At 38.1% G+C, this 144,179-nt stretch overlaps 2 protein-coding genes and 1 long non-coding RNA gene across 4 annotated transcripts; 2 read left to right on the top strand and 1 right to left on the bottom strand.

The window, feature by feature from the left end:
- The first annotated feature begins 249 nt into the window (after positions 1 to 249).
- On the top strand, positions 250 to 11,627 carry TMEM185A (transmembrane protein 185A). Its single transcript, XM_074835143.1, has 7 exons — positions 250 to 405; positions 2,982 to 3,158; positions 4,586 to 4,793; positions 7,328 to 7,411; positions 8,338 to 8,514; positions 8,853 to 8,976; positions 10,525 to 11,627. Exons 1-7 carry the CDS (start codon positions 368 to 370, stop codon positions 10,767 to 10,769), a joined length of 1,053 nt encoding a protein of 350 aa, XP_074691244.1. The 5' UTR covers positions 250 to 367; the 3' UTR covers positions 10,770 to 11,627.
- Positions 11,628 to 14,154: 2,527 nt separating this feature from the next.
- Positions 14,155 to 16,841, bottom strand: LOC141927840 (protein EOLA1-like). Of its 2 annotated transcripts, none has more exons than XM_074835145.1 (3): positions 16,812 to 16,841; positions 16,063 to 16,345; positions 14,155 to 14,546 (listed from the first exon to the last, which is right to left on the bottom strand). In XM_074835145.1, the coding sequence occupies exons 2-3, from the start codon at positions 16,313 to 16,315 to the stop codon at positions 14,329 to 14,331; spliced, it is 471 nt and encodes a 156-aa protein (XP_074691246.1). In that variant the 5' UTR covers positions 16,316 to 16,345; positions 16,812 to 16,841; the 3' UTR covers positions 14,155 to 14,328. The 2 variants fall into 2 exon arrangements, with proteins under 2 accessions (XP_074691246.1, XP_074691247.1); XM_074835146.1 differs by lacking the exon at positions 16,812 to 16,841 and adding an exon at positions 16,554 to 16,799.
- A 1,277-nt stretch (positions 16,842 to 18,118) lies between these two features.
- LOC141927758 (uncharacterized) lies at positions 18,119 to 58,885 on the top strand. Its single transcript, XR_012624570.1, has 3 exons — positions 18,119 to 18,440; positions 19,827 to 19,931; positions 58,756 to 58,885. It is a non-coding gene; the product is annotated as an uncharacterized LOC141927758 (long non-coding RNA).
- Positions 58,886 to 144,179: the final 85,294 nt, after the last annotated feature.

Below are 144,179 nucleotides of genomic sequence, written 5' to 3' on the forward strand. Positions count from 1 at the left end.
GCCGGCAGGGCTGACGAGGAAGCAGCGGGGCGAGCGTCGAACCCAGCCACCCCCGCCTTGCCCACGCCAGAGCCCGGCCCATCTATTGGCAAAGCTTCCGTCGCGCTTAGGGCGCGTGCGCGAGTCGCCGGTTAGCGCATGCGCAGCGCTGCCCGTGAAGCCCACAGAGAGGGGCCGCCCGGTTCCCGGCAGAGGAACGGCGCCGTGCGGGCCTGGCGGGCGGCGCGCATGCGCGGGGCGGCGCGGGCTGCCCGGTTCCGGCGGGGGCGGGGCGGAGCGGAGCGGCGAGGCCCGGCCCGGCTCCGGTGTCGGCGGCCGCGCCATGCGTGCCTTGTAGAGTGCGGCGGGGGCGCAGGGTCGAGCCGCGATGAACCTGCGTGGCTTGTTCCAGGATTTCAACCCCAGGTGAGGGCGGCCCAGCCCGTTCGGCGGGCGCTGCCGGTCCGCAGGGCGGCAGAGCGGCCCCTGGCCCGGTCCCGGTGGCTCCCTGCCCCGGCGTAGCGCTGCTGTTGTGCGGAGGCTTCCCTCCCCCGCGCCGGTAGCGGGACGCGTCTGGAAGCGGCAGCGGGGGACGAGGCGGAGCCAGCGGCCGGAGGCGCGGGGGGAAGCACCGGCGGGTCGCCTGGGGCGGAAACCGGTTTCGGCGGCGTTAACCCGGGGGCGCGCTGGGGAGCGGCGCCAGCCGGGCCTGGGGCAGCGCCGGGGGGGGGTGTGTGACCCCTGAGCGCTTCAGCGGAGCTCGGCTTCGGGTGCCCTCGGCGCGGCGGGCGGCCGGCTCCGGTAGCGGGCTTGGGGGCCGCTTTCCTGCCCAGCGCCCCTGCGGGTCGGTGCTCCCCTCGGCTGGGACCTGAGCCCGGGGGTTGTAAAGGCGGCATCCGTCATCTGGCTTCCAGGCCCCGAATTCCGGTCATCTTTTCTGTTTTATTATGTAACTTTCTCAAATTACTCCCGAGCCTCATTATGGTTTTTGAAATTTTCACCTTGATGGTTTGGGGATAAAGCTTTGTACTGGAAAGCCAAGTTGCCTTATGCTCCAGCACAGGCATTCAGCATATGGGAAAGGCTCATTTTTTGCAGGTGTGAAGGCATCCTGCTTAATCCTCGTCTAGCCATGGAGAATTGCTGATGGTGATTCTTCATCCTGGGCTCTCTTAAAATTAACAAATTACTGCAACTTGGGCTTCTGCTGTCTTGCCAAGCAAGTATGGATACATGTAACTTTTAAAGAAGCTGAAAGAATGAGTTGAATTTTACTGTTTTTTCTGTTACCAGTATTTTAAGACCACCGAATAAAGACCTGCTAGTACAGGGTGGCATGAAATACTGAGAGTCTGGGAAAAATCTTGCTTGTAAAAGAGGCCTTACATGAGTGCAATTACAAAAAGCTGTGTTCAGTTGTTTAGACAAACAGAAGGGTAACCAATGCTTTGGGAAGTGCATTGTTGCAGAGAGGTTGAAGTAAACAATTTAAATACGTGTGGCTGGAAGTAATGGAAAAATAGGAACCGAAGTTCCAGAAGCTTACAAAGTTTTGTTATTGCTAAGTAATGCTTGCAGTTTATGTGGATGCTGTCTAGATGATGAACGAGCAAGCTGAATGTTGCACTTGTGCAGATAACTTAATCTTGAATGTTTTGATGTTTACTCAGGGAGGTGGTATTTTACCACAAGACGTTTTACTTCTGTATTTATTGAGGAGCCGGAGAAAGTACAGATTACACAAATACTGAATGTTGGAAAAGTATGAATAGCTTAGGAAGCTGAGGGATCTTTTTGTTGCTGTGAAGAGTGACTTGTTTTACATCATCCTATCCTGAGGTGGTTTCATCAAGCATGTGAGGCGATGCTGACACAATAAAACTGCTTTTTCTTGTTAAGGGGCAGCTGAGACACTTTTTCTGAATAGAGACAAAGCAGCTTGATCTCTAAACGAGGCAATGCTAATCTAGTGAATGTTTTATTATTTGAAGAGAGTGAAAGTGGGTCGTTTGAGTTGTGCTGTTGGAGTAAGAGTAGTATTCCTGACTATTGCTGCTTTGCTCTGTAGCAAGTATTTTCCCTGTTCCTTAGGTTACCCATGTTTTAAAATACATACAGTTACTTCACTGAAGTGGTGTTGAAGCCTAATTATGTGTTTTGTAAAAGCAGTCTGTGATCCTCTGGTGAATGGGTGGGTGACTTTTTCCCTTCCTGTAGTGTGAGGAAATCATGTACTATGTAATTATTTTGATTTCTGGTGGTACAAGCAGTTGCTGTGCCACTGCTCTCGAGTATTCCGGATACATTATTCATTCTTAGGTTGACTAGTTTATAAGATATATCAACATAACTATTTTAAACTAGTAAGCACCATCCTCAGTATTCCAGTTAGAAACTTCACTCTATAATCAGTAACTTTGTTAAAAGTTTAACCTGATCTGGTTTGGAATTTTTTCCTATAATGTTGCTTTTTTCTAACTGAATGTAAAAATTTAAAAAGAATCCCTGGGGTCTGCCTTATTACAATATGTAATAGCTTTTAATATTTAGTTAAAAACAGTGTGGATAAAATTACATAAACTATGTAACTTAATCATCAGAAACTATCTCATTTGATTTGTATGAAAGAACACATTTTCTAAAAACATGTACAACTGGCATATTTGTGAGCCTCTAATAATGCAGCTCCTGACTGGATCCTTGTGGGAGGGAACTATTTATAGATGTCCATTCATTAAGTTTGTCATGCAAGAATGCTTCTGATGTGTTCCCTTGAAGCAATGGTTTTATAAGTGAAAGAGATGACATATGCTGTATTTGTAATTAAATATTTGACTCTTCAGAACTGATTTGATTCTTTGCAAAGAAGTTTGACACATTTTCTGTTGGGAAATATCATGATTAAATTTCAGCTGTGACTGATTTTTCTTGTTCTCTACAAAGTTCATGTTAAGTTGCCTGCCTTAATTTCTGACTCTGGGTTTTTTTTGTTTGTTTAATAGCAAATTTCTTATTTATGCCTGCCTGCTGCTTTTTTCTGTGTTGCTCTCGCTACGTCTGGATGACAAAATTCAGTGGAGTTACTGGGCCGTATTTGCTCCAATATGGCTGTGGAAATTAATGGTGATTGTTGGTGCCTCAGTGGGAACAGGAGTATGGGCCCGAAACCCACAGTATCGGTAAGTTAAGGATATTTATTTTGCAAAACAGTGGGAACATAATGTGTTTTCTGTAATGAATCAAGTTCATAAACAGGCCTTTTTAACAATATTAAGATATAGCATCCAGAGGGTTTGTTTTCAACATGTTTAAAATAATTATCACAACCTACAGTGTATGCCAACAGCTTTATGCAGCAGCTATGGATGCCTTAATCCTAGCTGCAACAGTTTATCACAAGCTTCAACAATATTGTCTTTGGGAAGCTAAAACTTCTCTTGGAGTGACTTTTTGCACTTTTCTGTTAGAACATTGGGAATCCTTTGCTTTAGTATAAACCATATAGAAATACGCATCTTTATATGCACTAGGAATGTACTATATTTAATTGTATTATTTTCTAAATCGGTTTCCTGAAATGTACAGATCGGCCTGAAGAATGTTGATATTTTTTTTCTCCTTGGTGTGCATATAACCTCAGTGAACATATGGATGAATATTCAGTGATTCTTCAATGTGTTGTGAACATAGAGAAATTTTTCAGACTTTAGTTACGGTTTTATAACAAATATTCAAGTAGTGTAATACACTAACATAGGCAAATGTGTGACATTTCCAAAGTAAGATGTTTGTGGAAACACATTCTGTAAATTCCCTTTCATTTTTGTCGAAGTTGTTTAACATTGACATTTTAATTGTCAGTCTAGGGTAAAATAACTTCCAGACCTTTAAATAGCTCAGTGTTTATTTTTTTGGTAATCTGAGGATGTGAATTTGAACATGCTAGGGGAAAATAAAAACTATGTTAGATGAAGTGCAATACATTCAATCCTCTTTCCTATCTATGAAAAATTTTGTGCACAGGTCTCATTCTGATACACTATGTTGTGTTGTTCAGGTCTTGTTTGCCCCTTCTAGTAATGCTCCTACTTGTGTAGGAAAAAGTGTGGTTTCTCTGTGTGCTGTTATTTTACAGGCATTTTTAGTAATATATAATACTGTTGCAACATGCTGATTTTGGTGAATAAAGAAATTCTGGGGAAAGGTGTTGATTCAGTGAAAGCTGGTGCAGGAACCAAACAGATAATTTCAGTCTTAGCTTATTTCCTGACAGCCTGCATGATATCTGAGTGTTTATGTAGTAGCAAAGAAATCCTGGTTTATTTGCACAGCTATGGAATGCTTAGAAAATTTTCAAGTTGTAAAAATCCCACTGCCCCCTTTGAGTAAGATACTTTAAATGTGCAGCTTTATGGGCGATAAATCCTGTTACGTCATCAGGAGTGTAATTTAATAGTGGCTGTTTGGGCATAATGTGTATGTTTATTTAAGACAAGTGTTAATATCTGAAACTTAACAATTGTAAACAAAGTGTCTTGGGATGTTTGCAGGAAAGAGTGCTTTCCTATTGACAAGTAAACTGAACGCTTCCTCATCCTCTCTTTAGAGCAGAAGGAGAAACCTGTGTGGAGTTCAAAGCTATGTTGATTGCAGTAGGCATCCACCTGCTACTGCTGATGTTTGAAGTTCTGGTGTGTGACAGGATCGAAAGAGGAACCCATTTCTGGCTTCTGGTCTTCATGCCATTATTCTTTGTATCTCCAGTGTCAGTTGCAGCTTGTGTGTGGGGATTCCGACATGACAGGTCTCTGGAGGTAATGCTTCATTTTTTATGTGTAAAAATTTGTGGCAATGTGAGATTATATCAATTCTCTTACAGTTCATCTCTCCCCAAAGCCTGATACGGATGACTGCATCAGTTGAATTGCTTGCACTGACCTGCTAGAGTGAAAAATCAGGATCAGAAATAGTTTTTTCCAATCTCGTCTAGTTTTTTTCAAATTGCACCAGGTTTTAAACCTGCCTTTTTATTATTGTGTGTTAAAAGAACTCACCACAAACTCTGTAGTGTGGATTAATACTACACACTAAAATGGAAATTGCTGAAGAAAACTGCATTGATACTAAGCACTGTCCCTAGGCAGAATTGAACTTCCAGAGCCCTTAGGTAATCAGGGCTGAAAATTTCTTACTATCCCAGTCTGTGTGCTTAATCTTTAATTTGGGAATGCAGATGGTAGGCATAAACCAGTACGGTTTTATTTTCTGCCTCTATCTTCTTTCCTTTCTGACTCACTGCTTTTGGTTTTGAAAGAACTTCGTGAGGATTCTCGAGATCTTCCACGGTTGTGGCATTTTGCAATAAATTTAGAATTCTTACTGAACTGATTTTTTTAAGGATTGTTTGCTATGTCCTCAAACTACCCCATGACAATTAAAAACCTGATTTTTAGATGAAGTTCAGCTTTTTCAAGTTTTTTTAATTTCAAGGGAATATTTCTCTTAACATTAGCATAAACTGAGTTTAAAGAGAAACATTTTTGGTAAGTGATTGTTAGGATGGTTGGTAATCTGTACCTTAAATTGTTGATTTAAAAATATTGCAGATGGAATTTCATATTGCAGAGTTCTATTCACAGTTAACCATTCCTAAAAGTAAAATTTGTGTAGAAGTACTTGCCTTCTACTGGATGATGCTTGATTACCCATTGATTTACAGATGACTGCACAGCTGCTAAGTACTGGCAGAAAAAAATGGAATCCACTCACCCTTAAAAGGCAACAGCTGTCTCAAGTTATGCAGTTGAACTGTCAATTTTTGATTTTTTTTTTGTTTACTGTTTTGTCATCTTCATTTAGTGTGTTCTACTTTCTTTTGGTTTTACTCTGGGAAGATTGCATTATTTCCCTTTCATTTGCTGGAAACATAAGAGGTGCCTGTCTTTAATCCAGGATATTATTTTTTGGCATGAGTAATCAAAGTAATTGTTAATCTATTATTTTCATAATTATTTAATCTGAAGTATATTTGTCTGCTTGTTCCTATTTTGAAACTGGTGATCAGTAAGTACATAGTGGGTTTTTGTCTAAATATCATGGTGGGCTCAGAAAAAGCTTTCTCTTATGTGTTACACTGTTTTTATAGTCAGTAAAGCACCATTTATTTAAGGCATATTGAATGAATTAAATTGTGAGCCTAGCCACTCCAAATATACTTGCACTTGCCATATATAGCTCAAATGTTGATCCTGAAAATTATTTATAGCAATTGATTCTCTGATTTTTTTTTTCTCTGTATTTGCTCTTGTAGTTTTCAGGTTGCTTGGTCTTATGCTTGAGTGTGGGGGTTTTTTGGTGGTTAATTTTTTTGAGAAAGTCAGTGGTACAAAATTACTTTAAATCTAGTTGTCCAGTCTTTTTTAAGTAACCTGTACTTCAATAGTGAAGACTGCACTGAAGTCTGTGAAGTAGTGCCTGCTGCCTGTTGGATTTTTGACTCCCTGTACCGTGAAGTTTAAAGACATTTATCCAAGAGATCGTAGTACACAATCATATATGTTAGTGAAAAGTAGCGTGTAGTATCTGCCTTCTGAGAAATACTACATTGCAAAGATGCTTTACATAACTACATTTTTTTAATGGAAAATGTTTCTAACTTTCACTCAAGAGCTTCAGTTAGTCTTTTCAGATAATAATTCTCTGATCTTTGAAATTCCTACCCATGTAGGGCTGCCCATAAACTTTAGAAACAGAATCTTGCCAAGTGTGATGGTGTTTCATTGTGTCTAGCTTGAACAAAGTCAAACAAACCCCTTCTTTTTTTTAAAGTACAATTTGGGGTTAGTTCTCATAGTGGTAAGTGGGACACTCTAAAAATGGTAATGAAAGCTTTTTATGAGAAGTATTGCTTTCCTGTATTGCCTCAAAATCCAAGTGTCTTCAGTGTCATCTAAAGTATCTCTGTCACACAGTAAATGATTGAATTTGGATGTCATCTTCCACTATTCAATGTATGTCTTTTTCCCCCCAGAGCGAGCTGGGACTTTTAAACTTTCTGCTTTCCGTCTGATAACTTTGGCTTTTCTTATTTCTCTGATCACTTTAAGTGTTGCAGGTAGTGCTTTTATTTCTTTTAAATACCAGGTCTTTCCTCAGGAGACAGCTGGCTCTACTGGGATCACAGCCTCCCAAATTTAGGGGTGCTTAGTAATCTCTCATGTAAATGCAAATGATGTTCCATATTGCAGTGATTAGCATGAAGTCAGAAAAGTACTTTGACAGTTTCTTTGGTCATCTTGGCAATAGCTTTATCGTGCTAAGAGTTAACGAATGTATTTTCTTTTTCTAGCTGGAAATCTTGTGTTCTGTCAATATTCTACAGTTCATATTTATTGCACTCAGACTAGATGAGATCATCAGATGGCCATGGCTTGTACGTAACAAGTTTTGTTGTTATCCTTGTTTAAATGCTGAATTTCATAAAGACATTTGCTATAGGGAACAGTTAATGTATGATCAGAGTCCACAATCACATTTTTGCTTGCTTAACAATCCTTCACTGAAGGTCTGGCATTTCATTCAGTGGTCATGGGAAACAAAGGCTGTTCTTTGGGCATTTCATCCATCAGGGGAGGGGGACATGCCATCAACTGCAATTAATCTCTGATCAGTGGTTGAAAGAGAAGTCCTAACCAAAATCCTAACCGATGGGAACACTAAACTAGCCATGACAATGACTGGTGAGTTAGGGAATGTGTTGGTAAATAACTAGTTTTGTTGTGTTACCATGCATGTAAATCCACTTATTGTGCAAGCAGTCACTGCCAAAACTGCTGAGATCTCCTGTCCCAAGAGTATTTAGAATACAAAAGCGCTATTTCTGTGTCTGGGTTTCTGTAATCTACCATAAAACTGATAATCTAGCATGATTATGACTGTCTTTTGTTTTCAAAAAAAACCCTAGGAAAAGGATCTAATTTAGAAACTGTTTCAAGTAAGGTGTCCAGTGTAGAAAATGCTTGCTAAAATAATTTCAAGTACTGTTTGAGCCCATGTAAAATCACAGAAATCTTACTAAAGTTGAACTACATTGACTTAACCCTATCAAGCTGAAACAATTTAAAATTTACAGAGCTGAGGAATGCCAGAGCTGATACGGTTCATAACAGTGTACACGATTTGTGAAGCTTTTCTGTCAGAGATTATATTAAAGAGCATTAGACTTAAATTTCTTTTTCTTGTTTAGATTTAATATGTAGACTTGGTTTATTTAAAAAACCCACACCTGAAACAAATCAAACTGATAAAAATGTATCCCTGTCGAGGGGGAGGAAAGCAGTTAATTTCTTTTTCTTTCAGGTCGTTTGTGTTCCACTGTGGATCTTGATGTCCTTTCTGTGTCTAGTGGTGCTCTATTACATTGTATGGTCTGTTCTGTTCTTGCGCTCTATGGATGTGATTGCTGAGCAAAGGAGGACACACATCACAATGGCTGTCAGCTGGATGACAATTGTAGTTCCACTGCTCACGTTTGAGGTAGGAAAAAGTGTAATGAGTTTTATGTATCTTGTTCTTTTTTAGTGAGTGAACATTGCTCTGCCTCTTTTTGAACTTACCAAAATGAGAATACTGCTTTTTGTTTTGGAATAAAATGTTAATAGCAAATATGAAAGAAAACCAAGAATTCTATGTTTCTTTAAAGTTTTTCGAGTAAAATATGCATCACATTGAAACTGTAACTACATGTTTCTGTGGAGGCTGTTTTTCTTCACTGATGTGTGAAGTTGAAGATCTGAGATCAGCCTGTGTTTTGAGAAGCTTGGAAGTCGCTATTGCAATTAAACTGACATTGTATCATTTTTTTTGCCATTTAGATCTTACTAGTACACCGACTGGATGGGCACAATTCTTTTTCTTTTATACCCATATTTGTTCCTCTCTGGCTTTCATTGATAACTTTAATGGCAACAACATTTGGACAAAAAGGAGGAAATCACTGTAAGTATTTAGAAATCATGGAAACAGATTAAAACTCAAGGCTTAAATGTTATTTATTAAGATTTGTGTTTCAAAAAGGGCTTTTTCGTGTGTATTCTCTTATGAAGGAATTCAGATGTGTCTGTTAGTATTGTTTTCAGGTGATTTTAGTAAGTTTTCGGTGTTTACAGTGCCTCTTGCTTTTTTTCCTTATTCCTGTAAAAGTGTAACTTCTGCTTGAACTCAACTTGAAATCTCAATGGGATTTTAATTGTAACTTAGCCTTTTACCCTTCCTTATTTCCATGGGTTTCATTCTTACAGGACACGACTAGATCTTTCTACTCTGGGTTCTGAAAATAGTGAGCACTTACCATTTTTAATTAGCATTTGTCCTAGTAGCCTGAACTTGTGTTCTCTTTCCTCTTTGGCCAGATAGTGCTCTGTGTTGATCGGCTGTAACTTCAGTTGCTTGAGTGGCCCGTGTAGATTTACTAGGCTTTTATCCCCACCGGAACTAGTACTGCCCAAAGGAGCATTTGCACTTTCAGCCATCTCATGTCACTTGACCCAGTTCACATGACTAGCTCTTCCCATCCAGGTTGAGTTCATGTTCCTTGTTGACAAGGTAATAAAATTTGTTAGGATTTTTCAGAGTTGAATGAACCACCTGTGATCTTTGTTATATAAACTCACTTCAGTTTTTTGGTCTGATTGTGAAGTATATTGAGAATTTCTTTCTTAAGTCATGACTAAGCTTATCTCCATACATTTAGGTTACTTTTATATTGTTGTATCACCAGTAACAATTTTCCATGCATTTTGTTTTTTTAAATAATTTATGGCCAAATTAGTCTTTTGGAAAGTGACATGTCCATTTTATCTTCTGTAGGGTAAATAAATATTTATGTAAATTTTTTTAAAAGACTACTCATCTAAAGTGAGGCTCAGAGCAACATAACATGACAAACACAGTGTGTACTGGTTTCTAACTAGCGCAAGTAATACCAAGGATGAGATACTTCTGGCATCACATCATATTTGGCTACAACAAAAGTATTTGGGGAGTACTGAATACATACATTTACTGATCTGTGTCTGCCTATGCCATCACATTCCCTCTGGTATTGTAACCTGTATGGATCAGACAAAAGTTGGCATGAATGTCTTCCCATGTGGCACTGATTGCTTTGATTGAGATGCAGAGGCTTTTGTGTTCTTTCTCTGTGTACTGATGTGACCTGACACTGCTTAACGAGTGAAATGAAATGGATTCTTGCTGTGGTAGTATAGCTGTCACTTATACATATGGATATACACAGACATGCATGTGCAGACATGCTGAGGCGTGCAAATACATGTATATATTCTGTATGTATATCTTTGTGTATATAATCTGAACTGTAATGTTGTGTGAGAAGTGTAAGTAACACACCGAGAAGCAGCACTAAGAAACTTTATACTGTTCATATGCAAACAATCAAGGGAACTTACACAAGATTGCATAGTCTGCCTACTTAAATTTTTAATCTGTTCTGCAGTAATGTGAAATGATTATTTTTTTTTTTAGGGTGGTTTGGAATTCGCAAAGACTTTTGCCAGTTCCTGCTTGAAATTTTCCCATTCTTACGAGAATATGGCAATATTTCTTATGATCTTCATCATGAAGATAATGAGGAAACGGAAGAAACACCACTGCCTGAACCACCAAAAATTGCACCAATGTTTCGAAAAAAGACTGGAGTGGTCATTACACAGAGTCCTGGAAAATATGTGATTCCACCTCCCAAATTGAACATTGATATGCCAGATTAAGATGACAGTAGCATATTAAACTTGAACTGGCAATCAACAGACAAATATATTTCATCTCATGCCTTGTCCTAATTACTTAAAAATAGGTATGGCTGAATCAGTGGCTTGGATTACACAAATTGGAGATCTTGAAGATAATCTGAGAGCTTTTCCAGAGATATGTGGTGGTCTAATTTGTGAACCTTCCTAACGGGTTGGTTGCACATTTGCCTGTATAGTATTTATATGAACATTTTAGCAGTGTAATATATTGTGTAAAAGTCTTGTCCTGTACAGTATAAGTATTATCTAAAAGTATTTTTTTAAAAACCCTGTACGAAATGCCTATGCTATTCCAGGTGTCTTTTAGGTCCTAAATATACACTTGATTTCCATGTGTGTTTTAGATGCTTTTTTGGAGATGCCTTAGTATATAGTACCTCTTTACTACTTTTCCTGTTCAGCCACAATCATTGTCTTAACCACAGAGGCACAGGAGTGTTGCACTTCTCAGGCAAGACTGGAAAGCTTTTTGGGAGGGGGGAATAGAATGTATAGCAACTTACGTGATGTTTTTGAGTTGGCTATGTAAATTTTCATGTAAGTATCTGAACTTTTGCACTGACTTGGGAGTTAAGTGTTGGTTTTGTTGCTTTTCCAGTTTCATGTTTTAATTGTTCTTGAGCAGCATGTACACTGTTCTCCCATTAGACTGTTTAATAAGCTGTTCCCACTTGCATTGTGCGTGCAGTCTATGCAAGAAACATTAGTTGTAGGTTTTACAGCTGTTGGTTAGCTGGTATAAATATCATAGCTTGGTCTTCATTACCAACTTTGTAAGAGTGTTGGTGTAAATGATTAAACTTTACAAGATAGGAACTCGGTGTTGATACAGCATTTTCTTGTTTGAAGAAAGACTTCCTTTGACAGATTGTCTGGGCCTTGCAGGTGCTTTAGAGACATTTAGCCTGAAAGCTATACTCCAGTACCTTATAACAACATGTTGGATATTCCCAAAGAGCAGGTGCCCTTTGTGTTTAGGTGAACCCACACTGTAAGTAGCTTAAATACCATAGGTCATGTTTCTTTAGCATCAGCATGCAGTAAGAGCAAAGCTGTATGGACATTTCCGCATGTGTGAAAGGCGCACACCTGAAAAACTTCAGAGATGTGGCGCTTTCCTTCTGAACGCTGCAGACCTCTCTCTTCCTCCCTGTGGACCAGCTACTGGCTGGAACCCAGCACAGCACTGTCCTATCACTACGCTTAAAATATTGTTGCAGTTTTATTTACTTCTTGGCTCTTTAGTCAAAAAAATAAATCTGTAAATGAAAAGCAACAAGTGCTATTTAGTGCTTGTGCTGCTCTTTCATGTTGCTAGGAAATAGATGCTGCTCTGTGATGCCACGGCAGTGCAGCACGGGTGTCCTAGTGAGGTCTGAGAATTTTCCCTTGGGATTCTCAGTCCGTTGGTCACTGCCTTTCAGCTGGCTGGCAGGGCACTCTCTAGCTGCTAGGGTTCAGCTGAAAAATTTACTCAAACTGAGAAAAAAGAATTTAAAATGGAGCTTTCCTCATCAGAAACTTCATGTGATTCTGTTCTGGCCAAGGGAGTTGATTTGTCAGGCTCAACTTCTCTCCATCCAGCATGTGACAAAAGAGCAGCTCGTGACGCTGCCTCTGGACCTCCAGTCGAAGAAAGGTCTTCACAAACCTTGACTCGGCAGCCCTGAGAAAGCAAGTGTCTGAACCCATGTGAGGAGAACTCTAGCAGAGGGGATGCCTCTACACACCTCAGCTTTCTGAAGCAGCTCTGGAACATCATTGAAAGCAATCGGCTTGAGTCCATTTGGTGGGGTGACAGCAGAAAGTGTGGAGTGATTCCTGAATTGTTCAAAGAGGAAGTACAAAGAGAGGACGTCTGAGAATTTTGGAAAGTGAGAGCATGAGAAGCTTCACTTATCTCCTCCACCTGTACGGATTCACCAGAAAGCTGGGGGATTTTCCAAAATTGGGCTTGTGCAGTGACTTGCTAGCAGAAGAGACAGCTCGGGAGGTATGTTGGATCCTCTGTGTGCAAACTAACTCTCAGAATATTCTAACGAGACACACTTCTGTTCCAATGAAATAAGCCTTCCCTACACAGGAGATGAGGATGGTAGTAAATGTTCAGGTTATCGTTTGTTTCTCAGCTCATGTTCAGAAGTTTTTGAGGTAGCACTTCCGAGTACTAGAAATGCTGATAAAATATGTTGGTTATTTCCAATTACTTTGGCTGCATAAAATGAAAAGATATTCTCACTTTACTGGGATTATTTATTTTTATTTGCTCTGTGTCTTGCTGTACCAGATGCCAGTCGTCTTGTGGCATTTGATGAAGGCTGAGAAGGTATGTGTTGGCATCATATAGTTACCTACATGTTCATTCCACGCTAAAGTTGCTGAAAAGTAATGGTATTTGAGTTTCTAAATCTGTGTTTATGCTTTTGAAAACCCTGTGCCGCTTTGCTATCAAGCGGCAAAACCACAGGGCTGGTTACTGCCTAACAGGGCTGTATCGCAGCATTTCATTCAGCCTGAACTTCAGGTTTAGAACGGCCCTGGTAGTCCCTTTTCACATCCACATTTCTCTTTTGCAACTAAAATTCTTAGTTCGTGTATCTTTGTGGTTTCCAGTCTCAAGGTGGTGGCAACTAACTCTTTTCTTTTGCATTTTTCAGTTTCTCTTCTACTACAACCCAAATCTTAGAAGAAACACTTCATTAATGGATGCAGAAAGTAAGCAACACTTTGGCCCAAAAAATCGAATACCAGCAGGATTTTCACCAGAGACGGATCATTTGCATGCATGCTGCTGGAATAGGAAAGCAGCCATTGAGCTCGTGCGGGAAACCACTTCTGAGGAGGAGAACCCGTCCCCCCCTGCCCCCAGAGGAATGCAGCTGCCCGGGGCCGGACACGCCTCCCTCTGCTTGGGCAGGGAGTGGCAGGCACATCAATCTACCTGACCTGTGAATGAGGATAATCTGGTCCTTTCTGGAAGTTTCATATTTACAGCATGTAATGCACACCAGGTGCAGAAACCTCTGCCTGTTTGAGAAGCCCCTAGGACTGGCTTTATCTCAGATGATTTCTTGCTCAGTGATCCCACTAACGTAAGGTTTAGGAGCAGGCTCTGAGATAGATGTTGTGTTGATGAGGGCAGCCTGCTTTCAAACATGATTTTGCTGAAAGGTCCTACGAACTCCTTCCTCCTCATACAATGGGAGATGCACACATCATAGAGTATGGTTGTATTTACTCACGTTTTAAATTGGCACACAATGAATCAACCATGTCTCTTAAAAAAAAAAATGCATTTACTTAGTTATTTGTATGTGAACAATGTAGTAAAAATTTCCAGTAATGGTCACAAAAATTACATCTAGTTTATTTTGCCTCAAAAGAGCAGTTCTTCAAATGTCTTTCAAACAGCTAATTTTGGAAGGGAATCCTAAACAACTCACTGGTATTCAAGATGCTGACTTGTGAATTTACAAGTTCTCATTTAGGCAGGAAAAAGAATGGTGAAGGGCAACACCTACACTTCTGAAGGGATCAGTTCTTCAGGGATGTCCACCTGCCACACACCTCTTGCCCCTCTGGCAGGAATTGGTTCCAGGAGCCATCTTGGATTTGAAACAACAGTCAGGTATTTCTGTTCTAGATTACTAAGGACAGCTTTTGTTTCCAGATCCAGAACCTTTTCAGGAGGCAAGTTTTCTGGATACAGGGATGTCTCTCCAATGTCAATTAATCCTGTGTTACAAAATCAAAATATAAGATTAGTTAGCTGTTTGATCTCCCAGATAAAAGTTTTCCAAAAATCAGTCTCCCAGGGGAACATAGAAAAGAGTTAACTTGTTACCAGAAGAACACAGTATGAAGCAGGCACACCTCAAACCAGGGTCATCCCCTGCAGAAGATGCCTCTGTGGCTGAACTGAGGTTGGTGAAGAACAGGTGAAGCATGCAGTTACAATATTCACAACTCAGTGATCTAGAACTCTGTTAAGCCTGCATTTAAGGAGATACAGCTGCTACCCAAACTCCTGAGCTATATTTGGCCTTAAAACAGCTTCATTAAACATAAAACTCTCTTTGCTCCTATCAGGACACTATTAACATTTTAAAATCATTAAACTATATGGAAATTCCCATTCTCTGGAACCCTTTTAATGTCACAAAAGGGAATTTCTATATTGCTTAATGATTAAAAATGTTAAAGATCAGAGAAGCTTTGATACCCACTCCATGATTTTAGCATGCAATTTATGTCAAGGTTACAAATCTGCATATTATGTAGTACCTAACAATTTTCAGCACCGTAGACCCAGAAAAATTATTTTTTCTGTTGTTCAAATTATGTTGTGCAGGAATAGCTAAAAATATTCAAATGAGAATGCAAGACAGATGGTGTGACAAGATGCCTACAAGAAAAGAATGCAAAACGAGTGCTGGATGAAAACTTTGTAAGTATACAGTGCAGCAACATCCATTGTATTTCAGCACAGTAGAAGCACAGAAACACCACTCCGTCCTAGCTCTGTGTTACAGAAACAAACTTCTTCACTGCCCAAGTAACAAGAGCAATGCAACAGTTGTAGAACTGAAATAGGATTTATTTGTGTAATACTCCAATATGACATGCGAAGCACTGCAACGTCATGACTTCACTTGACTGAGTACTGTAAAGATGGTTTCAGCAAGAGTTCCTAAGATCAGGATGCAAAAAGTGTGGAATGGACATTTATTATGAAACAAAATATACAACCCATGTTATGCTATCTTACTGCATAAGTTAGCACAAATCCATTTTATTTCTTGCAGAAACTTTAGAGTTGTAGCCTGAAGTTTTTAGCAGAGTGAATTTTAGAAACTGAAGCCTGGCTAAAATTCTTTATTCTAAAGGTTACTCTTCACACTTGTCTTTAATTCAGTATTAGATTCTCAAAGCTTACTAACATTTTTCACCTTAGAGAAATATTGTAATACTTGCTTCATTTAATTTTGTACAAGCACCTTCTTTCTAATAAAGGCCAAAACGTGAAGATACTTTGTATTTCCAACACAATCAAAAAGGATAAATTTTATTTACATGTTCCCTCACAGACCTCAGTTTACAGTGATAAGGAACCGAAATACCCCCCAGTCACAACTTCAAAGTAAGGGTTAAAGCGATGTTATAAAGAGCATGACTGTGTGAAACAGATGTGTATTTGACCATGTCAACGGACTGAAAGCTTGTTTGGAAAATATAATCCATGGTTGCTTACCTGCAATAACTCCTCTGCCAAATTTTTCCCCTTTATCCAACAAATCTTGCACTTGTTCTGGTGTCATCCCAAACCTACTCAAAAGAATTGCTCTCCAGGTTTCGTCTTCCCAGTCCTTCACAGCTATGTGAATAGCAACGGTGCAGTTCTTGTACTTTGCTAGCAAAGGACGCCAGCGAGTCTCTATTGTTTTGACTTTGTTTAAAATTAATCCCGCGTAGGGTTGGCGGAAGGAAAGGCAACCAAATTTCATCCTTTTCCTTGCATCAGCCCCCTTTATTTCCTGTAAGCAAAGAGACACCCTGAGATTAGTCTTTAGAAACCCGCGGCGCTGCCGCAGCACCTGCCCCGGCCATCGGGCTTCGGCGCTGAAGCGGCCTGCGCGCAGCCTCCGCGGGGGGCGGATTTCCCACGCCGCGGGGGGCCGCTTTGCCCGCCACAGCCGCCGCGGCGCCGCCAGAAACCGGCCCGGGGAGGGGGGGGCGCTGCACCGGCGGGCTGGCACCCCGCGACCGGAGGCACCGCCTCCGCGGGCGGGAGGCGGCGGTCGAAGCCAAAACCGCGGCTCGGGCCCAGCAGGCCGCGCTCGGGAGGCGGCTGCTCCCGGCGCCGGGAGGGGCTCAGCACCCCGCTTCTGGGCGCGCAGCCCGGGGCCGGCCCCGGAGAGACACAACCCTCCTCCGCCACCGCCGGCAGGGCCCGCGGCCTGCCCGCTTCCCTCCCGCGGCGACCCCGCCGCCGCCGCCTACCGGGCACGGCCAGCTCCGCGCGCGGGGGAAGGGGGGGGGCGGGGGGGGGCGGTCCCACTGCCGGCTGTGGGCGGGGCCAGATGCGCCCGGCGGGAGCGGTGGGGCGCGTGCTCGCGGGGGCGGCGCGTGAGCTTCGCGTGCTCCTTCCTCTCCCGCTTTTTCTCTCTCTCTCCCCTCCTCCCTCTCTCCTTCCTTCCCTCTCTCCCTCCCTCTCTCCGCCTGTGGCCGCTGATCCCGCAGGGGGGGGTGACGCCGGGTGCTGCACTTGGGCCACAACAACCCCCAGCAGCGCTACAGGCTTGGGGAGGAGTGGCTGGAGAGCTGCCAGTCAGAGAGGGACCTGGGGGGGTTGATTGACAGCCGGCTGAACAGGAGCCAGCAGTGTGCCCAGGTGGCCAAGAAGGCCAATGTCATCCTGGCCTGTATCAGAAATAGCGTGGCCGGCAGGGACAGGGAAGTGATCTTGCCCCTGTACTCGGCACTGGTGAGGCCGCACCTCGATGACTGTGTTCAGTTTTGGGCCCCTCACTCCAAAAAGGACATTGAATGACTCGAGCGTGTCCAGAGAAGGGCAACGGAGCTGGTGCAGGGTCTGGAGCACGTGTTGTATGAGGAGCGGCTGAGGGAACTGGGGTTGTTTAGTCTGGAGAAGAGGAGGCTGAGGGGAGACCTCATCGCCCTCTACAAGTCCCTGAAAGGAGGTTGCAGAGAGCTGGGGATGAGTCTCTTTAACCAAGTAATGAGTGACAGGACAAGAGGTAATGGCCTCAAGTTGTACCAGGGAAGGTTTAGACTGGCTATTAGGAAGCATTTCTTTCCAGAACGGGTAGTCAGGCATCGGAATGGGCTGCTCAGGGCAGTGGTGGAGTCCGTATCCCTTGAGGTGTTTAAGAGTTGGGTTGATATAGCGCTGAGGGATCTGGTGTAGTTGGAAACTGTCAGTGTTAGGCTAATGGTTGGACTGGATGATCTTCAAGGTCATTTCCAACCTAGACGATTCTGTGATTCTGTGGTCTCACACCCACCTTCCTGCCAGGCAGCAGTTGGGGGGCGGGAAAGGCCCGGCGCAGGCTGTCTGGGGGTGCCCGGGGTGTGCTGCGGCAGGGGCTGAGGGCGCAGGGCAGCGGGGGTGTCCGTCCCATGGCTGCCCGCAGCAGGGTCCACAGCTGGGGCTGCCCGCGGGCCTGGCGCTGGTGAGGAGCTCCCTGCGGGGGCCGCTGTCACAGCCCCCTGACAGTGAAGTGGCAGCAGAAGCTCTGGGGGTGACGGGCCCTTCCCCGCGGCTGGAGGGTGCTCACAGGGCCCCGTGCCCCTGGGAGGAACTAAAAGCCATTTGGCACTTAAAGCTCGGTGGGCTCCTGCCTCCCTGCTTCCTTTGGCCAATAGCGCATTTTGGACAGAATTTCCCAAAGGGTTTTCACTCAACCCTGCTGGTTGAGGAGAATCTCATTTGTATACTGTTGCTATTTGAAATGTACGTTTTGCATCAGTGTCTTGTCTTTCTAATCCAAGTGTTTCAAACAACACAGTTGTTATTTGACAACAGAAGTGTTACCTGTGCTAGTTTCCTTGTGGTCCCTGTGATTCGCGGAAAAAAGACTCTACAACTCGAATAGAGTTATAAAGCAGGTATGTTTACTCCAGCACCGGGGTGCAAGGGGATTTCTCCACAAAGCTTGCACACCCACCGCACATTTTACCAAAAATTTACAGAGTGTGGATATACATATTCACTGGATTACATAACACAAACATACATATGCATGAGTAAGGCTGGGTTAGTTCTAGAGGCTGGTGTCAGCAGTTTATGTTCTCTGTGCACCTGCACATTCCCTCCAGGTGGGCGTCTTCGGGGATCTTCGGGAGGAAGGCTCATAGACTTTCTCACCTTGTTTTTTTTCCCCAGAGCATGCGCAGATTCTCTTAGCCAATTTCTTGAACAACAAAAATGTTTTTCAGCCGGTTTACTCATCCTATCTTATTTAATGGAACCAATGAAACTTCTACAATCCGTATATGTCTATCTTTACTCATTACCGAGGCCCAACTAGTTAGAGCACACCTGTTCCTCAAGGACAAAAACATGATATTTTGCTGAACACTGCAGTTCTTGGTAGATTTTCACAGTAAACTGCTTTGTTTTGATGGACACAGTAGTCCTTGGTAAAATTCCACAGAACAGTTTGGGCAAGCAGGATTCTTAGCAATATTAAAAAACACTATAAGTAATACTATAACTTGCTAGAAGTAAGTAAATAAATCTTAAAACAAGTAATCATTTCTCTGTATCACCTGGTAGGCCAACCCTGGCAACAGGGAGCGATTTGTGAAGGCCTAGTGAACACCACAAAAATCAGAGACCTCACAGGACAGGATGATTTGGAAAAGAAGGGGATTAAAGTGGGTGTATGGTCTCGCTATCTTCAGTTTTCATGGGATAACCAATACATAGTTTATGTTGGTGAACACATGCTTTAAAAGAGTCCATTCCCAGCATAGACAAAGTGACCTTAATAAGGCACATCCTAATGCTGAATAGCGAGAGACTGGGCAAATGGCTACTGATGCAACAAGTTGAATGCCTGAATTTCTACACGTATAGAAGATAAAAAATGCAGATGCATCTGTATCCAAACAGAAGTCACAGGAGAGTCATCTTTCCTGTAGAGCCACATCTATCAGTTGAGCATTATAAATATGAGAAGTATATGGGGAGTTTTTCCATGCATGCAGCATCTGAGAGAAAGGATGAAGGGAGGAGGGAAAGGAAGAACAATCCCCAAAAGGAATGAGTCTGCAGTAGAAGTAAGGAGAGACAGGCAAGAGAATGAAGGAGGAAAAAACCGGGACAGATGGAAGAGACAAATTAGTAATATTTACAAAGGGGAAAGAGCAGTCACCAACATCAAATCCTGATTTTGAATACTGGTTTCAGTGACTTAGAATTCCTCCTGTGCTCTGTTGAATCACACTTTTCAACCATGAGAAATCTCAAAATTACTTTAACAATTGCAGGAACTCAGAGTTGGAAAGAGAAAAGTGATTTGCCAGAATTCCACTGAGGGAGAGATGGGCTGTTCCTTTACTTAACAAAGGCAGAGGAACTTCATGCAGCAAAAGGTAAGTTTAAATAGGTTTTTTGGTGGGTTTTAATGTGGGTTTTTTTTTATGTCCAGGTCTATGACTTTGTGAATAACAAGTATTTATCCATAAAACTTTGTCTGTAACCTTAGTATTCTGCAACTGTACTGGACAGCATGGTTAGATGATTCTTTTCTGATGATAAGCACTTCAGATAGCTTTTATGATAGCTGGTTTTGGTGTACACTTCAGATATACCTTCAGTGAACGTTGTGTATTCTAAAGTATTTCATGGTTGATAGACTTTAACTGTTGAGACCTACTTTTTTCTTATTACCACTTTCTGAAATTCTTACTGTTCTCATTATCCCTTTTTCCCCTGGATATTTCCAATATCTTGTTCAAAATGTTCCAGATGGAGTCATTCTTGTCCTTTGTACAATGGCATAATAACAAGATAAATTAATAGATGACGTGAATTTAAGGTCATTGCAGTTTTTACACGGTTATTATTTTATATGGTCTTTGGCTTTAAGCTATTTCCATCTTACTAGATGTGCATGGTTAGTTGAAGAACCTGTTGAATCTGTTTAGAGTTGCACATTTGTAATGAGCTTTCATGCTTTTTTTGGTATTTGCTTTTGGTATTTTTCCACTGCATAATTACAGTTTATGTGAGGGTTACTTATTTTGGGGAAAATATAGGCCAAAATTTTTTTGTGTTGTGTGAGTGTTAACTTTGTTTTATGCTCATATAACTTATAGCAGGGTTTGTATCATGTGTTTTGTCACATAAATAAAATACAATGATTCAAGCAAAAGTCTCCAAGGTACTTAAAATCTCAAGTCTAACAATTCTAAATAAAATGTAAATAGCACAAGACCTGTGTCCTAGTACCAAAGGTGAATAAATATTTGTTAAAATGTCCTGTCAGAAAACTATCTTACTTGGTTTGTAGAAACCTTGTCTGATATATTGTGAAATTCACTGGAAGACTTAAAAACAATTTATAGGAGCACCTAAATAAGGCCCTGAAATTATCAAATTTTGTGTATGTGTTCAACCTTCTGTGCGATGAGTGATAAACTGACTTTAGTAGGTTTCCTCAGGATATAAGATAATGATTCAAAGAAAATTCATTCTGATCTTTGCAGATGATCATCTTATGCTTGACATCTTAGATGCACGTAATTGGTTTTTTGGTCACTGGCTTTCACATGCTAACATCAATCCCAAATTATCTGACCTTGGCACAGTACCTCACATGATGATGATGTCAACAGCAGACAATTCTAAAAGTTTGGTCTGTACTTCTGGAAAGTATACTTCATTTCAGTGTCTCCAAATTAGCTTTCCTTAGGTTGTCCCTAATTTTAATTTTGATAGAATAAAGACTACATAATTCCAATTACAGAATGTGTTACTGCTTTCTGTGGAGCTGAAACAATGCCTAGTACATAATTTATAAGGACTTGGGTCTGATCTCATTTAGATAGGCAAACATTGCTGTGTTTCTTGTAAAATTCGTCTAGTAGCTGATTTTACATGATTCAGTACACAGCAATAGGTGCTGGGATATCTTGGGTCAAAATCAGGTCAAGGTACTTGATCAGATACAGTTCATTTCAGAAGTGGGTAAAGATACGGTGCAGTATGTTCCAGGATATTGGAGGTCAAAACTGAAATTTCAGCTGTTAATAACCCGTGAAATACAATACAATGCAATTATTTGTATTGAGTGGTCACTATTTAATAGTCAGCATTTGGGAGAAGCTGGGATATGTTGACATATGACCATCCATTGTGTTTTCCCGCATTTTGGAACATCAACCAATGTGAAGTGTGATGCTGTGAGTCTGTATCTTTTCAACAGCAATTCCATCTTAAGGACTTCTACCAGCCTTCCACAGTTTGCCCCCTTTCCCTTAATTGTAGTCTGTCTCTTTCTAGTATTGTAGTTTATGAAGCCTCGGTGCATGCTGGAAAAACAGCTTCATATTATTCTTATACCCAAATAAAGAACTTCTCATTTTTGGATGAACTGAAATACTTACATTTTACCATGCTGTTCTATATTTCTTTGTATATATTGTGAGGAATGATGACTGTCTTAAGTGCTATAGTAAATACATCTCCAGTTTCTTTAGATGATTCTCTTATTTCCATATTTGTTGCAACACTGTGTTTTCTGAACAATTCCCTGAAAATGTGAATCTCTGATTCCCTCTTCCTTTTTTACACACACTTCACACACACCCTGCGAGTAGAGGACATTTCTAGTTTGTAACACATCAGTGACATTACTATCCTTGTCAAAAGTTTTGGCATTATAAATAATGAGTAGTCATAGTTCATTGGTTACTTGTAGCAGAGTTTTCCTGTGCCTGAGAAATATTTTAATGAGGTTTCTCATTGTGGATAGCTTGGTGGTAAAAATGCAGTTGTGTTTCAGAGTGCTATTCAAGAATAAAATGCATGCATACCAAATTTTCTCTTACGCAGGTTTCAGTATGTTTTCATAACAGATCGTGTGTATGTGACAGATCTCATATAAGAACATATGCACTGTTCTTTTTTAAAATAACCGACATGAAAGCATAAGGTAGAGTGGGAGCATTAGCCTCCAGTATTTCTCTGCAGTCAAATGTACTGCCTTTCATAATGGTATGTCATAGTAGCTGTATAGTGGTATGTGGTAGCTAATATACTGGAAATTTTTTCTGATGTAGTGAATGTAACTTATCGTCCATATCAGAGTTTCTATACAGAAGAAAATTCACTGGAAAACTTTCTCCTTAGTTTATCAGTATTAATGAAGGTGGTGTCATCTGAAAATCAAGTGTATTGCTGTGATGAGAAAGTCTTGCTTTCTTGATTTAGAATTAGCTCCATAAATCAAATTAAAAAGCATTATTTCTTTTGTACAGAACAAATACACTTACTGGACAAAGAGTGCAAGGAAACTTTCTGGCACATTGCCAGAAATGAAAGATAAATCTAATGTGCTTTGACTGTGCTAGGTATTCTTTTCTGTTTGCTTTCTTCTGTTCAAGCAGTTGAGTGCCTTCTAACATCAAACACTTGAATACGGACAGAATAAGTGGCTTCAGAAAATACCTGCATGCACATCTTTTTGGAAAGTGCTTTGGGTGATATGGAAACATGTAAGCCAGACAAAGATGAATTGTGAGAGAGAGATTTAAGAAGGATCCTTTTTCCAGGGTCAGACAAATTAACATTTAAAACAGCTTCTAGTCACAGAGTTGCAGCCTAGGTGGAAACTTCAAAAACTCTTTTCAGATCTTCCTTTGGCTATGGGAGACATTAACTTTTTTTGGAGTATATACATAGGAATTTTTGGCAAGGGGACATGCATTTAGTCATATTCCTACTGAAGATGCACCTGAAGCTGCCCACATTGCTTATGTAGTTTTGCAGTGGAAGAAAGAGCCAGCAGTTCACATGTACTGAGACTAGATGTGATGCAAAGGAGCAACAGGGATCTTACTAATATGGGAGTTGAACTCCTAAGCTTCCATGGTAGATGAGTTTTTTCAGCCATTTCATTCAAAATTACTGGGCTTTTTGGCTGGGTGATAATTTATCTTAGAAAAAAAATAGGACATAGATAATACCTAGGTGAGTCTCCGTGTACTTAGAATATCTATTTTGGGGCTATTCATGTTCCATTCCAGTCTCTGACTTTATGGCACCCTTAGTCCTCAAAAGTTGCCACAAGTGCCTGATTTTCTTACTGGTCTGGAACAAGGAGGGAAACAATTGTTATTCTCTCTAAAATACTACATTCGGATTAAAAAGTTTTCCAAACACTAATGTTATGATTTGGAGCTCTTATGTAAGTGATGTCCAAAGATTTCTGATAGGCAAATGTCTTTGCTTACTGCAGCTTTTTTTGAATGAAAGGTGTTTCTCAGTACTATACAATGTGCTAGTGACCCCTAAACCTCCTACTCCCCCCCAACATACACAGTGTCCTGTCCTGTCCCTTTTACATCAGGTCTTGCTGCTGAATTTTCCATGTATTTGAACTGGGCATGAGTTGTGTGAGCATGAGACAGACCAGGTCTGTTGATGAGTCTTATCTGCTTAGTGATTTATTTCTAAACCTGGATGTTGCTAATATTCAGAGACCATCCTGGTCCTTCTGCTTTTCTGAAGGTTAAAAGAAGGTTGTAACTATAGGCAGAACCCCAAGCTAGCTGATTTAGAAACATCTTGTGTAGCTCTCCACAGCAATCTTTTTTTGATTGAGATACGTGGCTTCATGCTGAGGTAATCTGCAGGGGAAGGAGAGCTTGTAGTAATGAGCTCTCCTTTCCCTGCTGATTATTATGTCCAATCCACAGGCAACTCTGAATGCAGTATGTGGCTGCATAAAACATTTTTAAAAATAAGACTGATCAACACCTTTGTATGGCCATGGGTCAACAACCAGGGTTCATGCCCTCTAAAATGTTGAAAACTTTTTTTTTTAATAAATCCACACTCCTGCTATAAAGGGGGTAGGTATCCTCACTTCATCTGATTGATGCTGTCCATCCAACTTTATAGTTATTTCAGCTTTTAATCTGTTTTCAGATGCAGGGTGTTACTAGAAGTTTTGAAAGATCATTTAGAGCTATTTCTAATAGATGTAAGGTTCATGCTACCTGTGGCAGCTAAAGTATGAATGACTTGTTTCCTTAGTAACATCTACCTTATATGACACTTACAACGCTTAGGAATTCTTCAACAATTTCTACGGTGTTTGGCTAAGTACCTTTTTGACTCTGTCTCATCAGGAGACACTTAAAGAAAGAGGAGAAAATGAATTGCCACACCATTTTGAATTAATCACAAAAGATATTCCTGGCAAGAACTACAAGAATTCACGTGCAGAAGCAAATGCATTTTCAAACTCATCCTGTATGTTCTTTTGTAACTAAACTATTACTTTCTGGCTCTTCATAAAATGCTAATAAAAATGGAAAATGCAGTTTTTCTCTCTGAATTCAAACTAGCAAACTAACTAACTAGCAAATGCTATCTTTCCTGAGAGTAGTGCTTCCACATCAGGGGTCAATCCAGTTCTGTTTCTTCTTGGCTTTTTTGGTTGGGTTTTTTTGGTGGTAGGGTTTTTTTTGGTTGGTTTTGATTTGTTTTGGAATAGTGCTGTCAATATAATTTGTGTTAGAGAAGGCACTAATAAATATATTACTGGGAAGAATGTTACTTTAGGAAAGATGTTGCTTCTAGCTGATACAGGTTGTTTTTCTATTCTTATTATCTAAAATTATTTGAGATAAAATGGAAACTTATAAAATAGATGTGTATATAAATGCATGTTTATGATCATGACGAATAGAAAAATGTATAAAAGCCAAATCTAGAACTGATCTGTTTGCTTGTGGGATGGTTAAAACTGTTTTTAGCATTCTACATAAGATTTAAAAATAGATAGTCAACTTCTGACTTGCTCCTTCTAATAAGCACATGTGTGTATTTAGTGAGTTTTGTGTGTTTCACTGCAGTAATAACCATTTATCTGTGGTTTGGTTTTTTAGATATGTTTTTTCTTATATATATGTATTAAATTTTACGTCATATTTTAACGTACACCATCTCATATTTTCTCTGCATTTTCTTTTGTTTTCAGGATTTTTTCATTTATATTGGACTTAAATTCTCTCTTAAATGTCAGGTGTCTTGATTTCCACTTCCCTGTTGTCGCCACTAGCAGATACAGTATTTTTTCATCATGCATGACTACTTAGATGAAGTGTTACTTTTTCTTAGGCATACTTTTAAAGATAAAGCAGTAAACTATCAGTTATTTCTACAGTGTTATTCTAAGTGCACATTGCAGTAGTCCATATTTTATTTTAATCATTAATCAAGATGTCAAATGCACCTCATTTCTAATACATCAGCAAGCAGAAATTAAAATAAAATATAGGCTGATTTTATCCAAAATCTGAACATATCTTAATTATCAAAGTAGTTTTGAATTGAAGGCTTGTATCCCCTTCATTGTAAATAAACTCTATAAAATACCTTGTTTCTTGTCACAAAAACAGAGTTCAACATACAGCTGAGCTCTTAAATAAGAGATTATTTTTTTTCCTCTTGAAAGTTTAACATGCATTCTTCATTTCTCATAGATGAGCTGGACCAAGTTTTAAGAGTTGTGTTCACTGAATGTTCCTGTCTTCTCAGTGCCTGTTTCTTAGTCTTTTCCGGCTTTCCCCTAGGTGGCACCAGGACCCACAGAACAGCTCCTGCAGGCTTCAGAGCCAGTAACTGGAGCCAGATGTGTCTGCCGAGTGATGCAAACACACTTTCAAACACTACTTGGTCGTCCTTCTTTTAACCCCTTGTACTGTTTCTCGGAGACAACGTTGTTTCCATACTAGGTCAGAAGTAGTAATGGTTAGAACATGGGCAACAAATTATTTTAGTAGTATGAACTATTTTTTTACTTGAAAAGTCAACTTGGAAGTATCTCATGTAGATAATTTAATTATTTGCATTAAAGAGAGGGAAGACACTGACACTTTGTGCGGTGCAATAGACTATGGCACGCTTGTGCTTACTTGGGTAACAAAGAACTACTGTTGTCTGTACAGAGCTTCATGTTACTACTACCTGCTTCATTTAGATCTGACCTGGTTTCCTACTCCCAGCTCCAATCCTAGTCCTGCTTTATTGCCAGTATTACCAATTCTTCTGCACCTCATGCATTGTTTCTTTAGCCCCTAAGTACAAATACCTGTGGGGTATATGAAAGTCCTGCTTCTCAAGCATGCTAAGATTAATCAAAAAGAATTTAATCCGACAATCTGAAAGGCCACATAATTAACTTGTATGGGAGGACTACACTGTATCATCATTAGATATGTGTTTTGTCTTCATACTCAATGTCAAGAAAGCATACCAGTTCTTCTTTGGCATAGAGAGCAATAGAGATTTAATGATGAGGAGAAAAGAGAAAATCTAGTCCTAGCCCATAGTTTTGTTACAGGTGGAAGAAGCCTTATGTTTTCTGAGATATCTGACAGCAAAATAGGAACAGATGTCTTGGATAAAGAAGAGTTGTGAATCTTTTGCTGTTAGTGTTTTATTGACAGTAGAGCTTTAGTTGAAAGGCAACATGATATCTGCTGCCAAGTCCTACAGGTTACTTGAGAATTTTCACATAATAGAAAGGGTGATGGGATTATTCTTCTCTCTGTATGTGATGGTGTCTAATGAAAAGTTGATATTATGAGAAGTTTTTGCAGTATTCTATTTGGAGCATTATTCTGTTTTAAAATTATTTTTAGAATAAATAAAACCCATTTTTGTTGGAGTTAATGCAGTTATAGTGAGATCAGAACTGTGTCCTAGAACACTTGTCTAGGAGGTTTATTTACAGCCTAACTGAAAGTAAGAGAAGGTTCATCATGCGGGCAGATTATTTTTGCTGTATGAAAAGATGACCTAGAAATGGCAGTAAGCAACAAATAATGAAATAATTACAAATTGTAGTGCTCCTAAGTCTGTCGTTGTTGGTGAAAAGTTTCTTCATGACTTTGATATCTGCACGGTTGCAGCTGTCATCTATTTGCTATCAGCTGCAGATATGAAGTGCTTTTAACAAAACTCTAGAACACTATTTTCCCACATCTTTTCTTCCTGGTTTTCTTCATTTTTTAGACTGAATCTTTGTGTCTGTGTCTTACATTAGAATTCACCAGGGTGCAGAGCTGGTGCTGAGAACCTGGTATTCCCAGGATTTGTATTTCAGGGGATCAGACTAGCTCTGATCTGATCCCTTGGGGTCTTTTTCACATCTTACAATCATTTACTTCAGAAGTTCCTGATCTCAACTAAAACACCAATATAAATGCAAACCTACATCTAATGTATCTGAGAGTACCAGACTGATGATGTCCCATAAGCAATGTGTAGTTTAAGGTCTATTCACACTCACACGTGCACGCACACTTTTGGCATTTTTAATAGGTCCTCATTGTCCAGTTACACTTTTGAAAAAGTAACAGTCCAACTTCACAACAGTGAAATATTGTTGGCTGTTTGTTACACCTAGGCTCTTTTTGTCAGAGACAGAGAGAGAATGCTTGTTTAGTATCAAATTCTAGTTCTTTTTCTAAGAGCATATTGCTTTACTGCTCATCTAAGGGGCTTTCTCAAACACATCTGATTTATTTGATTGCTCAGTAAAGCAAAGTCTTACCAAGTTACTTTTTTCTATTTTAATACAACATTGATCTTGTGATTTGAAATTAATATCTGGAAAGACGGTTCTTCTGGAGCTAAATTGTGTCACTTGGTGCTATGGATCAGTATTATTTTGATCAGAAATGTGTTACTATGAGACATAATTTCTTTCCAAATATTTGTTGTGGTTCCAGTTCATTAAGTTTGATATTTTGTAGGAATAAGTTAATGCTTATATTCAAATTTAATCTTTGTGGTTAATGTGTGCATGTTCCCTTTTCAATGCTGTATGAATGGTGGTTTTGCTATCATTTTTTTGTTTTATCTCCTTGTTTGGGGAGTTTTGCTAATAGTTCTGTATTTTTATCTTTATGTAACAACCAACATTTTACAGTTTAGTTCCTTTAAATATTTTGATTCCTTTTACAAACATTAGTTAGAAGGAAGGCCAAGATTTTAGAACATGATTACGTAAGTTTAGCCTGTGAAAATCTGAACATTTTCAATTTATACGTTCACTGATGAGAATGTAGACAGAAGTTTGCAAAATGAGTCAGTCATATCTAGAACTCAGAATCGGCAAGTCTCTCACTACGAGTCTCATCAGAAGGAGGTGTTACCCCCTCTGGAAGGTGTCTACTTTCTTGTTAGGCATCTGCATACATGATGAATGGATCTATATAACTAAATAAGTAATAATAATCCTCTGTGGCATTTAAACATCTGGCATACTTGAGTTTAAAGTGTGCACAGAAATTACCAGAGTTAAAACTAAATGCAGTTAAATCTGTGCAGAGCCTGAAAATAGCAGTTCTTGATATAAATATTTAAACCTACTTGAAGTCTGATATATCAATTTTGGCAGTGTTGAAGGCAGTAGAGCCTCCAGTGTTGTTAGTGCCTGTGAAAATGGCACAGGGCAAATGCAATGTAACAAAGTTTTGCAGCTTTAGATTCCCACATGTAAATTATTTCTATGCCCAGTACTTAAAATCTAAAGCCACAACAGTTTTTAACCTCAGGAGCTGTGCAATCATGTTGATGTGAAAGAGCAGGACTGTGAAGCCACTACAGTATTTACTTGTATATCATCTGTTACATATTCTATCGCTGTTTAAAATGGTTGTACCATACATCACAAGCTACCAGAAACTTTGTCACCTATACTAGATGTTCTGCTTAAAGAAACTGAACATCCTTAGTAACTTGCACGCTGTAGTTTAGTTCTATTTGTTTTGTTAAATGCCTACATCCATTTTCGTAGGTAACATTTACTTTAGTTAATGTTTTTTCTTGTAATTGCTGGTTACCACAGACAGGTAGTAATTTCCTATGCAGCCTCAGGAGCAAGAGAATAAACAAATTGCTGCTAAGTATTGGTGCGTTTTCACGCAGTGAGTGCTTCCTCACTCCAAGGTGTAATTCTGCAACACCACAATTTTTAGCCAATCTGTAAGAAAAACAAACCATTGGCTCATTAGTATATTTTTTAATTGTACTACTTATGAATGTAGCTATATGTTTTAAAACATTCTTCTTTGTGAGGAACATTATTAGTAAGTAATCTTCAGCTTGTTAATAATGAGCCTTATTTTTGCATTTTTTTTGAAAATCATTGGGAAAATTTTTTTACTTCACTGTTGTAGGATCCTACACATTTATTTTCTGTGGGCTAGGGTGATTCTTCAGTTCTTCATCTGTGTGAGTCTTAGCTTCTTCATTAAAATATATCTGGCTCTCTAGTAGTTTTTCAACTTCTACTATGGTTGTGTTTGTCTGCAAATGATACTCAGAAATGCTAACAGCTGAATCTTATGTAGGTTATTCACATAAATAAGTGGTTCCACTTATTTCTAATGGTGTGTCGAGTCAAAAGAACTTGTCGAGTCAAAAGAACTTGAAGCTCAAGATCAAAAGATGATCTTCCTAGTTAAATATGCAGCATATAGAGAGCTAGCCTTACAAAACAATTTTATGTATTAGCATTTTCAAAATGATCTACATAGAGGAACCACTAAAATATAGCTTTATATTCAGTAGGACTGGACTTCATCTGTCTGGACTTCATTATGCAAAGTGTTATTAAAGCTCAGTGGTATATTACTTGCAGATTGATCCATAATGACATATTTATTTGGCATGCAGAGACTAGTTTGTATGACTTTTGATCTAGTGGATACTGTTTGGCTCTTCTGTGTCACAGTAAATGAGGTATAGTGGGGTACTGTGTTTGTGGCCTTGACAAGCTGTGCAGACTTCCTTAATGAATTTTAGTTACCACTTTCTTCGGCAGTATCAAAAGTGTCCCTACTCAAGTTCTCATACACTCCCGAAAGAACAAGCTGTGTGTAAGGAAGTTTCCTGGAGAAACATGAGAAAGAATTGATCCTCTGCAGGCAAGGGGACACTAACTTCCATGTGATACCCTGCTGTACTTGGCGGTGTGTGCTATTACATGCAATGAGTCTGATACCAGTCAAGAGAACAAAACATTTAGGGTTGTACTTTGGCACAGAATGTGTATGTGTATGACCAGTTGCCTTTAACAAGAGATGTATGTGCCCCTTGTGTGTTTATCTATGTATATATATAAAATGCATAAAAACAGATGTAAGCTGGAAAGGTATCTTACATAAAAAAAGTGTCTCCATGTCCAAAAAAAATAGAGGTTTATATAATCCACAATCTGTAGAACTCAAAAAGTGGTTTCCAGGTATGTCATGGGACTGTCTTCCTAAAGTGTACTCCCTTTTAGTTACAAGTTCAACTAAGTGATCCATAAAGAGTAAAACTAAAATAGACTGAGTTTAGCAACTAAATAAGCCTGGAACAATAAAAAAAATTGTTATTTTCCATCTCGTTCCCCCTTCTATTTCTTTTTGCATTTTATCTTCTTGCCTTGCATCTTCCATCCTTGTTGGATGATGTGACAGTGAATCCTCATGAAATGTTAAAAACTGGATGCTAAACTAAATTATTAATAATTGAAGCATCATTATAGTCCCTTCTATAGCATGTGACCTATCCTGCTGCTTACTGGCTTTCCTGCTCTGGTTATGCATTTGGGAATAGCTCTTACTAACTTCCAGAACAGGCTCAGAAAAGATGGTTCTTCGTATAAGACGAGAGGTAATGACATATTTAAGCACATTTAAGTGAGTATTAAGAAATATTTATTTTCTTCTACTTCCTGTTTTCTTTTTCCATTGCTGTATATTGGGGTAGTTGGAGAGTATTTCCTTCCCATTTTAACTGATAGAAGTTACTTTGTATAGATTTTGTTTCATTATTTTCATTTACATTTTTTTATATTTTGCCATTAAGCTTTGTCCACAACCTCTTCTAACCACAAGAGCTCTGAGAAGCTGTTGTTTGTTTAAGACTCCATCTGCCCAAAGGAGGATTTGGAGAGAGACTGATAGTTTCTCTGCATCTCATCTTTCAGTGATTCTGTAGGCCTTCCTCATGAATCGCAATAAATATTTGGATTTTGAGTGTATTTAAGTACAGGGATTGGAAGTAGCCATTTCAGTTGTGATACTCTACTGGGAAGACATTTGTCTGAAAGTCTATTTGAAAATAACACTGGCATGCTAATTCCCCTTTGAAACACATACACACACACCCCCCATGCGACACACATGCTTTCACACACACTGAATTGCCAAGTGACCGAGAAAGCTAGTGATAACTGTTAAGGATTCAATGACTGCAAGATCAAGTCATTGCAGAAGTCTCAGCTCGTTACACAGGGCCTTAAATTCCTTGCAGGGTTTCAGAAACTTCCAAGTGTCAGTGATGGTAGCTCTGGGAACAGACTATCCATACGTTCTAAAAAATTTCCAAGTCATTCTATCATTCCTGTGTGGTGTTCCAAAGGCTGGCATTTGACAAGTAAACTTCAAGAAAAAAGCTTAGAGCAAAAAAGAACGAGTTTGCTCATTCAGTAATAACTTTCATTTCACCTGAGCAACCCTAGTGTCATCTTCCTGGACTTCTTGTGTTACTTCTGTTCATGCACTTAAGATTCAGATTACTGTCACATGATCCATCAAGATGACTTGATCTTACATTGATTCATTACAGTGCACAGATCCTGGTTTCAGTGAGAAAGAATGTAATAATTATAAAACCCATAACTTTGGAAAATATTTACAAAACTATGTAATGCACCTGAGATAGAGCAAAGGATATCTATTTATTTATATTTATATGTGCATATGGAGATTTTCAGAACTATGTGGGTGGCTAGAAATACATCTCCTTGGTCTGCTCTCTGAATTGGTTGGATACAAGCCAGGTAGTCACACTAGATTGCACATCATGCTGTGCTAATGCAGTTATCCAGTTGTCTGAAATGCAGAAAAGCTTGGGCTTGTGTACTCTTGTTTTTGTAAGCATATTCCAAGCTGATTTTTTTTCCTCAGAAAGCTATTAATTTCAATGGGATGTGTGACTTAAAGTTTCTAATCAGTTTTTAAAATTTCAGACACACACCAAGAAGACAGTTTCTGCCCAAAACTGACATAGAGAAATGAAACAGCAAAAGATAAAATCATCTAACCAAGGTCACACAAGAAATCTATTCAAAAGTATTAAATAGGTCTAGAGATACTGAGTTCTGGTTCAGTTTTTTTAACCTTACATTTATTCTTTTTGGGTGCAAATGTTCATTTTTCATAGCTGTCTTTTTGACATTGTCGAAAGGCAATTATTACAACTGTTTGATCTCTGTTCTACTGTGAGATAGTGATTAGTGCACTATAAAGCATTGTCTGAACCTCTGATTTGCTATCAGAATGTCACAATTTGTTTTAAGAGTTTCTATCCATTAATCCTAGCCGGAAAGTGTAATAGTTTTTCAGAATAAGAACCAAGACTTATATAGATTTCTTTGTATGGTTCTAAATTCAGAAAAAAAAAAAATAGTAGGGTAACAGAGCTCGATTCTCTCATTTATATAGCTGACTTGCTTTCAAGGAGTGGATAATGCCTTATACAACCAGGTAGGTGAGCAAAGTGGGCCTCTGAAATTCAAACAACGTTACACTACATCCAACAATTACCTACTGCTGCTTCTTTGAAAATGTTCATGTTTATATGGTTTTAATGTCCTTTGCTTTTTTCCCAAGGATACTCTGCTAAGAGACTAGACTGCTACAGTCAAGACACATTATAAAGATAAGAATTCTGTACCTTTTCAGACAATCTTCCTTGTTAGTATATTTAGAAATTATTAGTATATTTAGAAACCAGTACAGTGAATTATAATCTAGACAAATTCAGAGTTGCTGTACATCTTATGAATGTATCTTAGAAGACTTCAACAACGGTCAGTGTTAGGTTAATGGTTGGACTAGATGATCTTCAAGGTCTTTTCCAACCTAGATGATTCTGTGAAAGGTTTATTGTGATTGTTTGCAGAAGGCTGTTAGTAAAAGTTATGGATTTCATCCCAAGAACCATTTAACTTTACCACAAGATTTGGTACTTCTTGAAAGGAAACTATCAAGTTTTTTAAGTTTTTTGTTTGTTTGTTTTAACACTTCTAAACACGATTTCTTTATAATTTTGTTTTGCTTTTTGCCTTTTTACATGCATTATTTCTTCACCTCCTTAATGCCATTGGCATATTCGGCTTTAGGTTATACTTATTCTGCACAGCACTATGAGTCAATGATGTCAACATGACTTCAGAATAAGATTTGTTCTTCAGCTTGGTGTTCCCACCGAAACCTTGTTGAGGTGACCTTTTAAAGTTTTTGTCATAGAGACATCCATCTTGATAAATATCTATACTGTTCTAGGACATCCCAGCTATTTCATTCCTATTACGGGCCTTTACCTTACCTTTTATATGTATTATTCATCAACATAAAATAGAGCAAGTATGAAAAATACGGTGTATGTAAAGTTTAGGTTTTCTTAAATGCATTTTGAAAATTTTAATTGAGTCAAGCATGTGATTCTGGCAACCTGAACTGAACTTGTTCTGTAAGCTGAAGATGGAAGACTATCCCATGATCAGTCCGTGTGCCGCTTAGATTTCTGTCTATGACAGTTCTGAAGAAATCATGAAATATTTTGTCCAATTTCTTAAGAAATTTTAAAAAAAAAAAGATATCTTGATATTGCTTATATGTTTTGTGAATATCTGTCTTAACAAAGCTAAGTTAGAAGCCATCATTTTCAGCAATTTAAATACTTATTAATTCCTTGTGATCACAACTTCCATATTATATTCTCTGTAGAAAGTTGCCATTTTGCTTTCATACTCATCTGGATTTGGCACAACATAACTGGCCTTGAATAGTTAAAGGGTTGTTATTGAAAATGGAAAGAATGAGAAACCTGATGGCCATTAAAAGAAAACGGCCAACAGAAGGTTTTAAAAGCACATCTTGTGTATATCTACATGTGTTTGTATCACAGTCTGTAAAAGTGTTTGTAAAATACCGTGCTCAGAATGCCTAAGCCATCTGAGTCAGCTTTAGTGTGAACTGTTTAGTTGCATTTCACCTCATGAATCCACTAAACTGGATAACAATGATGGATGCTTTTTTAAAAGCTCCTGCTATAGAATGCTCTCTCTGAAAGTGAGTGCAAATTAAGGAAAAAAAAAAAAATCGAGCCCTTTTTTCAAATATTTTTGTCCCACCCAATCATCATTCTCAAGTTGTCTTATTACATGTGTATATAGGAAAGAAATAGAAATACCCCAAATCAACATATTAAGCTAAACAACTCCTGCACCAGCTACCGCACTGACATATTCCTTATGTAACTGAAGTCAAGCAAAATGCAAAATAATTTTAAAAAGGTTTGTAAGGGTTGCAACTGGAAAAAGTACTACTGTTCAAGGGATTCCCTGTTTCTGGAACAGGAACATCACTTCAGAACTCAGTGCATGGGTAGTTTATTTGTTTAGTGACAAATTGTCTGTTACTGCTAAAAGTGATGATCAAGTAAAGAAAAATGGCTTAGCTGTTGGCAACTTGTACTTTATCCATGATCTCTTAGCTGAAAATTCCTGGTTGTCAGAGTTTCAGAAATCATTTCTGTGTTGCCTATAGAGCTGTGGGTACCTCAAGAAAAAAAAAAAAAAAAAGCATTGTAGTTACTGGATCAGATTAGGAATAGGAAGAGAATGAAGTGTTTTCTTCTGGATGGTTCTTCACTAAATTAAAGGTATTATGTTGAAAAAGGAGAGAAGGTTGCAGAAGAGGAAGCTGTGATGGTTTGATCAATCTGGGTTGCTAAATCCTAGAGTAAAAGAGCAAGTGCACCAGAGATTTCTGCTTATCTTTAGACTCTTAATCGTATTTGCTTTGTCACAGGGAAATTAAGTTTAAAATATAATTTACACTGCAAAGCACTAACGCAGGGCTCAACAACCTACCACACAGGTATGAAAGATGATGTGTAAGCAGGCGCCTTGTGAGTGGCACAGAGCAGAGCCGGCAGAGGGCCAAGGGTTTGTAGCCGGGAGCTGTGGCATCTTGAGAAGATGCATCTGTGAGAAGCAGTTGCTGCCAGCTCCCACTGAGGTCTGATCTCGCCCAGAGCTGGAAGCTCCTGCCTTGCACATAAGCAAGATTCTGAGGATCAACAGTGTCTTGCTTGTGTGCAAGAGACAATCTCCCAGTTCCTACCAAGTTTCAGCTGTTACATTTGTATTTAATTTGTAAAATATAAAGACAGACCAGTGCCTACCCCTCTTGAAAGATGCCTGAGCTAATGGATAGGGCAGTCATAATAGGTAATCAAAGAGAAACATGTTACTAAAATGCTTTAAAAATTCTTATGTTAAAATAGCTGAAGAATAAAGAAATATTAAGGTTAATTCACTACAAATCTTGAGGATTTATTTAGTAAATTAAAACGATATAACTGCATTTGTATTGTGCATGATTCCCCAGTAAACTAATGGTAGTCTTTAATGATGCTCCTGTACCTGAAGGGGGATTTTTACTCTTACTTTCAAAGCAAAACTTGCATGGTAACTATCATATTTATGGGTTGACTGGTCATTGCTAAAAACTAGAATATTCTAGTGCTCTTTTACTTAGATTGCAGTCCTTGTCCAACAGCTCAAGCTGTGTTTAGAATTCTGAATTTGAGAGTTCTAAATTACAGGTTATTTGCAAAATAACACTTCTGCTATTGGAGCAGAGTATCTTTTATTGGCTTCGTTTTACAGATGGGAAAATTGAGGTACAGAAAACTAGTGACTCTGCAAGTCACAAAACACAGTAGCGGCACTATATTCCAAGTGACTTGTATCTGGAAACTTCCCTTCATTTTGAAGACGTATCTGTAAGTAAAAAGAGAAAGTACAGATGCTTGCTGTGATGGCAAACATCTGGTGAATATTCAAAGAAAAATTCTGATCCCTGAGATTGCTGTGGTTTCCCTTCATATGGCTGACTGGGATGCATGAAAATTATAGCTGGACCTAAAAAGAGTAGAATTTGGAGCTTAAGTTTTTGATTTTCACTGACTTTCTTGCGTTTCTTGCATTTTGTTCTGAATGTAGTAAAGCTGACAGTCAGCTTTAATCCTTCTGGCAATGAGTTCAAGAGTGTAGGTCTTACTCCTGTGAAGTCCTAAGTTCTGTGATCACAAATTTCCCTACTGCTGAATGATAATTTCATCTTTTATAGCTACTGCCTGGATGACAGAAATGTGTGTTTCCTCATGGCTAGTTCTGTGGCTTCTAGATTGGTGAATGATGTTTGTAGTACCTGATTAATATGCTTTATGCTGCTGCAAACTATGAATCTATGTACTGAGGATAGAGGCCTCCCAGGCCCGTTTACAGGTATATGAGCTGCATACAGAATGCAAACTGATATGCAAATGTTTATGTATCTTCATTGGAATTATGTCCTTAAGCTTAGCACACTATTTTATGCAAAGTGAAAGAAGATGTAGTGAGATGCATGAAGAACTTAACATGTTTTTCTGACTTTATTAATACTTGCATTTTTTTTCCATTCTAAGCCTGCATTAAGCATATTTAATTTGGAGGATTTGTGGGGAGTAAAGTGCAATGAATGGTTTCTTTGGAGATACATGAAAAATGTTGACAGATTTGAAATAAAGCATACAAGTTTCCTACTGAGAGTCATACTTACTACTGTGTGATCTGCTGTATTATCTGTAGAAAATGTCTTTGTACATCAGAGAAACAAAAAGACCTTCAGCAGATTGTTTTATTGAACTCTTAATAGATATTAAGAAACATAACGCCAGCACTTCTGCCACAATGCTGTCATTAAATAATAAATCATTGCTGTAGCTGCCTAATGGGATATGTAGCAATGCTGATGGTGGCAGTCTAGACCTGAGCTGAAGTGGATTAATTTAAAACACAGAGCAAAAAGAGCAGATAGCAATGCTCAGCAGAACAGTTTTGGGGCTAGAACCTGGTGACTAACCACAAGAAAGAAGATAATAGTAATTAGATCTAACTAAAAAATGATAACGATGTATTTCACAGTCCTTAGATATCCTCCAACACCTAATTATGAAACTGTCATACAAGCATTAATGAATGTATTTTCAACACTCCTATTTGTCTGAGATGTATAATATACAGACAGAAAGGGGGACACTAGAAGACAAATGGCTTTATGCCAGAAATGAGGATGACCTGTACCTGCCTTTTATCCCAAAGGAGGGATGAATGCACAGGGCTTTGGAAAATTAGGTCTTATGGTACTTATCCTAATGTCTTGTCCTAATGCCTTAGTCACATAAGTTTTGGTGGTGTTTTTTTTTAGCAGGATTTGCTAATTAGGTGTGTTTTCAAGCAAGCAAAGCTGTAAGGTTCTGTGCTTCTGCCTTGTGTCTTGCCAACTTAGAAAGTCCCATCTTTGGAACTGAGATGTGACATGAGAGTTGCCTCCTAGTCAAGCACCGTGGGTCTGTCTGTGCTGACTACCTCAAGTGAGGCGCCCTTGAGGCGCCATCAGTGGTTTGGCCTGTTGTATATACAACTCATTAAGCAGAGATATGTGTAGACATCTGCCAATATAGTTGTCTGTAGCATTTGTAATGTGAAATGCTTTGTCAAATTATTAAAGTTTATCAAATTGTTAAAATTAGTTACCAAATTATTAAAAACATTCTGTTCAATGACAACAGACTACTCTGAAAACAAGAGATTGTGAGGAGTCCAGCAGTAAAAAGCAAAGAAGACCGAAAACAATTGTTCTGTCTGTGACTTTTGTTGTTTGCTCTATATAGGAATCTGTTGAAATGTGCAAATGGTGAATTTGTGAAACTAATTAGCACATAAAAATCCAGCTGTAATAGTAATCAAAACTTGCTGGTTCAACAGACTATGGGGTTTGTTTAGTATTAACACATCCTGCACATATGGCCCCCAGTTGAAGATCTGGAGCTGCTCATAGCAGCAAGTTAATATCAGGGGATTTAGAAGCAAGTATTTATTGGTGGCAGTTGTGGAACCAACATGTGGTCTAACTCTGACTGGTGCTTCCAGTGCTGTTTGTGTCTGTAAGGGGAAAAAAGGAAAAAATGACTGGGACTGATCTCATTATCCTCAAACTGTATGAAAACAAGGTACAGTGTTTTAGTAGATTTGTTGGCTGAGATTTCTGTTGGAGAGGCCTCCAGTTGATGAATTGTGGCCTTGCTAGAAGCTGTAACTGCAGCAACAAGAAAATACTGTTGGTTTTCTTTAAGTCACTGTTGAGATTTACTTGCTTGTATTTGTTTAATTCTAGTATCTTGCTGGCATTTTCTTTACATTCTTGGTTTGTGACAGCATCAAAGAATGAAGAAGTTTTTGTTTTACATCCTTTGGAAACAAAAACCACTTTTTAGGTTGGCTATCTCACAAATCAAAACAGGCTATCTTGTAAAATGTACTCTAATAAAATCATTTTAAAGCATCGCTTTCATTGTGATTTGCAGATCATGAGTTGGTAAGTCAGCATTTAAATTTAAAATTAAAAGTTTAGATGTTTCAATGGAAAGAGAAACAGATTCTGTTTGTTATTGTTGTAATAAATTACCTGAAGTAGCTACTGGATTACAAGTAGAAAAGTGCTTATAACTGACTAATAAGGCACTTCTAGTAGATCATTTATATACCAGACACAACTTCTGGTAAGAGATTTTCCTTAATGTGAAAATACAGTGCTTTTGGCATGATGCAGCTACCTTTGATCTCTGTAAATGACTAGCAGTAAATTTTGAATGTCAGAAAGTGACCAGTAGGATGTCTTGGGGAAGAGGAATGGATGTGATGTTACCTTGCAAAACCTGCAGAGCATTAACGGGGCTCATATTTTGGTGGCAATCTATGCAAGGCAGTTGATGGTACTTAGGCTACATATTTGTAAAAATACATACAGGAAAACACTCTTCTTCAAGAATGGCAGCGAAATAGTAATTTCACAGTGAATAAAGCAACCTAGAGTCAGTGGATAACATGCTGATGCTGCATTCCCTTCTCTTCCAATTTCACTTCAAAGTGGTAAGAATGGGTTTTACTAGTACTTTTCAAGGCAATTAAATCCTTTTAAGCATTTTTCTCCTACTTGATTGAAATAATTCAGAAGTTTTTGCTGCTTAACCAAAGCAAGATTTTCAGATTCCTTATTTTGATAATAATTTCATTTGTGATATTTAAAAATAACTGTGCATATTTTACTTGAAACTGCATTGTCTTGTATTTCCAAGGTGAGTACTTGCAAACTGTTTCATTAAATAGGACAACCTTGCTGCAGGTGAAGTGCATACTTGCTTGAACAAAAATACGTTTAGTACTGTGAGACAGAAACTGCTGTTACCTTGATTGCATAGTATTATATATTCCACATATTATTGGTGTGTTTTTCTGACATCGTGTTCCACTCCCTTCTTTTTACTCACTTAAATTCAGGACTTTAGAGTTTTTCTGCAATTTGTGAACTGACATTCTTTGAGAAACATATTTCATAAGAAAGTCTGCACCATTTTAATGACAAATATGTGGACCATGGAAGAAATCTTTCAGTTCTAGTAATTTTGTCTGTTGATAGTGTTGATGATGTTATTTGAACAAACCACATACAAAAGAATAGACAAAAAATGTACTTCTAAAGCTACTGTTTCTATTTACATTTTTTCCTAAATTTAATTTCCAAAATTAAACTTGAGGTACACAGTCAGCACAGTCAGAATCCAAATATATTTGATTTACAGCTATTCCAGTTTTTCAGAGATGAAAAAACCCCGGGTTTTACTACTGCTATAACTGAATCTGTAAGCATGAAATACAGAACTGACAAAGTCAGATGTGGGACTTAAGGGATTCTGTATTTTACAGGATTCTTCCCTCCCCCCTAGCATTTAATCAAAGCCAAAGTCTTTATGTAAATTTAATCACCTTGCCACAAACTAATAATTTTGTTATGTTCTTTCCATTTGACAGTCCGTAGCTGCTTAGAAATTTAAAATTTCATTACAGAGCTAGCCTAGATTTGCTTTAGAATATTCAGTATTTCTGGTCTCTGTCTACAGTAGGTACTGAATATGTTTACAAATAATGAGCCAAGTCTTCCTTTACTCTTGCAAATAGTCTAAATGAGCAAGCTCTACAATATTTAGTCCAATGCTAGCTACATTTATTTTGTATCTCTATCTATATACATATCATAATCAAATTACTACACTTACAATGTTATAAAAATACATGTTACATATCCATAATGCTGAAGAACTGGTAGAACAAAGCTCTGTTTTGAAGAATATTCTTTGTCTTGATACGTGTACACACTAACATTCAACTAGGTGCGGTACTGTCTGAAAAAAATATCTTCTGATGTGTTGTTATATAGATGTTTGCCCAAGTTTGTACTGAAACTGTGACCTAGACTGTGACTGTGATACATCAAAACATTTAATAAAGTGCTTAACTTAAGTATGTGAATAATCCCTTTGAAGATCAGTGGAACTACTCAAGTGCTTAAGACTATTTGCATGCTGTAGTATTTTGCTAGGTTGTGGCAAAACTTCCTGCAAGCACGTGATGGAACACTACAGTTTTAACATGCAGTACATTTCAGCAGTTGATCTGATGTTTTTATCTATAAAAATTTAAACATATGGACTTTTCATCTGTGTTTTATAATTGTTCTTGCACTGGATACAACTGCTCAAGTATATATTTTCAGGAGGGTGGATGGAGTTTCATCCATTAGGGGCTGTAAATCATGAACTCTTCATTGACCTCTAACACACGGGAGAATCAAAGAAGGTGGAAAATGGTTCTGGTTGTTACAGATAAGAACAAAAAAGAACCAAACATCAAAAGTTGCAACAAGGAAGGTTCTTACTAAACTTGGTGGAAAAACCCCAAAACTTCACAACAGGGAACTCCAGCACTGGAACAGGTTGTCCAGAAAGGTTGTGGATTCTCTGCTCTTATTCAAAGCTTTCCTGGGCAGACCCTGAGCAACCCACCCCAGCCCTGTTTGGAGCAGGGTGTTCACAGTAAATGACCTCCAAAGGTTCTTTCTAACCTCAAGGTGTTCCACAGTTGTAGCCCAGTAATTACTGCACTAGGAAAGGTAAAGGTGCAGAAATGAGTGCATTTAGCAAGAGGGATCAGTACTCGCTGGAAATAATTCTGCAATTATGTTGTTAATAAGAGCAAGACTTGGTTTTGCTATTCAACAGAAAATTAAAGCCATCAACAGTCAGCAAAAAACCTGTAGTTCTGATGGGTGGAGGTTTTCTTGCCTTAGACCTTATGTTCAACAGCGGCTACGCAAATACTGTTAGCAACAAAGTGGTAAAATTTCAACCACTACAAGGAAGAAAAGGCTAGAGGAGAAGGGGATATGCTAGATATTTTCTAACCAGCTGCATCTGTTAAAAATGTTATCCTAAAACTGATAGTGAAGTTATTTAAATGCTTGACTCACTGCCCGTGTTCAGAGTACATACTTTGCATAAGTTTTGGCACCTATGGTGTCAGACTGTCTGTACACTGAATATGGGGCCTCTTTCACATGGATGGGCTGAAGCCTGGCCATATACCAGTCTAAAACTCAATAGTTAGAGTTTCATAACAGAATTTGGCTCAGTGACACAGTAGTGCAATTCCAGCTGCTCTTTTTCTCAGGGAGTATTTGTCTTAGTCCCACCTGTGAGCCTCTAGTAGTATTAAGATGGAAGTGGAAGAATATATGGAATTATGAGAGTATAGGGGTTTCCTGGTATAGAGGAGATTCCTGGTGTACAGGGCAGCAGTTGCACTTCCAGATATATACTGTCAGAACAGCCCTCCAAAGTTTACGGTTGTTTGCCTTATTGTGAAATGCTTCTTTAATTTACACAGTCACTGCACCCTTTGTCTTTGACTCCTTAGGTTGTAAAGCTTGAATAGGAGAGACACTGCAGAAAACAACTATGATAAATGTGTAATTTTCAGGCTCAGCTTTAGTCTTACTGTTCCTTTCCTACCTTTACTTTTAATGTAACAAGTTTCCATTTAACACAGTTGGTTTTATGTTTTTTGCCTTGCCCCTGGCAAAACTGAAATGCCACCCTTCCAGCATATGATTTATGTTGTTCTTCACATTGAACTTCATGAGTATGTTCTCAAAGTTTGTTGTTTTTTAACCTTCAAAATGCCTACAGACTAATTTAAGAATGTGTGAAAACTGCTACAGATAGCATTAAAACTAGTAAAAAAAAATTCTGTACAATTCCTCCTTGACACATATTACATGCTTCATTAATTTAAATGTGTAATCTGTATTTGCATTCTTAAAAATAAATTCTTCCCTCAGATATAAATAAATAACATTCATTGATATCAGTAGGGATTGCATATAGATACCAAAGTGTACAGTCCTTACCATGCTAAGTCACTATGTCTTTTCTAAACTACTTTCCCGAAGATGTCAAATATTGGTTTTCTTTTTATCTCAGTTCCTTGCAAAAGAATAAGCCCTTCTTTATATTCTTACTAATTGTCCTGCTTTCAGATGATGCAAGCCCCCAAGCTGCTAAATAATTCTAGTTTTGTTGATGAGGAATTATCTAACTAGGTATTTTATTGTCCAGATTTCTTCAAACCAGAACTCTTTGTAGGCTGGTAGGAGGTATTTTTGTCAAGAGTGAGATTTCTGTTTTATATGAGAGAGGTACAACTCTTTGAAAATGCAAAATATAATTGCAATAGGAAATCCACTAAGTTGAAGTGTTGGACTGAATGGCGTTATAAAGGTAAGTAATGTGTTCTGAAAACCTTCAGTAGAAACTAGTCAATATTTATTTATTTACAGGATTGGAGATTATGCCCAAGAAGAGTTAGTTGCATAGGAGGAGTGCAGAAACTCCAGGCTCATTCCTGTGGTGTGACTCGAATGGGTGCTGTGGCTGTGTTGTATTTGTCTGCTCTGGCAAGAAATTTCCAAATTTCTACTGCTAGAAATTATGTGGGTTTTATGAATGATTGGTACAGTATTTGAATTAGGGACTTGACTTTTTTCCTCGCATCAGGCAAATGTCCTAATCTATTGCTAATCTATCTAATCATATTGCTAGATATTCTGGAAGGAGGTTAGTTTAATCTGTGCTTTTGGAGGGAGGATGGAAGGCATTGTAGTGTAAAGAGGGAAAATAAATGAAATCTTGATTGTTGTGAGATGGGAATAACTGTTTCTCATTCAGATCGAGCTCTCTGCACCACACTGTAGGCAATGGAATACCTGTGGGTCAGAGTTTTATGGTTTTGATGTAGCAGGAGAATCAAATTAATTAAGCTGCAGTGGAATTCAGCCACATTTATTTCTGTCTTTCCCAAACTGATGTTCAGATAATGGGATAATGCAAGTAGAAGTTCTCGGAATACCCATGACCGCACAAGAGCTGTGTTTAGCTTGGATATCTTGGTAGCTGTTGGCATACTGAGTAGTTTTCCACATGCCTCCTGTAATAAGGTGAATGAGGCAAACACAGTTACTTTGAAGTTGAATACAGCACTATACATGATGCATATAGCCTGTATTATTCTACATGACTGGGGCAACGTCTTAAAGATAAAGTATGCAGTGGTCTTTGGAGAAAGAATGGAGGACATACCGTAAAAGTAACCTTCTTTTACGTGTGCATATTGACATAATCTGTATTATTTATGGTATCTGAAACTAATGGGTTAATTTACATCCTCTGTAGAACAAAAATACTATAAAGAACTAGACCATGTCTCCTGGATTAATTCTAGCTTTCAGTGACTGTGTGTCTGAAGTAATTGAACATATATCATTTACCCCCAAAATATTAAAGGGCAGGTTGTTATTTCTGGTTTAACTTGAATTAATAATTTACTCAGGTTTTACATTACCTAGTTAATCTTATATACTTGTGTAGTTACTCTTTGAATGGTAAGGAATTCCTGAGGCTTATTGCTTCCAGAAACAATTTTTGGCTGAAGTACTGTTTCAGTTATTTATTATCAGTAAATAATTTTATCCCAAATCATGGATAAAAAAGGAGTGTGCAATAGTTTCTCGTTTCTCTAAATTGTTGTTGCCTTTCAACAGAACTAGTGAAAAATCTCCTCCTTCCTCCTTGTTCAGTGAGGCATTTACTTTTTCTTTGCTGTGAGTGCATAATGAGTGCCTGCTGAGACGGTGTGTGTAATGCATACTTGTATGCATCAAAACCATGGGAGCTCAGGCTTTAATCATAGGTCTCTGTTTACATGGGAAAAAAAGAAGTTATGTGGGTGTTCCACTTATATTGTGGAATTCTCCTTGGGAGTTGTTACACATTTCATATCATATTTAAAAATAAGATTTTTTTTAAACTTGGTTTGAATTCATGTTGGTATGTGACTCAATATGAACCTCAGGAAACACCTGAAAATTAAATATATTATTTAAAAATACAAAATTATAATCCATAGTTCAGGAAAGGATTAATTTTCTGTTTTTTAAAAAGTACTTGTTCTTGACTGTGCTAAAGTTATTTGGATTTGCTGTTTGACTTTAATCCCAAAGCAGAAACAAGAAGCTTGAACCTGCCTGATGCTTAGCAATTCTTCATAGGCTATGTATGCAGGTGTTCTCTCCAAATTCTGTCCCACTTCCCAGGAGCAGATGACTTCCAGATCCTGTAGTTCTATTCAACTATGGATTGAAAACAGAAGATTTCAAAATCCCATTCAGCCGTGAAACCTTACTCTTGTTATAAGCATATGCTAAAACTATTAGGAGTGTTGGGGGCTTTTTCCAGTCTAGTCAGCTGCCAGTATGTCTAAAGAAGTAGCTCTCCATTATTGTATTCCCTGATGCCTAATAGCGAGGACACCATCTTGGAGCTGTAGTTTCTCAAAAGTGAGGAAGGATATTTAACATACATGAAACCACTAATAGTATGTAAAGTATTACAGTCGCCTCTTGGTACATCTTCAATCACATGTTCTGAACCACGACTCATAAAACATAATATAATCCGGATTTTCTTTCTAGCAAGTTTTTTACCTTACTTTTTCCTTAGACATCAACAATATCTTAAGCAAAATGCAGTTGACAAATTTAATTTAAAATTAGATTAAGACTCAGTTTGATGCCTATGGCTTGCAGTTACATGTATCAGTAAAGATGCACTGAATATCCATGTCAGCCATAGCTTTCTACATCCTACTGATTTCTTTGGTTAACAGGACTTAAGTTTAAAGAAATTAGCAAACAGAACCCACAGATAGCCAGAGTTTCAGTTCTTAGCTGCATTTAATGCTTTCAAAAGCATGAATTCTGCATTGTTTCAAAAAATCTGGTGCTTTTGTGAATTATTCCTGTTCAGGGGACATACAGTGCACTTGCTCTGGACAGCTACCGCAGTGAATGCTGTCTGAAAAACTGAACATCCTATAATGTCTGCAGGAAAATAACTCCCAGAATCAGCAAGCCTCTGTAACAAGACTTAATTTATTTTAGCTTTTGTAAGAGCTTTTGATTACACAGCAGCTGCCAAGATCTAAACTCCCCCACCCACTTCAAGGCAGTTTTTCTAGTTACACATTTGGCAATGTTTGTAATTTTTCATCCATTCCCCTAGGCATAATAAAAGTCACATACAAGGTTTGCAACCTTTTTGAGGGGGGGAGAGAGGGGAAAGAGTGGTATTTAATTGAGAGATACCTCTCATAGGACAGCCTCAATGTAATGTATGCACAGATAGAAAATTCCCTTTTCTTTGCATACTGTGAAAAGCAACTATTTTGATCTTAATGGTGTCTATTTGGGAGCTGACTGCCATATAAATACAGCATGTAGAGCAGGTACAAGGAATGTTAATGTTTTCTGAAAGAGGTGAGCTAGAGATCTAATAGATACAGGACAGTCTTACCTTTGAATTGTACTTTGGGTAAAATGAAATCCAAATCTTACCTTACTTCAGGGGCTGTAATTGCAAATTATGAACACATTAATACTGCCTCCTCATTACATAAGTTTCTATTTTTCTTGAACAAAGGGTGAGGCAGACCCATGATATTTTACTCATCATATTAGGGTATTTATTCCCAGGTCATATTTTGCTCTTTTATCTTTGTGATCAAATAATTTCCAATGTTGGAGAAAAAGTGCCTTACCTGGCAAAATTACAATACAAAATAAAGATATATATAACAATAACTAAAAGCATTTTGAATTTGCGTGCATGGTATGTCATGAGACGGCTACAGCACAGTAAAGGGGTGCTACAATATGCCAGTTTAAATACTATTAAGGAACTGGACATTTCTACGAATCTTTTGTCTGAAGTAATACAGGAATATATATTACAAATATCACAAATTATTAATATATTAATTTAAAAAGCAATGACAGATCATTTCAAGCTTAACACTCAAACCATTCTGATGACCATATTTCATTCTTTTGAAATACAGTAGGCTGCAAAAGCACAACTCTAGCTCAGAGTATTCAAAAGAAGAATTCATTTGGTGCCTAGTGCTCTATAGCATTACTATTGAGACACTCATACTGGGACTAATTCAATTTTAAAAAACAGTGGATGTGGGTATAATCAACAGGTTGGTTTTTTTTCAAATCACTTTATTTTTAATCAGTATTTTCTTCATTATTTTAATATTTTATAATCTACCTCAATTTTCACAGAAAGATAGTTATATACTATAATAAGGGATGAAAGATATTTCTTACTGATAATAATCAGTTCCTAGTTAGACCGTACAGTAGGAAATTGAAACAACTATTAAGAAGTTTTATTCAGACACTGAATTTTTCCTGTGTTTTTCTATCAGGTTTATAGAGGCTTATATATTCCATGCCTAAAAGTTTCAGAAATTAATATTAATACAGCTGTGGCAGTCCAATACTATGACTTGGTTAACATACAATGCATTACGGTATTACTTGAAATATTAGTGTTATAACAAGAAAGTTACTATTGGACCCCAAGTGAAAGCATTTGCAGCAGATAACAACTTCAAATGTTTATTTAGCAAATGAATGCCAAGCTCTCAGCCAGTCCCTTTTAGAGCAATCAGGTTTCATTAGCCTGTTTGATATCTCACGGGTTCTTGCGTAACTACAGTTAGAACCAAATTCCGAATGCCATTATTTTGAGGACTGGAAAACAGGCATTGTTTAATGGAAGGGGTGGAGTGGTGGGGGGAAATCCTCTCACCTATATTCACAGTTTAAAAGCATGTCTGTTCAGAGATCCACTGCCTGGAGCAATGCAAGGATAGAAATTTAAGCTCATATGCAATATGGTTTAAAAAAAAAAAAAAGTAACAGCTCTTGGCCATTTTAAAGATGCATTTAGCTCTGCTCTGCTTTAGGGATTAGGAGGACATCGTTATAATTTATGCACAGCTCTGTGTTTACTGTGAAAAAGCTTGCTTTGTAATTTATGCACTGTGATTTTGCAGGGGGCACCCAATAGCGCTGTAACGTGCAAATGTGTTTTGATTACTTTTTTAAGGAAAAAACTTTAAATTAATGTGACAGGATTTTTTTAAGCTTACATGTAAATTAATCACCTTTTGAGATGATTCTTTGAAAATTTTAAGCCATTTTAATACAAGGACCTTTTCTTACTACAATGGATGAATGAACCCATTGTCAAAACTGCATTCATATAATATGACATCCATTTAACGTCTTTGTCATCAAATTAAGATCAAATGCAAAAGGCTAATGAATACATTCAGTACTGAAATGTATTTTCCAAGGATGACATTTTCATTTCAATGGAAAAATATTAGAGAGCTGCACACTAACGCCGTGCCTCCCTCTGTTTCTAAAATTCTTTTTAATAAGGAAATAACTTGTGGAATTTGGCACAAGTTTTCCCTTAACTATGAGATAAGGACCATACATAAACAATAATATCCTGTTGTACTTTGTACCAAATTAGCTGACTTTTATTGCCACTGAATAGAAATGTGTAGTCTGGCTGCTTGCAGAGTTCATGCTTGAAATTCCAGAAATAACAATATTGAAGTAGGCTACTTCAAAGGTTATTCATCATCAGAAAACCTTTTGACTGTTTGCTGACTGTTGATCTTCACACTCTTCTACATTTACAGTTTCTTTGAAATCACAAAAGAGACACGTGCTTTGTTAAGAAGGTATTTAATGCTTAAAGGGCAGGTGCGATGACTAAGTCATCATCTCAAAATTAAGAATTATGGTTATCCTTGGGAAATATGGGTTGCTTTGAATGTGGAGGGGAGATGGCTTCTGGGGTATAATGAGGAAGTTTTATAGTAGTATTTCACATCTTTGCTTATTGATCTGTGTGTACCATACAGTGCTTCTTAAGTGAATATTAACTTTCACAGAATGATGCATCTAGTGTCTGTACAGCTGTTGTCTAATAGTATCACCACTAAATTCTGAGAAACTTCTGCAAGATAATTTTGCAAGTGTTAGTTTTGCAGCAGTAGAAATTGAGACACACATACACAAAAAATATTTTTGCCCAAGTGGTAGAGCCAACGTTCAGGCCTTCAGACCATGTACTTTCCTATAGTAGTAAACTGATGTCATCTTTTGCACTTTGGGCAAATATTTAAGTTGTTATGTTATATATGATGTCCCTCAACAGCTCATTTTTATTTTACTTGTGTTCATCCAGCTCCAGTAGTAATTCCAGTGGCACAGAATGAATTCCCTAATTGCCTTCCTCATTTTTATCCCTTGGAAAGTTGTATTTCAACTAATTTTCTTGACTTTCCGGTAGGCTAATAGAGAAGTAAGGTTACAAAAGGCGACTGAATATTGTAAAGCAGATGGAGCATGGTTGCTAGAATCTGAGGACTATGTTGAAGGTATTGCATTAAGATTTGCGATGGAGTAAAAGCAAAACTGAAATATGTGATCATCAGTGGAGGGAAGCTGTGGCAGACACCTGCATGCACTGCTTTGCATGGGTGATTGTAGAATCCCACAGGGCTTTCCTCTGCTGGTTGGTAATGGAGGATTTATGTGATTATTGTCTCTGGGAAGTGGCACGCATGGGAGTAATGTTATCATTTTGTGAGTAGATGGCAATACCTGGAGTCTTCATATTTCTTTCACCCCCGTCAGTTTGTAGGTGATGTAGGCACTGTACTAACCACAGCAGAGTAGTCAACTCCTGCAGATACTGAGCATGTGCTGTCACCTTCCTGTAATGCTGATGTTCCTTTGAAAGGGTAAGGAAAAATGTTTTGGAATGGCTCTCCTTTTTTTTCTGAGAAATTGTACAGTCCTACTGACCAGTTACATACCTGTTCTCAAAACTTGCAGTATGCATAACATAAAACCACCTCTACCACCCCTCCCTTTCTGTACGCATAGGTTAGTACTAAGAGAAATCAAGGGATAAGTGTCATAATATCCCCAGTAAACTGTTCACATCTATGTCTTCATGTTAGCCAACCTGACCAACAGATTAACAGTTCTCTGAATTACAACGAGATTTGGAGGAGAGCTAATTGACTGAACTTCGACCCAGAGAAGCCTGAAGAAATGCTCATTGTGTGGAGGAAGCAACCAAAAGAAATAGCTGAATAATGATTTCCTCTGAAAAAAAGTTGTGGGGCTGCCAATTTGCTACTCAGTTGCATTTAGTTATGTAAGATTATATTCATACAGCAACAGGGAGCCGACGATGCCTTTTGTTCCCTTTGTTCTCTCTAACTTCTGGTGAAATGTAACCTGGTGAGCTATTGGGCTAAATATTCTGAGTATTTTGAACTTGATACCTGCAAGATTTCATTTCCCTGGGCAGCAGTAATCTGTATGAGAGAGGGGACACTTGAGCTCTGATATGGCTGAAGATTCCCTAGCTCTGGAACTGGAGACTGGATTTGTTCTTTTTAAGGGCATACTGCAATGATTGTTATCCCAGATTTTCAGAGGCAGAGTTTGGGGTTAAGGACTGTGAAATAGCAGTATTTCTGGTGGGTTCTATTAGAATTACTGGACCTTTTGTTATTTGTAAGTGGGCCATGGCATCAAATGAACTGCATGATAAGGATCCTTTCCAATAAAAAGTTTTATTTATTGTTGCATTTTAATAGTTATTCATGATGGTTAGGCAGACTGTAGATCTAGCATGTCTAGCATTTGAATAGATGTTCTAAATACATTTAAATATATTTTTAATGAAAGGAAATTCTCCAACAGTCTTACAGCATTTGTAACCTGAAGTAACATGCATCTTGAAAATTGGTAAAAGAAATTTCACATTTATCTGAATTCTTTGACCAAATGGGAGTTGGATGTCTTCTTAATGGGGTTTGGCAGTACTAGTGTTCTGTGTCTAATTTTGCTGTTCTTTCTGCCTATATATTTATTGATTTTGTGCATATGTGTATGGATGCCCATTTCAAGGAATACAGGGGAGTTAAATGCAAGCAGGACTTCCCCAGGAAAGCAACCAAAATTTTCACTGTTAATAATTCTTCCAGTTTATTAGAAAAGCTAAATTTCCAAATTGTTTAAGATTTGCCTGACGTAGATAGCAGAAATACTACAGAACAGGAAGTGGGATGCACACAGGCCTGTGCTTCTGGTGGTGTTACCAGGCGCAGCCTGAAGATGATCTACTTCCAATTAAAATGGCAGTATGAGGTGTCCATAGTGGCCTTCGGTAAATATTCTGTGCTGACGGTGATGTGTTGGAACTGAATTTTGAGAAGCAGTGCTGTGTCAAATTGAAAGTGTGTTGAGATTTTTAGAGACGTGAATTATAATGACCAGAATTGCCAACTTTGCCAGGTACTGCATTTAATATTCCTAGTTTTACAGAACTTGCAAGGGATCCTGAAGGACTTTTTCAATAAAGTATAGGTCCTTAGTTTATTAGCCCTGTATCAAGTTCTGAAAGAGTGATGATATATGTGAGAGAAAGTAGATTTCCTCTTAATACATAACTAGGAGACCAAAGTACTAGTTTTTAGTGAAATCTCTTGCAATAATCTTATTAATGTTGTATTCATTTTTTTTTAAGTGGCAAAACAAACATATTCTTAAATTCAGAGATTTTAGCTTTACATTGCACATACTTATTCACAAGACTGTTTCCGAAGCTGTTAAATGGACATCTTTATTTCTTAGCACTATTTTTGCTCTGCTACATATTTAATATAAGCAATGAATAAAGTGAAAAGTGAATACAAAATAGATATGGGTTAATATTTTAATAATAAAGATATCCCATCCTTTTGAAACAGCTGAAGCTAATATAGAATAATAGGTTGCCTTTTCCACTTACTTTTAGGCTATGTTTAATGGCAGTCTTCATGCTGAACTTAGATCTGTAGTGTATGAAAATATAATAATTTGTTCAGTTTTAACAGTACTTCCCTCATGCTGTCTTGCCTTTAGCCTCTTTAGATCATTATACTTTTCTACTTATTTCCTGGGTTTTCTGACACAAAGACCAGATGTTTCTAAATTAGATTTAATTCAGGGTGTTTTAAAACCCAAGAGCTGGGTATTTCTACAGAAGGTCCTTGATTGTCAAAAGCTTATAGTAAGTATTAGGAGAGATAACAGTTAGTCTTTCCATTTTAAGACTTATTTGTCTATCACATTCTTTATTTCTTTGTAATACTTTGCTCATGCCCTACTTGTTTAGTCTTAAAGAATAAACAGACACTGTCACCACAGTTTATCCATCGGTAACTTTTTTTTTTTTCCCCTCAGTTACCCTGTGGTGAACAGCCACTCTTAATTCTGCTTGCTTTTAAAGCTTCTGTTCTAAGCACTTGAGCATTTATAGTTTTCTGTTATTAACATGAGTTTTATTTTCCCATCTATGAATTAACCTGCATAGAAAGGCTTGTGCACCTCTATGATACTCAGTATGAAGAATGTGAAATAGGAAATTTGTTCATTTGTCTTGCTATGCATTTGAGCATGGATTCCTTATTCAGAGACAATATCTCTCTTTTTTTGAAGCATATAATAAATCTGACTGTGCACTTCATTTGGTCTTTGAAAACAAAGTGGTATCCTCTAGACGTGAGTAGGTTTCATAATACAGGATGTGAAGCAGTCTGTATAGATGCTGGTCTTAAGCTCTTGTTTCTGTTATTTTAACGTCTCCAAAGCTTCTGTGTCCCTTTCCTCAGCTGTCAATGCCTTGTATTCTCCTGGGTATTATGAGAAATCAATCTACTTTGTTTCCAAGACAGCAAGATGCGAGCAAGAAATTAAAAGGCTTCCAAGAGAAAACATTGGAGGTCTGTGCTCAAATGGTATATTCTGTTAATATCAGTGTACCTAGTTATCCCAACCTTGATCTGAGCTGCAGCTGGAGGGAGAAAAATGAAATTGAGAAAGAACAATTAAAATTGAAATTGATTGTAACAAAAAGAGGACAAAATATTTTTATTTAAACATATGCATTTACAGACATGCATACATAAAACATTTAAGCAGAAAATATCTAGATGGTTTGTTAGTGAAATTGTTTATTACAAGTTTCTTCTGGAACAGTATTTTCTCATAATCTCTTTCTGCTGAAGACAGTTAAGATGCAGGTATATTTTCATATATTCATTAAAACTTATCTTGGTTATCTTTTTTAATTACTCCTTAATTATTATTTTTTTAAGTTTATTGTTTTGAATAATATGATGATAACCTGTAAAGAGTCAGATGACGTATCTATGTGGTTCACAATTCTGTGATGTACAAAGTCTGTAAGAGAAATTCAGGTTTTGTTTGTCTGTCCTTTATTAAGTATTTATTTATGAGCTTATTATGAACATATATATGTCTCAGAACATTGTCCTCTTCTCAAGTACTCTGCAGCTCTCACAGGCAAGTCACTGAAGACCAGATTTATTTTCAGATATTTCTTAGGTAAAAAGTAAGAAAGGAAAACACCTATCGTGACAAAACCAAATCTTTTCACGCCTTTTATAAAAAAGCACAGAAGTTGTACAAAATTAATGATTAAAAGCCCTTTGCAACTTACAGTTTATTTATAAAAATGCCTCCTGAATGGTCACTGTTCTCTAAAGCTTGCCAGGCAGTGAGTGTACCTGGGACTGTGCCCTCATTAGCTTCCCGCAGTGTACAGCAACCTGTACCTCTGCCTGCATCCCCTCCAGGTCATCCCACTGCTCCACCCAGCCCTCGGACACCTGAAGGGGTGAGAGGATGTTAGCCTCTGCTTAAGATATGTGCAACCTCTATTTCTTTTGGTGTATGTAAAACTAGACCTGAACATACAGAACAGGTCCATTTTGGTTTTGCTTCTGGATTGTATTGACAGCAGATTCTTTGTTTTTTTCTGCAAATGACTTACACATGAAAAATGGCCATGCTGCCATGACTCAGGCAAGCTTGAGTTGAACGTTGGCAGCCAAAGAAGAGAACATCTTTTGCCAGGCCTACATCTCTACCAAGGGACTCTGACAGGGAGCAGTTATCCTTGTGTCTTCCCCCAAGTCTGCTCTTCTTCTTAGCTAAGCACTAATTAAGCAGGGCGCTTCCTTTTTAGTTCCTCCTTTGAAGTCTGTTGTTCGCCTCTGGGAGAGGCTGATTAGGTACCCGACAGCCCATTAGCTCCTTCCAGACTCATAATGGGGTGTACAAACCCTGCATTATGCCACTGCAAAATCATCCCATCGGGAGCAAAAGGACAAAAAGGTTATGGAAAATAGATTAATAATCTCCTACCCCTTTCCAGTATTACATACATACAGTCATCAGTACACAGTCTGTCAGGCATCTACGTAATCACCCCAGCACAAGTAGAGCAGAACCTTTTTGTAGTGCCTGATTATTAGAGCTGCTGATCACAGAAGAAATACCACTGAAGTATAATTCAGAGAAGACTGTATGAGTGAAACTTCACATAAGCAAAGTTTTCATGAATTTTAAGAACTGTTTAAAGTGCCATAAGTGACTTTTCATTATATCTGAGTTAATGGTATGGCCTTCTTTATGCTTCTCTCCCCTGCTTTATCTGCCCCCTTCAGCTTTGCTGATAATGCCAGAGTAGAGTTAGTGGGAAATTTAGAGGTGAAGAAGTGTAGAATCATCTTAAGCAGACACCATTGTAATGTATCCAAGTTACTTTTATATATATGTTACATAGGGGATTACCCCTTCTTCATACATTACTGAGTGATTACAATGCAGGGTGAAAGAGCTGCCTGTTCAGGGAGGCTCTGGGCTGCTCAGCAAAAATGGGTTACCATCCTGTGTGCTCATATTACACTGTCTTTAAAATTCTAAGAACTGTAGAAATTAAACTAAAATATAGTAACTCTGTTAAGTGTCTTGCATACCATGGGACACTACTGAAAAAAGTTCTAGAAGTATGATCTTCTCAGAATTTGTACTCTATTTTTTCTCTCTTCTAAAATGCTTTTTTTCAGCTAACAGTCACAGACGATTTATTTACAAATACATCAGCCATTCTCCCAAGATTTTTTGTTTCATTAATGAGACTTTGAACACTTCTCCTAGATATACAATGTAAAACTACTTTAAAACTAGTTCATTCCATCTAATAACTTCCTTGAACGTTACATCAACTGTCTGAAAGCAGTAGTATTAACCCATGTTAAATCCACTTGTCTAAGTCAAAACGGATAGACTAGAAATAGTGCTTGAGCTGTGAAGACTTACTGTAAAGCATAGCTGTGCTGGCATCTGACCATATCTACTTATTGCCCTGCAAGGCCACCCAGCTGGAATAAAAAGGTAGGAGTTTGGCATGTGTGTGCCTCTGACTAACTGAAGCAGTTGAACTAAAACTCAATTCTGCTGTAAAGAGACTAATAACTGAAAATGCTTGACTGGTTCATATAGCTTAAAGCTGGTATATAATATATACTTACAGCTCAGCATCGATTTCAAACCATTCATCTACATTTGATGCTGATACAGGCATGTTTGCTGAAGTATAGTGACAGAACCTTAATGTTATTCTGATCCTTTGTTTCCTGGAAAGAAAATTCAGAGAAAAGGTTTTCAGTTAGTAGTGCCTGCGTAGTCTGAACTGATCCTGAGTATAAGCAGTCTCAGGGTAAATCATTACAGTGAGAAAATACAGAGAATCATATATAAAGTGCTTTGAGTTGGCTTTTATAATGTGAGAAGTTCAGTCTGTATGATAGAGAGATAAACAGCATAGCCAAATGTAAGCTGGAGAATATATTGCATGTAGATGGACAGAATTACTTCTATTATTATCATGAGACCAGGAAGAAGGTGGTGATCTGGAGAGCTTTGTGGGGAGAGAGCACATAGGAAAGAAGGGAAGTCAGTCAAGGTAACACAGATGGTACTCTAGAGAAAACACACGGTGTCAGCAGTGGGGGTACTGTAATGGAAAATATAGTAAGAGGGGAAACAACAGCTAATGACTGCTGAGAAACTGCTGTTCTCCCTCTGTAGATATGATGTGTTTTCTGTTCTAGGAGGATTATCAGATCTGCACAGACATTCATTAGAATGGCATCTTTTTATATGAGTACAGGTCTTTGTTTAAGTGGTCAAAAGATTTAATTTTAAAGCCACTGAATATCATGTAATATTTGTATGTATAAAATACAAAAGGCCAAAAATTAAAAGGGAAATAGACATTTATTAGAGTGACTTGTTGGGAGGAAGTTTCTGCAAGTACTCTGCTGAGAAAAAAAATGTTCAATTAACAAATTATGACTGAGGTTTTTTCTGAGAAGGGTCGTGTGTCACTGTAGTTACTTGGGGCAGTCAGTAGCAGAGGATATACATGCAAGCAGTAAAACAACTTAGAGTTTCTGACTCTATGCAAACCACTAAAAGTACACCAGGATCTTCAAAGCAATATGCTGTACAAAAAGAGTTTTGCAGACCTAGTCAGAAGTGTTGCTGCCACTGCTGCTGTCCTTACTCTTGAGAATAGTATGGTCAAGCAGAAACTGCTGGCAATAGGTTGTTTTTTCTTATCTCCGGTTGCCACCATTTTCTAATGCCTGGCTGTGGACGCCTCTCCTGGCTCGTCCATGCTTATGAGCACCTGATGAATCCAGGAGGCTCTATGGATCTAGAGGAGATATATTGGTTTCAGGGTAAGCTGTCGAGCTAGGAGTATGTGCATTTAGGAGGGTTGACTGTGTTGGAAGGAATAGTGCTGAGTAGTAAGCCTGTGTCCTTTGAATGAGATGTTCTCTGTACAGATACGTGCGGTCCTCATAGCTCCTGGAACCTCATGAGGATGCCATGGTGTTGATTGATTGGATAAGTATTGAAGCGCTTCAGTGACACACAGAGAATCCTCCCTGTTGGACTTGCCAGAACAACTGGTTTAAATCTGTGACAAAAGGAAGAATAAAGTCTTTTCACATCTCTGCCTTATTCCCAGAGGAATAAGGCACCAGAGGAAACTTAACTCAAAAACGCTATAGTTCCAACAAGCTCTGTGAAAAAAAATTGATCACTGATTGTTTTTCTGACCAAGGAGTGCTAACCAGGCTTGCTTTTAAAGGCATGATGGTTTTTCTCACGCTACCAAAGTGAAGCTAGCTCGTGAAAGAAACAATTTTCCTGCTTATGTATCTGCCCACAGAGATTATTGTTGTTGTTAAATAAAACAAAATAGCTTTTCACTTAGCTACTGGCTTTGAGCTAAACAATAAAAATATTTTCCACGCATTAAGTCTCAGTATAAGCTCACTGAAACAAGGACTTTGTCTTCATTTGTGTAGGTATCGCTAGGCTTGTGAAGAACATACTGTTTTGGTCATTTTCGTGACTGGTGAACTGGGACACTGAGCAAGCTGAATCAGTTGTCATGAAGCCAGTTAGCCAGTCAGGAGGGAGCAGCAAATAGTTACTCAGAATCGTGTGCTCCAAATACCCCTCTAAACTGCGATTTCCTTTTAATGTGAACAGCAATTTACATTTTTCTCTCTCTGCTTAACACTTCAATAGGATGTGACATGTTTTTAAAGAACTGCAAAGAGCAGAGATTATAATTGAAAGAGTGGAGTGGATAATATTTACAAAACCAGATTATTCAACCCATGGATGAAGATCGTCCAGTCAGATGAGCCAAATTTATGTAGAAAGGAAAGTGTGCTCTTTGTTGAAAGGTCTGTTCTTTGCTATCAGGCTTGATGGATGGATTAAAGGAAAAGGAAGAATTTAATGAAAACCACATTTCAAAGTCAGCATAAGGGATACATCTTTACAAATATTTCCACTGAAGAGGAGGCAATCTATAATGCCACTGAGTCTGGATCTGAATTCTGTTTTCTCCTATGTGTACGAAGATGGTGAATCCCTTGTTTTAATGCTAGCCAGATATACTAGCCATGGTCAAACACTATTATTTCCTCTCATACAAAAAATACACTTACCCATTTATGCACTTACTCTCGTTAGCGTGTACACTAATCCTAAGCATTCTGAAAACAAGTTTATCATCAGCCTTTTTTTTTTTTTTTTGCATGACTTCAGTAGAATTGTGTCCTTCCTTCTAATACAATCCTACTCAAGCATTTTTGTTAGGGACTGGTAGGTGATTTACCATCATCTTCCTCTAAGATGAACGAAGATAGCTGAAATTCTTTTGTGACTGCTGCCTTTCTCCCACTACTGTTTTTATGCTGTTCCTCTATTGTCCCCTATTTTTGTAATCTGCATTCCATCCACCTCTTTCTCAGCCATACAGGATCACAGAAATAAAAGCTGGCAATGATAGACTATTTGGGGAATATGTAGTACAGAGAAGGGAATTCAGATCTGGAGGAATGCAAAGGGAGGCTCTGTTGCTAGTCTCACAGCTTTGCTTCCATATTTCTACCATAACACCTTTTTGTAGCTTCAGGATATCACTATAATGCAACTGTGTAGTAATAACACCTTCAGTTGCTTAGTTTCCTTTTCTTTAACAACCACCTATCAGGTTGTTAAGTAGCACCACTTTTTACCATGTTATGTGTCTCTGATTTGGGAAGGGAAAGGTATGTAAAGGCTAAACATACTGGTATCGGGTAGATAGGAAGAGAAGCTGAGAGAGTTTTTCTCTTGCAGACTTGAGTTGAAAAGATCCCAGGAACATGTACTTAACATTTTAAGAAGAGACAGCTAAAAAAGGGAGCTAAATCTCTAACAATAGATCTTCTTTTTCTTGTAGATATTAATGTTCCTAATCTCAGAAGGACTAAAAGGCAGCCTCTCAATGACAAGCACAATATGCTTTTTTCACGCACTGTTTTATTGGTGTGCCTAAGCTGTGACCTGTAGGAACTCTGTCCTGCTGAAGTGTTGAACCACCCATGGTATTCCACCAGGAAGCTGTGCATGACCTGCAGCACTGATGTTCTGTGGAGACAGAAGTTTAAAAAGCAGGGTACAGTAAGTGGCTATGATGCTGCTTCTTTCATAGAGGGGAAAAAAAAAAAATTCTGAGCTATGGGAGGTTAGTTTAAAGAGGAACAATAAGTTTCTCACCATGATTTACCTTTATTGACCAAAGCCATAGGGAATAGGGGAGTGAAGTTAGAATGCAGGAAGACAGTACTTTCTCCTGCTCCATCTCTGCTTATGTAGGACTTTGATACTATAAGCAGTACTGAAGCTCTGAGATTTCTGAACAGTTGTCAGACACAGTGGAATCTCTGCATACAGAGATCACAGCCTGAAAAATATGTAATTCATTGTTATTTTACCTTTATTTGTTTATTTTTTACAGAAAGGGCATGATAGGGCAATGATGGGGAAATTTGATATGAATATTTAAAAATACATGACAAAATTTTTTGTGTTATATTAAACTGTAAGCATAAAAACTACTAAAAGGCAACTTCTCTCAGTAGACCTTGTGAATTCTTCCCTGCTTTAACTAGACTGTGTTTTTTTACACAGTTAAATAATATAATAAAGTTCTCCAACAATCTTACTGTGGCCTAGTCTTTGTCTTGTATTCCTTTGTTTCACTGTGATCCTTGAGGTGCTGCTCTTTATTCTTCGTGATGTTCTTCATTCTGAACTGTCAATTTATGTTTCTCCAACTGCCTTTTCACTTATTTCCCCAATATATATCCTATGCTAGTCTTTGGTTATATGTTTGTACAATCAGTGGTAAATATATCGCTCTGCATACCTTGTAAAGTAGCTTACCTTATGTGCATGGGGTTTCCAGCTGGAAAGAACTTGTCAGTGCCTCAGGCTGTTTCTGTTTCTTGCTTTTAGAACTATCCTTGTAATCAAGAGCTATGTCTACATTTAGATATCAAATTTGCCAGAGGGCTTTTGTATTCCAATTGCAAGAATCTGTAGTTGGAAACAACCTCTAAATATATTATATAAATGCAAAGTTATAACATATGATTCTGTGATTATTTAATTATTTTATGTTTGTTTTTTTTCCACAGACAGGTACTTCTTAATACACTAAATGAATTTTTTGTTTTGTTTTTTAAAAATGTTTTATGTTTGAATAATGTATCTACTCTTACAATTAATAGATTTTTTTTCTGTGCAGGTTGTGGTATTCACTACACTACTGTCCAAGTGACTCTGATCATAACTGTTCAAAGTTTTGGACAGGAGCAACAGTGGCTCCCTATTCACATTTCAGTTGTCTGTGAGTTGGACAGATGTGTTATTGCATCCCTGAAGCATAGGCCTCAAAACCGTGTTCAGGATCCAGTTTTACAAGAAAGATCTAATAGAAATGTGTTATCATGGTGCTTTAGGCTTTGCCAAAGTGTGTGTATTCATACACATCCTACTTCTTAGAATACGATTCAGAACCAGCTGCACTTCCAAACAGATTCATGCTATAGTCATAAAAGGGGACGACCAAATTATAGCTGAGTCAGCAGATGCTTTTGCATTAGTGATATGAATAGGCTCCAAGCCAGCAGTAATCATAAAAATAACTGATTATTTGTGCATGAGTGGAACATGTGAGAGTCTGTATGGAGGAAAAAGTAGCAAGGAGATCTTCTGAATGTATCTCTAGAGGATAAAAAAGAGAAGGTCTGGGGTATGTGCATTAATCAATTTTGTACTTTTATTCACTCTTTTAAAAAAAATATTTTCTTGTTTCTTAGAACTTTTGTAAAAATGTATTTTCAGTATGTGAGAACAGTTGAATTACTTTATAGATCTGCCTTTAAATTTATGCTGTATTATTCATGGGGCTATTTTTGTAGATTAAAAAATCTGTGTAATACAGATTATACCAGCTGTGCCCAAATTCCACTGTAGTGACTTGAAACATTTTCATTACATTTAGTTTGTTTCTGGAGCCATTGAGTTAGTTGCAGACTGAGTATTAAGTTTTTCCAGTAGTTCACTCCCTGGCTAGCCTCAGATATTATCCTAAATACTTACAAGAGAGGGAACTTTTCTAAATCTAAGGAGATCTGGAGGATAAGCACAAGATCTGGAGACGAACACAATGTAATTCTGTGTTGAGGTTTTGGGTTTTATTTCAAAAGCAGCCACAAACATTGAGGGAATCGCAGAACCACAGGATGACTGAGGTGGGCAGGCACCTCTGGAGACCAGCCAGTCCAACCCTGCTCAGAGCAAGGGCAGCTACAGCAGGATGCCCAGGGCTGTGTCTAGTTAGGTTTAGAATACGTCCATGAGTGGAGACTACACAGCCTCTCTGGGCAACCTGCTCCTCTGTTCAATCAACTTTTTCTTAGGTTTAAACTATGTTTTAACTGTGTGGGATGGAATTGATGGAATGGTGAAGCTATGGAGCCTTTCACTTTTAAGTATACATACAACTTGGGTTTTGATAACATCTAAATGGTTAGCAAGTGTTCTTAAACTACCCTTAATATTCAAATGAAGATTTCTGCCTATGTTGTGAGTACTCTGTGCATGAATGCTGGCCATTGCATCTCTTACTGGGAAATTTCTGTAACAATAATTTTTCTCATAACAATGCATGGTTTTAGTTCTTAATATACTTAAAAGATTAATAAAACTTTGACATCCTTACATGGAATTTTAATATTAGCATTTCCATACTTGTAATGAAAACGATTTTCATGCAGGCAAGCTAGTGATCTGCTTAGTATAATACAGTAACTCACCAGCAGATAGGATTGCAATCCAAGAGTCTTGATTATCTCTTACCTTGCTGACAAAGAAAATCAAACCAGAATTTGTCAATGAATTGTACAAAGTTCTGTCTTTCGGAACATATGTTTCAAAGAAATGTAAAGTTACACCGTGCAAAGTAACAGAAAATCAAGGCATACTTTTTCTTGGCAAAAATAATCCCAAAGTAAGTTATAAGCTCTGAAAATACAGCATTCTGTTATTTATGTGTGTAGACAACACTGCGCTGCTGGTATACCTAAATTTTGTTTGTGTTAAAGTACTTACCTTGGAACTGAAATTTTCAGCCATGGTTTAAAAATAGCTTGCAGTTGCTGCTACCATATAAATTGCCTGTCCAGATTTATATTTTAAACTTACATGATTTCCTCTTTTTTTTTTTTTTTCTTTTTTTCTGTATGGCTATGATACATAGCGAGGCAGGTGAGCAAAATAATTATATAAGGGCAGTTTGTACTGCCACCGCTTAGAGATGTTTATTTAGAGTTCTTGCAGTTAAAGCCAAAGCCATTAGATGGTGCCATGCTGTAACCAGAATTTTCTCTTCATATGCTTAAAACTCGCTGTATGTTGTATCTGGCACGATCTTAAATGACTAAACCTATTCTTCTAGCGCATTGACTTGTATTGGTCAGCCTTAGTCATTATGCGCAAAACCCAGACAATAAATTAAATCTGTAGAATTTTTTTATTTGTTTCAATGAAAAGACTGCACCATCCTGAAAATTCAACAAAAGAGAAGGCAATGGCAGGACAGATTTACTGCCCCTTTTTCAGTTGAAAGCAGTGCGCAATCTAAATGATTTACTTGTTTGCTAGCCCTGCATGGTGCTGTCTCCTGGGTTATCATTCACCTAAATGGCCAATGTAGTACAATGAAAATGATAGTGCGGTTACAAATTCACAGCAATTTACTGGTTAGAATCTGAAACTGGTAAATTATTTAATTTCCATTTTTTCAGTTACTGTTCAAGGTTGAAAACTTAGACACGGAATGTTAAAAAATAGAAAAGAATTTAGCAGCTTTTGAAGCCCAAGTTGTAAAACTGTAGTGATAAAATGGTGGGCTTTATTGTGTATGTAGATGTAATATATTTAGGCTTTTGTACAGCATCTGACTTACTACTGTGTGACATTCTGATAAAAAAATAACACTCTACATTATCAGCAAAGCCCATCTTAAATGGATTAAGAGCTAGTTAACTGACATATCAAAAAGTAGGTGTTAATGGGGCATCATCATTTAAATGGGAGTGTTTTTACCATGTTTATGTGGGAATGGTAGGAGGCCTGACTCCCTGCATTTTTGCATGTGAATGATAGATATAAAATCATTACTAGTATCTAAGGGTGACGTAAAAATTGTCGGGGTGGCAGGTCATGACCTGGTCAGGGCACCCATGAAGAGGAGTTTGAGTTACTCTGTGACCTCAGCCCGTGCAAACAAATCTACCTATTCACTTTAGTTAGTACAGACAAGTGCAGCGTTATAAAGCTGGATAATTAGGAACAAGCAACACAATCGATACTAAAATGGGGGCTGTATTCTGAGAAGTGAAAATTGAAATAATCCATAGGTGAATTTTAATGATTATGTTAAGACAATGTAAGTCCTTGTTCTTGAAGGAAGATTCTTCCCTGCCATTTCTGTTGGCATTTGGCCAGGTGGTCACCCAAATGAGGGCTAGGTGGTTTTTTTGGTAGGTCAGTTTTAAACTGGATCAGTTCCCTTATCTGGCTGAATATGTGGCCTTACAAGCTCTTGTGCTTGGCATAGTTGGGAGCTGGGGAATAATTGGATTGCCTTTTTCAGTGGAATTCATAATTGATTATGAAAGCAAACTCTGTCACCACACAATTCAGCAGGAGCTCCCACTAAGAAGCCTTGAATAGTAACACTGAAGAGTATATGCAAAGGAGCTAGGGAAAGGATGTTATATATATATAAATATATATATATAGCAACATTGAGACCACTGCGATGGCAGTTCTGGTGTCTGTAATTTTACAGATTTTTGTCTCAAGAGTGATTCAATGATTGGGGAAAACCTTTGGAGGAGAGAGGCTTCAACCTCCATAATTTATCACCTGAAGAATGTCGAAGAAGGACTTTATTACAATGTATGTAACAGCCCAACCAATAACAAAGTTCATCACCATGTGATATGACTACCTGAATTGTAATGACATTTAGCAGTATGCTGAGTACATGTCCACCAGGGCATAAATAACAAAAACCCAGCTGCAGCAGGGTGTATTCATAGCAGCTGGACATTGCGCAGGTGCCTTCTGCAGGTATCTGATCAAAATCCAGATCTTGTCAATCAGAAAACTCCTACTGGTCTTGGAACATTTGAATCAAGGTCTGGTGAAACTCTTGGAACAAGTTCAGCGAGGGCCTTTCATGTACTTTCAAGTTAATCCAGAATATGAGTATTAGTGTTTCCTCTAACAGAGAGCTAACTTACATATCATAGGGTTTTTAATCAGTTATCATAAACTTATTTCTTTGAGTTTTCTTTGTACCTTCTTTAGAGCTGCATTGAGACAGTATGATAGGCAGTTACTGCTATCTTTTCTTTCTTGATATTTCCTATCCTATGAAGGAGAGAATAAATTCAAGGTACCGTTGTTAGGCTTTATTTCCTTTAAAACTCTAAGATAATAAAGACTTTGATAGACCAATCTAATTTTTTTTTTCCTGTTTGGCTATCAAACATTTTAAAAAACAAAATTCTTCAGATAAGTGAGGATAACTAGCTCTTAAAAAGAGAGAAGGAAAAGGAAGGAAGGATAGGTCAAGTTTTGGAATGAGTATATTAATTCATAACCTTCCACCTTGCTTCAGAAACAGTTTAGGATGGGTGAAATGAGCTTGGTCCATGCAATTCGATTCCAAGAAGACATTTGTCCAAATTACAAAACCAAGCCAGAGTCTGGCCCAGTTTTCCGTAACTGACAGGTTCTGCTCAGGAGCAGTTCAGCAGCTGAACAGTGGGGATACTGGAGATCAGGACTAAGCTTCCATGGGCAGGACTGCCAGAGGAGTTTTCACTGAGTTATGGATGCCTCTCTGAAGTTGGCAGGTTGGGCTATTTCTTTGTCTCAGCCAAAGCTGCCGAAAAGTGCTGAGAGTTGTCTCAGCCTTTTTCAAAATCTTGACTTTTATTCTATTATGTAACCACAAAACAGTGGTGACAAACTGAATTGCACTAACAAAAAGACTTTAACAGGAGAAGTTCACACTTTCGCTTCATTTTATGGCTAGGCAATGTGCGTTACAGGCAGTGAATTGTTAGGGTGCATAATGTGTGACCATTGACTTAAATATCTGTTCTTTTAAGCTTTGAAACTTAAGATACTTGATTAAATAGAATTCTTTATAAATTTGAGGGGCCTATTTCCATATGTGGTTCAACTGATCTAATTGCATTTCATTATTACAGTGGATCATGATTTTATCACTCTACAGCTCTAACAGATTACATTCCCTGCGTAAAAGCAAAAGAGGAGGATTATATCACAGAGTTCTTGTCCTCCTTATAGTTTGCACGATCTTAGAAATGCAGAATGAGGGAGTGCATTGAATACACACATCACATGATTATGCTAACAAACATTTGTTTGTGATATGGTTGTCTTCACTGCTTAGATTCCGCTTGCTTGAAACAATAGCTAAGCATCTGTAGTCACTGCAAAATCCTACAAAATAAAGACTAAAATTTTACCTCAACTGACACCAATCAGTGAAGCAGATGCTGCAGAAACACTGAGGAGAATTTTAACATTGTTTTAATTGCATGTTAAAAGTCAAATAGTATTCATCTCAGTGGGGCAGTGAATTCAAGGCAAGAAAAAAAGGATTTTTTTGTCAGCTACTATTCTTTTATTATTATTTATTAAATTGCTCAAATATTTTATATATTGCAAACTATGCTAGTTTGTTTGGCACTATTTAACATGATCTGAGAACGCACTTTGATGCTGATAGATTGTTATGACCCGTGTGAGCACACCAGCTTTTCAGTCTGAAGTAGAATTGCTTAGTATAAACATTTACTTTTTTGAATTTGAAACTTTGTTAAAAATGTTACAGTTCCTGCAGACTTTTTTTTAAAAAGGGACTATAAAATAGTAGTTGTATTTTAGAACCCAGTAACCAAAATTTTAAAGCTGGCTATAATGGTTGTTAGGAGAGAGACTGAATGTTAAGCTGAGTCTTGTATCAGAGCAAATCATTTTTGTGAATGTGATGTCTATGTGAGATGTGAACTCTGATAATATTTATGAACTCTTGAAGCTGAAACTGATGACACCACCAAATATTGACCGTGGAGTTTTATCAGATACAGATACTGTTGCAATTAGAGGAAACAGAAAAATACATCATTGAAGTAAAAGCAGCGGAGTTCTCTATATTACACTCCAGCCACTTCCTCTTTTCAGTGAGCTCTCAAACTGAAAGTGGTAACTGCTAATGAGGAATCCTCGTGGTTTTCAGCAGAATAATGCTTATGTCATCAGGAACCTCACATTTATTCTGCTACTTCTGATGCTGGATATTCCCAGGTATTTTGTCAAGATGTTTCTACTATTACCAGAAAAGAGCAGAAACCAGAAAAGAAAGAAAACCAGCATGTCTTAATAATCACAAAAGAGATAGGTAGTGTTGCATCATGCCACTGCATCCGCTTAGTCTTTAGGGTGAAAAGATCATATAAGTTGTTCTCAGTGCTTACAGCTTCTCAGTGCAAATGAAGTTGTCTTTGCTGCTGCAGTTGTGACTTACTTGATAAAGTTATGAATAGAAATGACTGGGGATTACACTTTTATTGACTATAAAAAAATACAAGGTAGGAAAGCATTCTATTCCCATGCTTCCCAACAGGCTTGGAAAGAAAGTGAATTTAGGAAAAAAAATCATTTACTGTGAATTTCTGATGACAGTCACATTTTTGTCATTTCTAAAATCCTGCTTTATTTTATTAATACAGTATGCTGGGGGGGAGGTAGACAATTATCCCGGTAAATAAGGTTGATTATTTAATTATTTCAATTTAATTAATTACTGTAATATAATTTAAGGGCAAACTTCAGCTTCATCTGCTGTTTCTCCTGATGCAGGAATCAAGGAAGTTATATAGGTATGTTGGAGGGAGTGGGGATAGTGACAGAAAGGAAAGCTCCACTGTCCTGATTGGTAGCCAGGTGTGTTTTCTGACCCTTTGTCTGCTAATCATTAATTCTTTTTTTTTGTTTTGATTGTAAACGTTCTTTGAAGTAAATCTTTGCTGACTGCACTTCTGTTTTGTTGGGGTTCTTTTTATTTTCTTTTTTTTTTTTTTTTTTTTTTTTCCCTGCTGACTCAGTCTATCAGTTTCTATTTAGCTAGGCAGAAAATTCAAGGAAACATTCCAAGAACATTACAGAGATACATGCCTCTCCTGAAATACTATGAAATTAAATTAATCCATTGAATGTTTAAAGTGAAGACCTACTAAAGAAAGAGTAAAAGGTGATGTTATAGACGTTCTAGAAGACAACAGTTAAACTGTATTAAAACTGGATGTAAAAAAATTTGTTACAAAGAGCAAATTATGACCAGGCAGAATGTGATGGAACAAAATTACTTATACTCCACAGTAGGACAGATGTTTGGGTTTAGTGAAATAATATTTACAGATAGGAACTTACCTCTGTATACACATGTAAACCTTTTTACAAGAAGTTTATTCATTTGCTTTTCACCAAGGATTTTACTGACATGTACCCAACACAGGTTGAAGCCTGTGGATCAAAGCCCAAGAGTCACAATTCCCTAATGCAGACTGTAGAATTTATTTCACATGAGCAATGTGTGTTGAGAAATCCCTGAAGCCAGAGAAAAAATGGTGCACATTTCATAAACTCTTCCACTTATCTGCTCTATTACAGGATATACACAGGAGAAGACTTATGTTCTTACCAGGCCCCATCTGAATCTCTGAAAAGAGTGCATGATCCGATTCATTTCCATTTGTAATTCAGTTGGTTTTTAGTGGCTATTCACAGTGTTTATTTATAAAAACACGTTTGGATTATTTTACCACCAGAATATATGGTACCAGGAAAGCATTTGCCAGGAGCCGCTTAAAATGATACAATCTAATGGAAACTTCTCTGTAGTTTTCCCCAAGGGTGATAAAGTTGTGAAGAATGAGCTTTTTTGCAGTAATGTCTCAATGCAGAAGATATTTGGACAAAGATGATTAGTGTAAACATCCGTTTTTCTGAATCATGGAAACACCTGCGTTTTTCATGTATGTAGCACTTACATGTTTTTGAACCATTTTATGCATGCTGAAGACAAAGACATAAAAATCTTGGGTATTTATATGGTGCAGCTGATTATTCACAATGGGTTGGGAACATAGAAGCTGCAGCATCTGTCCCATTGTTGTTATTCTTGAGTACACAGCCAGCCACTACCCTGTGTCTTTAATTCACTAATGTTTATCGCTTAGTAATGGAAAAAGTTAGCATGTTGCCTGACTAAAGGACTTTCTGCAAGTGTTTGTGTGGAACCCATTCTCCAGGTGGAAATAAGAACGCTCCTAGAAGAGAATCACTGCCAACCCAAAACAGTGTACAAAGACACAGTACTCCAATTGTCGCGGATCCTTGGCGGCAGGATTTCAATCTGAACAGAAGACTCCTTTGAAAGATATTCCTCTTCTACAGAGTACTGCAAATGCCCTATACATAAAATCCCATGAGCCCTGTTTTTATTTTGGACAGCAGTAAGAAAAAGGGGGTGGGGGTGGGGGGGGGGGTCTTATATTTTTTTTTTTTTTTTCCAGAAAGTGTAGATCACTCATCTAGGAGGCAGATGGTCACAGTGGTCATACTCCCCGCTTTGTAACTGGCGCTTGGTTTTGGCATGCTAATGATTTCTTATTCCCAAAAATAGCTTTACAGACAGGGTCAATTATATTTTTGGATTGTACAGCGTGTAGAGCAATTAGTTAGTTGCACAAGGCAGTTGGTTTATAATGCAGTACACCCCTTCTTCATAATTGGCACCTTTCTGATATCCCATTTATAATGGAGGGGTCTATCTTTACAAACAGTCCTTGTATTAGCATGCAAATACACTGGCTCCCCCCAGATACTTTTACACACAGAGTCAATTATATTTTTGCATTGCAGGATGTGTGGACTAATTAGCTAGAGAAAAATGGGGCACTTGGTCTTCAGATTTCAAGATCTTACTGCACTAAGTGATTCTGAGACACTTTCAAGGGCAGACTGGTAAGTAAAATCATAGACAGAGATTGTACTGGCTCATCTCTCAGACTTTCATTTGAATGCAAAATGAGACATTTTATAGTTATGTTGTTTCATTGTCCGTAACTGCCTAGATCACTCAGAAGTGGATGGGGTCAGATGCCACACACAGTACTCTGCAGATCTGGGTGAAAACTACACATGTGGCTTTGGTCAGGTGGGAAACATCCTAGAACCAATGTGGTTAATAGTGTGCTTTAGATTCAGGTAGTAGCTCAGATTTCAATGTGCATGTTGTTAGTTACTGCTCACTGATTCATGAACTGTTTTGATATCAACAACCACTTTTGTTGACACAATTAAAAGTTTTCATTTTGAATATAAAAATATTTGAACTACTCTTTCAGGAGAGCAGATAAATGAGGGAGGAAAAGTTTTTATACATGGTATTTAAGATAAGATTTGTCCTTAAAGAATTCCAAATCGAGTTGTAGCTCTGCTAAAAAAGTGGTGCTAAATATAGAGATTAATTTAGGCTGGCATTTTATATAATTCTTTTTCTTGCATGTAACAAGACTACAAATGAAGAAACAGAGAAAATAATGAATTTGCTATGCTGTCTATAGTCTTTATGACAGAATGGCCACCTGTAAAATATTGGTCAGAGGTACAGTATAGTTACTACAAATACTTCTCGTTCTGAGTATGCTGAAAAATCATGTTGTACTGGATGTTAGCAAGTGGTTCCTGAAATACTAGGAGGTTTAGTTTTGGATTTTAGTTAATATGTTTTTAAAGTGAAGAATGCTCCATTCATCTGTCCATTTACTTATTTATTTTCTTAAATATCCTCTTACATGTTACTGGGGAAGCAGAGAGGAGGTAAGAAATAACAATGCCAGCAGGGAATGTATGAAAATTACAGTTTTGAAGCTACCCTAACAGAAATGTTCCTGCTCTAGCCTATATTATAGGTTTGGAGACTAAGTGATTGTATGTTCTTTTCACACCAAGGAAGAAAATCACACTTGTTCTTGATATCTAATAATGATACCACACAGTATGCACAGTCTGAAATCAAGCAGAGAAAAAAGATAGGTTTTCTGCTGCCCAAGGGGGACTGATGTGATTTATACACATTTCTGAATCATCTTTAAGAATGGATCCAAATGCTGGAATCATTTTAGAATACAAAAGAATCTACAGAGTAGATGTTTCCATAGCCTCAGCCAGTACTGCCACGGGGACATGGCTTATGCTGTTCTTGCTGAAAGTATGGCTACTTGTAAACTACAACCCCAAGCATTGGAGGATTTTCATGTTATTAATAAAACAAAAGGGACATAACAGCCTGTGAAGAGGAGACACATTTTAATAGAAGCTTTTAAGAAAAACTTTGGCAGTTTAGCTATTTATTTCTTGATAATGCATGTGTACTACATACATTTATACAATATATACATATTTTACATACATAGTTGTTATATGAGTTACTGGTCCTAGGTGAGAGAAAAAGTAGAGGCAATAGGTAGAGACTTAGCTCTGCCAACACTGCACATAGGTACTGCCACTGAGATTTGTCACTGCTGGAGGCTCCATGTTACCATCTCCTGGGCCAGGAAAAGAAATTCTTCTGTGGACTACTCCTTTAGTCAGAGTTAAAAAAAAAATGTAAAAAAAGATCTGGTGTTTTCTTTTTTTTCTCAGGTGAAAAGTCAAAATTATTACCAATGCAGTTGTTTGGCAAATAGGTAACTAAGCTAGTTTAATAATTTACAGATTAGTTTTTTTACCGAATGGCTTTGCAAACTTCTGTTTTCTAATCAAAAAGTTAAATGTTTACACAACACTATAAAATGTAATTTCTTGCAAGTCATAATTATTTCTCCATATGAAATGTGGAGAATATGAATATAATTTTTATAGACTTCAACAAAATATCTAATTAGTTTCTTAGTTTTAACAAAACCCTGAAAAACTAGAAATCATGTTTTGTATCGTTCTGGGTTTTGCTGGAATGTGCCAAAGACTAATAAACAAGTTTAAAACTTATACGGGAGTGGTTTTCTTAGTCCAGTGAATTTTGTCATGACTTTGTGTGAGAAAAATAGCAAGAGTTATTTGAAAACTGGGATTTCTGTGTTATTTCAGATAATATTTGGAGATGGTTTTTGTTCAGTTAACAGCAATGTCTTGTGCTTATAGTCGAGAGAAGAGTTTAGCCTAGGATATAATTTGTTGCTGAGTTTATCAGCAATACATTTTCTCCCCCATACCTCTGAACACACAGCGTAAGTGTTCCTCTTCAGAGAAGCTGCTGCTTCAGATTTCACATAAGAACACTTTGACTTCTTACCTCATCTTATCTGTGCATCTTATCTGTATCTTTCCTGAGCATCACTCACTCTTAAGAAATTTGTCCTCTGTGAAAACAAACTGTTTAACAGAACAACAGATAGATGATCACATATAATATGGCATATGATGTATCCACATAAGTCAAAATAGAAGTGCTTTAATCATCATTTGAAATACTTTAATTAAACAAACTTTTGCTCTTTCACTGATCAAAATCTTAAACTGATCCCAAGCAATGGCATCTACATCCTGGGAAATTACTGGGAGTGATTACTATTTAACCAGCATTTAAATAAGATACTCTCAACCATCATCACATTTATTTACATATTGGTGAGCAACTGTGGATCAGAAACTGGATTCAGATTGACTAGGGACAGTAATTTTGGTGGAATTCAATTTACTCAGGTTTTTGGTTGAAAATGTATCTCTGCTTATGAATTATGTGAAATCCTTTAAAATACAACTGGTAGGACAGGACTAGCAGCACGACAAATTAACCATCTGATTAACATATCTAATGCACTAACGCTGAATCTACTTGCAATTTGGAGGAGACAACATTTCTAATTTATTAAAGGAATAAGTGCACGGCTGCTTTTTGTCTCAAATTCTGGTGGCTCAGCTGCTAATGTCTTTTCCATGTGACATTAAAAGTGATATGAATATATCATATCCAAGATTAGTTAGAAAAGCACCAATCTCATGTAGGTGTCTTGAGGATGGCAGATGGTCATGTCTTTGTATCAATGATACAAATGAATATGCTGTTTATTTTTAGTGATGTAAATTCAAAAAAGGTATCCAGGTTCTCAGGGAATATATAAACTTGAAGGATAATTAGCATGTGGTACTGGGAAAACGCTTTTTATTAAATCTTTATTTTATATAGAGATCTTGTAATAAGTTATTTCTGAATAAAATCCATGCGATATCTACATGAATATAATTCTAGAGCCAAGTATAAAATATTCTGTCATACATCCCACAGCAGAAAGGCAATGTCTCCATGAATGTGCATGAATCTCTCTGCTCTTCACATTAATTATATATATAAATGCATTAATCTATAGATGTAGCTATATCAGTGCCTGATGCAAAGCAGCTGTCTCTCAAGGGCTAGTCCCACAGAAGGGCAATAGACTCCTGAGGCCTAGTCTATTACAAATTAAGGCCAACTCTGGAGCTTTGTTGTTTACTGAAGTTTATGATGCTATTTTATTCCCTGGTGCCCAACATACTCATTAATTCTCTCTGTGCAGTGTTTCCCCCTGTTGTGAAAAGGAGTGTGCTCTTTGTGTAGCCTCGCACCTGCCCCTTTCTCCAGAAATTAGCATCCATGTTGCCCATTTTCAGCTCCCCAAAGCAAAAAGCTCTCAGATTAACTCACTTCTCTTTCTCTGGGAAGATTTTTCCCCACACACACACTATTGAGTATGCTACTTACGCTTCTTTATGTTCTTAAGCCATTGTATTACACATGATGAGCATCCTGGATATGAATGATTGCTCTCAGCTTTAAAGATTTGTCCTCCAAAGGCAGCACTCTCTGAATCATAACATGCTATAACAGTGCGCGGTACAAATATTAAGACATAGTAAGAAACAATATGACATTTATTCCGGAGTCATTCAGCTGTGGATCAGAATGAACTTGTTTGTGACTCACTGACTAAGATATGTGAGGATATGTGTTCATGTATGTTCAGATAAGCAGATAGCACATTGTTTCAGCTACAACAGAGAGCTCCAGACATTTTTCTTCTGCTTGCCTTTATAATGTGCCTATGCATAGTATAAAAGTTATTGCTTATTAAAATGTCATTAAAATTGAGTTAATAAAAGCCAAATACGAATGTAGGGCCAAAGCATGTTCTTTGTTTCCATCACTAGTATTTGCAGCAGAATTTTACCCATCATTTTATATTCAACTAAATGAAAAACATATGGCAGGCTGCACTTAAACCACAATCAATACAAACAAAACCAAGGATACTAGCAACGGCTCAGCTGAAGGATCACAAAGACGAATCTCTAGTATAATTACACAGCACAACACTACAGCCAGATCGTCTTGAAGTATGTATCTACCTCTCAGGCTCCAAATACAATTAATTATTATGAGAAATAACTTCCACAGGAACTGCTTTCCTTTTGCTCAGGAAAAAAAATTGAAAACAGTTGGGTGTAAACTTCAGAGAAAGGTCATAGGTTAATAGAGTTCGTAAATAGAACAGCATGGGAATCTAAACTTTAATTACTATAATGTAAATTACCTTAGAGAGCCCAAATTAGTGATCACTTAGCCTAGCCATTCCACCTTCCCAGTAGGTTCTGCTCACTTTGGGGGCTTAACCCAAATTCCCTAAATTCCACCCAGACTGCTGAGACTGTGAACAATTTGCATAGTTGCAGCTTCTTCTCCAGGAATTTTAGGATGTCTTTTTCCTTCCAAATCCCTTTCTGCCTGTTTAGTGCAACTGTGTATACAGTTGGATTACTGAAGTATCACTACTTACTAACTTTTGTCTTAGATAACATTTATAAAGAAAATTACAAAATCAACTATATTAACTCATTAGGGGGAGAAATGCTGACAACAGATGAGAATATCGGGGCTGGGACAGGGTATGGCTTGCAGTTCACATTCCTAAGCAGTAATTGTTCTGTGGATTCTATTTACTTTTAATGACAGGCCTGAATACATTAAAATTTGCTATACAAATAAATGTATTTAACAAGGTATATCAACAAACAACTTCAGTACATTCCAAATTTTCAATTCGGTGATAAAGTAGAAGTTGAAACACCCATTTTGAATGATCACTCTGAATAGCAACATAAAAATTTTGTGTTCCCACCAACGTGACGTCTGGCTGAATAGAAACAGTGTGACAAGAGCTGGGATAAAGGAAGAAGCTTTCTTTTATGTTTTTATTTATTTGGTTTTTCTCATAATTTTAATAAGTGCCTGAGTTTCAAACATAGTAAATACTTTTTCCCCAGCAAGTCTTAAATTATACAAGCAAATGCAAAAAAAAATGAAGTTTGACAAGGTCCGTGAGGCTCCCATTCCAGGATTTGACATTACAGGGGAGGAATGATGTCTCTTTCTTTTTATTACCATTTTAAGTGGAGATTAGTCTTTGGTAAGAGGTAACTGTGAAGTGATTTATGATTTATGGATACTTCTGTTGAGAGGCACACAACAATATCTGTATTTGTAATCAAGATGTGTTCAAAGTTTTGGTGACCTGGCCCTATAATCCTGATTCCTAGTTTGATTTGTCCTATGAGTCATACAAAAGGGTGCTGCAGAGAAACACTTCAACAATGTCTCTTCTTAGAAGCCACAAAGAAATAATAAGAGCAAGTGTAGACTTTTTACTTTTGATGTCACAAAATGTGCTGATTGATGAAAAATTGTGGTTAATTGCCAGTTAAATCTAAAAGCAACCCAACTACAGAGTTATAAAGTTCTAGAAGCAGAAAGGAGTTTGAAAAGGGAAACATTTTAAATTTAAAAAAAAAAAAGTTGAAATATATTTATAAAAGTAATTGCCTGTTTTTTTAAAATATTAGAGTTGGACTTTGGAGATGTGGATTTGATTCTTGACATTTTCTGTGAGATTTCCTATAAGACCAGTCTGTCATTGATTATGTCCTATGTTTAAAAAAAAAAAAAAATCTATACAGATGACAAGGTCTCCAGGATAAAGGATTAACAATATGTTTTACAGTGCCCAGCACAGTGTGGTTCCAACTGAAATTGAATATTGTAAGTTTTACTGAAAATTTATTTAATGCTGATTTAAAGTGTAGTAGTAAAATTAGTAAAAAAAATAAAACAAATAAAAAATGGACCCTTAATAAGGAAAATTGTAAGTAAGGATGTCATCTTTTAATTCTAGCCTCACTGGTGTAGAAGACTGATTCTTAATTAGGTTAGTTCTGTTAATAAAGCGTCTACAACAAAATCTTATATAAGACTCCCAAGATAAAAATTGCCCTCTCCCAAGCGGCAGTGTAAGATCTTAATTCTTGTCCAAGGAGAGCATCCTTCCAGGAGAGGGAGCTGCTAAGCCTAGTGACTCAAGGCTTGCCAGCTCCAATTTTATCTTGATTCAGGGATGTGAATTGCAACATGTTCTAAACTTACCCATGCACAGCAAACCTGCAGCTAGTAGACTGGGTACCTAGTTTAGGTATATGTCCACTACATTGCAGCCTCTCAGTAGAAAAGTTACTACAATGTGTCCTAAATGGAGGTTATGAAACAGCCAGGCCAGTCTGTGTTTGTTATGAGTGCAAGGCAATACAGGGAAAACAGATCCTAGGACTGTCTGGGAGGGATCTCTGATACTCCTATGTGTATTACTGCCCTGGGACATACCAACGTGAGGCCTCTGGGCAGAAAGAGGAATTAACAGGGTCAGTGAGAAGTCAAGCAGGAGATGCCAGGACTAACAGAGATCTCCAGAATGATACCAATAACTTCTTCAATGGAATTTGTTTCTCTTCTATAATAAAAGCACATTTATATAAGTAACAAAACCAGTTTGTTTTAAGCACAGGAAGAATGAGCTCTGAGTTACGCAACGCATTTGCTGTATATTATTGTACTTCCAGAGTGTGGTCTGTCTGTCATAGCCAAGAAATAGTGGCTTTGCATGGACCAGGAAAAAAGGCACAATATTCAGCTGAGCTATGCTGATCTGGTCTGCTTTCAACGAGGAGAACAGAACACGAGCTGTTATGGTAGTTTTACTTAAGTGCCCTAAAATGATACCTGCTTTTTTCTTACTGTGGCTGTGCTGGTGCTGCTTTCTGTTAAGATGGGATGTTAATTACCAGTTTCTAAGGTAGAATGTGAGCATTTTACCTGATTCTTTGAAACTCCTCTGTGGAATAATATTCTCCCTGAGGAGGCACGTGCTGTTGGTCCTACTGAATCTGACATATGGGGTTGTCATTCTTCTGCTTAGCTAGCATTGATCTTTTCAGCATTGTTAATGGGGACTACGTGTATCGCTACTCACAGTCCTGTCTTCTCTCTGTAACCGAATCTGTGAAATCCATATCTGGTACAAATACAATGGTAGTATTTAGTATTCTATTTTTCATCATCAAAATCAAGAAGAGCTTGTTACTGTGCTTTGCATGGACAAGCTCTGTTACTCCGCACTGCTCACTCTCAGATCGAATGTAAAGATATGTTTGCTGTTGACCTCATTTAAAAGCCCTCTAGAGGAAAAATCTGAAAAAGTTGATAGTTTGGCATGGTTATTCATTATGCATGGGAAGTGCATTGCTTTATTTTCATTAATTTTACATAGAAATGAGATACAGCACAACATGCATTTCTCATTTTTGGGAGCTTCACAAAGCTTATGTTGTTACGTTCTCCACACAGAACCACTTATAGACAGGCAAATCCAAAAGCGTTCTGTATTCCCCAGCTCATTAATCCATGCTTAAAGAGGATGGGATTGTCCTTGTGTTAAATGCTGGCATTCTGTTACTTCTCCTGGCATAATATTTTGTCTGAAGGCTGGTTCTGCAGAGGGACTGGCACTGATGAAAAAAATTCAGGTGTGCTAAAAATATAAAATATTCCTTTGGCATATCATTGAAAATGGTAACTAATCATCATGATGTGAATGTGTAGGCTATTGAAATATAAGAGCAAAGGTACAGAAGTCTAGCTTTAGCTGTACTGGGCTAACGGTATTGTTCACAAAAATTATTGCAGCTAAAATACAGCCTGATTGTTGAGTTTCACTTTTAATAGGACTTGAGTATTCCTACAGCGCACCTTTTTCATTAAGTAACACCAAGTTTCTTTCTGTCTATTTTTTCTGTTTGAAGGAGACGTGAGTAAAAGGTCAGCATGTCAAATTTAGGGTGATTTTTAGTAATGAGATGAAACAGTGCAATATCATTTGTTATTGAAATGTATACTGCATTTTTAAGATCATGCAACGCAAGCTCAGAGAAATCTTGTGGAACTCTTCACACAAATGTGATGATACACATACTGGTGAGAACATGAATATAATTTTTTGCTAACCCCTTCTAGAACAGAATAATACAAAATATAGCATTGTCTCATGAAGATAATCAATATTAAAGGTATTTTAAATACTTGCATTCAAGCTGAAACCTATTCATAATGACCTTAGTTGCAAAGCTGTATGTGTTCCATGAACCCAAATGTCCGCAAAGGTCTGCGAGTGACGTGCAGTCACTTTTTCTGTTCTGCTTCCTATCCCTCTCTGCAGCATGCAACCACTCTTACCCAAAGCCTTGTGTTCTAAACCCCACAAATGCCATTGTGAATCAAATCTTGTAGTTTTTAAACTTCCAGAATGACTGCTTTTTCTTTATAGCATAAATTACGTTAGCTACAATCCTAGCAATCATAAAATTATTTCTTCTTGCCCTGAAAACTTAGTCAAGACCTAGTGGCTTGGCCACAAAATTAGGAACCAGAAACTTCCTTGCAATTCTGTAACCATTGCGACTTGTTTGGTCCAAAGTACACAAGTCCTTAAAGCTGTTTGTGCTGCCAGTTCTTTATATATAGGATGGTGATATGGCCTCTTAGAAGTGTAATGGAAATTGTTTAAAATCCATGGTCCTGAATGACCTAGAAGTACTAAATGTTATCATCTAAGTATAACTAGTCCTGATTATGGATTTTGTATTGTGTGTGAAATGATAAATACGTGGTTGTTTATGGTATTTTTTTCAGTGGGCTAATGCATGCACTGACACCAAATTAAATGTAATTAATCACTTCTCTACTTTAGTTACTAAAGGTAGTACACATTCAGCCCTCACTTAGTCCTCTGTGATCCTATTGATTGTTTTGTGATTTACTTAGAGCTTAAAATAGGGTAGAGTTGAACCCAAAATGTTATTTCTAATGTAATTTAGGTTTTGACATCAGTGGAGATTTTGTTCCACGCCTCTGCCTTGCAATACCTCATATGAATTCCATGCAGGGACTCAGAAAACCTAATGTTGTAAGTAGAATGTCTGGAGTATGTTTTGCATAGCAGTTATTGCCAGTATTGCACAACCAAAGTTATGGCAGAAAATGAGAGAGAATTACTGACACTTCAGATAGTTACTTAGTTAAGTATGGGGGTTGATAAGAGTAATATTGGTTATGTGTATGTATATTCAAAAGAACAAGTAAAGCTCTTCCTCTGTTGAAGACACTGGCTCCTGTATTTCCTATCATATGCGGGTAGAACATAGTTTTCCATGCGGGCATTGCAGCAAAAGACAAAAAAAGATGCAGAAACAGGCCTTTCTCTGTTCCAGCCACCCGGCCGTCCTGAGTCCAAAGTGGTGATGGAAGCTGTTCTTTTTCCTTCCCGCCTAATCCAACCCTGAGCTGGATTAGCAATGGCGCGTTTCTTTGTCAAAGTGCAAGCTTAGACTGGTTAGCCATGTGGATATTCCCAGCTGGGAATCCTGCCCTAAGTACCCTCACTTGACACACATACACGGTCTCTTGGCTGCCTAAGACCCCTGCCCATCTGTTTGAATGGCATTGTGCCCACTTCCCCAGCTCACTGGCCGTTTTCAGTAAGGCATTACTGCCAAATGGCTATTGGTTTAGATGGACAGCTGACATAGCATTACTGCCTGCTCTTTGGCTAGAAAGTCTTTCTTTTCTAATAGTATAGAAGCCTGTGTTACAGGTGTGTTTGGTCTTGCTCTACTTAGAGTTGTATGGGCAAAATCCTAATCGGATTGAAGCTGTGGCAGCCTTACAATGACCTGACTGGAAAGAGAGCTGAAACATGTCTTCTCTGCACTGGAGGAAAGACACGATAAAAAATGGGTCTGCCAGCTGATACTGAGTCCAACACTTTGCTGTATAAGTGCTCTATAGATGATATAGAAGGCCTGGTCATAAAAGGCAATTTATGACAGCTGATGAAGCAAGGAAGAGCTCAGTCTCACCATGGTGATTCCAGGAGAGTTCAGGACATGCTTTTACTTAACGTTTCTTGTTTCTGCACAATATTTGAATCATATGTTGATCCATCTCCCTAACCAGTAAAAGTATGTGACTTCTTGACCAGCTGACACCCAGCTGGTTTATGCGTTTGTAAAGATCTCCCATCCCAACCCACATATGTGCATCCATGTTGACAGATTCTTCTGCATTTTGGGGGCATTCATAGCCTGAGAGTTTTCATAGCTTCCACATACCTGCTGTCTCAAAACTTAGCAGTAATGAGGTTCTGACTCTAGAAGAACTGACATCAAGAATTAAGAAATTGTGAAGACTAGCCTTCTGCTCCATTTTTTTCTTTAAAGCATCTAGAAATGTTTTAGGTCTTCAGAATTATTTTTTTTAAATTTGCATTTTTTTGTAATGTGGGTAGCTACAAATTCTGCTTTGTTCTATGAAATGTAAATGATGGGATCCTCTCAAAAGTGAAATACCAATGCCAGTTAATTTCAGTAAAAAGAATTCTATGTTGTTTTTACCAGTTTTTATTTTCACCTGACAGAGTAACACCGGAGAAAATTGGGCTCTCTGTGTTGCAGTGTAAAAGGCACAGTGGGAAGGGAAACGGGCTGAAAGTCAACCAGGGCTCTTTTATTGCCTCTGCTGTTAAGCTACTTTATGACCCTTAGCAAGTCACTCAACTTTTCTGTGCCTTGGTTTTCTTTTGGTATTAATTAACTAAATTGTAAATGATTCAGAAACGAGTTCTACCCTGATCTTGGCTTAGGATTCAGATGCTAATGGATCAAAAGTAATAATGTTGAAAACTTCATAACCAGTCTTTCATTTAGCCAAATATATTCTTACCTTTTAGGGAAAGTGCTGATTTACTTGCATAAAAATAGGGTTCTGTAATAAAGGGAGAACATCATGACACATGTCCTGTATTGTCACTCATCTGTTTATCCTTCTATTCCATATTCAAATAGAAGCAAAATATTTTAGATCCTTTAAAACAAAGAGCATAGCAAAAAGCAAAAGGGATTTGTTCTGTCAATGATAGCATTTACAAGTTCCCTCATGCCTAAAAATGTAAAACAGCTCTTTTCTTTTAGCTAGTGTATGTCTCTGTAGCTGTATAGGTCTGTGTTATAATGTATATACAATGTCCAAATGCAGTGTATTAAAAAGAAAAGTTTCATATATGCTTGTAGTTAGATATTAACTTTTCATGGTTTCATTGTTAAGAACATGACTGTTTTGGATATAACCAGTGTCATATGGAAGCCTGAAAACAGACATCCCCTTTAGTAAGATTAGCAAATGGCAGCTTCAACTCTTTCTGTAAATGTAGGTCAATTCCTGAAGAAGGAAATTTGTGCTTCAAACTGAAGTCCACCACGTGCGCAGTCCTGGGTCCCACAAACTCTAGATGTTGCCAGCACAACAACTTCTTAAGCTTCTCTTCAGTTGTGTATCTTTTCCCTTAGCTGCATGATGTGTTTAAGTTGCGTATAGAATATCTGTCTCCATTCTTAGTTCAGGTGGTTGACAAATGCATTTCTGCTTTTGGAAATTTAGGATTTTACCAGTTAGATGTATTGTTGTATTCTCTTCCCTGCCCCTCTGCCCCAAATGTCTTCCTAGTATCCCTTTAAAATTAACATATATGTTTTGAAGCTCTCTGAAGTTAATATGAATAGAGAGTAAACTTTAAGGATAGTACAAAAGCTTCTCATGTCACTGCCTAGATAGATTGAACATGATAAAATTCATGTAACTTTCATACATCTTTCTTGAAGAGAGGTGGGTAGCTTGTACAGAGGTTTAGATAAATCAGTTTTTGCTTTAACATCAGGAATTTAGCTGATATATTTTATCCTATTTTAGCTATTATTTCTTCTTTGGAAGTTCTAAGGATTGCTTATTCATTGACCTCTGATCCCAATTCAAACACTGCAAAATTTCCCATTTACTCTTATTCCTCTGTCCTTTCAAATTTTATTGAGAAACTTCTGAAGGTTTTCATCCAATTAGTACAGGCAGTGTTTACCCTGTCCATCTTTCTCCATGTGCGACCACAGTTTGAAAGTAGCCTTGAGAAATTTTGTCTCTGAAAGGAAGCGGCCTAGTTGAGAGTATGGTGGAACTAATACTTCTTTTTCTGCTCCCTTTAGTGACCATCCAAGAAACAGGTGATTATTCTATCAAAATATGTGTGTATATTCATATGTACATGTACACTCACTTAAAAAACACACAGGTGTATATTTATATATATAAAAGTTACGCTTGAGGGGTGCTTGCTTTAAATAGGAAACATTAAAAAAAAGAGCGTGTTGCCTGAAGGGCGAGGTAGCAACAAATCTTCCACTATACCTCACAGCTGAATACATACAGTCTACACACATTGCTAAACATCCTGGGAGGGAGGGGAGTAAAAAACCCCACCACTTTACACTTTTGGAAAAGAAGTGAGTTTATTTAGGTGTAACTGGAGAAACATTGTACATTCTTCAGGAAGAAAATCTTAAAGGCACAGGAGCAGGTCATCCCCATGTGCTGAAAGAGGAGCTGACAGGGAAGAAGACTGGCCTGGCTGAACAGAGAGCTTTGGCTGGAACTCGTGAAAAAAAAGTTTATGACCTTTGGAGGAAGGGGCAGGCAACTCAGAAGGACTACAAGGATGTTGTGAGGTTATACAGGGAGAAAATTAGAAGGCGCAAAGCCCGACTAGAACTTAATCTGGCTACTGCAGTAAAAGACAATAAAAAATATTTCTGTAAGTACATTAGCAACAAAAGGAGGGCTAAGGAGAATCTCCACCCTTTATTGGATGCAGAGGAAACATAGTGACAGAGGATGAGGAAGAGCTGAGCTACTTGACACCTTCTTTGCCTCAGTCTTTAATAGTAAGACCAGGTATTTAAAAGACACGTAGATGTGGTGCTTAGGGACATGGTTTAGTCGTGGACTTGACAGTGTTAGGTTAATGGTTGGACTTGATGATCTTAAAGATCTTTTCCAACCTAAACGGTTCTATGACTCTATGGTTCTCTGACTTCCAGAGCTGAGGGAGAATCAAATTAACCATTTACATTAAATTACAATATACACACAATTTAGAGTGCTTCAAAATCCATTGTTATGCAACTAGTGGAACTACTGCAGTACCCCCAAATGCTGCTACTACCTCTGAAATACATGCATATGCAGTTTCCAACACAGTCTCACAATCTCTAGTGAAAAAGAACAACTGTTGAGGAAACAGGATGGCTGGGTGGCTCAGAGATTGATAATTTAGAGAGGGGTCTGTGTCAGAATCAGAGCACCACATTGATGACATCATTCTCAGATAATATCTGATAGAGAAGATCTGCTGTTATAATGTATTTACTAAAGATGTTTTACAGATAATACTCAGTATTATCAGAGTATGTGTGTATGTGTGTGTATAAAAATGTTTGTTGCTATGGAGTCACAACTTTTACATGATGCTAACATGCCAAAACTTTGCAATACACTGAGCACTCCGTGTAGCCGTGAGTGCTTGTTTTAGATCTTTCTTGCTAGTGTTTGGGAACTTAAAGATACAGGCAATTCATGGAAGTGCTAGGAGGATGTCTTGGCAAACTAAATAAGCTAGATTAATCCCCTTTGATGGGCCCCCTTTTAAAAGGTTATACAAAAGAACTGTTTTGTTGAGCGAATTGCCTTCTACTTTGTGAAAATCATATATAAATGAGTCCCAGATCAATACTCTTGAGGCTGCAAAAGGAAAAAAAAACAACATAAAAGATAGATCAGAAGCTATATTTTAGCAAAAATGTCTCTTAAGTGCTGTTGTCTGACACTATGAACTCCAATCAATGTGTCAGTATTTTGGAATTTGAAAGGAAATAGGGATCAGACCTGACAATCCAGAGCTGAAATTTGATGCTCTGGTCTTTTTGATAAACTGACAGGCAGTGAAAATTGCACACGTCTGCAGGGAATCAGGAGAAAGAGAGAGACAGTTTTGTAGAAAGTCTGCTTATGATTCACAAAGGCATGCATTTTATCAAAATGGATTGCTTTTGCAGTGTGTGGCAGGTTGCCTTCCTTTTTGAATAGAAGCTTTTGCAGCTTGTAAACTGGTGGGTTTTTTACACATCTACAATATACTGTGACTTCTGTTGGCTTACAGTTTCATTTCAATTGCTCTTCCATTCTTGCAAATGAAGCAAACCTGATAAAAACGGATAATCAAAAAGGACTTAGAAACTTTACCCCAAAATCTTTTTTTCTAAATGTATGTTCAAATTTGACAAAATGGGTTTTAAAAACCGTTCTTGTCAATAGTTTAAAATAACTGAAAAGAATTCTATATGTTTCATCTTCCTAAACATTAAATCCTTTGGATTTATGTAATACTTTTCATCTGAGACTCTCAAACCATTCTGCAAACACTCAGTCTTAAAATATCTTATTCACACAGACAAATATTATTATACCCATATTGCAGGCTGGTAAACTGAAAGATGGCAAGATTGGGTGACCTGCCGAAGATCACATAGCACCCAGGAGTCCAATGTGGGAACAGAACTCAGGACTCCTGACTCTCAGGATGTCATTCAAGATGTTACACACAGTTTACCACTTTTAAAATGCTGGAATCAAATCCTGCATATAAATGTGCTTAAATGTGCTTTGTGTAAGGGAACAAAGAAGCTGCCTTGTGGGACAGGCTTACTGATCCACTGAGTTCAGTGTACTCTCTCTGGGAGCAGCTAATACTTCCAAATTCTTCACCCACTCTGTGGTGTTTTTTTATGGTTAATTCATTCCTGGAATTTATCTTAGTCCTCCAAATACAGGGATTAAAATGCCTTTTAAAAATTATTCTCCCCCCCCCCCCCCCCCTTAACTATTATAACTCAATTTTGTTTCAGACATGTAAACATGTTTTGTGCATGCAGGCAGCACGCAGTAGAAGTGGAAGACTTTCGTGTTCCTAGAATCGTTGAGCTTTGAAACACTTCTCTGTATAGTTTATTTAAAATTTTAAAAGATCCCTGGCTCTGTTGCTTTTACGGCCTTTACAGAGATCACAAAAATTACAACCTGTAAACTTCTTTATGCCATTTTAGCTTTAGTATATAGTCTTATAAGAGAGTAAATATGACTACTTTTCTTCATTAGAAGAGTGTTCTTAAATGGCTTGTTATGTTCCCTGTGCTCCTGGAGACGTTAGTAATATCAAAGAGAACTGTCAGCTCTGAAAACCAGCATTCATAAAACTTGGAGATGGCTAGACACCTTAGAAAGTTTAGCTGCCTGTTTTTTTGGCCATTTCTGAAATTAGACTGCTGTGTTATTTAGAGGTGATTGTACAGCTGCGGGGACAGAAAGCAGAATAGTTGGAGATGAGTTGCAAGGAACTGATACAGTGGAATATGGAGAGAACAGGGCTTAAAGGGCTATAGCGATGGGCTAAGGCCAACTGTAGGAGCTTCAATAAGGCCAAATGCCGGGTGCTGCACTTGGGCCACAACAACCCCCAGCAGCGCTACAGGCTTGGGGAGGAGTGGCTGGAGAGCTGCCAGTCAGAGAGGGACCTGGGGGGGTTGACTGACAGCCGGCTGAACAGGAGCCAGCAGTGTGCCCAGGTGGCCAAGAAGGCCAATGGCATCCTGGCTTGTATCAGCACTAGTGTGGCCAGCAGGGACAGGGAAGTGATCCTGCCCCTGTACTCGGCACTGGTGAGGCCACACCTCGATGACTGTGTTCAGTTTTGGGCCCTTCACTCCAAAAAGGCCATTGAATGACTCGAGCGTGTCCAGAGAAGGGCAACGAAGCTGGTGCAGGGTCTGGAGCACGTGTTGTACGAGGAACGGCTGAGGGAACTGGGGTTGTTTAGTCTGGAGAAGAGGAGGCTGAGGGGAGACCTCATCGCCCTCTACAACTCCCTGAAAGGAGGGTGCAGAGAGCTGGGGATGAGTCTCTTTAACCAAGTAATGAGCGATAAGACAAGAGGTAATGGCCTCAAGTTGCGCCAGGGAAGGTTTAGACTGGATATTAGGAAGCATTTCTTTACAGAACGGGTTGTTAGGCGTTGGAATGGGCTGCCCAGGGAGGTGGTGGAGTCCCCATCCCTGGAGGTGTTCAAGAGGCGGGTTGACTTAGCGCTGAGGGATCTGGTGTAGTTGGAAACTGTCAGTGCTGGGTTAACGGTTGGATTAGATGATCTTCAGGGTCCTTTCCAAACCAGATGATTCTGATTCTGATTCTGATTCTGATAGAACTCATCCACCCAAATATGGTTCAGTCTAACTAAAACTTAAGCTGGTTTTTTTGTGATTCATGTATCTTAAAATATGAAACCCCCTTCTGATCTCTTCATCACTGAGAAAAGGCCTTACTGTTCTCTATGCCTTTGGTAGAAGGGGAAAGATAACCGTCTTCTCTTACATTAGGTTACTATACTATACAATACTGGGCAAAAGCATCCAGTCCCAGGCTGCTGCTGTTTTACCATCTATTATCTTGATTTCACATAGCAGTAGCAGTAGATAAAGTCAGTCTGACCATCTCAGCTTCTGGAAATTCAAGTCTAGCTTTATGTTCATGGATCCCGTCCATAAATCTAGTGTACTTGTGTCTGAAATAATTCTCTGCCAAGGCTAATACAGCTGTTTCATTCTTATATCATATCAGGCAGTAAGCAGGGTATGGTTGTTTATGCAGCTGTGAACCTTTTGCTTACTGGTTTCGCTCTGTCTCAAGCATTGTAGAGCAGAATCTAAACAGCATGTTATGTTCTATGCAGGCCACTTATGTGGAAGAATCAATAATGGAAAAGTAAGTATTGTGTTATCAAACAGGGGGGAGTGTCATTTGGTTTCTTTAACACTATTACATTGCATACTGATGTTTTGTTGTAGATAAAATCCACATACATTCATTGCAAGTAAGGAAAAACCACCACTACTACTACTTCTTCAATAAGTGAAAGGTTATTTGGTCTGGTGTCTTTCTCTCCTAATGTATATTTTCACCTTGGGGAAGGGCTGCCTGTTATTGATTTATCTAGGAAAAAATATAACCCAGAATATATTAAACATGATAGGTCCTATTCAAACTGGCAGCACGTGTAAATTTTTAGCTCTTTATTGGAGGATAAAGGATTAGCCACTTTCAGTTTTCTTTTTAGATAGATTTGTTTAAAAAGGGATACACTGTTATATGGCTATTGATTTTTTCCAACGTGCTTGTAGTTGTGCCCATCCTGTGCCTTGTTCTAGTTTTTAAAAAATATCCTTAATGGCTATACAGAGATGTTGTCCCTTGTTGTCTGAGCCTGAATAGTTTTAATTAAATAACTTTCAAGCATGTTTGTTGCACCCATCTTTTGATGAAGATTTGACCCAGAGAATCCGCATTAGTTGATTGTCATACTAACACACTTTTGCTTCAATTTTGGCCAGTCTGACAAGTGAAAAATAGATGTCTGTCATGTGACAAGCTGCTGAATATAAATTCTGTTAGCGTTTGCTCCTGAGAGAAAGAGAAAAGGTGAGGCTTGGGGAGGGGGTGAAGAAGAAACGGGGAGTTAGAGAAGGCTGGAAAAAGAAAAAAGGAAGGATGTTAGCTACTCTTAAAAACATCAAGCCAAAAAGAGAGTGGTAACCAGGTTAGTTAGTTATTAGTAGAAGCTAACAAGCCAGTCAGCTCTCTCTCTCCAGCTGTAGATGTCATATAAACACCTGCAGAAGTGTACCACAATTTCAAATTGATAAGTAAATAAAAGCAGTGAAGAGCTGCATTTGTGGTGCCGTATTCAGGTATGTTGTCAAATCAACCTGACTCCTGTATTGACTGTGCAAATGTACTGACACTTTGCAGAAGAAGATTATAGAAAAATTTTCATCTGAAATTCCCAGCTAACTTCTGAGTGATCATATCCAGCACAGACTTCAGAGACCTGCAGCACATTCTGTTTATTTTTTGCAGTAAAGGCTGTATCTGTTTTGCTAGTCACATAACTGAGAGAGGTGATCTTCACTTAATTCTGCTACCTTATTTTGAATGGAGATGTTTTGCACATATAGAGAACTGATCTTGCCGGTCTTTGAGAACGTTCTCCTAAGCAGAGGAAGTTCTGCTTCTGCCTGGCAGGAGACAAAAGGGCCATATACCTGAACAGTTTATTATCTTTTTCAAAAGTGAGTAGTTTAAGCTGCTACCAACTTAGTAGCTCTAAATTAACAACGGTCCTGACAAAATTGGATCTACATTGTTAAAGATATCTTTGTTAAAATATTGTACAAGCGTTAAGACCTGTTTATTTGATAGCAGACAAACAGAAAAGATCTTTTGACTGTTTCTATCCTCAGAAGCTTATTAAAGGTCAGTCCCCTGTCAGAATTCAACATAACAACACAGGGAGTGAGGATAATATGTGAGGCTGCACTTCAACACTGTCTCTGTGATTGCCAGCATCTGTTGTGGTTTCCAGACTTGTCCAATGAGATTTGCTAATACAGTTGTGGGTTTGATGCCATGCTCCTGAATGCAAATATATGGAGCATGTTACATCCAATATAGCTCACCCTCAGGGAGAGTCTTATTGCCACGCTTCCCTTTATACAGCCCAAGATGTATTGTGAAGATAACATGGATATATAGATGAATCAAAACTCAGATACTGTATTTGCATCAGTAAATATGGACTTCAACTGCAAAATAGAGTTGGATTCATACTTCCACAAAATTCTGATCCATTCAGATCAGAACTGAGATTAAAATCTTACCGTAATGAAGGGAAGTTTAACAATGATTGTCCTTGTTTGCCCACTTTCTGAATTTCTGACCATTCTCCTTAGGTGGAATGTTCTGTGGGGTTTGCCTTCAAACAGTCTATCACTGAAGATCAAAATGATGATAGATAGCATTTGAAAACTGGAATTAGAGGGTTAAATTTTTCGGTGGCATTGTATCTGCTAATAAGTGAAGCAGGGAAGTTAAGTATCTGGAGGAATAGATTCTAGCTTTGTGACTCATGCTTTTACTATCAGTTCACAGAATACATGGATTTGAACTAAGCTAGTTAATGTCATTACTGTCATGATGGAAAATTCAAAATGAAAGTGTATTATTCCATTTGTAGCCAATGATGGATCCTAAGAATTCATATTCTAGATAAGAGTATCTTTCACCATGAATTTCTCAAAAGGAAAGTAAATCCCTGAGTATCATCCTCTGACCAGCCAAATTCATATTCTCAGATACTATCATGATAGGTGTGATATGAAAATACAGAGGGAGAAACTCTCTCTACTCTTACCATACACTTTCTGTACTAGATTTTTTGCTTTTTTTTTTCTTTTCATCAAGGCTTATTCTAAGGAGTTGAAAGCAGAGATTGGCAGGAACCAGATATTTATGCAAAGAGGAATATAAGTTTTAGGCAAGTCCTGTGTGTTACTTTTGTTATCAAAATGCCTAACCAACAGCTATCTGTAGAGATCATAATGCATGTTGTGACCATAGCATGTTTTCATACTATAGTTTGGTTTGTGTAAAATATACATCTCTTGTAATGCGTTAGCATCTTCTTTTAGTAATTGAGGTACTATCATCTTCTCTAACAGGCAGAAGTTTGAGTTTATGGGACAGAAATAATCTCTTACCGTGCTGACATCTTCAGAAAAGCTTATAGAAGTATAAGATGTGTTATTAACTAACAGTAAAACTTCATTAGTTCCCAACATTTATCTAAGAGTCAGACAACATATCTACAACCAAGCTTCTACCTACATCTTTTCCAGAGCACTGTGCAACCCAGCTCAGTGTAAGCCTTGCTCCTGCCCTGAAAGCAAGTAGAGCACCTGGGACTTGACCTGCTCACTGGTGCTCTTATCCTTTGTATCCACCTCACTGGCCTCCCATGGAAGGCTTTCTAAATAAATCTTCACTTGAGTACTTAACAGATGACTTTCTTTGAGAGCCTTTGTGCAGCTGACCCAGAGTTCTGATAACTGCAGATCTGCTGACACTCCTATACAGGGGCTGCATGAGATGCAAAAGGTGGACAAGCTGGTGAAATGAAGGCTCCTTGCCCCTTCCCCTCTATTCACCTACAAAAGAGCAAAGTAAAATCCTATGTACAGTCATTAGCTACAGTGTTAACTTTTCCAAATCTGAATTTTTATTAAAACAGTAGGGGGTGAAAATGACTGGGCTAAATGCAGGTGAGACAGGCCCCTTGAGAACGATGGTGAAGGAAAGGCGAGTAAATCAATATGTGCCATGGGATAGCATAGTGTCTGAAATGGCACGATAATGGCAGCAGCTGATGCTTGTATCGATGCAGCAGGAAATGCTTTTTGCTCCACTGATGACTGTTGTTCAATTTCAGAAAATATAGAAAGTTCTGCTTTTCATTATTAAAAATTGGCCAGAAGGTGTCTGTATATCAGGTACAAATGTTTACAAATTGTTAGAGCAGTCATTTATGTTACAGAACACTAGTCCTACTGTACGTGCACAGGAAGGTCAGTGAGTTATTTAACAATTGTGTTTTACTTACGAAGGAAATAAGGAAACAATGATCTAATCCATTTGGTCTAATTGTGAAATTTACTCTAGAATGTAAAAAATGTTTTAGCCTATTTAAGTAATGGCTGTGATTATAGCACCCTAATACGGTGCATTCTACACTACATAACATGTTATGAATAGCACGCTGAGTGATTTTTTTAGTATATGTAAATTACATAGAAGCACAAAGGATGCATCTCTGAACTGTTTTTGTAGAGCTGATTATAGGTCTAACTGCTATAGGAGGAGGCTGAAAGAGCTTTGTTGAGAGGCATTGATTGATTAATAAAGAGTGCAGCAGCAACAGACATAACATTGCAGTTATAGATTTTCCATACTTTATCTTCAGGGCTTGTAAAGATACAGTGGTGATCAGATGATGAGGTTTTCTTTCACCTTGCAGTAACACACAACAAATCATGGCATTCTGCAATGCCACAAAACAGCTTTTTGCAGAACACCGAGTAAAAGAAAACTCCTCCACAATCACGACTTTACAGTTAGACATTGTCCTTTTTCCTTCTAATCTCCTTTAGTGAGAGATGCTTCCAACAATAATTTAAAGTAATGTCCCAAATATAGAAACAAAGTGGGAACTGTACATTCAAACACTTAGGGATTCTATTTTTATTAAACTGAAAGTGTGAGTGGAAAGTCACATGTGAAGCATGCATGCATTTTATTCCTGCTGATAGATACAGAAGATTTGCTGAAGAAACCTGTATTTAGGTTCAAAGTTAATGAGTACAATGGCCTATAGTTAAAAATCATATTTCTTAGAATAAGATAGTAACTTTGCATACCTGGTTAGCAAAGAGAAGCTATAAACAGATCCAGATCAGCATGTGACCAGAATAGATCTGAGTTGATATTTTTATGTGGAAGTCAAATCCTGGCTGGGAAAACACCCCATTTCAGCTATAGAAGAACCGATCACATGGACACTGCTGCAAATAATGTGGATTCTTATTCATTAGGTGTCATTTTGCTGCACCCCTGCAACCAACATCTAAATAGGAGCGGAGAAAAGAACTGCTGCGACAGACAAGTGTTTCCATTACCACAGAACTTTTTGGAAACGTGTGTGTTTGAATATTTGCACATTATTAGATACATTTCCAATAAATCTGCACTTACCTAAGTGGGGCCTAAGTTATTTGAAGTTTAATTTAATGAGAGTTTAACAGTAAGTTGTTTTGCAGCTGCTGTTAAATCTGCTGATCTTTCTGTGGTTTTAAACCCATCTTTAATAACGTTTTGTCTTTTGCTTGGCGACATGAGAGATCTGTACAGATGGGATATTGAGTGTAGTTAAATCCACAAAGATGTAAAACAAATGGAAGAAATAGGTAAAATATAAGATAAGAACCTTATCTTATATTTATATAGAAACTAGAAGTTTTCCAGACAGTAGTCTGTTCTTTAAATTGACAATAGCCCTTTCATGTTTATGTTATTTTTGTTCTGAGTTTAATGCACAATGCACCCTCTTCAATCCATTTGCAATATAAATTAAGAGTCAGAACAGAGCACATGAAGTTCTTCCTAAATGGTCTTTTTTTGTATTTGTAGATACATATATTTTAGAGTATTGTAGGACAAAATTATTTTTAATAAAGAAACTGCTTTTAGAGGAAGCATCTCCTCAAGGATAATTACCTTTTGGCAAGCTGCAATTTAAATTATCTGTAGTATTCCTCTGTTCCTAAAACCCCAGTGAAATTTTACTTTGAAACATTTAACTTTTTTGTTCAGTTTCAGGGATGATTTTAGTTTAGGCTAGAGTGAGGTAATCTCGATTCATAGATCTGTAAATGTAATACAAATACATATACCCACATATACGTATGCTTAGGTCCCTAAGTGCATTTTCAGGATAAATGCTGCAATAAGAAAACATGAGGTGAACATCTCTCTTTGATATGTGTTTCTTTGAGGTGTGAGTAGAATGCTGAGTAACAGTCATTGGATTTCTGTATGGCACTCGTGCTTAAAAAAAACCCTGTATTCAACATTAGTCCAGATCTCTTCACTTCTTCTGTAAAAGTTGTCACTGAAAAATGCCTCACAGTCAGAACATCATCGCTAATGATAGTTTCCATTTTCAGCATGTATTAAAGAAAACCCTTTTGTTCCACATACAGCCCACACAATGACGCAGCATTCAATGATCCCGATGTTGAAAACTTAAGTGAATTTTCATTAGAAATTTTAAAATGTGTCCAGTTCTTCAGCTGGTGTAAATTAGCATTGCTCCACTGAAGCAAGTGGAGGTACAACAGTTACAGTACTATAGGATTTTAGCCTATGCTTTTAATTTTTATAATAACCTGGAGTATAATGTAGAGTAAGCCCTGCCATATTCCATACATGACATGAGTTGAGATGGCCCAGTTCTCTGCTGTTCAGGTACCTACATTAACAAGCAGGTGCTCGTGTTGAATCTGTTTTGTGTATAAAAACAACAAACTTGATTTTGGAACCTCATAGGCATCAGAAGCATCAAAGTCATACAGTCATAAATAAATAAACAATGCTGTGTAATTAGCTATCTTTGTGATATAAAAAAATGTAAGCACATGTAGGCATAATGCATTCCAGATTTTGCATAGGATTTAGCAACAGTCTGTTTCAAATATCAGCAGAGAAAATCCTTTTCTGTTGACCCAACAAGAAAACAGTGTGAATTCTAAGATCAATTGCTTGCCAATACGTTCCAGCTCTTTTAAAAGGTAAATATGCATATTTTATATTTTAAACTTTTAAATTCCTTTCTTCTGATGATCTTAAATAGACTTCCAAACTTTGATTAATATGTAGCATACAGTATTTCTGGGATCTACAGGAATCAGACTCTTCCAGTTTTAAAATGAAATTGCATTTGTGACGAAAGGCAGCAACTATTGTAAAGTCACAGGAGCGCTTCAGAACAGCTTAAAAAGGGAAATGAAAAATTCTAGTGGAGACTTCAGGTGAATTTATTAACTACAGTGTTACTGCCAGGAATATGATCAGAATAAATATTGAAAGATTTCATATGCCACAGCAGTGCCTGTTAATGTCATCCTGAGGCATTGTTTTAGTACTGCATCTGAGAGGAGAGAGACTCACACTCTGTATCAACATTGTGTCCTGGGAAGGAATAAAAAGACAGTTCCTCATGGTAAATGCTGAACACTGTAGGCTTGCCAAGTCCTCTGTGGCACTGGACTCTTAACATGGAAAGCAAATAAAACAGGAACTGTTTTGCAAGTAGATCCACTCAGATTGCCTCAGCACTTTGCTATATTAGCAGAGTTCCAAAAGGGATGGAGGAGAATGCTTATTTATCTTGGCTGCATTAAATATATTTGCACAATTAAAAAAAAAAAAAAAAAAAAAAAAACAGGAAATATGAACCGCATGTCCCTGACAGACTTAAAGCATGTTTGTATCTCAACAGAGTTCAGAAAAACTCTAAAATAACCAAACTTAGCTAAAAAGCTACCCCTGTGGTGTTGCCAAGATCAGTTGTATTCTCTATAACTGTTTGCCAACACCTGCTGGAACAAGCTGAAGAGGTGAGGTGAATTTATACTTTACTGCTCAACTTTATTTCTGGATCCATGTCTTCCACTCCTTCCTCTTCTCCTTTTGCTCTACACCTGTGTGTCTCCCTTCCCCAGCAGTCTTAAAACTGCTAATAACTGTTCAGATTCACTGTGCTCTGTCAGACTTTGATTTTAAGTTACTCCCTGGAGCATTTACTTTAATACAAACAAGAGCATACAAATAGAGCACTTTGTATTTCTTTCTCCTAATGGCACGCAAACTAGCCTGGCAGGGGTGATAGCTGTTGGCACTCAGACCATCTATGCTACTTCCTCCCTTTTGCTCTCCCATTTCCCTGCTGATCACATTTTATTGGGAATGATGCAGAGCAGGTAGAGTGGAACAGGTTCATTGGATTGAACAGATGCTAAAGGAGAAAGTGGCAATAAAATACTTAGCCTCTGATGTCTGAGATGTCTGGATTACTTCAGGAGACCTCCTTAGAATAGAAAAGATTTTATTATAATGATATCAAAGGAAAAAAGTGGTGTGCTTCAGTGAGAAATGCATTTTCTGCTCTTGATTTTCCGTCTGTCGAAGACCACCTCAGGTCAATTCTCACTGTTCAGCTCTTACAGAAACAATATTGTATTCCTTATGCCAATTGTTAGTTGTGGAGGAACCAGAACAGAAGAGGTGCTGTCTTTGGAGGTTCTTGTCACTTTGGCATATGCTTGTCATACAGACTCGATGCTGCAGCAACAAAGAAATATTAGCTCAATGTTCAGGAAGATTATAGTTCTGTCTGTAAAAGAGGCATTGGTCTCCAGTTTGTTTGTAGGGGGTAACTTGAGGTGTTGATTTTTAACGAGCAGGGCTTTCATGATTTGAGTTGAACCTCCACTACAACCACTGAAATCACTTGGGACTCTGACATTCCTATGTTAGTTCTTAACTGTGGAATTTGCTGCCCTTGCTGCTCCAGTAGAATTCAAGACTGTTGACCTTCGGGGCTTACTCGGAGGCCTATCTCTTCTCTTGGGCAAAAAAGGATTAGCTAGGAAGGGGGAGTTATTAGGCGCAGTGAGATTTTTTTTTTTTCCTTAACTTGACATTGTGTCATTCTTGGCACATAGTATCCAGTAAAATAATGGGTAAGGGTATATATTTTGTTCATGCAATTGCAGTACCAAAACCTTCATGTGATAATCCAGAAGCTGAAGAATTTTGAAGTATCCATTGGATTTTACTTTAGTCACCATACTGTTGCATGAGGAGGCAGTGCTGTGGACATAGGCTATGGTTGAGCATTTGATACAGAAGAGAGACCACAGAGAATGATTTTCCTGTGCAAACTTTAATGAACATAAGGAGAAAGCAACACATAACTCAGTCATGTACAGCAGCCAACAGGGATTTTGCTTTTCACTGCATCTATATGGTTTTGAGTCCCTGCGTCTTTAATCATTTACATCGCTGAAAAGCTTTTTAGAACTGCACATGCAGACGTTTTTCTATTGGAGCACCACCAAAAAGTCTGTGTAAGCACAATATGCAGGGAAACACATGTCTTGAAAATATTATCCTGTGGGGAAAACCAAAAAAAGCCGGTATACTGCAAAGGATTTCTGTCCTTTCCTGGAGTCATGACACTTTGTTAATACCAGGGCTATGCTGACTGATTTATTATTTATTTATTTATTTATTTAGAGAATGAGTAGAAAAAGATTGGCCTAGAAGCAGAATGGAAGATTGTAGGACTAATATGCTGTACAAAACATATAGATAACCTTTCTTTCCCATTCATACCTCCTCGGTTGTCTCCACATGGTGCTTTATAGTTAGCAGTGAAACTCCCATTTTTATATAGGGTTATTTTTTTTTCCAATAAAGACAAAAACATTTTGACTCAAGAAGGTTGTATTATGCAGTGCCATGAGGTTTGTACTTCTCCCCCACCTTTCCTGTTAGCTAAAGCTGCTTTGTAATACATTAAATGATACAACACAAAAGATCTAATAGAATCCAAAATAGCTTGGGTTCTTAGAAACATGTAAAACTCCGCATAAGATGAATATTGCTAAAGCTCTGTCTGATTTCCATATTCTTTCCACATTGTATTTGTGTATAATAGGCTTCCAGGAATGTTCATGACCTTACAGCTGTCCCTTTTGTTTACAGTCCAGTGCTCTGTCCTTGAGATATGTTGCACACAGAATGAAGACAAAATCATGGCTTCAGGCCTCCATCTCCCTCCTCTGGAAAAAATAAATAAAGCTTATATAGGAGACATTCTCCAGTCAGTACTGTTGCAAATACATATGAGTGATTAAAACCTGGGAAACAATTATAGGTGGTAATAAAAGAAATCAAGCTCAAAGAGGAATATAGCTTTTTCTCAGGAACATCCAGGAAAAATCCTGTTAATTTTTTTTTTTTTTTAATTATCAAAACCACTTATTTTTCTCACCTAAAAAAATAAAAATGGACAGATGCATTTCCTAGCAGTTTGACTTGATATTTTAGAAAATCCTTTTCTTTTTGAAGAGACTGTATCCTGCTCACACACAAGCAGCCCGTTTCTTATTTGCTCTCAGTGTTAGCAAACAAGCAACACACATTTACAATACCACTTCACTAGTGAAATGGTGATGGTGATGTTGGGTTTATTTTTGCTGGCATGCAAATTTTCATTCTCTTTGAGTAAATGTATTTTTCTGCTGATATTCTGCTTTCTGGCAGGTGCTCAAAACTTCCTTGTTCAAATGTATTTGCAGATGGCACAGTCATGGGTTCTGTGTGGTGTCTGAGTAGACAGTGAACAGCCTGGGACAAAATTACAATCACTAATTATTTTAGAACGAAGGGCATATGTGAGATTTCAATATCAAACATCTCTATACCAGCCGTGCTGTGCACAAGCATTACCTAACGTAACTGTTTATGAAGTTTTGGGGCTGAATTTGGCTGAGTTTGTAAGTGAAGGTTATGACAGTGAGTACCAGAACATCCATGCTTTGGCTAAGAGCTCCATATGTGGAGGCTGGCCCAGAGAAATACAAACTGTGCTGTGCAGGTAGAGGAGCTGTGCAGTAATATTGAGAAGTGCAATGGCTTCTTGATGTTAGATTAGTGTCCAAAACATTAACATTTTTACTAAGTTTTCTTCCTGCACTATAAAAGTTATCCATTTTGTTTAAAAAATGGGATGGATGTGTGATGATTATATATTATGAAATAACTGTGTGACTCATAGTGTACAATAAATTTAGATTAGTTTAAACTTTCTAGAAAATTCCCAAGTATTTGTGAATGTTCAGATCCATACTTTTCTGTGAGGTCTGAACTTCAAGAGTGATTTGTAATTGCAGGAAGGTAGAGCTGCTCAAGTTAATCAGGTCTTTTTCAAGACACCAAGCAACTATTTCAAAGTGTTGTTCCATGTCTGGACAGTAGTTTTATGTGTACATATACAAGCAGCACTACTGGTGAGGACTGTTGCACAGCTCTGGTAACATTCCTGAAGTTCAGCGTTTACTAGGTTGTAATTGGATCTACAGACATACTGGCTACATGCTTCTAAACTTCTCCAAAATCACTGGCCAGGCTCCAGACCCCATCTTTGGCGTACTTCCTGGCACAGAGTTTCTAGCTGACACCATTACTTAAAAGGAGGGTCTTTCAGCTCCCCTTCCCTTAATTTCCAGGACCAGTATTAGCCTGTCAGGGCACTTAATAAGGTTAATTATCTCTTTCTCCTGCCCTCCATCTGGTGGACTAGTTTCAGCTATACAGTCACAAACATAGACAATGAAATCAACACATTGTACAGAGGGATTTGAAGTGCAAACCCTCTTTGCTTTAGCATGAAAAGTGAACATATTCAGACAGAGCAGTCAACTCTCATGACATTGTGTCTCTCCTCAGTGCTTACAGTTATTCTTTAGGATTTGGGTATGTGTCCGGCCGCGATTTGTGAGTTCCTTCTCTTCAAATACCTCTTTAGTTAAGGCTCTCTCCTTCAAACATAGAGTGTCTCTCTGACCTTTTCAGTCAGCATCTTTCAATGTCAGGAGTTTTACAGATTAAAAAATACTTTTCTCCTCATAGGAAACATCCTTTTCAGTGTTTTTCTTGGTTCTCCTCAACATCAGGTAGAGTTCCTAAACAGTATGTTATCAGATTTCCCAAATTATCCATACTCTTCCTGTTATTTATTGGGTAAATAAGTAGGTGTGTATGACATTTAAATGAGTGAAAATACAGTCTTTTTCCAAAACAACTCAAGTGACCTAAAAAAATAACATTGGGATATAAAACCACAAGCAAAAAGGTTGTAGGACAGAATATCAAGAGTGAATCATGTGACTTGTAGTTCAGCTGTATTGTTATCTAATTTTTATTATTTATCAATTTTAATGATTACATGCGTGAGTTATTTACTGAAAGGTGATTTAAAGAATCGGTGTCTGGTGAGGTTTTTATAGGGAGAGTACCTAATGCTCTGGTTAACAATGCTATCTCAATTTTTTTTTAATGTCTCTTAATTCATACTGGTTTTTATTGCTCTGTTTTTTGTTGCTTGTCTCACTTGTGTGAGGGCAGGGCATTTACTTTCACATACCACATTGTTTGAAAATAATAGTGAAAAAGCACATGAACTGTAAGGAAATCTCCTTTGAAGTCTTGAAGGCAAGCTCTGGGAAATTTTAAGGTGGATGTCAAGACAGATACATGCACTGTATGTGCAGGGGGGGATTAGTGTCACATGAGCCTACAGAGCTTTAGTGCAACGCTTCGTGAAGCCAGAGTGGGTTCTGGCAGTCCATATTCTAGCAGCTGATACACAGCTGCTAAAGCTAAAGAAAAACATGCAAAGGAAGAAAAATCAAATGGTAAGAAAACCTTCTTGGGCAAAAGGCTAATAATGAAGAAGATCCATAGCGTTCTTGCTTTCCAGTGGCTCTGCCAAGCTGTGGTATAAGGGATTAGAAAGACCTGAATTCATAAGTTTCAGAGAAAAGCTGTTGAAAAAGTGTTATGTTTCTGCAGACTGCAGTGTCTTGGAGTCCAGTTCCTGATGCCACAAAAGTCACAGTCAGTGTCTGAATGAGATCTTGCTACGTGGCTCTGACATGTACTTTGAAATACCCTAATATACGGAAATATGCTCTGAAGTAGATAAAGATGCTGCTTTCCTTAGAGTACTGATTATTAATTAGCAGTTTAGCGGTCACACAGTAAATGAGTGTAGGTGTTCGTCATGGAGGTCCCTAGTATGGCACAAGGCCCAATTACATCCTATTCGTTGTTTCCAGTATTCTACGACAGAAGGTGCAAAGAGATAATAGGTCTGACTTATAAATGATTTTTGTAAAATATGCATCTATATTTATAAGAAGTACAAGGATCTCTCCTTTCCCTGCTGAGACGAGCACCTTTTATTCTCATTATGAATTTATTAGTAGTGCAGGATGTTCAGCAGTACAAAAGAATGTGCTTTTTATCAAACAGACTTCTGGTAAGTTCTCGTAAGGCACTCTGTCTTTGTTTTAAGGGAAAATACGGCTCTTCCATTTAGGAATACACCTAAATGAGAAATGTAGAAAGGCAGGCACCCATGAGATACGCCACTGTCACAAGTGAAAGCTGGGGGTGGTCCTGGGGCACATGCTCGGAGAACGTTAGTGTCGTTCCAGAAGAGGAGGAACTCATCACATTCACAGGGGGGTTCAGCAACATTTAGACCAACAAGCTCAAGGGAGGGGGTATCAGCATGGACCCTTCTGGCTGGCAGTTAATTTGATGCTAAGATGAAACTTTATTTTTTCCTCCCAAGAACATCTGGCTAGAGGAAGAGCTGTATTGCCTGCTATTTTCCCTTCTGAAGGAATTTTGCTACAACTTACCCCTAGCAGAGATGAATTACTTACTTGGGTTCATATTGTCAGTTTGCCTTTACATTCCTCAAAAGTAGTTCAAATAAGCTAAAAACTTAATGTGTCCCTGTATTCAGCATATCAGTAAGGAACTGCAAAAGCTTGGTGAACTTTAAAACTCAAATTACACATAAACCTGTGTGTATGTTTCTGTCAAATAAGAAAATGGAAAAGAGAAAAGAGCAGCATTTCTGTGGCCAGCATTTAAGATGCTTAGGATGCTGGAAAGAAAAAATAATGGAAGCACTTGTCATAAGCTGGAAAATAGATTTAGTGCATATGACATGACTGAGGTAAACAAACAAGATCAAACAAGAGCTGAGCAGGCTTCTGTGTAACCGAATGCCACATGAAGTGCAGCTGCTGAAAGGATTCTGTGAGAGGGGAAACGAAACCGAGCAGACAAGACAGACAATGACATAGTCTAAGTTCAGTGCTTTCTGATGACACTGGAGATTGCACTCGTTTTGGCAGCTCATTTGGTGTTTTCCCCTACTGAAAATGAGCTGGGGAAGTGCATTGTGTGCATCTCTTGCACCTTTGGTGACAGAGTCTGCAGATTCTAGATTAAACATGATCTTGGCAAACAACTAATGTCCAGCTCTTTGTGCACAGTGACTCACCAGAGTGGAAGTTAGGAATATTTTAGAGTTGGGTTGTCTGTATTTTTATGTAAAATGTTTCAGGGTTGATATTTGATATTTTTCCTTCGTGATTGCTTGCTTATTAGTGGAATAAATTTGCTTTTTATCTTCTTTTATTCTTCTGTTTGTGTCCTGGGGTTTTTCTGTGTGATGAACTGTATGATATATTAGGCTACAAATGTAGACAGCACTAGCTGAATAGTATTATCATCCCATTCTGATGTTCTTTATGAGTAGTAAACATAAGGGGAGGTTACTTTGCAGTATACTGAGTACACGCACACATTGCAAAGTTGCTAACGCACTGTAATATGACATTTTATTTTTATTGTACAATAACTTTCTCATGTAAAAAAGCCCTCATTCGACTTCTTGTTGTACATAGATGTACAGGATACTACCCTGACAGTCAGGGAAATGCAGTAAGAAGCACTGCTAACATGCAGTTATTTTGGAAGGAAGTAGGCACAGGAACTATCTGGGTTTTCAGCATTTGTTTTTCTAGAATCCAACTTTTAGCCATGCCCAAGCATATTCCTTGCCCACCTGCTATGGTCACAGTTCAGTCACTCAAGTGTAACTTTCTGGCATTTTTTGAACCCTGGAAGTTTGATACCACTCTACAGTTTAAAATTATCCTTACAAGGAATATAAGATTTTCTTTTACATGTTTATTCCTTTAAGTGGGAAGAATGATTACAGCAAAGTCTAAGACCTGCAAGGTCAGCTTGCGAGGCAAATGTGGAGAACTATCAGGAAATTCTGTGGTCTTCTTTCTGTTTTCTGTTTTCTCATGTATAGTCTAGAGAAGAATTAATACGATGTCTATAATGTTCTCAGGATGTATCTTAATGCTTTTATAACCTACTATGTTTTATGGTGATATGCCAGAATACCTGCAAAACACTAAAAACTGAGTTGCAAGGATTGTTCTTTACTACCCTTTGAGTAGTAAGGTAAGGAGCATCTGCACAAGTCATCATAGTGTCTTTACATCGGTCAGTTTGTATTTGTTGAAACCTAAAAATATTTTTCCAGTCCTTATCTGTAGCACTGTAGTCTGTAACTGTAACACTGTAATTTTTGCAGAAGAAAGGGCCATTGATCAGGTTTAAATATCATCATAGCAAAAAGCAGTCAAAACAAAGCCTACTGAAAACTGCCTTCCAGGAACCACAGTAGGTAAAACTGGTGACACAAATCCCTCCTCTGGTACCTTTGTGCTGGATTTGCAGCTTTGCAGAATATATTCACTTGTACTTTGCTCAGCAGCACAGTCCTGTATCCTGACAGCTGAGTAATGTTCTGCTCACGTCTTCCCTTGTAAAATGAAAAAAGTAGATAATTTAATATAGATGTGACAAGTACAAGATAGATTTCTACCCAGCACAGTTCACTGCTGAAAGTATCAGGTTGAAAACCTTCTTTAAAGATAACCAGGTTCTTAAGTTCTTCCCCATCACCATCCACCCTCTCCCCTCAATTAAACACAATACAGAGAAAACTTTAAACTAAAAACTGAATTTATTCTTTGATCATTTCAGTATGAAAAAATCTTTTATGTCTGTTGTTCCAGAAAATAAACTAATGTCTTCTATTTCTGCCTAAGAGCAGGTTTTCTGCAAGGCATGCTAGATAAAATTTTTGTATGTTTCCAGTGCAAATTTTTTTTTGGTCCATCATTGCTTTTCTTTTCTGTAGTTTTTACATTCTCCTGAATCACAGAAGCAGTTTACTGCTACTTCTTGTGGCCATTGTGATTGGGGACTAACGTAAGCTTATTGCCTTCTTAGGCAAAGCATGATAAATTCTGTCAATCCAAATTACATTTCTGAGCATGGCAGGGTATGCAGTCTGATTTCACTGCCTTCTTAAAAGAAACCCATTGAACAATTTTCATACCTACGTGTGCATTAGTAAAGGGTGACATGCTGAACACACAACATTATCGTGCTGTCCTGATGCTGCAAGATTAGTCTTGTATCCTGTTCCCTGGTGTTCAACCCATTTATATTCCCCTGTACCTACCTGCTGTTACAGCCTTCCTGCTCCAGCCATAGGGTGACTGGGTGCTCAAAGCAAGCTATGCTGCTACTCTGTTCTCTCAGCCAGCTCGACACCTCCTTGTCTCCAAGACAACTCAGAAGTGAAGCAGAGCTGTGGCTGGTGTGGGAATTCTATGAGTCTTTGAGGGATGACGTTGTGGTGAGGTGAGGAGAGTTTAAGAAGGGATCCAGCACCATTACGGAAGCTGCATCCTTGGTAACGGCAAAATCAGATTGACTCAGGAAAGGTGGAGGTTAGCATGGGATTCAGCTCCTGCAAATCCCACTGAGCTTTTTCCAAAGTCTTTAATAGCATAAAGGATTTATTGGTATTGTTATACTTTCTTTTAAAATCAGTGTTGTAAAAGATCCGAAGGGTTGTGACCCATCACTAAATAGATTTTACAGTACCTATTGCTGTCTAAGATTATCCAGTAGTAGAACTTGAAACTTTAGGACAGTGTTTCAAAGTATTGAGAATAGCCTGATTTTTTTTTTTTTTTATTAAGTTAAGAGCAGACTTATCATTGACTTCAATGGGTAAAATGTTAGCCTACTGCCAAACATTAAAAAACCCCTCACATTTGCTGCCTCTAGGCATTGACCAGAATGTATCTGTATTTTTCAACCTAGAGTTTTTAATGCACAATTATCTATGTCAAAGGAGTAACTTTTTTTCTGTGTGGTTGATGTGGTACATATACACTGCATCTATCAGATTCCTCTAGCATGCTCAAATCTCCCCATACAGAGGAAGAAATACAAATTAAAAGAATGAATGAAAATTACCTCTCTTAATGTTTTCACAAATATCCTGCTTACAGGTGACTCAAATACACTAGTTAAGGAGAGAACTAATCTCTTTAAACTAAAAGGAGTATTTTAATCTAAGAACACTTTAACAGCATTACTAAAAAATTCATAACGATTGACTGTTTGCCCAAACTTGTAGTGCTGTACTATTGACTCTGTGTTCAGCCCTGCACAGATGGTAACTCCCGTTCACTTTGATGGGAGGTTTGCCTGAGGTAGGACTGCAGAACTGATGCCTAGGATGTTAATTAGATGTACAGTCAGCTGGCCAAAAAGTGAATGGTTGAGTCATAAGGACAGATCTTCCTGGCTTACCTAAGAATACTTCTTAGTGTATAATTAAACCACAAAAACTGACATCAAAGTAACGATAAGGGCCTAATGTAATGCACATAACTGAGGAAATTCAGGCCAACATTCCTTCCTTTGATCACTGACTGGGCCAAGCTAGTACAGAAGGTATGGGTCTGGATACTCCCTTTCTCAAGCACTGGTGGAGGTGAAGGAGTTAAAACTGAACTGGCTAGATTGGATGAACTGGTTGGGAGGTAATAATTTTTGTTGCACATACTTGCAGAATCCCTCCACAATTATAAGATGGGAACAGGGATCTTTAGTTAAAAGGAGGTTTTTCCAGGGTGTGAAGGAATAGACTCAGAGACAGCATACCTCTATAACGTGTTGATCTCCATACTTCATACCACTCCAAACTCCATGAATTTCTGTATCAGCTCAGTGGTTTTTTTCCTTGGATGTTCTTTCTTTACACTGGGAGAAAGTCAGGGCAGGTGAAGGGATGACAACCCGTGGGTGTAAAACTACTCAGGGAGTGCTCTTTGAAGGCGTGAAGGTACTAGAAGCCTAGGAACAGTGTTTCTACACCCTGTCTCTCGAGGCTATAGACTTTAACTTTAGAGATGGTTTAAAACATTCTTGTTTAACATAATATTGTCTCAAACAAGCTGGAAAAACAAGATCAAGAAAAAGATCTACTATGGGGTGTTAGCAAAATGACTTGCAAAACCAAAGTTGAAGAATAGTTACCGATGATTTACTCTAAGTAGGGAAGGATATATCAAATGTGGTCCCACAGAGATCTGTCCTGAGCCAGATACAGTTAAATATTTTCATTAGAGACTTCAATGATAAGGTAAAGAATATTCTTATTAAATTTGTAGATGTCACATAGCTTTGAAGACCAGATATGGAAGGGACCATGATTAGAATTCCAAGGAATCCTGACAAATTAGAAAGGATGCAATTAAACACAAGTCCAGTTTATGTGCTTGGACAAGAAGAATCATTTATAGAATCAACTAAGTGAGAAACAACTGACTAATTTACAGTTTTAAAGGAAAGGAACTAAGGGTTGTAGTTGACTGCAGCTTGAACATGAATGGGCAATGCCTTGCAAGTTTAAAAAATGGGGGGAAAAGTAATTTTGAGTTGTACAAACAGGACTGCTCAATTTGTAAAGTATTTTGTCTGGTTTACAACGGTGGAAAGGTCTAAGCTAAATTCAGGTTTAAGTCTCACATGGACCAGAACAGGGCAATATAGCGACCTATGAGAAAAGATTACAAGTTTTGGGGTTGTTTAGACTAAAGAATAAAAGATGGAGAAGAAACATGATAGCAGTCTTTAAATACTTAAAAAGCTGATGCAAAGCCAAAGGGAATAACCTCGTCAACAGGACAGAGAGTAAGTGATTCAAGTGCAACCCAGGAAGTTTGGCTAGGCTTTAGGCAAAAGGTTTTTTTGACAATAAAGATAGTGAAGCACGAATTACTGTAGAACCTTTACCTTTTTCTGTTACGTTGAGGTTAGAAAAAAAGGCCTGTCGGGAATGAGAAGGGTATAGTTCAGCACATCTTGGGGTAGGCACAAGATATCTTCTTGAAGTTCCTTCCTATCCTATTTTGTAATATTCTCTGATCTGTTACTAGAGGCTTTAGGAAACTCTCCAGTAGACTCATTTCACTTCTCACCCCCAGGCAAGCCCTGACTGCTAGCTTTCAGTCACATTCTTGTAGCCTCCCAAGGACTGATCCATATTCTTGAGATGCACTCTTTATTTGGCCAACTTTCTGGGTTATCTAGGAGCAGGGTGACTTCCCTCCTGAATGACATACTACACTACAGCTCACCTTCTGTATGCGTTACTTAGGGATTACAGGATTGACTGAGCAATTGGCTACATTTTGGTTTCCTGACTAGTTGCCTCACTGGCCATCCCAGACAGCTACTTCCTGGGAACCCAACAAGCTGCATGGTCAAAGAGATGTGACATTTTAGTTCTCTCCTTCCAATAAAAGCAAAACAAAAATTTGTCTGTGGGTGGGTGGGTGTCCAAATTCGGGGGGTGTGTTGGATGCTTTTTTCTTAATGAAAAAGTTTCCATTAAAATCTCACCTAAACCCCTTCCAAGGATGGGGGCCGGTGAGGTCTAAAATCTGTCATGAGAGTCAGACAATTTTATAAAAAGGGCTATTGAAAGCAACGTGGAAAATATAGGTATTTCTTACTGGTATGTGAATAGTAGGCAGCTTAGTATGGGTAGCAACTGGAAGCCAGGTAACTTCTCTGATGATGTTAGAAATTAATTGTAGTCTTCCATTGTCCTGAGGTTTGTTTTTTTTTAAAATGATGGTCTTGAAGCCTTTGTGAGCAAGTATCCAGTGTGACTGTGTGTCTTAAAAAGGCTTATTTATTACACTGAATATCTGACCAGTCTGATGTTGTCTTGAGTGCGTGGAAGGCTGCTGGCTTTTCCTATGTGCAAGCAGCAACTGCATGTTTTCAGTGGGAATGACCTTCATTCTAGATTAACGGCAACAAGAACAAGTATGTTTGTCCTCAACACCAGTCTTCAACAAATTAAGTAAAAATTACTTCCTGCTCTCAGACATCCTTAAAGATTTAAAGGTACAGCACCTATTAAGTAATGGGTTAAGCCTAAATTCAAGTAAGGTCATAGTAAAACAGTAAACACCAGAAGAATGAAACGGATGGTACTTATCATTGGACCAGATACCAGGTCTATCAAGCATGAGACAGATTAGCTGGATGCAGCTAGATAATTTTATTTCTCTAGGCTCTATTTGATTTTAAAATAACACTACAATTCAGTTTCAGACAGTAGGAGGCAGTGAAAAGTACTTCAGTGCTTCTGTGTGCAACCTGCTTGAAGTTCTTAGGTAAAGACATTCTTGTCTAGAACAAATCATTTTCCTCCTGAGAGAGTCTCTTGTGCTAATAAGAAAAACAAGGGGAAACAGATTGCAAGATCTTAATAGGCTTTTGTTTTTCAGTAGGTTCCATGCCAAACTCTATCCTCACATGAGTTCTTGAAACCTCACTGATTTCACAGGGACCTCATGGCTGTAAAATAATAGATTTTTTGGTCTTAAGGTCTAAAAAGCTTCCTTCTGTATAAAGTGCTTTACACATGGAATGGCTGCTGAAGCAAATTGACTAGAATGGTAGTCAATTTTACACTGCTGCCCTCCCACCTGAAAAGCACTTTCGGTGCCCTACAGAGAAAAGAAATGAAAGACGAGGGCTAGAAACATGTGCATGAACACACATATAGAGACAAGAAATGCTTGAGAAGAAGGCTTTAAAAAGGGAGAGAAAATGAAATAGTACTGTATACTGTCTGTCCTACATATTTGTCGTGCTGGATGGGGAGAGGTGTTTCTACAGGATGGAACATATCCAGTGAATGCACATTGAGCTAAATTCAGTTCTTATCTGCACTAGGACATTAGCTTCAAATAGCTTTGCTTAAGGGCCAGAATATTCCCAGGTTACATCTAGGGAAAATGAAGATTTCAGGTTCAAATCAGTTTAAAAAAGATGCATACCTACTTAGTGTCTTCCTATATTGTAGTTTTTAGGACAGATTTTGTACTGATGTTAATCCAGCATATCTCTGCTAGATATGTTATAGCCATACCAGTTTTACATCAGCTAGATTTCTAGCCTTATATCATCAAACCAATCTACAAGCTTTAATAAATATTGACCAGATGTCTTTAGTTAAAAGTGAAATTATGTCTTCGGGAAAGAAGGAGCCCGACAGCTCTGGCCAGCAGTAATCATGAAGCTTGGTCTGTGAAAGTCTGTTCTAGAAAATACTCTTCAGCATATTTGGTAAAACAGAAGTGCTGCTAATGCAGCAGTTACATTAGCAGTGTGAGAATGGGAGCAATAGGAGGACATGCCAGGAAAATATGTTGATTATGCAAGGTCTCTATCTTTTGCAATAAGAATGGTGTAGTGCTATGACATAAGATTGAACAGCTGTTTCTCTGAACATTTGAGAGCTAGTGGAATATATTTTAAGGATTTCTTCTGTGTCCAAAAGGCAGCCTATTTGGTGCTGTTCTTGAATACTCTGGTTTTATTTTCAGCGATATAACAGAAAGGTTACACACAATACAATACGACAACTTCAAATGTTATTCCATCTAGGGACAGCCTGGTATGCTCACTATGGAACATACATATTTTTCCATCTTCTGTTCTGCTGCTTCTACTTAGAAAAGTAGATGCTATAGCAAAGGCACAGCAATAAACGTAATATTTACTTTTCAGAGAACTTGTGCATCAAGTTTTCTCATGTTTGCCATTCCAGATCAATTGGGATGACAGAAATTTTGCAAACTAATTTGTCCTTTTCTAAATTTGGAATTTGAACATTGCTAGATGCAAAAGTTGTCACTCATACTGTTCAGAATAAAGTTCTTCGGTCTTTTCCCCCAACTTCAAAAAAGCCTTTAATAAGGTGTGAAAAAAAACCAACTCCTGCTTTGTTTCCTTTTTTACCATACAGCCATATCCATTATACTTCAGGGTTTTTTGCTAAATAAGCAACATCCTCCAGTATGTTGTCTATTAAAACCAGAATGCTGGAAAAGTTACATCACAGCTAGGCTTTCCATCAGCTTTGTAATATTCTTTGTATCAAATGCCTTAAAAAATATTGACAGTTTTGAAATAAGGTCTGTTTTCAAGGATTTTGTCTGATTCCAGAGTTCAAGAAAAATTTTAAACTTCTCAAAATTTCACATCATTATGGAAAGCCTTTTTTTATCCATTATTTTCAGATACATTTTCTTCTTTTATATGTACTGACGCTGTCTGAGTATCAGTTATGGTGGTAGTCTTTGCAGTGTTGTAATTTGTTTTCATTTTTCACCTGAAAAAGGTTTTGTTTGATAGTGGCTCTAAGGAAGTGTTCCTCTTGACAAATGTTGATTCTGTGCTCCTCATTGGCTGAAGATAAGGAGTAGATTCTCAGATATTGTAAGTTGTCATAGCTCCATCAACTCATATGTTGATTTAGACAATCTGACTTACTAATTGTAATCATATACTTTTTTTTTATAATCAGTACCAATCTTACATTAAGAATAATGTGAGATTTCTATCATCAAAGCATTAGAGTTATACATTATCTTTTGAAGAACACTAATTTATATGTTTATTTTCATACATAAGGAAATGTATAATCAATTCTTTCTACCCATTTTAATTAGGTAAATGTCTGGATCTATATTAATTATGACTAAATCTTTAATTTTATTAGATAGATATGATCTAAACACAGCAGGATCTTGTTCATTGGAACGTCTTTTTAATGAAACTTCTTGTTATCCAAAACTTGGACTGCGTATCCCAGTCTGCGTCATTTGTATTGAAAATTCATTATTTATGAGTAGCATATCCCCTCCCAATCAGTTTTATAGTTTAAGATATTTTACACAGTAAGTATTCTATTCTCTCTGAATTCTGAGTACAGTATTCCTTAGTTTTCAGTCAGTAATGAAATTATGAGGATCTGTGATATTTTTTATTTGTCATTTGATCTCCCTTCTACTCCATGTCATCTTGCCATCAGTCAGTACCAGGATCTGGCCCTCAGTTTGCAAAGTTAGTATTTTACTAAAATCATCAGCAAATTAAATAGCGAATTTCAAGAATGCTGCTACTGGCATCAGTTGCAACTGTTAATGTGTAAGATTAATTTCTGTCCGTGTGGATCGTACCAAAGAAACTCAGAGACAGACCCTGAGAAACTCAGAAGCATGACACAGGGATCACGTTATACTTTTGAGTTCATTTGCTATTTCTGTTGTATTCTTTATACCCTTGGTCAACAATTTTAAAGAAAGTGATATGTGTATGATTTAAGAAGTTGCATGGCTCATTAACTGCAATATAGCTGACAATCTGATTTCAAAGACTTGTTTCTTAAGTTAGCAGATTTTTAGCACAGCCTAAGATACTTCAGACCCCAGATGTGCAAAGGAATAAAAGAATGAGAGCACTCTTGCCTGCTCCTATTCCTGGGGCTCCCCGAGGAGCAGCAGTTATCCTTGAAAGCTTCTGTGCTAATGCAACTGCTAGTATGAGGAGGAGCCTACCCAGCTGCCCCTAGGCATAGCAGAACAGGGGAGAGCTTTTAGAAATTTGGGGAGATAAGGCAAAGGAAAGGTGCTGGCAGTGATCTTTTTCTTAAATTTCAGAGTTCATAAATTCACAAACACTACAACTGAGTGGATGTAGTAGCTGATGTACACTTTTCAAAATCTATGTAAACTGAAAACACTGAGTTTGATGCAGCTCTAACAGGGACTCACTGAAGCCAGAAGGAGGTCACTTTAAAAAGAAAATTAATTTAAGTGGACTTGTGCCTCCTGAAAGAGGGGAGCTAACTATAAAAGAGGAATTTCCAGTCTGCAGCTGAATTAACTAGGAAAATGCAGTTTACCAGTTATGGGCTCTCCTGAATCCAGGCCTGTCACTGTGGTAGAGGCTCTTTTCAAAGGATGAGAGCCTCCAGAGTTGAGTGAAAATAGGTTTTGTGGCTGGCCACGTGAGGTTTTGCTGAAATACCGGTTTAAGCACAGAAGCCTGACCTATGACTTTTCCTGTGAGTGTTTTCGAGGCAGAGTCATGCATATTCTGTGATGAATGGAACCTGAAATGAAGAAGCTCAGCATTGCTACTGTGAAGTGCCTGACTATAAATAGCGTATTTCAGTCAATTTTAATCCTGAGAAACAGCTTTTATCTCATGATAGCCCCCTCTCTTCTTTTATCTCCTTCTGTAAACTGCTTCCTCAAGGAACAGTTCAAACAGATATACAAACACATTATTAAGTAATAATTATGGTAATATAAACAACATAACAAATGATAGAACATGTTGAGAAATATATACATACTCATCAAATGCTGAGATTTGTAATAACCTGCTCCGACTGTACTTTTATTGCAGTCATTCAGTGTAGTCTCACCTGTTTTACCTGTTGCCTTTTTATTGTCATAAAATGATAAACTACAATTACGCTTTGGTGTTCAGCCATACCATATTACATCACAAAATACACTGAAGGCACGGCACGTGAGAAGAGCCCAGTTCATCCAAATATTTACACATACGTCTAACTCTAAACTTGTAAGCTTTCCTACCATAAGCATTGTGCTGACTTGAAGCCTACCTTTGCAGAAGGTATCTTAAGCTCTCTGCTTGACTGCGCTCGGAGTTTATGAAATATATGCATCCTGGTGAGAAAAGAAACTGAAGGCTTGGGCAACATTCACACATCCTTCACGCAAATATTGTTTGTATCTGCGAAACTGCTTGTGCTATTGGATCTCCTGCCTTGATATGTGTGTCCTTTCAGGTGCCCTAGCTGAGAAGCAACTTTGAAACTGTAAGGAGTGATATCAAAACCAAAAATACATAAATTGGATGTCTTGTCAGCTAATACTTCTTGCTTTAATGACAATAAAGCCTGCTGACACATGTGGTCGTGGCAAGAAGGCTTTCTGCAGTGTGAATGGAGCAGCTGCTGCTGATCAGGGAGGGAAATCAATGACTCAGCATTCATCAGAAGCATCCTGCTGGTCACCACTGCCAAGTGCCGAGTCATCGATTTTCCTCCCTGCTAGGCGTAGACTGCTCTATTTTCTTTACAGCAAGCTTTAAAATGTTTCCAGTGCACTGTATGCAGCTGTCAGCTCCCATTGGTAGGTCTCAGTAGGAGCACCCCAACACATGAATTGTACTGGGGCTGGGGGATAAATCTCAAATTCAATCTCAGATTCACCCAATGTAGTTTTTTCGAAGTGCCTGAACGCCAACGTGCCTGAAGCTCAGCATGCATGAATCTACAAATCACCCCATATACCACAATCAGCATAAATGAGGTGTTCTGCTTGCCATAAACTCACTAAATATTTTTTCTTGCGAAGTGGCAAATGGAACACAATATGCATGGCTCACAGATTCACAGTCACTGAAACAAATCCAACAGCATGCAGTTGTCATCAAGAAATATGTCTAGGAAAACCTCTATAGCCACGCAGTTTCAGCACAGCATGCTAGTACCAACCAGTTCTTCAATATTCAGACAAAGAGATTGCCATATATAGTGCACATTAGAAGTGCTGCCCTTTGATTTCTCCTTTTAAAAGAAGGCATCCTTACAGCTCTTCTCTATTGTCCCTCAGTCTTGAATATCTTCTTTATTTAAAGACACCCTGGAAATCAAAAATAGAATCAGAAAGGGGTCTTAGTCTGCCGGTATTAAAATCTTGTGAGTCATGTTTTCCCAAATCCATCACAAAATTCTGTCAGAATTCAGCTCACAGCTTCAACTTCAGGAATACTGTGAAGGTGACTACAAACAATGATATTCATTTACAATTTGAAAAGCTCATTTAGGCTGAAATGTGTGATATATTCACACACATCTCTTCTGTTTCATTTATAAAGAGCAACAGAATTGCAGAGTTGAACAATAAAGCTTGAAAGCTTTCAGTTCCATTCCATTTTCAAGATGCAAATGAAGCAAGTTCTGAAATCTGCAACCCCGCTTCTACTTAACTGATTGTAATCTAAGAAATAGCATATTTACTAGAATACTTACTTAAATAGTATATTTACTTAAAAATAATATCTCACTGTATTACAGTTTCAAAGGTTTTCAGACCCACAATGTTGCCATTCTCTTCAGAAACAAGGAAATATGCAAATAAGTTGTTATTTATAATAGCTGCAGCTTGCTATGTTTCTAAAATAATTATATTTGCCAGTTAATTGACCTTGTGTGCACAATAGGGACAAAAATAAAGAAATGATGCATGAAAATTCAAAGTAACACTGGTTTGGTTTGGAAAAGTATATTAAATGTTAATTTTCAAAAATAGTAAGCAATTAATTGCTGCTGTAATGAACATTTCTATTTTACTCTGGCAACTATACTGTGTTAACATAATATATGGAGAGTCAAGGCAGACCACTTGATTGCAGTGTTTGCACTGTAATAAGTGTGCTTTTTGTTTAATTTGAAATTTTCTTCTCAAAGGATCTTACGGGAATGCAGATGTTGTTCTATTTGTCGGTCTTGTTAAAATCTTTGCCATGTGAGTGCCAGTGAATGTAGTAACACCTAATAAATTATGTGAAGTATTGCAGTATGCTGTACTTGTATGACCATTTCAATACACTGTAATTGTTTTCCAACACTTCCCCCACAGGTTAGTCTGGCTTCCAACAGAGGCAGAAGTGAATAACAAGCCAATCAACATGCAAAATATTGAACAGAGTAGCTCAGCACACAGCCATCAGCCAAATGTGAGATTAGCATGTGGTTGCAGTCAGGACAGTGACTCTTTACACTCGGCTTTCTAAACTTTGCACGTCTGCTCCCTGTATCTTCTGAATCGCATTTCTCTTTTTTACTGGTCAAAATAAGTTGTCACTCACATCAACACTGGATGATTAATACAACTGCAGAAGTAGGGCTAGATTATGTTCATTGCAGATTACCAGCCAGGGACTTGATTTTGCCTCGGTTGGAGCTTTGGAACTGTGACCAGATGAACTAAGCCTGAGCCCCCAGTCCTGATTCTGCATTGTAAATGCCGGTAATGTGGGGATATGGCCTGATGATGCCAACTGGCACTTCCAGTGAACGACATGCAGGGCATCCTGTTCTGATATGTACAGGCACTTGTCTAGGTATTCTTGATTGCATTACAATGTGTAATTCTGCCTCTGCCCTAGTCAAGTGGTACATTCCTTTTTACTTCAGCGGATGTGACTTTCAGAGGCCATTTTCCAGAGACATTTAGTTTGTGGCTGAAAAAAAGATGTCTGTAGAACAAATTCAAGTCTACTATTTATACTGTGGTACTTGGAGGAACTGCTCTTGGTAGCTGTTTTGTCCATTCCCTTTCCACTGAGCCCACTAAATGAGTGTCTGTATGCTAGTACCAATTAAGGAAGCTCTCTTTTTTCTAATGGAAAGAGCTGGCATTAACAACTGAGCTGAGACCACTGGCTCCTTTTAGATAGACCACACTTTACAGATTTTAGAAGGTAGGAAATTTCAGTCACTACTAGCCTGTGGCAGATTTAACCAGTGGTTTAACAATTAAAACCTCTGTATTGAATTACAAATCCCCTAAGGCATCCAGCAGGGTTTTTTTGTGATTTAACGTGATTTTTTTTCCTCCGTTTTTTAGCATTTCCAGAATTCACATTAGCTACTGTAAGACTAGATGGATAACTGCCCATAATTTGGCTCAGTTCTCAAACAGTCAGGTATCTACAAGTTGGGAAACATCAGCTTTTGCCTGCGTAGGTTGGTGCCTTTCTGTGAAACATGTAAAATATTTTTGCTGTATCTTTTCCAAAATGGAATATTTTACAGCCCGGCTCTAGTACCAGTACACCCTTATGAAAGGAGCTAATCTGTGCTAATGATTGTGTGAGAATAAAATGGAAAAAAAAGGAACACAGGAACTTCTCCGAATTTATGGCATTACAGTCCTTCCCATGGCAACACAGATAGTCAGATGGTTAGGTAGCAAAGTACAAGCAGGAAGAAAAGGCGAACAATGACAGAGAGAAAAAAGGCAAAGAAAACAATGTGATTTTCTCTAAAAATATAAGAACTAAACGATAGAAGAAAATCTTATAAATGGTACTGTCTACTTGTAAGGAATATCCTTCAATGTGTGTTCATTTCTTTCTATTAGACTAGCTTGTCTAAAACATATACAGAAAGCCCTTTAATATCCCATTATACTGTATACTAAAGCATTCAGGTCTAATACTATTACTGATAAAGAAACCAAAAGCATATTTACAGAGACTGAATGTCTATAAAGAGCAGATCAAGCAAGTCTCTTGAGAAAAGCAAGTCCCATATCAGATTATTGTGTGAAAAAAATAGCATGCTCATCTCAATTACAGCACCAATTGGGTTTATTTAAAAAGGAAGTAATTCTGGTTTTATATCATAAACTCACTTTTTTTAAGCCTGTAAACATCCAATAAATTAAATTTTTAGATAAGATCCATTTTGCAAAGAGCTATTTATGAAAAGCTTCAGATAATAATTAGAGAGGATTTAATAACCTAATAACTGACTAATACTAGCACACAGTAAGTACACGGACTTAGATCCTTTTGTGGAGGTGGAGTTTTACCTCATGTCATTTGGCAGTTTCTTATACAAGGTAAATTGCTTAAGCCTATAATTCCTACACCAGTGAAGATATGTAGCAGAAAACATTTGATTATAGTCTCTTTAGGTTGTAAGTAAAAAATCTTTAATAATGTTTGTCAGGGTAATTGTCTAGCTGAACCTAATGCAGAAGCCAAATAGAATGTTACACTGTAAAGTTATGCATATTAACATCTGAAACATAAAAGAAAGTTATGATATTGAGCATAAACACAGACCAATTCAATATTGTCAGTATGGTATGGAATATTAAATCTTTTCCCTAAAAAATATGTGTGCATTATGGCTTATATTAACTTTAGTACTCTACTAAACACTGTAGGTACTCTACTAAAGTTAATATGAGCCCTTTTGTTTATTATAATGCACTTGGAGCCAAACCTTGGTATTAATTTAATTCCTGGTCATGCAATTTACCTCTGAATAAAAATGAATTAAATGTTACCCTGAGCCTGGCAAGAGAGAGAGTGGGGTGATGGTCTAAAATCAGAAGCACTAACATGCTACAAGTTATATCCCTTAGAAGTAAAACTACAACTTTACTACTTGAATCTTTTCTAGTGAGATTTAATTTAATTTTTAAGAACTTGAGGGCAGGTTAATGAAGGTCTACTCCTGTAATAGACACAAGGTATTTAAAATGGGTCAAACCAAAACTCTAGACAGACCATTGCAGTACTTTGGGACTTCAAAATCCTGAACCAAACTTCATGTGTTAGCAACGCTTGGCCACTCTTGCTCTTAGAACTGGTGCTATCAGCGGTCACTACTGAGTGACACAGTGGTCTGTCACACCCGTCTGCTGGTCACAAGCACCAGATACCTCATACTGAAAGACAGCACACTCCAGTGGATTAACACACCTTGTACTTAGTCAAGTTACATTTCTGTGTGTATATACTGGAATGTGCAACAGCACAGAAGTAGTTAAGGAAAGGTAGAAGAGGAAAAATAGAAATATGTGCAAGCAGAACTGTCTCTGAAGTAGTATATAGATGCAAATTGGGGATCAGATCCCTCATGTTGAAACTGTCTTCAAGAAAGAAAAAGGAAAATTAAAAACTCTCAGATCAACAACATGACCACTTCCATAGGCACTCCTCAGGTGCCATTAAAAAGTTTCCACTGTAGATACAGCCACAAAGATATATCTCCTAATAGCTCCAGTTGAAAGGGTGGTGTGTGCCTGTCAAACTCCACCTGAAAGGCAGTCAGACGGCCGTAATGGGGAAGGGTGAAAAACGAAAGAGAATTTTTAGGTTTTGAACAAAAGGGTTTTTATATATGTTTGTATATGCCTGACAAAAATTTAGCACTTAAAAACCTATATAATTGCACACATTATATTTCTGGAAGTGTCTTATTGCCACTGCATTGCTATTAAAATGCAAAACAAGTGCAAGCATGTCATGTTTATTAAACCACTAAAAAAATGTTCCAACAGCATTATGACTTCAGTTTCAAAAGCACAGAAATGGGCAGGGAAAAGAAGGGGAAGGAATCAGAGACCAAATTCTCAATTTACTCTTTTGTGCTCAGTTATTGGAACATACAGGGTGGATTATATAGTCCTTTGAGATTTCTGCAGTAATGATCTTACATTTTAGAGTAAAGGATCTCAAAGCGCATTGCAAATTTAACAGTTTGATATCAGACTTAAGCACAGGATGACTACGGCTATATCTGACATTTTCTAGGGAAAAGGTTTACAACAAGGGAAGAATATGTTCTTTTTTCCTCTGTGAAACTGCAAAGGAATCATAGGTGTGCAGAATGTAATTATGCAGACTGAAATTAGGCCAATTCACTACAGCTAATTCCTTGTCTTGTACGAAAAGTGCCACAGGATCTTTAATGCCACAGATGATTAGGTTGTCAGCTTTACGTATCATCTGCAAGTTGACAGGTCTAGTAGCTTACCCAACGGTGTGTCCAGTTTTCAGAGCATAGGGATAAATCCTGGCAGGGCAACATGCAGCATTTCTCCTCAGTTCTTTGTGACCCCATGTTCTGCATCATTGGAACTGTAGATCCAGTGCCTTCTCATTCAGCTTAAAGTTTCCATTTATTAAATCAGCCCTTCCATCATCATCATTTATGTCCTATTCATACATCATTTCTCTCTATTGTAATACCTCTTCCCAGGATTTAAATAACTCTGGCACTGAATAGCTTGTGCAATTTGAACAAAAAGTCTTAAGCTATCGGAATAACTTTATCGAAAACATACTTACAAACAAATGAAAGGAAAAATGTTATTTGTGTTCTTTTTGTGTTTTGTGAATAGAAGTTATGCAGGAATAGAGATATTCGGCACTGAGTACATTCTGGCAATAGTCACATGCAGCCCCGACAGGTGAAGGAAGGTGCTATGACTTCAGAATGAACTCTCTGCAAGTCCTGGAAGTGTTCTTCACTGTCCAGTTAGTTACATATCTTCAAATTTTGGATGATATCCGGGATATTGACTAAAGACTTAATAACACTGGGCTTGTTTTAACTTTCAGCTCTCTCCTCTAAATCCAAGTGTTAATTTCTTTTTGTTACTAATATACATTTCTGGGTGACATATTTTACTGTTCTGTAGCTTTTTCTTTCACAAATCTTCAGCCAGTCAGATGTTGCCAGTCCAGCATCATATCTATATTTTTAACTTGAACAACCGTATTGATACCATGTCTTTGCATCAAAACAGCTAGATGTTGTGCAACATCCCAAACTGCTCTGAGATCATGAGATAAAAATAGACCATTGGGAATCCAGCACAGATTTAAGCCAGTAACCACACATAATTCTTGCACTCCAAAGATTTCATTGCAGATTCACTTTTTGAGAGATCATGTAAAAAAAGACGTTTTCAAACTAAAGCTAGGATCATACTTGGAAACTCCTCTTCAAAAACCAAAAGTCTGCTGTGTTGGTGGAGTTGTGCTAGAAAGAATGGACATGGGGAAAATAGGAGTGATGTCCAAGAGGAGGTGCAGCTGTGTCGACAGACTTTCTCCTTCAAGTCTGCACTTTTCCTGAACAGCTCTAGGAGAGCTGAGAGAGGGGTGGTTCTGACCATTGCAAGCAGTGAGAGAGGGCACTTTATTTTCTCAGGCCTCTGTGCAGCAGAGGGTGAAGCTCCCAATGTGTATCTCCCTCTCTCTGTGTACATCTAAAGATGTCATCCAGAATCCTGCTGATAAAAGTAAAATGGGAAGCATCTATATTCCTTGATAGAATGTGTAATGACACAAGTCTGTTGCATGAGCTATGGCAAGCCCTTGCTTACAGTAGGTGTGGAAAAAGGGAATGAGGAGCAACTGGTATTTAGGCATATTTTAGAATTACATTAAAGTTTTCTTTCATTTCAATTTCAAAGTGCATATTGCACGTCAAGTTTTGATGAATATATATTCAAGACAGGAACATTCCATTCATACCTTTAGTATTTTAGGTACAAATTTCAAATGGATCATCAGAAATTACTTTCCCAAACCTCTCAGTCTGTAGGCTTCTGACAATGTGATTCTCAATCCATTTGAACCAGCCCTTTTCCTTGTACTCCATTTTGCTATGTCCTTCTCTGCATTCTGCAATGTATCCTTTATAAAATTATACACTTTTAACATGATGTCCTATCTGAAGGTGGTTCATAGCATGTAGCAAGGCTGGGTCTGTGTGAAAGGGAGAACCCATTTCACAGCTTGTGGGCAGGGCACAAGCATTTTTATTGCCTGCCATTTAATCTTGCCCTGGACAGGTGATAACACTGGCTAAACCCAATGCAGGTGCCACCTTGGCTCTCAACACTGAAATGCACCTAGTAGTATATGTAAGAGGACGTATAAGAACAAACCTGGTTTCTGGTATTTAACACTTATCTGTTTTTCAAAAGGGCAATAATTAATGCTTGCATTTCTTATTAAAAAGTTGTACCATAATAACTTAATCCAGACTGTGCACACCTTCCTTCTCTGAGTGGTCTAGTGAGAGAAAGATGTTTTCAAATTCCTAAGGGTGTTCAGAATGGAGACTTGCTAACACTGTTTTCTTTTCGCTGTAGGAGTTCCTGTGTCTGTGATTTGGTTTTGTGTGATAATTTAAGGACAGATGTAGCAACACTCCTTCCTTGGATCTCTGGAAGTAGGCTAGCAGTATTCAATCGTTATTACATTAAGATGATTCAAGGCTAAGAATACTGATGCCACCCTTCCCCCACCGCTCTCTGTAGACACACACAGACACATGCACACGGAGTATTATCTCTGTTTGCCTTACTAATGTCATTGTGCAATATTCCATTTTCCTCTCTCTTCTTGTCCCCAGGGTCTGTAACAAACCCCTGCTGGACCTTTTATCCACCCACTAAGTCCAGATTAATTTATTATACTCCATCTAGTTTTTGAACTGTTCCTTCTAAATGTGTGATGGGGCTTAGGGCTGTGCAAAGGGGATTCAAGGATAAGGGGAGAAAACATCCTCAGGCTCTAGCTTACAGTGAAAGGTTGCGTTACAGTATGAACACCTCTACTATTATTATGCATAGCCATGGAAGATGATGCAGGAGGAATGACTGATTAGAGCTCATATTTAGCTAAATTAACATCTCAAGTCCATTTTTTTGTATAAATCTGAGTTCATCATAATCTAAAAGCAAATATTTGCCTTTAATATCTCTGATTTATGCATAGAATACAGTGTACTCTTCATTTCCTTCTTAATTATTATTATTTTTTTAAACAGCTTCCAGGCAGAAAGTCAGAGCCTGCTGTGTTTTATATTATACTCTGCAACTCATTTTCCTGTTTTTTTTAATAAAACATCTAATTAATCCATGTAATCTGAATACTTTCTGTTTAAACTCAATGTGCTAATGAAAAGAACTGAATGAAAATGTAGCTAATTTGTTGTACATATGAAGGTAATAGCTAGATAAAAAATATATAGAGATAAAAACTTGAATACTTTATGCCTAGCATGTGAATGGTGACTGAAGTCAACTAATAAGGGTAACTACAAGTGGAAAATGTCTGAAAAGAGTTCTTCAATGAAGTGGAAATTATGCTCCTAATTTTTGCCATCTCATTTTTGCTCGTTGCATTACATAAGCTGGGCCTGATGATCTTGCATTTGTACCAATAAAACTGCTATTTCTTTTCCATTTGCGGGAAGTCTCAGTGTGAGGTTTTTAGAGGATCCTGATATAAAGAAAGCTTGAAAGATTATTGCAACTCAGACCGCTTTATCTTGGGTTGAACACAATAAATGACTAGTTATGTTAGAAGTTTCTTTTTCTTTATCTCTGTCCGACTCAGCATCTTCTCCTGGGGAGAATACAAATGAGGAACTGGAGCCAATCATACATTTAGAAATTAAGTGTGTAACTTCAGGTGGCAAAGTCTGTAATAAAGGAAAGGAATTCGAGAAGTGTGCTTTTTGATGAATTATCACCAGCACAATTTTTAATGGAATGTTTGTCAGGCTTTTCCATGAAATACCAGTAGCTCTTTAACATCTTTAAAATTATTAGCTAGACAATTTCCAGTAACGATGAAGTTGAAAATCGATGTAGGAAATATTACCATAGTAAAAGTAAAAAGATGTCTCCAAATGGTAATGTACAAAACCTCACAAGGGAAAGCTTACTTGCCTATGAAGCTTTCCCAGTAGAAATATTATAAATCATACGTAAGTCAGAGTATGAATGAGAAAAAGAAAAATAACTATCAAGATATAGTTTAGAGTTGCTTAAAGTGTTCATGGTTTGGCACAGACAAATGCAAATAGAACATGTTTGTTAAGCATGGTCAGCAGAAACATGGCATCTCACAGTATCTGGGTGGAAGCTTAGAAGTCCTATTTTTTTAAAAAAATGCATTAGATCCATTTCTCTGCCCTCTTTTGCATCTGCACCAGAATCAGTCATAACACATCACTGTTAAGTGGCTGTGTAACAAGTGGAGAGTCAGACCCATTTTTTTCCAGGAAATCTCACCTTTGGGGCAATGTGACTTGCAGCATGGTCTTTGTTTTACCTATTTTTGCAACTGAGCCCACCAAGACAAAAAAAAGGATATGTGGCTTCCCCTCTGGCACAGAGTTGGTCATTCACATTTAGAGCCCAGCATGAAATCTCAGCCCTGTTGTACCGGTGGCAAAATTCCAGATGACTTAAATAGGAGCAGCAGCCTTCTGATCCCCCGTTTCACTAACTACAAGATACCATTTGTTCTTGGCAGTGACTGTTTACACTGCAAATACAAATGGGCACGTTTAAAAATACCTAGGAATTTCAATGTTACCAAATTAGTCGGATTTTTTCCTAGATCTAATTTGAAAGTCGGATGAGGAATATAATCATTGATACCATACTATGGCTTCGTTCCTGTCTATACCCAGGATTGCTTTGTCTTCATATTGTACAGAACAGTAACAAGAAGATTGCCTCCATCCTTCTTCAAAAGTTTTATAAATTATATGCTGAGTGAGATACAGCAGGTGGCAAAACAAGGACATGAGTGGCATGGGAAAATCAAAGAGCAATAAAATAAATAAAGTTTAGCAGAGAAGCTTGGGCTACATTTTCTCCACAAAACCACTCTCCTGGATGGGAAGCTGCTGGAGACCCATACCTTCTCCTTCGTAGGTACAAATGGGACCTTGAACATGGCTGGAACATGGACAGCAACACAAATAGTAATGGTGACTCTGTTGTTTTTCCAAGAAATACATACATATTTATTCTGCAGTGTTTTGTAACTAATGCTCAACCCAAAAAACATCCACAAGATCATAAAAGCAGCTAATAGTGAACACTGCAGATGCCCACATTCGTTTCTGTCACAGTTGAACCCAGAATGACTAATATTTCATGGCAAAAATCTGTTAAATCAAGTATTATGTACGACTCCTCAGCAGTCCTGTCCATGTCTAATTTTGGAATGCCTTAGTAACAAGTATCAATTTAAAATAAGTATCAATTTTAAAATATATTTTTGGTATGTATCCATGAAAAAAAAAAAAAAAAAGCATTAAAGAATCCCAGTAGCACACTATGGAATGTTTTTACAACGTCACCTTGTTTGTAGAAGCATGTTGCATGTGAATTTGCATTATGTGTGCAAACTAGCAGAGTTTATGAGCACGTGGGTTTATCATATTTTGATACTTTCCAAGCATTCCCCCTTCTAATTCTTTTTTTATTCGGCTTTTCCTTCACCTTATAGATTGTATCTGTAGTAGATTTAAGATCTGATATAGATTTTATATCTGTAGTAGATGTAGTACTATGTAATAATATTGTATTCTCTTAGCATCAGTGACATCGAGCTTTAAAAGATGAATTAAACCCAGATCTTCCTAAACTGATGTATAACATGTACAATATTAGGGTTGGTGTGGGACAGACAGTTCATTTTTGTCCATCTGGCCAAAGGCAGGTGTCATATTGCTAGGGAATTAAGAGGGGGAGGGAAGGTGTAAAATAATAGGATATAAGTTGACCTAAAATAGGGAGTTGGTAGGATCTCAGTCACCTGCCAAGGTGGCTCCACATGCAGCCTCCAGAAAAGATTGCAGATGACACCAAAATTGTCGTTGGAAAGGTTCATGTTTTAATTTACACAAGGACAGAGGGGTGAATACTAGGCTATTTACAAATTCAGCTGTGCCCTATTTCAGTCTGAGACAAAGTCACATTGCATAAAGATAATGCAGTATGCCTGATTCAGGTAATTTCTGACAGTTTCCATTTCTCTCTTCTCAGTTGCTCTGGTATAAAGCAAATGACTTATCAGTGGTTTGGGTTGTGTGCTCCCTAAGCATACTGCTTGACCAAGTACAACAAAAGCTGGTAATTCTCCTACTATGAAAGCATATCTTCTGTTTATATGATGAGCAGGATAGTGGAGTTTCCTGATCTTTAAAGCCCTGGAAGAACAGCTGGCCAAGGCTGTAAAGTGGCACAGGTGCTGGGAATCAGCAAGGTCTTAGTCCCAGCTGGCAGATTAAATAGGCTTCCTGCCTAGAAAGATGAGTGGGTTAGGTAGTGGGAGTTTTTGCAGAAGAGAAGGCATAGAAAGGCTCCGTAGCTGGGGGTTTCTAGGCTGATGTGAAGAGCTGAGCATTGTTGCCTAAGTTGTAGAAGATAGGTGGTGTTGGCAGTTTGTGTCCTATTTCTGGACTGAAAACAACAGCTTATTCTAGAGGTTTTTTTACACTAGAATGCTGGTAGCTGTCACACTCCATGATGAGCTCGTGTGAGATGCTGTCCGCTCCTGATGCGCAAGGTAAAGATATTCTTGTTATTGATGCTAACCTGACGTTACCCGATCTTTGGGTAGCTTTATTGTTCTTCATCTGCAAAGGCAAAGATTCAGCTGTGTTCTGAAGTCTTTGCTGGCATAGGAAATATCTTTGGAGTTTTTCCACCGCAAAAATGGAAAAAACCCTTACAGATGTTCCCCATGGCCTACCTATTGCCGCTGTATGCAGTGCTGCAGCTCTTCCCTGTGTGGTGATGTGTCTCTCCCCTTCTTTGAAAATAAAAGAAATAAGGGAAATCCTGAAGCATACTGAACTTCCTTGATTTCAGGTGGAAGTGCACATGTGAGAGTCATTATATAAGAAGACTTGGAAAGTGTAGTTTGGAAAAAACATAACTTGTCTATCTGTCTGATTTCACCAGGAGAAAAAAAGTTGACCTTTACTTACTTTTGTATTTACCTTTATTTGTGTTGATTCGGGTCTCTGTCTACTACTAGCACTTTTGATAGCAGTATGAGTCTTTTGAAGTCAAGCACTAGTAACAGACAATCACATTACTGAAAAAGTAGTCAGGTTAAACTGCTGAGCATTGTTTTTAGTATATTTAGTTCATTAAAATGGGGCTGTCATATCTTTTCTGTTATACTCCCTGGCATGGTTCAGTCTCCCTTTGAGTGGGGAAAGCAGATCAATAGAGGAAAGACTTCAGGAGAGCTGTCTAATCAAAGTCATGAGATAAGGAGATGCTGTTGTGGGTGAGGATTGTTGGTTTCTTCTCCCCACTGATGCAGAGGAGTTTATGTGGCAACACTTTCATTTTAGGAATTTGAACTCAAATAATTCTGTTTCTTCAGGTTTGAAAGAAAGTGTTATTCTGCTCTTGTTAATGACTGAGGCTTAGTCTTAGGCTATGAATTTATTTATGACTTTGACCTGCTTTCAGCCTCAGTTCACTCAGTCGAACTGATGATTGCATACAGACCATACCTTTTTGTTTTAGCTAACAGTCTGAAGTTGAGTTTTATAGTGCAATGAGAACTAGATTATAGCTGAAGCCTTCAACAAATATTTACTAAATGTTTGCCATTTGTGTGGGTAGAAAGGCCCTAGGAAAAAAAAAAAATCACTAAGATGAGCACAAAAGTTGTAGTGCACAATGCTGAATGAAGACTAAGCAAAACAACTTCAGTAGACGAATCTGTGCATCTGTTTGAAAGGAAAAATCTTAACAATCATCCAGTCCTATTAACAATCCTAATACAATAAATATTCTACTCTTTCTTACATAAAACTTCCTGAAACTGGTAGGAGTCACACAAACCAAAGCTTTTCAGAGTTTACATCCAGAACCAACTGGGTGGTTGTCTTTAGGGAGGATTGCTGTTTGCTGATGTGATGCTAGGGATAAACACAACTCCAGCAGTTATTTCTGACTAAACAGGAAATAGCCAAAGCCAGACTGGCTCTGTGCTTTGTTTTTCTGCAATGTGTCACCTTTACTGAGGATAAAAGTGAGTCAGATATTGAATGTCATTGCTGAAGTTACTTTTGTTTCTGTTAAAACAGAAATGCAAGTTTGTAGAAGATGTAAAAATATATTCATGTACACACATGCTATCTTTTAACGTGTTTAGAGCTCTGTTTTCAGAAGCCTGCTTCAAGTATACCTAATGCAAAATGTTGCAAAATAATCCTGTAAAGCATAGTTGTATACTAATAATAGATATTCGAGGCAAAGCTGTTTGAAGTGCTGCTTTACAGTCATCTGCTGAATTGAAAAAATCCTTTACAAACAACATTTTTAGATTTCAAGGCAACAGTTAAATTATCTAGACTTGGTATCCCACTCAAAATGCTACTTTATACTAGTACAGGGAATACTTATTTTAAGCACATCCAGTAAAATACATATTTTAAATGATATTTTACAGTTCAGTGGTTTCTCTAACCTGAAGATCCCAAAGTGCTTCTCAGATGGAGGTGAAGTTAGCTTAAGAATAGTCCTATGAGCACAATTATTTCCATTTTACATACAGAGAAAATGAGCAATGAAGACTGATGGTTTGTTGAAGGTTGCACACAGGTGCTGGCAGTAAGAATAGAGGCTGCACTTCTTGCCTCCCACTTCTGTGTTTTAACTATAAAGCCACTATTAGGCTTTCCACATCATCCTGCGATTGAGTAACTTTTAGATCAGTGGAGATTCAGGAATTCTGAGCTAATTAATGCTCTGGCACTTTTCAAACCCTCAGCTGCTCTTTACTTCTGGTTCTGTAGGGTTCGATGACTTTCAGGGATGGGTCTCTGAAGAGACAACAAAGAAAGGCAAATAAAGGATGGGGATTCACTAACCTTGTCTGTCAAAGGTAGGGGCCATACTTAGAAAATTTACTTAGGTTTTATAGGCTGCTTTTTCTTTTTAAACAGAGGGTGTGAAAGCTTCTGAGGAGGACCCTGTCATGTTAAAATCTGATAATTTAAAAGTTCTTCATTGCGACAGTCCTCTGCACTGTTCATCTGCTAATTACAGTAAATCACCTGAATTCTCTTTTAAAACTATGCCTTTTCAATGAGATCAAATTAAAAAAAATACAATTCCTGTGTAAACCACAAGGAATCGAGTATTTTAAATACTCTGGCAGCTGTACTTTTAAATAATTAAGGAGAGACATGAACTACTACTCTTTGATCTGAATCAATATCTCCCAGAAGTTTGGGATAAGATTTTCTTGGTTGAAACTTGTAACATCACGGATTACAACCTGCTGTTTGTAGAGTTAACTGTTTCAACTTTCCTGTCAGTAAGACAATTAATTGTGAAGACAATAAATAGTCAAAACTATTAACAGGGATGAATTTTGGAGCAGGTACTTTTTTTAGTCCAATTAACAGCATATGGCCTGTCAGTAACGTTTGGACGTTAAGAGGCAGTACGTTGCAAACAACCAGGAGGACTTAAGAACATCATTAAATTGTAATGTCATCTGAATTATCACTGTTGCTCTTGGTCTCTCCCCACATGGCAAAGGTTTGTGTTTTGTTTACATTTTACTTTGGTATCTTGATATGTTCCAACAACCCAAAAATGGGTCATCCTTATTGAATGTGTATATGCCCAACATAGGTAATTTGCCAGGTTAGAAATATACAAAATACAAGTTCTTTCTAAAGCTACTTTGGGTTTTTTTTGTTAACTTGTAGAGCAGAACAGGAAGGGAATTTTTAGAAATACGGTGTTTTGTGAACCTAAGAATTTAAGTATGACTTCAAAACTATCAGTATGTATACACAACTGCAGAAAACGAATGCTTTGAATGGTTAAAAAAGAAAATATATATATATGTATAATTTCCTCTTTAAAAATCTATGAGCAAATCAGTGTGAGGAACACAGGAATGAAGTGACTTTACAGTGTTAATAGGGCTTAATATATAAAGTATTAAGCACCTCCGTAGCACTCATAAAACAACGTGGCTAATGCTTAAACTTGTTTGACATTGGAGCCTTTTTACTACTTATATTCCAGCATATTTACAAATTGAGAAGAGGCTTGTTGAATCTTGTTCCATGATAGACTTCTGAAGTATTCAGGCTGGTAGTTTTCAATTACCTCATCTTGGCTGAGATTCAAAGCAGCCCAGCACAAGGGGAGGAAGGCATTCAGCTTGACCAGCTGAAACACAAGAGGGGAACACATACTTTTAAAGGGGAAGAGCCCAAAGTCTGGGCTCTTCGTGACATATATCATTAACTATTAATTGAGATTCATTATTTTGTGGTTTTGTCACAATTGGCTCTTAGGACAGGGTGTCTACATGCCTTACTAATTATCCCTAACCTGCTTGGAGGCACGTTTGTGAATGCCAGTCATTTATTGCTAATTTACATACTTGGGGGAGGGGGCTGAGGAGAGAGATTCAGTAATATAAAAACACATTAGAGCTAATGCATGAGCGTTTCCCTCAAGATCACCCTGTGCCATGACTTGACATGTCCATCTGTCCTAAATAAACTTAACCTCTTGCATCCTTTGTAAGCAACAGGAAAGCTGAACAATTTCCTCAAGATTACTTTAATTCCTTGGAATAATGTCAGTCATTGTGTTGAATTTTAGGATGCTTTTAAAGAATGAAATTATATATTTAAGATAAAGTCTTGATTTACTTATTTTATATGAAATGTCAATTATTTTGTTTTGTTGCATGACCCACTTTGCAGTGTGTCAGGAAGCATTTTCCTAACAATCCATAAGGGAACATAAATCTCCTGTTTGAATACATATCAGTTTATTATGCTCCTTGCTGCGAGGTTTGAAGTGACTTGTTTTCACACGGTAAGAGAGTGGGCAAAGCTCAGAGTGTAGGTGTTGGGGTAGTAACATTAGCCACCCATACCTAATTTGAGATGTCATGCCTGACTGTACTGTGCCATCATGACTGAGGTGTCCATGCTTTGTCATCATTAAGTGGGTGGCTGCTGTGGCAAGATGCTTCTGTTCAATGAATCAGTTGTAAAATGAATGTTAGACTTCTGCAGGGGGAAGTATCATGCCTCCTTCTGTGACTTCCCACCCCCAAACCTTTTCTTCCTCTACTCCTCTGACATGCTGCAACAGCTTTATGAAAATCAAACACTTTAATAGTAAAACTACCACTTAATTGAAAACACCCAGGGTTTATTCAGTGCCTAGCTCCTAGAGAACACTTTATTTGGCATTCCTTTTTTTCTTTTCTTATTCCATCTTACCAAGCAAATTTTAATATTTAAACACATCCCACACTGTTAAGGAGGCAAGCATCAGCAGCATAGTGAGCTTTAAATAAGTTGTTTGAAAACTTCACACTTCTTCGGTATTTCTTTTATACAGGGTTGGGTTCTGCAGTCAGCTTAGGCAAAGTAGCCCTAACACGGGCAGCAGCGAGCTCTTCCTGCAGGACAGAGATGGCCAGCAGTAGCCAGGTGCCCCCTTCCCAGAGCTGGCTATAGGACTCTGCTATACACAGTCACCAGAGGATCTCACACTCGCTCCTTGCAGCTATTATTTAGGATGATAGCTCCAAAATGTCAACCACTAAGTTCCTTACAACTGCTCTACTCAAATGTACTGCAGACTAGAAGTGATTTCAGCATGACTGGAGAAAATTTTCTGTCTTTGTTCTCCTTTTGAGGGCAAAATGAACAAGATGCTCTGTGGGCATAGTTCCTGTAACGTGGCTGCTGCTCATATGGGGAAGTCTCTAATATGCCTTCAACTAGTAAAGTGGATTCATGACTTTTTCAGAGCAGTTCCTCCATTGATCTAGGCAGAGCATGGTACAGAACTGCCACCCCCACCCCACTGAGGCAGTGGTAATTGGCCTCATTTGCCAGACACGGAAGAGGCTGCGTCCTGCTGGTAGGTCTGTGTCGTATGTGCTGTGAGCATGCTTGTAGGCACATGGGTGCTGCAGAGGAGTTACTGTACTGTAGGAAGATTTTGCAGTCCTGATTAGAAGTAGAATAAGCATGGTAAAACAAACAAACAAAACCCTAACAAAAAGTACCAAAACAAACCATAAAACAGGTTGGAGTAAAGCCTGGCAGGATGAGGCCTGTGCAGGGTATGATGCTACTGAAGAGCTTTCCGAGGAACTTCAGAGCATTTCTGTAGCGTGTGATTGTTTTAGATGTTGCTTGGTATTGATCAGTTTGGAAAGTGTCTCTTTGCCTTGCCACATCAACCTGTGGGAAGAGGGATTCTCTTTCTAGTGTAAACACTAGCAGTGGGCAGCTTTGCACGCTGTTCAGTTGGGTCACAGTTTGTGAGAGCAAGTTTTGTCTGCACTTAAAAGTGCTCACCTCACTAAGGTTGCCTACAAATAAATGAGGGTCTATTTTTAGCTGTGATTTCTAAGTATCTGCTGTAATACCACCTGGGGGTTATTTATCCCATTTATTCAGAAGTGGCTTCTTTTGAAAAAGAGGAGGAGGTGAAGAGATACAGCTTCCTATATAGTAGTAAATGCATGCTGCGTATGCATGACAATATAGGTCTCCAAGGTTTAGTGGATCTGGAATTATGCCATTTGTTTCACACTAACTGAAGCATGTGTCTACAAGTGTGCAGTGCAAAACATAGGATAAATGGAAATCATAAAATAAGGGGACTGCGTAACCTGTCTTATTATTAGACAGGCAGTCACTTGCACAGCACCTGAAAATGCATGTTTTGTGACGAAAAGCTTGTCTCTTCTGTGCACATGTGTGTACATATTAAACTCACAGGATTTATTTCTGCTAAGCCAGTCTGAGACAACATATAATCTTTCACAGCTTTTTCAGAATCCTTCCTGTATGTCCCCTGTGTTTGTGAAAGATAACACGTACTTTTCAGTGCTTTTGAAATTGTGAGTCCAGAGTAACAAGTGTTCGACTTAAAGCTGTTTCTGTTTGAGAACAAGGCATCTCAAAGACTAAGTGCTGTATCTTAAGCATGATTAAACTTCATTTACTCATACACTGGACTCTCTAGAAAAAGGTTTATATATTGTGTGGTTTCAAAAGACAGCTACTGAGATGAGGCTGAACTTGGTCACAATTTGAAACAGGCTGAATGGTGCTGGAAAGAACAGGTGCATCTCTGTACCTGGCAGAGACATTCAATGCAATATGTAGGTTAGTGTAACGTGGCCATTAGTGTAACTTCTCATTACATTACATTTATTACCATGGTGTACTTGAGACCTCATTGTAAATGTTTTCAAGAAAGGGAATGAATGCAGTTATCTGAAGTTTGGTTTCACCAGCCAAGGCAAATGGATCTGTGCTATTGACTTTGGGATCAAACATTTATATGACACTTCTGTCAGTTTTAAATTAAAAAATCTTTTCAGTAAGTCCTTGATTTCCATTGCTATGTCTACAGTATGACTGAGATGTATTGAGCTATGCAAGTGGATAGGAAAAATATGAGAAACTTAGTTATATTGTAGAGATAACAAACCATTAAGAGAGAAAACACTTTTGCTGTGTGCCTGATCTCTGCAAACCACTGCAGCATGCACTCATAGGCTTGGAAAAAAGGGGAAAAAAACCTCCAACAAACAAACCCTAATGAAAAAAAAATCTCAACCCCAAACCAGATTTTCTCTCTATCTGTACACTTCAGTGCATAACAAGTAGTGTATGCTTTTTAGGCATGATTCACAAGGCAGATTCATGTGCAAGTGACTATAGGTACAGCAGTGCAGGTGGATTTGGATCATGTAAGGCCAGTGCAGAACGTAGGCAGAATGTGGGAAAACATCTTCCCCCCACTTCCCAGTAAACAAGGTCAAAGCAAAAGGTTTACATTGCAGTTTTATCGTTAACACAAGAAGAGACCTGGGTCAAACTAAAGGGCCATTTAATCTTACATTCTTTCTACAATAGCAGTTAGTATCTGATACTTACGGAAAGAGGGTAAGAATGAGGACAAATAGACACAGACCTGCAAATGCTAGTCTGGAGTTTTCTTGTGTAGAGATAGTGTTTTGAGTCATCATGGTCAGAGCAGCTGGTGGAGTCACTCTGTGACTTTGTGTTTGAACCTATTTATACATTACCTCTACAACAGTCTGTGATAGTGAGTCTCCACAATTTAATTATGTTCTGGATGAAAAAATACTTCTCTCTGTTCTTTGTTTCAAGCTTCCTACCTAACTAATGGGTGCACTATCAAATTATTGAGATGTGAGGAAAAAAATTATTCATGTGCAGTCTCTCTGTTTTACAGCCCTCCAGCTTATCCACTCATTGTTATCACTTTCCCAGTCTGAAAAATCCTAATTCTCTGTGTAAGAAGGTTATTCTATACCTTTAAGCAGCATTGCTGCCATTCTTGTTACCTTTTCTGTTCTTTAAAAAAAAAAAAAAAAAACCACAAAAAACAACCCACAAACAAAAACAAACCATAAAAATAAAAGGAATCATTTGGAAGAAAAGTTCATTAGAAAGGTCAACTCAAAGCAGAAGTTAGCCCAACTCCACAACTGAAAGATGACAAAAGCATAAACATAAGAAAATAGGTGATGTCAAGTGCTTGCTTTGAAATCTTAAGTGATTGGTCAGAAGTGTTAGAGATATTGTAGTGTTTTCTCTTGGCTAATAGAAAGTAAAACCCAGAAAGATTGGTGAAACTTGGAATGGAAGTTATTATCAACCTGCCATATGAACTTTTTGCTTGTTTCGCTCTCATGCATTTATATTTATTTCAAGTGGGTTGATTGTAGAAGCTGATAAATGATCTGCTGTCAGTTGTAGTCCACTGTGTTTTGTCATCAGTGCAAGTTCATTGTAGTCGGTGATGAAATTTCACCTGCTGTGTGAGAGAAAATAAAATGCACAGTTGTGGTTGTAATTAGGGTTGAAAATCAATAGTAAAAGATGTCTTTAAAATGAGAAAGACGGTAAAAGAGAAAATGAGGAGAAAACTGTGAAAATAGAATTAACTGGGGACAGATAAGAACAGTGAATGCAGAGACATACTGGAGGAAATGGAACATTAATCCAGGGTGGAACAACTACAACCACTTTTTTAAAGGGGCTACATTTTGAGTATAAGAAAGAATGTCTTTTCTAGTAAAAACCTCTCTTCCTGTGGTGGTATGTGCCTGTGTGAACAGAAAATGGAGCTGCTAATGGTGCCTTGAAGATCCTCACATTTTTTCTGCTTCAATCCCTTGGTGGCCACCATCCTGGAAAATGAAGGACTTGAATGAAATTCGCTTTAGAATTCAGGAGGGGATGTCCCTGAATTAGTGAGAGAGCAGCATCTCACAGTACAGTTCACAATAAAGAATGCTGCACCTATTTTTTTTTCATATGCTTTAAAACTATTCTTTTATAGCCTTTGAGACAAAGTATCTGGGGGTTTGGATATGACCAGATGGCTGAGCACTGAGTAGTTGTCTTCTAAGTCACTCTTAAAAAGCACCTGTACTAAAAGGGTGGAAAATTGAAAATTCTTGTTGGCTCCGCAGGGGATGACTTGTGTTTGGTTTGGATGGAGCGAAATATCTTTGACTATTGCTGATTATGAAAGAGCTTATTACTGGCTAGGGAGCAGAAAAGGCAAAGCATTTCATTCTCTGCTTTTCTTAGCTTTCACCTCAAGAACATCAGCTTAGGAACTAGTGTGTCAGAATGTCAAAGAAATGCTCAGGCAGTTTGTTCTTTCTGTTTTATCTTTCTCTAAATATCAAAAACCTTGGTCATAGAAAAGACAGTCTTTCTCTTTAATAAGACGATTTGCAGTACAAAGCTAGTACAATATGACAGGCAAATACAATAGCCTAATTAAAGCATCTTCTGTACACGCAAACGTGTGAAATGCTTTCTCCTAAATAAATAGCCTTCAGTAAAGTATGTGTGTTGTGCTCAGCTATTAGAGTGCATTCTGATATCACTTTGAAATTACAGCTGCTATAGTTTAAATGGTAACCAACAAAGTATGACGAGATGGCAGAATAGCTTAATATCATGCCCTTTATCTGCCCAGAGAGCACGAAAGAAGAACAAAGTAAATGGCTAGCATAAGAAGGGTAGAGCATGCTATTCTATCAATGCAGACAATTCTGCTCCTGTTTGGCACATCAGTGGTATAATATAGAGATAAAAATGAATCCTTGCCCAGTGAATTGGATGTTTCCTAGAAGATCTGCTTGGAAATTGTTTCTGATGTTGTTAGCTAAGGAAGATTTACTTTACGCTTAAGTTATCAGACATCAGATTCCTAATGCGCAAATCCACAAGAAAGTAACATCTCACAGATATTCATGAACTTATTTTGAAGGGACAATAAATCTGTCAAACAGCTGACTCTGTAGAGCTTTGGTATATGTCATATTAAGCAAAGGTATCCCACAAAGATTTTATATGGGGTTTTTGTAGAAATGTAGAAAGACTAGATGACATCTGACACTGCGTGCGCTTGTAAGGGGGGTGTGAGAACAAAAAAGGAGGCAGACAGCTGTTTAGAGCTCAGTTCAGCAAACATTACCCACAAAGAGCAGTGTTTGCTTTTACATCTGGGCATACAGGCTTCTGAAGTCAGAGAAGTCTGTGGAACTACTCTTAGAAAAAAATAACATCCAGTGGGACTCCCTGCTTCTGCAGACACAGTAATGCTCACTACACAGAGTTAAGGAGGTGTGGTTAGAGTAGCATTATAACTTTCTCATACCTGTTTATGGAAAGTTTGTGGGGTTTTCTGGTTTGTATATCTAAAAAACTCCTGTAGTTACTGAATAGCAACAACTTCAAATCCAAAGTTTCTGTTGACTTCGGTGGGTTCTGGTATCTTTTGAGTCAGTAAGTCCCTTGTGCATCTATGCACAGCCCTTGCTGTCAGACAAGATTAAATTGAATTCTTGAGCTGAGTATTCAGCAGTCTACAGCACTGCTTAAATGTAGATCTGAGCCTATTCTCAAGTCCCAGCTTGTTCATCATCAGTGTTGTTTATGCACAAGCCTATGCTAAAGTGTGGATTTAGGCAAAGCTCCAGAGCACACCCAAGGGCAACAGCCCAATGATGCTCAGTCCCTAGCTGGGAACGGAGCTCGTTAGTGCTGGCAGGATGGATTGGATACCGCAGAGGCAACCTGTGCTACCCACAGCCCTGTCCAGCAGCACACATCCTGCTGTCAGATATCCTGAAGGACAGGGAAGATGGGCTACAATTGAGCTATTAGCCAGCAACGTGGGTGGAAAATGTGCATGCCGTGAGTCCCATCGTGCTAAACTATCTTTTCACCTTTTAGTGGAGATGTGACAGATGACAACTCTGTGCATCTCCAAGACTGAACCTCCAAGCCTCTCGCTGCACTGCAGGTTCCACAGTCCTCCACTCATTACATGCTTCTTTTTTTTTAAAGTAACATTGGCAGTCAGTGAGAAATCCGTTTGCTGTACAAAACTTAACTCACACATGGCATGAATTGGAAAGTGATTTAATATTTCGGATGGTAATTGTGTGCTTTTACCCTGAATGGTAGAGTAAATGGCCTCTGTCTATAAATAGGTAACATTTAACACATTTTTTTTAAGATGTTAAGATGTAAAACCAATGGGAAGGTTGAAAGATGGGGAAGAAGTATTAGCACTGTATTATTTACCTAGTGTATGGAACACAGCCCTCTAAAACCTTGATAGGAGTCTCATCTCTGCTAGTTATGGGGAAAAAAATTTCAATAACTATCCATATCTACAAAATCAATTGCTTGGCCTCCTCAAATGGAAAGTTGGCTTAATCATGAAGATTTAAAAATAATATAGTTCACTTTTCTATTCTTCTAGCTTTTGATTATTTTGAGACGTTTTCATCTTATTTTCAGGATTTTCTTTGTTACTCAAAGCTCTTGAATCTGATTGGAATGTTAAAGGAAAAAAATTAAAATAGTCTACCACAACACTGAGATTAGGGTTACGTTTTTTGAGTTGCCAATGCTACTTAGATAAGGCAGTTTTGGTTACAAAGAGGTGGAAATTAAAATTTTCAAGGCAAGAATTAAGTGAGAATAGAAACAAAAATGCTCAGTAAATCAAAGGAAGGGCAAGTGTGATCTTCAAAAGCCTGAAATACATAGGCCCAGTTCCCCAGCTGATGTAAACTGCCATAGGAAACTTGCATTAGCTGAAGAGTCCTGGCCCAGTGATCATCAGCGGGTGACAGAACTGATCCAGTGAAAGAACCTTAACTGTATTTTAACTGTATTTCTGCTTTGCGGAAGGAATCCTAGGAAGATTACAGTATCTTATTAGGATTATCATAAAGATTTTTGGATGTCCTGAGCGTACTGCACACACTTAGAATAACTGTATTACGTGTCAAGAGCTGTTGGTCTCATTGTAGTTGCTGTGTTCTAGTCCCTCTACGGATGGAGACATTCAGCATCACACCACCCTGTGCTGCTGAACGGTTTGAGAGGTGTCTCTGACCAAGGTCCCATGGCTTAAAACAGGACTATAGTCTGGACTCAGGCTGCGGAGAGGAATCACTTTAAGGAAAGAGGCTCCTTAGGTAATCTAGGAGAGGCAATTCCTAGGTAACTGATTTGAATTTGTAGGAGTAGATAGTGTTTATGCCTCCTCTTTGGACAAGTTGTTTTTTAAACAAATAAACACTATCCTGCAATGTATTTTCACAGTTTTCTATAAGCTATAAAGCACATAGTAATAAGCTTTAATGACCATATCATAAAATGTTTCCCTGCAGATATACAGAAATCTCTTTCAAGTTACAGAACTGAGTATATAGACTGTAGGGTTTTGTTCTGAGCTGATTCAAGAGACGAATTAACATGTAAAACTGGGGAGAGGAGAGAGTTTTCAAACAATCAAACCCTCAGTTGTGTAAATTAAAATAAACTTGTACATGTCATGGGGGCTTATGTGACTTATGTAAGCTAAGCATCTGATTCACAGTTTAAATATTTCATTGCACAGTAAAGGAGTATCTTGTAAAATATTCTGATAAATTGCATTTTTAGGCTTATATATCCCTAGGAAAATAGGAGGGAACTCCAAAACCTACTGCCACTCACAAGAGTGTTTTTGTAGCAAATATTTCCAGGCAGTTGTGCTCCTAAATTCAATTACGCTGGTGGCTTCAGCGTAGATTGTGGTGGACAATCATCCACATCATAAAAAAGTGTAGATCATTTGCCACAACTGAGCAAAACTGTCATTTTCTGCCTAAAAGAAGCTGGGGCTAAACTAAGGCAGAAAATAAATCCTCTGTGACTCATAAAGAGAGCGCTTTTTTAGGTCAGGTCAAGAACAAAGACATTGGCAGCGTAACGCTGAGAGGCTTATAGTGGTGTATCCCTAAGGACAACTCCCAACACCAATAGGAATTTTTTTTCATGATGGGGTGAATGGTTTTTGAATGGATTTGTAAATGCCCTTAAAATAATCAGTTTATTCAATTAGAGAATTCTCCTTTAAACATGGAAGGATTTTTTTTTTTTTGTTACCAAATATGTTGTTTAGTCTCTGTAGCAGTAGGGAAAAAAGGAAGAGATGGCTCTCAGAACAGGGACAGAGTAAATGCTCTGGGGAGGGTGAGACAGAGAGAACGTTACCATTGCCCTCCCCTCTGCCACGCACACACGCACGCGCGCTCTCTTAGCGCGCTGCAGCGGCAGTTCCTTTAGTATTGAATAGGGAATGGAATGGCCTTCTGCCTTTGGGTCAAGGTGTTTGCTAGTAGTATTGAAATGAAATTATAATTTTGCCTCCAAGTTCAAATTTTCTTGTGAGTCTTGTTATTTCTGTGAATTTTAATTTGCGGAAAAGGTCCAGATAAATAGCTGCTTTCCTATTTTCCCCCATGTTATATTTTCCAATTCTTTTTGTTTATTTTTTCAAAAACAGTATGCTTGAGTTTTCCTATCAAATCCCATGCTGCTCAGTAACAGAAACAATCTCATGGTGTTTTTGCAGTGGATCTGCATGTTAAAGGCTAATACTAACGTAACACAGATGGGAGGTGGTAAAATCTTTCCCAGAAAGAGAGGTAGGAGAGAGTTCAAGAAAGCATAGCATGCTCGCTTGTTTTGGTCCAAGACCTCTTTTGACCTTGGTTTTGGATTCAGTTCACCTTGAAATTATAATTATTCTTTAGGAAGTAGTTTGAGAGTTCAGTTTCAGGTTACTTGTTACCTTAACACTGATGTTATTGATTTATTATTTATTTTTTCTCAAGTACTGTTGTGAGCTAACAGTTGTATACATGTAAACCTTATACATCCTTCTACTTTTGAGCAAAGTTTAGAGCTGGCCAGTTTCAGAATTGGTGGTGTATTCCCTTTCCTGCCCAAGCTGATCTTTCCACACAGACACTATATTTCCTCATGTATGCAGGAAACTCTCCTGAAGGCTTCCATGACACACCCCACAACCCCACCCCACCCCCAGTAATTGGGTTGCTAGGAATAAAATTCTGCTGTTCATTTCTAAGCTCCAGAAGAATGTCGCAAAGTCCACAGATTGCAAGTGGCCAGTGGAAACCTGACTCCATGACTTGCACCCTGTGGGAGACAAACAAGGATAGCGGGACTGTTCTGGCAAGCAAATATGCCAGTACCCCAAGGAGACAGGGACCCCTGAGATGTCCTTCACCTACTCATCTGTGAATCCCTCCTTTGCTGCTGGAGAATCATGTAGTATGTGGACACAATAAACCTCAAAGAACTGAGAAGTCTACCCTGTCCCTGTGGATTTCTGCTCTGTGTCTGACAGTGGGCTACTCTAAAAGTTTGTGTAATGTCATATGGCCCAGTAAATGTCTTCCTTTGAGTATTTGTTGGTCAAAAAATGAAAGTAAGTTGTACGAATTGTGTGTAAGTTGCCTAGAAGAGTTTGCCCTTAGGAGGTATTACAGCTCTCTTAATGCACCGAATTCAGGGAAACTGCAAACGCTCAGAAGTTTGTGACCAACTAGGAGGTTGGTGGGAACCTCCCTGGGTCACAGCTAAACAAAACTGTTCCATCAATTGTGAAACTGGGAGATCTCTCGAGGTAGCCTGAATTACTATCTGTGCAGGTTCCTATGGGGTCAAGTGGTTTGGCATGCATATGGTTTGGTATAAACTCTGCTTTGAGGAAGTGAATTTAGGCCTTTCTGAGGGTCTGAGATACACTTTTGAAAAGTTTTCCACATGGTCAGACTGCAGAATAAATGCAGAAATGCACTGTGAGAAAAGAAACCCTGTGCACAATTTTCAGTCTATGCTAGACTGAGGTGTACTGTAAATCTAACACTAAGTCGTTTTTAGTGGTATTTCTAGCCTGTTTAGCTGAAGAGCTTCAGATGTAGGCAGCCAAACTTTTGGATCCTAATGAATCCTTGAGAATCTTTGAAGCTTTGCCCATCATTAATCAGCCCATCCATGAAAAAATATTCCAGACATATGCACCATATGTACATGCATGTGCTTCTGTAACTATTAATAAAAACAGTAATATTGTCATCTCAATACGAGTATAATCAACACCTTATGGAATTGCCTTCCTACTGTTTGAGGTTTAAGAAATCAGATCCCCATCTCCATTGTATAAACATTTTAAAAGCATCACCTAGTTATAAAGTATTCCCCAAATACATGTTTTTCTTTGAAGATATTCCTACTAATGATGTGTTACTAGTGTGAAGGGCCAAATTATCTACTCATCTAATTGGTTCAGCTCCACTGTGCCGCAGAATTTGACATTATCATTTCTCAGGGTGTAACATAATTTATACAAAAGATCAATTTGTTATACTTATCATGTTAGTATAGAGCACTCTTAATACAGGACATTTTATGCAGCATTAGCTTTCCAGCATTTTTAGTGCAGAAAAAATATCTTTTTTTTTTTTCTTAGCATTAATTTAGGCAGCTCTTATTCAAATGTTTTTGCTCCTCTGCTTTTATAAATTAAGTAATTTAATTGTAAATATTTATCTTTCCGAAATTAATATGGAATAAAAATTAATTAGTTTGAAAAATATGAATTGCCATTCAATATCACATTTAAACATATAACAAATTAACAGGATAATTTTTCTCTTCTACTCTCTGCATGTGAAAGCTAGCCAGTGTAAACCACAAGATATGGTTTCCTTGTTCTCAGTTGTCATTAAGCGCAGGCCTCTTCTGACAAGTTTTTGACACATTGCTCTTCCATCAGGTTCCTTACTTTCGATTGTGGAATGACAAGTCTATTTTGTGGCGGTGTGAAATGAACCATGTACTGCTACCGCTGTCTCATGTCTCATAATGGAAGGTTCACAGCATGGACAATTGGGAATTTCCTCCAGGCAGGGGAAAAGCACTTATTTTCAACCCCTAGCTTTAATCAATCAAGGAGAAACTGGAAATCGCTGTAAAGTAATGAATGTCAATTTATGTACATGCTATTGATTTTGGAAATTTAATGCTCTGTTTCCCTATTTTATGTTGACCTTATGAAGCTTAAAGATGAACACAAAAGGTGAATATTCTTGAGACAGAATTGTTTTTCCCCTGGAAATATGAACAAAAGATTTTGTACCTTCTGTGTATGGAAGAAAAACAAAAAAAAAAAGAGGGTCATCTGGAATTTAAGCCAAAGGGCTGTACCAAGTCGAGGGACTGAAGACAGGGGCATGTTATTAAATCCATTTGTTGCAAAATGGCCAGAACCATTCTTGCAAGACACGTCCCAGTTGTTGTCGTCTTGGCATACTGAGGATTTGGGTTATTAAAATTCACCCTTTGGTTAAATGCACTCTTGATTTAACATTCGTTATTTTTATATAAAGTGTGAAGTATTGTTTTGAATAATTCACTGTTCATCTACCTTGTAGTTTGCATGCTTTGTGCTCCTTCATAACACTCTGACAGAGAGTGAGAGAGAGATTAGTAAACATGACCCCAGAAGACCTTTGTAAGTGCCTGTCTAGCATAACTTATTGGCTTCACTTTCTCTGCTCTGAGGATCGTTAGCTTCACTGGATACATTACACACCAGTTCTGCTATTGCTTATCTTCACAAAGTTTACATCTCCCTGCTTTTTATTCCCAGATAAGAAACTCGGGCACTGTCAGTTAAAGTATACTCCCAGGAACTTGCCCTCTCCCCCGTAGAGGAAGAAAACAATGACTTCAGATATTATATAATTTGAACCTACGTTGAAAAACCTCATTCTCATAATGTTGTTTCTCTAACTCCTCCTAAGCATAAAAAACAATTCCAGTAAGAAACAGAATGTTATGCTGGTGTTTTAATCAGTCACAACATTCTGCTCCTACAGAAGCAGTAAGAAAACACATACAGAATGTTTTGTTCACTCGGAGGATTTCTTGTTGATCTCCACTGTATATTTGTACAAAAGCTCTCGGGGGATTTCTCATGTTACTTCCCTGAATACACAGTAACAGGATTGCACAGGAAAAGTGCTGGTAGTAACAGTATGCTCTTAAACAACGTATTCTTCTACTACTGCAAAAATTGAAGCCAGCTCTGAAAGACAGGTTTTTTTTCCCCTCTTTGCAGTAGTTTTACAAATGAAATCACAATACTCCCTGAAATTACTAGTGCACTTGACTCCACGATCAATTTATTCCATTTTCAATATAGACTTTGACAAGAATGATTTGTTTATGCTGTCACATGAATCAGTCTCAGTAAATTAGACCTGTCAAAGTTACTTTTTCTGCACAATACAGTTTGCTTTATTTTTGACACCTGTGCAGTTGGAAAAGCTATTGTAAATAGTGTAAAAACTTGAGTCAGAGGGTAAGGTATCTGCCTTTAGATCCTGTTCCCTGTGTCAAAAAAAATACATCTCAGCAGTCCACAGGAGTATTTTTTTACTTATTATGAAATTGATAACTAATAATGATTAAAATGTGATTTGAAGTTTGGATTTTGAATATAGTGTGTATACCAAAATGCATATTAAATGTATTTGCAAACAAATACATTTGTGAGAGTATGCATGTAGCAGAACTTTACTGCAGAACTGTAGAGATGTCACATCACCATCAAAGTGTCTATGCAGCATGTCAATGCAGCAGCATTAGCTTCTTTTCTTTTTTTAATTACTTTGCCCCCTTTTTATCACTGCATTTTAGCTAAAATCAAGGTCTAGACTGTGCCCTGGGGTTCAGCTGGACCTCTTGCATAGCCTTGGCATCAGTGAGCTTCAGTAAAATCTTCTCTGAGGGGAGCTCGCTCCCTGGTTTGAGGTCTTGTTGCCCTCCATGTAATGACAGATTGCTTGTGCACTTGTCTGAGGTGGAAGGGAAATAGTAGCTCAATACTGATGTGTCCAAGCTTATTCCTTCTGGTGGTCTGATACAGGTGCAACCCCGATCAAAACTGAACCTTGACACTGAGCTACACAGCATGCTTTGGGGTACTGAAGGAGAATAATTGTAATGATGATTTCTTATGATAACATAATACCATTTCGTCTGTTTACGGAAATTAGAGTTGGTTTATGGTGTTAGTTACTATTAAGCCAAAAAAACCCCAGGTTAGTAGTTATACACTGGAGGGTCAACAAAAAGACTTCAGTTTTATCTGCATGACAACATTGCATCAGTTAACTTGCATATTTTGGTGCAAAATTCTGTTTGCCTACCTTTTTCGGTGCCAGGGAAACTTGGTTTCATTTAGACTGATGTGTGGTCACATTGAGTTAAACCACAATGAACCCACTTTAAACCATAATAAAAGTGTTGCCACTTTCAGCAATGTAGCTCAATGGTTTTACATAACAGGCTTTGTTTAATCTGGAGCAGCCTTTTTATGTAGACGGGCCCTTAGTGCTCATTAAAGCAACGCAGTGATGTCTGCTTAGATCGAGCCTGAATTTTGCACTTAAGGAAATCTTCCAAATTGAGGAGGGAAAAATGTACAAATATTGAGGTAAACTGAAATTAATAGCTGCTAAAGAAAAACAAGGCACTACAGTGATTATCAGGGTGATCTGTTAGTAATTAACTGAAGAACCAAATTACTTTGGCTCTCTGGTTCCTAACTCTGCCTCTTCCTTTCAATTCACCTATGTCTTTTCAATTTGAATGTTCTGCCAGAAACTAAAGCACTCGGTGCTTAACAGACCTTCATTGATAGAGTTCATTTGATCCAGGCAGGCCCAATTTATAGCTGCGTCTCCCCAGAGCCTTTTTACTTTGCTAGGATTATGATTTGCTGTTGTAATATTGGGATGTCAACAAAAGAAGCCAAAGACAAATGTTGTTGATTGATGGTACCCTATGTTTCTCCAAGAGGAGTGCTTTATCAACATCATAAAAGACCTTATCCTTTCCAAAAACAGGGTGGATTTTGTGGCCATGACAAACAGGAAAGGTTTTTATCGTTAACATTGTAAGCAGTTTTGTAATCAGACACATTTCTGTGTACCCAAGCAACTCCTGGTGCTATTTGAAGTGTCACTTTTTATTTGAAATCATGCTCTAAAAACTGAAAGAGTGAATATAGGATTTCTAAAAAGAAACTAATTTTTAGATCAACAGCATTGGCAGGAGGATTACTTTAGCAGTTTTCCCTTTCTTGCCTCCAATTTGCAATTTTGGATAGTTGGTGATTTATTTTTTTATTATTATTTTGAGAGTAAAATGAGTTGAATGGTCCTGTGTATTTTACAAGATTTTGTTGCAGAAATCTGTCTCTGTAATTGGTAAACTGTCTTGCAAACCATAGCTTGTGTAAGCAGTTTTTATTTATATGAATAATCTCTTTTACTTCCTTGGGGCAGGAATACTTAAGTAGTCTTAAAGAATATTTAAAAGATGAGGCTTTTGCTGGCAGTGGTTTTTAACTCATACTATTCTGCTTCCTTTTCTGTCCTTTAATTGAAATATGCATGGATCTGACCTCAGAATCAAGAGTGGCCAGATCTCGCTGGCCCTTACCAGTCTAACCTGTGCTCACCAGAGCAGTTCCAGTGGTTTGGAATAAGGGTCACTTGTGTCAATTAAGCTTTGCTGGATTAATCCCTTCTTTCAGTGCTAGGATATGACATGCTGTTGGCATTGCTGCTTAAGTATGCTACACGTGTCTATGGGTAGATTTGATGGATAGGGGCCTGACACCCTCAATAGCTGTCAGGGCCCCAAGCTCACTAACGGTCCGCAGTGGCCCTGCTCAGCCTCCCCAGTGCCCCTGCCCATGGCTCAGGAACCCCATTGCAGCTCAGCGCTGGGCCTTCAGTCCCTGCCAGAGCTGCAGTGTAGGTGTGCATGGCCCCAGCCCTGCTCCTCAACTGTCACTTGGATTTCCTCAGTACCCAGTGTGTAACCTGTGGCTCACTGGGCTGTCACCAGGACATGTTACTCTCACTGCCCTGCTGTGCTGGCTGGCCTGCAGTGCCATGGGACTGTGCTCTGGTGCTCAGCACCCAGCCTCTGCTGTGGTCTCACAGCTCCTGGATGGCCGGCCCTCAGCAAGCAGCCCTGCTCGTGCTGCTCCCTGACCATAAAAGTCAGGGAGCTGCTTGGAAAAACTGTTATGATTTGTGTTTCACACCTTGAGGGAAACCCAAAGAAGAATGTATTAATAGTCTTTGCAACAGCCGTTATCAGGAAAAATGACCTCTCAGAAGTTAAGAGATTTAACATTCTCCTATCCCAGAGGATGTAGCACTGGCTCTTGTCCTTATCTTGCTGGTGGTGCTCAAGCTCCCTGATTATTAAAAAACAAAACAACCCAAAAACCAACCAACTGAAAAAACTGTTTGCACAGATTCCTTACTACAGGTCTGAGCTTGCAATCCTTGCTCAGACAGAGTTCCCTCTGAGCCTGGTGTTTCTCCAGCACACCTGGCCTCAAACAGTGGATGGGCTATTGAAGACTCCCAACTTATCAATGTGAGGATCAACCTTTTCTTTTTCATTCTACCTGAGTCCCTTCCTCCCCACTTGCGATTCCCACCCCACATCAGTTCCTTTATCTCTTTGAGACATCCCTTCCCCCTTGTCTCTGGCTGCAGTTGCTTGTCTACCTCAACAGCGTTACCTACCCTCGGTGCCCCACTTCTCTCTTCTCTAACATAAGGGAATTCCTCCTCCTGGGTATCCTTCTGGGTTTTTTTCTGAGATGCTGGCAGGCAAGTAGCAGTGAGGACTGAGGGAAGGTATTTCCCTGTCAGACCAGTCAGAACGTGCAGGCCTTGTTATCCAGAATGTGTGCACGCTCTCCCTGTGCCCCATGCATGCTTGTTACCTGTCAGACACAGGCAACTCAAATAAATTGTCCTGTTGTCTGCATTCAACCCCTGGGCAACATGAGTGGATCTAGTCTAATATATGTGCACTGTAGGTCTGATTCTTCTGTTAGTTTATGACCACCTTCTTTCCTACAGTTGTATTTGATTTATAGGGTGTAATAACATGGAAGTATTTTTCATGCATATGGTACAGCCTCTAACACCACTCAGTAGGCCTTGTGCAGAACACGGAACGTGCTTTGAGATACTGTAGAGGTGAACAGTTATTGATGAAGAAGTAATCTGCACTTACGTAGCTCTCCTTAGATTGGAAAAAAAAAAAGACTACTAGTGCCAGGAGTTGTTACACCTGGGCAGTGAGTCTGGTACGAACACTTCACAGCAGTCACATCCACTGGCATCTGGGGAACAAATTCAGCTGTCAGTGACCACAAAGCCCCAGTTTAGGGATTTATTCTGTGTCTAGTGGATGTCAGAGATGAGTTTGGGGACTAAATTCTCAACTGATACCCATCGGTTTACATCCAACTGAAGCTGCAGAATGAAAAGTTGGCCCTTTCTGTTCCATGGGAAAGCTTTGATCAGGCGAAGTGTACACAATGAACTGCACCTTACAGACTTCTGAGTTCTTTGCATTCTTTGATTTGTGCTGAGGGGCAGGTGAGCTGGTGAAGGAATTCACCAGTAGACCCAAGTCTATTCCTGACCCAATTAGAAAATACATGTGTGTTAGGAAAGACGGCGAACTGATCCTGTTGGCCGTGATTTCAGCTTTT

The sequence above is a fragment of the Strix aluco genome, chromosome 10 (genome assembly GCF_031877795.1).
Source record: "Strix aluco isolate bStrAlu1 chromosome 10, bStrAlu1.hap1, whole genome shotgun sequence".
In the NCBI taxonomy this organism is placed as follows: Eukaryota; Metazoa; Chordata; class Aves; order Strigiformes; family Strigidae; genus Strix; species Strix aluco.

Coding starts and splice junctions, on each gene's coding strand:
- LOC141927840 (XM_074835145.1), bottom strand. CDS start 16,315: ATGAAATTTGGTTGCCTTTCCTTCCGCCAACCCTACGCGGGATTAATT. Junction 14,547..16,062: donor TGGCAGAGGAGTTATTGCAG/GTAAGCAACCAT, acceptor TTTGTAACACAG/GATTAATTGACATTGGAGAG.
- TMEM185A (XM_074835143.1), top strand. CDS start 368: ATGAACCTGCGTGGCTTGTTCCAGGATTTCAACCCCAG. Junction 3,159..4,585: donor GCCCGAAACCCACAGTATCG/GTAAGTTAAGGA, acceptor TCCTCTCTTTAG/AGCAGAAGGAGAAACCTGTG. Junction 7,412..8,337: donor TCATCAGATGGCCATGGCTT/GTACGTAACAAG, acceptor TTTTTCTTTCAG/GTCGTTTGTGTTCCACTGTG.